The 121,896-nt window shown below is 40.1% G+C and overlaps 5 protein-coding genes across 12 annotated transcripts; 3 read left to right on the forward strand and 2 right to left on the reverse strand.

The window, feature by feature from the left end:
• Positions 1 to 48,515: 48,515 nt before the first annotated feature.
• greb1 (growth regulating estrogen receptor binding 1) lies at positions 48,516 to 71,585 on the forward strand. Of its 4 annotated transcripts, XM_051379294.1 has the most exons (34): positions 48,516 to 48,665; positions 54,317 to 54,504; positions 54,629 to 54,736; positions 55,182 to 55,358; positions 55,671 to 55,853; positions 57,343 to 57,456; positions 57,820 to 57,957; positions 58,946 to 59,107; positions 59,259 to 59,381; positions 60,410 to 60,595; positions 60,829 to 60,965; positions 61,279 to 61,555; positions 61,709 to 61,837; positions 61,918 to 62,112; positions 62,562 to 62,759; positions 62,925 to 63,108; positions 63,264 to 63,447; positions 63,580 to 63,716; positions 63,830 to 64,181; positions 64,285 to 64,400; positions 64,590 to 64,795; positions 64,907 to 65,342; positions 65,459 to 65,615; positions 65,699 to 65,801; positions 66,052 to 66,207; positions 66,380 to 66,516; positions 66,612 to 66,773; positions 67,559 to 67,763; positions 67,912 to 68,074; positions 68,190 to 68,308; positions 68,854 to 69,086; positions 69,519 to 69,719; positions 69,924 to 70,062; positions 70,327 to 71,585. In XM_051379294.1, the coding sequence occupies exons 2-34, from the start codon at positions 54,324 to 54,326 to the stop codon at positions 70,488 to 70,490; spliced, it is 5,862 nt and encodes a 1,953-aa protein (XP_051235254.1). In that variant the 5' UTR covers positions 48,516 to 48,665; positions 54,317 to 54,323; the 3' UTR covers positions 70,491 to 71,585. The 4 variants fall into 4 exon arrangements, with proteins under 4 accessions (XP_051235254.1, XP_051235251.1, XP_051235252.1 ...); XM_051379291.1 differs by lacking the exon at positions 48,516 to 48,665 and having other exon boundaries at positions 57,823 to 57,957; XM_051379292.1 differs by lacking the exon at positions 48,516 to 48,665 and having other exon boundaries at positions 54,317 to 54,477.
• Positions 71,586 to 72,470: 885 nt separating this feature from the next.
• On the forward strand, positions 72,471 to 100,429 carry lpin1a (lipin 1a). Of its 4 annotated transcripts, none has more exons than XM_051379295.1 (24): positions 72,471 to 72,899; positions 81,209 to 81,409; positions 81,711 to 81,806; positions 85,912 to 86,008; positions 86,100 to 86,319; positions 88,159 to 88,233; positions 88,462 to 88,554; positions 88,751 to 88,865; positions 89,553 to 89,790; positions 90,159 to 90,311; positions 90,397 to 90,490; positions 91,010 to 91,209; positions 91,421 to 91,514; positions 92,776 to 92,845; positions 93,811 to 93,897; positions 94,313 to 94,405; positions 94,555 to 94,619; positions 94,709 to 94,847; positions 95,368 to 95,516; positions 95,739 to 95,825; positions 96,031 to 96,183; positions 96,664 to 96,778; positions 96,952 to 97,055; positions 97,188 to 100,429. In XM_051379295.1, exons 1-24 carry the CDS (start codon positions 72,822 to 72,824, stop codon positions 97,357 to 97,359), a joined length of 2,988 nt encoding a protein of 995 aa, XP_051235255.1. In that variant the 5' UTR covers positions 72,471 to 72,821; the 3' UTR covers positions 97,360 to 100,429. The 4 variants fall into 4 exon arrangements, with proteins under 4 accessions (XP_051235255.1, XP_051235256.1, XP_051235257.1 ...); XM_051379296.1 differs by having other exon boundaries at positions 72,473 to 72,899; positions 88,754 to 88,865; XM_051379298.1 differs by lacking the exon at positions 72,471 to 72,899 and adding an exon at positions 78,092 to 78,255.
• A 1,427-nt stretch (positions 100,430 to 101,856) lies between these two features.
• si:ch1073-291c23.2 (uncharacterized protein LOC799862 homolog) lies at positions 101,857 to 106,207 on the forward strand. Its single transcript, XM_051380166.1, has 7 exons — positions 101,857 to 101,959; positions 103,108 to 103,221; positions 103,331 to 103,444; positions 103,726 to 103,782; positions 104,129 to 104,287; positions 104,772 to 104,885; positions 105,053 to 106,207. The coding sequence occupies exons 2-7, from the start codon at positions 103,108 to 103,110 to the stop codon at positions 105,098 to 105,100; spliced, it is 606 nt and encodes a 201-aa protein (XP_051236126.1). The 5' UTR covers positions 101,857 to 101,959; the 3' UTR covers positions 105,101 to 106,207.
• A 561-nt stretch (positions 106,208 to 106,768) lies between these two features.
• LOC127352058 (uncharacterized) lies at positions 106,769 to 111,736 on the reverse strand. The gene is made up of 3 exons (XM_051380165.1): positions 111,613 to 111,736; positions 111,023 to 111,144; positions 106,769 to 110,893 (listed from the first exon to the last, which is right to left on the reverse strand). Exons 1-3 carry the CDS (start codon positions 111,616 to 111,618, stop codon positions 108,346 to 108,348), a joined length of 2,676 nt encoding a protein of 891 aa, XP_051236125.1. The 5' UTR covers positions 111,619 to 111,736; the 3' UTR covers positions 106,769 to 108,345.
• A 4,476-nt stretch (positions 111,737 to 116,212) lies between these two features.
• On the reverse strand, positions 116,213 to 121,513 carry ddias (DNA damage-induced apoptosis suppressor). Of its 2 annotated transcripts, none has more exons than XM_051380561.1 (5): positions 121,135 to 121,513; positions 120,735 to 120,896; positions 120,260 to 120,368; positions 119,458 to 119,768; positions 116,213 to 118,820 (listed from the first exon to the last, which is right to left on the reverse strand). In XM_051380561.1, exons 1-5 carry the CDS (start codon positions 121,254 to 121,256, stop codon positions 116,936 to 116,938), a joined length of 2,589 nt encoding a protein of 862 aa, XP_051236521.1. In that variant the 5' UTR covers positions 121,257 to 121,513; the 3' UTR covers positions 116,213 to 116,935. The 2 variants fall into 2 exon arrangements, with proteins under 2 accessions (XP_051236521.1, XP_051236522.1); XM_051380562.1 differs by having other exon boundaries at positions 116,213 to 118,805; positions 121,135 to 121,512.
• Positions 121,514 to 121,896: the final 383 nt, after the last annotated feature.

A 121,896-nucleotide genomic window follows, 5' to 3' on the forward strand; every position in this document is an offset into this window, starting at 1 on the left:
CCTGCAAAAAACAGGGTGAACAGTGTGCACATCTAACCCCAGTTGAGTGCAGGTGCAGAATAAAAAAAACAGCAACGAAGAAAAGTGAGGCTGTTCACACGAATTACCCCGTTTTTTTTAGTGCAACGTTTCATGTAATGCTACGTAATCTAGATCTGTTGTCAACTTTAGTAACTCTGTAAAATGACTCAATTACTCAAAAAAAGGACATGTTCCCTAACCTTAACAATGTAGTTATTTTAACCCAAACCGTGTTTTTTTTTCTAAAACTAGGCAAGTAGTTTTTGTGCCTAAACTTAACCAAACTTTAATCATAGAAAATAAAACTACATGAAATTGTTAACTTAGATAGAGTATGATTGTTAAGAAATAAAAAAAACACACAATAGAGACATAGAATTGTATATAAAGTTCATAAAACCATCAGAAAACTCACCTCTGAAGCTTCCTGCAGTTACTGTGTTCACTATTTTGGATCATTGTGCAGTTTATCAGTTGTTCTGTATTGTTAATATCCATAGAATATGTCATTTAGTCAGGGGTTGTCAGTTTCCTCAATGATAGAAAAGAGACCCCTTAAGGAAAAAGGTTAAGGACCATTATAAACAGTATTCTGTTGTTCAGTGTGGAGGACTTGTTCATCTTATTACATGTTTCAAACGATCAATGACAGCACTCTTCTTGGAGAGCTGTTGTTTAGTTTCCTAAATTTAGCCCATATTACACTATATGTTATATTAGCTATTATGATAAAATACCTTAATTCTAGATGAATATGTGAGCATCCATTAATTATGAAAATGACTTGTAATGATATATGCAGTCCTAAAATTAACATTATCTTTCATCAGTACCGTAGTATTTAAAATTTTAAAGGGGTAATCCATCGATGTAGCATTATACTTTCATCATAGGAGGATCTGCAAGAAGTTAAAATCAATGCAACTTTTAGTCCCTATATGCTCAAAAAAACTGGATACTTCACATAACGCAAACTATGCAGCCTGTTTTTAAAATCTGGGTGAACAAAATACAACAAAAAAGTAAGAGGCAGGATAGAGATATAGAATGAGTGTCTGTTGTGAGTGAATGAGAGCAAATGAGGGAGGCAGTTAACTTTTTTCATCCGATCATCTTCATACCCACTCATCTCTGTCTATTCAAAGAAAGCCTTAATTACAGCTTTGAGTGTTTAGCCTCATAATTTACTCGTTCTGTCACATTATTTACAACTATCTCTCTCTCTCTCTCTCTCTCTCTCTCTCTCTCTGTCTCTCTCGCTCTCTCTCAGCAGGGGTTCACCCCTATAATCTAGTCTGTTAGGTCCAATCCATATTCCAAGTTATTATCACTCTCATTTGCTTATTAAGTGCTCCCTTGTTTTCTTCAAATAAAGTTATAATTAGAGATTTAGTGTCGGCAGCTTGAAATACTATCTCCTCTTTATGGAATCTTGGGTGGGATGAGAGAGAATCGTGTTTTATCATACTCAAGGAGTTAATGAGGATGTGCACAGCTTGATATTGTGTTTGTATGTGTGTGAGGGTGTGTGTGTGTGTTTTCTAATTATGTCTCTGTGACAGCTTTCTGGCCTCCAAAATATCCATATACTGTACACCCTCTGTTGTTTTGTCTTCCCACAGATTTATGTTAATGAAGTCAATCACAAAGGAGGAAATATATAAGCTTGTGCTTTATATACTACTTGAGATAAAAACACTGCAGTTGACTTCATGCTTCAACGTTGCTTTTCATTTTAATTTTAATTTCATAAAAATAACAGTATTTTGCACCACATAATTCACTCTTTAGTGGCTTATTTAGTCTAAATTACATTCATTTCATCACAAACTGGGGAGACTTGGGCCTCATAACTTGGCCACTGTTCGCAGCTTTGAATATCAATCGCTAATGTTTCCCGAGGATGATTCACTGATCCATTCTTACCTTCTCGTGACCCACCCTGTGGGCCCAGCCCTGTCTTTGAGAAACAGCAGAGTAGAGTACATTAAGACACGCCCCAGCAACACACTGATTACATATGCTAGCTACGGTAATGAGCTGAGCTGGACAGTGGAAGACTACTGCTGTTTATGGCAACTCATTATCTGGCCCATTGACCAGAACTGTTCTACACATCATAGAGCCCCGTGTCCTCTACATCTATTCGACCATCACTCTCTCTACTTGTCTGGATGGGGGGGTGGAAGAGTGTGTGTGTGTGTATGTGTGTGTCAGTTAGTTGAATGGACTGGTGTGTGTACAAGTGTGTGTGTGTTAGGTAAGATGTGGTTGTTGGATGGATGGATGGATGGATGGATGAAGGGATGAAGGGATGAGTGGATGGGTAGAAGTGAAAATGTGTGGGGGGAGGGGGTGGAGTGCGTGTTTACATAATGAAAAGTATGATGATTCCCAAGCTAATGATCTCACACCCGCACATGCAGCATTATACGTTCGTTTCAGTGATACTTTGTGCCGTTACTTTCATTTAAGTGTGTGTTTCTGTGTTCGATTACACGCCGAAGCGTCTTTCGCAATGAGTGTGTGCCTGTGCGCATCTGTGTGTGCACGCGCAAGTTACTATGATCGCCTGCCAAAGTAAAGTGTTTGCAGCCCAGAGAGAGACAGGGGCGCTAAGCTCAAGGGCACATTTGTTTCAAGCTAATGATAGAATGTAAATGGAGCAAATTTCCTCTGCAAGAACAGAAGCTCTCTCGCTTCACACACACACACACACACACACACTTTCATACTTTCACACACACACACACACACACACACACACACACACACACACACATAAAGACACACACTTTTCCTCATGCACACACACACACAGAGCGGCATCGTGTTGATGGAGTGCAGAATCTCATTACACATCTAATAGAATAAGTGTAGTGTGCGTATGGGGAGAGGAGAGGAGCAGCCAACCTGATTAGCCTTATCACTTTATTATGCCGCTCTGCACGCAGCACACAGGACAATTGCATTAGAGAGGAGCAGATGAGCTGAAGGCAAGGAGAACTCAGCAAACACAGCCTTAATTGATTCCTCACCAAATTAGCAGGGACAGGTGGGGGGCTCACCGGCTGCGTGGCTGCTTGACTGACTGGATGCTTGGTCGGCTGCTTCACCGAGTGGCTGACTTGTTGACTTGTTCGGTGGTCGGTTGACTGAGTTACTGCAAGCCTAGTTGACTGACTGATTGGTTTTGCTGACTAGCTGGCTACATTAGAGGCCTTCAGAGGAGCTGAAGGTGACGAGAACTCGGAAAACACGTAAATGCTTTAATTGATTCCTCATCAGATCAACAGGGACTGCTGAAGCGATAACCTGAATGACCTGCCGACTAACTGACTTTATACAAATAACATAGAATTCAGGTTCAAATAATAATTGCCTAAAGTATCAGCTATCAGTAGCTTCAATCAAAAAGCCCATACCAGCCCAACTCAACCCAGCTGAACCTCACTACCCATTGGTACACCTTGACGCTTAATTATAAGATGGTCATTTTCAGTTGGAAATTCCTCAAAAAGTTATTATTATTATTATTATTAGTATTAGTATTATTATAGAAGAAGTTACTTTGTTAATTATGTTCCTGTGTTGGAAACCTGGTTGTTGGACAGCATGTGAGGGAGGGTGGAGGGACTGGGTGGGTGTTATGGGGTGTGGGAGGAGGAAAGAGGGGGACACGCAGGACACAAGGGGGAGAGAGTTTGTCTTTGTCTCTGTAGGTCCCCCCAGGGGGATTGTGGGATAGTGGAGGTTAATGAATCTGATTGGCTGGTGGGAGTTTTTCTGCTGGTGCTGCAGTTTGCACAGTCGCAGGGCTTCACTTTTTTACTTTTCCAAGTTTAGCTTCGGCACAGCGCAGCATGAAGGACAGAGTGGCAGACAAAAAGTGTGCTAAATTTTACTGAAGGTGTGCAATAGGCTGGAACTTTCAACTCTGTGGAGGCGCTGAATTCCAGATGCACAAACGTGGAAACTATTAAACACAAACTTACCGACAACCGCAATGACACAAGGTAAAGAACAAAATGTGGTTCCAAATTGGTTTAGCAGGTTTGGCAATATTTCTACATTATTTTACTTATTGAATATACATAGCAGAGCCTTTGATATGATGATATTTTTTAGATCATGTTTTATTTTATTTGGCTCAATCTGACTGTGGTGTTGGTATTTGGTATTTTTCTGTGTCTTTAAAGCGGATTAACAAACCAATAAGACCCATTTTATTTATACAGCTAAACACACTCACACAGCTTGTATGAATGTGTGGTTTCAATAATTGGAGTGTGGGTTTACTGTGTGTCTCTCAAAATACACACACAAACACTAACCCATGTGAGAATGTAAATTTTGCAAATATTTTGAAATGCATAAGCTTCTTGTGTTCTGACCTTAATTTATTGATATTTTATTAGATATTTAGATAAAAACAGTGACACTTCCATGCATCATGGAAGTCCTTGAATCTGTCTTTATGCTAATATCTGCCCACATCGGATAGATTTTTGACAACTTCGAAAGTTGGCTGCCCTTCAACTGACTACACCTTGATGAACACCTATGCAGAATACCAATATTACATTGTTTTCTTTTTATTCTGGAAAAATACATTAATGCTTCATATTTTCTGTTCAGCCCCATTATGACTTCTAGGTAAATCTCCGGAAAGCACATGTTTTTAAAATCAGTGACAGGCATGTTGAGCTGAGCTGTTGCGCTCTTACCCAATAGTAATTACAAAGTTATTGATTGTATGACTTTCAAGTTATTCCTCACAAAATAAAGTATTTAAACATTTTAAGTCAACATTGATTGATTCCACCAAACTGATTACTGAGTGTCTGAGTATAATCATCATGTTTTCCAACTGTTTGAATCTAATAATCTTGCAGTGAAACTTAAAGTCCTGAGCTAATGACAGATCAAAGTTTACGTATTAGTCTTAACATAGTTACATGTATGTGAAGCTATGTGAGTCTGCACACAAAAGTACATACATTTGTCCATGTCTATGTGTACGTGTGTGTATGAAACTGTATGTGTGTGTGCTAATGAGAGTGGGGGGGGGAGTGGGCTGTCGCAGCAGTGCGTCCTCTGCTCTCCCGGCAGGTCACTAGCGACAGATGTTCTCAGCATATGTGGCGAATTAATTAGCCGCTAGTAAACAGAGGGGGCTGCCGCCATGAGCTGCCGGTCTGTGCCGCCGCCGTGCCGCAACGGGCCGCCTTTTGTCCAAATTCCTCTTTTCTCTCCATCCTGCTCTGGTAGATAGTTACGGGAAGCATCATTCTTTTTGATCAGTGGACCCATAATGAGTAGGGGCCACATGTGTGTTTGAATTGTGTGTGTGTGTGTGTGTGTGTGTGTGTGTGTGTATGCCTGTGTTTCCAGGGGGTGTGTGCATGTATGTGTATTCTGTGGATCAGCGTCTCTTGAGTTTGGACTCAGAAGAGGATCACGGCTGTGTTTGTGCGTGTGTGTGTGTGTGTGTGTGTGTACGTCAGCGCCCCGTCATTTGGACATGGCAGTGAGCCTGTTTCTGTGATGAGAGATCCCCTTGATGACCTAATTGGTTGATTGAGGTGCATCTCTGCGTGTGTATGTGTATGTGTGTGTGTGTGTGTGTTTGTGTGCCAGGGCTTCGCATTCCCAGAACTGGGAATGTTTTCACAGCCTCAGAACAACTTGGCAGAGACTGGAAACACTTTGAGAGCCGTTTGGATAAACACTTACACACACATAGGGACACCATGCTGATACACATGGACTGTGTTTGTAGCCCTTTAAAGGAAATGTAACTGTTTTTTAAAGCATTTTTTTAATGAAAGTATTAAATAAGTATTTGGATGTATCTATACGACACTGTAGGCACCAATGGATATCAATCAGTACCGGAAATCAAAGGTGGCACATTAACTGTGAATTACTGATGACTGTTGATAGAGTAAACTCTGTATATCAAATACTACAATGTAAAATGCAAGTGAGATCATTTCCAAATAAAACTAAAATTAGATAAGTCACATTGTCTGCACATGATCAACAGTGTTTGTGTTACTGCATGGTTTAGTATATGAGTGTGTGTGTGTGTGTGTGTGTGTGTGTGTGTGTGTGTGTGTGTGTGTGTGTGTGTGTGTGTGTTTGTGTGGCTGCAGTAATGAAGTTGTTAGTTAAAGTGGCCCCCACCCCTTGGGACTGGCTTAAGCTGTGTGTGATTGCTTAGGGATCGGGCAGATACACACACACTTATCATTATCCACACACACACACATACACTCAGAGTCATTACTCCATTACGCACATGGACTATTGATTTTCTGCCATCTTTCCATCAGGTGAGAGCTTGCCAGGGAATATGGGAATGAACGCCTGGCTAGGAAAATCAAACTGTCACTCCTCCTTTCCTCCCTTCCTCCCTTCTCTCCTTCATTACAGACAGATGACAGGTCAAAGCTGCTGCCGTTCGCGCCGTTGTTTTTCCTCCATCCGTCATCACTCAATCACTACTTCCTCTCTTACATCTTCATCCAACAAATCCCTGGATCTGTTGATGTCTCTCTTCATCTCTGTCCATCGAGTCTATTTCTCTTCTATTACACTTTTCACTCCATACCTCCAGCTTACTTTGTTCCCTCATCCTTGCCTCTCTTTCTCTCTCTCTGATTTTCTCTACCTCTCTTTGTCTGTCATGCCTTCCTCTTTCTTCGTCCCTCGAAGTGATAGATTCAGTCTTCTGTTTTCGTTTCCCTTTCCCCCTCTCCTCATCCCTCTTTCCTCAAGTCTCCAACACTCTGTACAATCAATCAGCTGCCCCCTCTTCCCTCCCTCCATCCATCCCTAAACCCCTTAGTCCCCTCTGTAGTCCCTCTTTCCCCAGATTTCCTCCACCCCTCCCACTCCCCCCTACCCCTTTACTTCTCTCTACCTTTGCATCCCTTTCCTTCTCTTCTAATTTGCGGCTTTCTGCACTTCCTCTCTATCCAGCAACTCCATCTAATGACTTATTTCCCTCCCCTTCTCCTCTTCTTCTCCCTCTCTTTTTCGATCTTCTCTTTCTCTGGTCAAGTTAAACATTTATGAGCCACTTTTAACAAGACAAGTCTGCCATAATCCTCTCCATGTCCTCTCTACTTTCCTTTCCTTACCTCTCCCTTCATTCCAACTCCTCCTCTCATTTAAACTCCTCATCTCCTCATCATGCCCTTTCGTGCTTACCCTCTACCCTCTCTCTTTCCTCTCTTCTTACTCCCCCTCTCCTTCCATGCTATAATCATTCCTCACCCTCTCTCTACCTGCCTCCCCAGTTCACCTCCTGTCCACCTCCTCCTCTCCCCTCCTCACTTTATCTCTCCCTTACTTCACCTCCCGTCTCTCCTCTCTCCTCACCTCTCCTCCCTGAGAGGAGGATATGGGATCAGAGGATGTAATTTACTGACAAGGGTATCTATATTTAATATTAATGGGCGCATAGGACCCTTCACTCTCACACTCATACACACACACACATATGGACACACACATGCTCGGTGCCAAATAAAGAGTGATCAGAGGCTGTGTAAGGTGCTGCGTTGTAGCCCCCAGGATAGACGCCTTGTGGACACACGAAACACACACACCTACCCGCGTAGCGCTCGGCGCTCCAGGATGGATGTGGCATCATTAGGCAGAGGAGTGTGGCCGTTCTCAGCAGAAACGGCCACGCCGGCGGTGCACATCAATCTAGCACCGCACGCTCCCTCAGATACTGTCTCGTTCACACACACACACTCACAAACAGAGAGAGAGGGAGGAACAGAGGAGAGCAGTGAGGGTTTTTGTACAAACATACACACGCACACACACACCATGGGCCTAATGTATCTGGCACTATCTCCCTCACTGCGTGTTTCTCTCTGTCACACACACAATCACACACAATCACACACGTCCATTGTCTAATTTATTTACTGCTGGAAAGTGCCACCAAGGAGAAAGGGACAGAGAAGGAGAAAAATAATGTTCATCCTCTTCTTCCTCACTTTACGTGTCTTTTCTTTCATTCTCTTTTTTCTATTGTCATCCTCTCTTTTCTTTACTTCCTTTGATATAACTTCTTCTATTGATTGATTCATTTGATTTGTGTACAGTAAGTGTAGTCATACAATAAATGTGACACATGTGGCACAAAAATAAACTTTGGAAAAGACTGATTTTGAGTTAGTGAACAGAATAATTTGTTGTGCACACTGGTCCAAGTAGTAGGTCTGTGCATTGCATGTATGCAAAGGGGATTTAAACAGTTCAGTTCAGTTTAAGTCTTTATTATCGGGCAAGAGGATTTTGTTTGTTTCTTTGTTTGTTAAAGAAAAACATAAAAAATTTAAATAAACCAAATTTAACACAGTAAAACAATAAGATAAGTGAAGACTTATGTTTAATATCTATATCTTGTACTATATGCATAATACAAAAGGTGTTAAAATCACACAGAGTAGGTTGGCTTTATTGAAGTTGTAATTTGTTCTTCAATAGATCTAAATCTCCCACTTTAAACCTGTTTGAACAAACTAACTTAACTGTTCACATATTACACATCTTTGCAGGCAAGACAGTAAGGCGCATTATACATTTATTTTGACATGTGACACATGTTTGGCACCCAGTGAAACAACAGATCCCCCCCTGTTACAGAGTCACTGAACACTTTCACAGCCCACAGTCGGCTGGCTCCTAATCCTAACTGACCCTGCACTTTGAAAGGCATATTGTACATTGGTGTATATGAGTTATATTTATCCCCTTTTTCACTGATGTACCCCAAGGACATCCTAGAACGTTTTAATAATGTATTGGTATTTTATTTATATTATACATTTTCAAGCTCTGAGAAGTATACTGAAATTGAGAGAGAGATGTCACAAAAATATAAATAAATAAAATAATAGCAACATAATTTAAAAGTTTGTGGATATAGCAACATTATGGGGAATATTCTATCTTGGCCATTATTTCTTTATATTGTAAAAAGTGACATTTTAAATAGACACTGGAATGTCTGTTTTTCCATCAATTTTAAAATGTTCCTCATGCCCTAATAATCTCCATGTCTGTTGTTTTTAGTTGCAGCATGTGAGTTCAATGATTTAACAGCAATATATTACGAGAAAAATCACACACATGTCCGCTTTAATATGGTGATTTTTAAAGTAAAAAGTTTTATCTCGTCCATACGCTTCAGGTGTTTCAACGTATTTTAGTGTTTTCCTTGTGCTAATGATCTCCATATCAGAGTTGTTGAGAATAACAAGCGTCTACTGCAGATACCATCTGCCTGCAGGCTACACAAAGTCTGGTGTGTGTGTGTGTGTTGTCTCCTTGGCTTCAATTGATCTGTGGGTATCATACTGTATCAAGTAATAGAATGTGTTGGGACAGGAGCAATATTTAAATGAAAGGGGATGTGTGTGTGTGTGTGTGTGTGTGTGTGTGTGTGTGTGTGCACGCACAGACACAAACATCTACCTGTGTTTGTGTGCATTTGTGTGTGTGTGTGTGTGTGTGTGTGTGTGTGTGTTAAAAAATAAAAAGAGATTGGTCGTGGGATGAGTGCAGAGCAGAGTTTCTCTCCGTTCCTCCAGCCGACAGACGAATAGACGGCCCTATTGGTAATCAATGGTAAAACTCGGGCCATTGAACAACTGTCCGCCTTTTCAATTGTGTCCCGTTTGAGAAACAATTTGACAATAATGTCAGCTTGAGAAAAAAGACACACAGTCAATATAAAGGGAGAGCCGTGTGAAGGACAATTTAGAGAGCACCGTCATCTATATGTGAGTGTGTGTGTTCTTTGTCCCAGTGTTTTTTTTGGACAGTACTGACAACAGAGCATTGTATACCCTTCACTGATAATCAGCTTCCAGAGTCATTAAAACAGAGTTAGTGTGTGCATACACAGTTACACACACAGAGACACACTCAGGCGCAGAGAGGTGAAACTACATGAGACCGAAGACAAATGTTTCAAATAGAAATTTAATCACAGCATAATGTACAGCTGAAATTCAATTTTCTATATCAAGTTAAAATAAGGGATGGATTTATTCAGATTGTGGAATGATGAAGGGATTGAAGAAATATTATTGAATGCTTTGGGTTAGTAGATGAATATCAAAATCACTACACACGTTAGGATCTTAAGAGTCTTTATGTTGTGAGAAATATGGTAATAAATACTAATTGGTGAATAATATTGGAAATGTTTTGCTTAACTACTCCCTTAATCTTAAATCATTTATCAAGTGGAAACATGATGTGGTAATATTATATGGATGCAAACGGCTAATTCAAACATGAATACATAATACATTTGCAGAAAGAGCGGGTACAAATTAATGCATAAGAATAATATCTGTCTTAATTTTGTTAGTTTTTACTTTCATTTTTAATTGTTATTCACAAAATTTTACATTTAAAAAAACCCATGTTATGCCTAGTTTGCAAGATCTCAAACTTTTTGGGAATGTTTTATTACAGAATTACTGTTCTGTCCTAACCCAAAAATCATCTCTCTCTCTCTCTCTCTCTCTCTCCCTCTCTCTCTCTCTCTCTGTCCCGTTCCCTTGCTCCCACTTTTTGCCCCTTTCTGTAGGTACCTACATGAGACTCTTATATGCTTGTGTCTGGTTATATAAGTGTTTGTGTGTGTTTTTAGACGTTATCATAAAGATTATTCAACGTTTTGATTATAAACACACACATAGACACACAGGACCGTACTAATTTAAGTTAGTACTCAAGTTGTTGTTGTTGTGTGTGTGTATGTATGTGTGTGAGTGAGTGTTTGTGTGTGGGGGGTGCGGGGGGCGGGGTTGATTAAGGCAGGCTCCCCAGGGCTCTGCCCCCCTCCCATCCATCAGTTTGATAAGTTCCTGAACAGGAAACATATTGCCTGGGACGCAAAGACACGGCCAGTGATATCAATTTCAACTGTCTGCGTGTGCTGTCACACATACTCACATAATACTGTCAGATGCACGTAACCACACATGGTGTAACACATACTGACTGATTTCAGCACACACACCACAAACACTCAACACCAAAACATCTGAGGGGAGGGCAGGTGGGGGAGAGGTGAAGGTGGGAGTAAAGGTGTGTGTGTGTGTGTGTGTGTGTGTGTGTGTGTGTGTGTGTGTGTGTGTGTCTGTCTGTCTGTGTGTGTGTGTGTGTGTGTGTGTGTGTGTGTGTGTGCAGGAGAGGCAGTAAGGTGAACAAAGAAGGGAAGTGTTAAGAGAGTTTTTTTGTGCACCTTGTAAACATCTTTGGTGGCACTTCATGGTCACATGGTGCTAAAAGAGAGCTAATATTATACAGTAAAAAGTAAAGGCTGATGATGTAGCAGCTGTATCAGTTTATTTCTTTTCTTCAATCATTGTTTATTTTCTGTTCTTATTTCTCTTTGCTATGACCCTCACTTTTGTCTCCATAAATTGTGAGGAGGTTCAATTCTCTAAGTGTGAATCTTGTTCTTCACAAATAAAATCTTTCAAGCTGTGACCGAAGATGTAATAAATTCCATCTTGCCATTCCCTCAGGTATAGTAAGTTTATTTATAGGCCTCCGAACTGTAACCCATCCAGACCCAGACTGGCCCTGCTTGTCCCATTAGCCACGGACACAGCGGCCAGGCCTCTCTCTCTCTCTCTGTGTGTGTGTGTGTGTGTGTGTGTGTGTGTGTGTGTGTGTGTGTGTGTGTGTGTGTGCGTGCGTGTGGATCAATAACTATCCTAGAGGTGTGGATAGTGAGGGGCAAGGTGAGGGTCAGGGTTAGCCGCCCAGTGTTAGGGAAATAAGTGGATAAACAGATGAGAAAGAGCAAGAGAGATTGAAGTAAATGAATTACAGGAGAGAAAGAGATATTGACTCACAGTGGGAGTGTGTAGATTGTTTAATGTTTTCTAGTAAGTACTTCATATTGTACCAAGACAATTTATTCCTTTTTTTGTTAAAGAGGTGGCAATGCTTGCATGTCAAAAATGTTTCCCTCAATTTGTGTACATCTATCACATTTTCTCTACATAAATTCAGTTCTTTTTTAAATTCATTTTTCAACAAAGGGGCCAAAGTTTATTAGTTCCTTCTTTCTTATATGTCATTTTTGATCAAATTAAAGAAGTGTAAGGTAATGTTTATTTGTGCAGTCTGTTTTTATACACTTACAATAGTGGTAAGTTCTATAGTGCTACATATAGTTAATAAAATTCACTCTTCATATGATATGGAACATATGGTGTCATACGCTTTCTCTTTTTTTAATACAGTTTACAAATGTAGAAATTGAAAAAATAAATAGTTACATACATATTAATAATATTAATGTTAAAAGTAATATATCCAATAATAATCCAACAATCCACAGAAATCTTCATTTTATACATAGACGTAGTGTTAAGGCATGAAACCCCATTCTTTTTACAATAATGCTTTTATTGTAGCAGTCACTCAGATTGCCTTCACAGCTGACAAACCTATTTTTCCAGTGATAGCTTCATCTGTCAGACACACACACACACACACACACACACACACACACACACATCACACTCCAGCACGTACAGCGACTACTAGGTTTTGCTCTCTACGTAATTGAATCAAATTCTTCACCACAGAAAAAAAAAGAAAGTGTGGCATCAGCATCTTCTGTTCGTTTTTGCATAGCCAACGATTGTCCTTCCTCCTCCACTATGTAAACTATAATGGTACAAATTACTCTAAAGGCCAGAATGAAGCCATCAAACCTTCAGTAATCACAGATAACAGGAAGTTGTTCTCTCTCATTCTCTCTCTTTCATTTCTCCCCCTCTGATCATCTCTCTCATACATACTAACTTAGGTTTTCCACGCGGCATAACGATATCAAATGGAGTCCTCACACATACACATGTGTGCGCACACAGTCCTATTGTCATGATAATGGATTCTGTGTTGTTGGCTTTAGGGTCATGAGGTCAACATAAGCTTCTTAATGGACTGTGAAATAACCCTAACTGCATTAACCTCCCAGATCTCACACCTCACACACACACACACACACACACACACACACACACACACACACACACACACACACACGTGCATGCATTCTCATACATATAAGTGTATACATGCAGACACACATACACGCTTCCACACACATAAACACACAGAAGCTCAGATGCAATTGGATTGGTCTTTAATTGGCGGGGTGCTCACACCTTGAGGATGGAGAGAAGACCCTTCAATCAAACGGAGTGATGGAGTGAGGGATAGAGATGAGGACGGGAGGACTGGATGGATGGAAAACAAATGAGCAAGCCTAAAAAGGGGACACGCAGGACTGCGAAGCTTGTCCTGTGCTTGGACTCTGGGAGAGCACACACACACACACACACACACACACACACACACACACACACACACACACATTCTCAGGCTTACATTAAGATAATGTGCTGTGCAAATACTGCTTTGCCTTTTAGAGTGTATTAGGAAGTGGATGATGTTGAAGTGCAAGCTTAGTTGGTATAGGGAGCCAGTGAGAGGCAGCCGCTGGCTAAGTTTGACCTCAGCCCGGTGTCATTCTCCATATGCTCCCCTCTAATACAATTATTCCACTGTGCCTTTGCAGTTATCAAGTGGGAAGTGGTGTCTGTCTTTCTGTCTGCCTGCTTGCATGTCTGTCTGTCTGTCTGTCTGTCTCTTTCTCATTTCTCTGTTCCAGTATTTCCTGTATCTGCAGTTTTTCTCATCTCGCTAACTTTTAAATACGTTTCAGGGCCAAAACCTACAAGCTAATTTTATCCTTGCATCAAATTAAAATCCAAAGAATTTGACAGATTGTAACATGTAATATTGACAACAACATCTCTCCTCTCCTCTCCTCTCCTCTCCTCTCCTCCTTTGCCAAATGGGTGTCTCCCTGAGAGGGGCTCACGGTGGATTTTGGGGGGGATTTAGCTCTGTGTCTTAAATCAGTCTTAATTTTTGCTCTCTGCCATTAAAGAGCTGCCATTAAGCTCTTCTCTTCTCGCCTCATTTCCCTCTTCCTCTTGTTTCACTTTTTCAATTTGTGTGAGAGGGGGAGTTCACTCCTCATAAAATTTCACTTTGGCCAGCCTATCATTTGCATCTGAGCCAATAAATAGCAATTAGCATTAACAATTAAACCAGCCAGTGGAACCGCGGGCAGCTCCCTGAGATGGCCTGATGGATGGGAAGGTGGATGGGAAGGAAGGGAGGGAAGGTTCAGTGTGTGTGTGTGTGTGTGTGTGTGTGTGTGTGTGTGTGTGTGTGTGTGTGTGTGTGTGTGTGTGTGTGTGTGTGGCTACTTACTACATGAACTCTCACAGGGCGATCCAGTATATCTTGCACTTTCATTTTCTTCCAAAGCTAATTTATCTACTGTCTCAGTGGCCTAATCACAATACACACATATGCAGTGTGGGCAGAAATGCCAAGCTGGCATGCAATTTTGTTCTCAGATATCACACAAATTTTACTTGTTAATTACACCCATTAAATAACAACTGTTTTCAGGGCTCCATTTTATTTTATAGTTCTGTTTTTCAGCCCCACACAGTGTTTCAGATTCATTCATAAAGATCTGATGTAATGAGGCCACCCCTGGCCTGATAATGTCTGTTGTGTCAAATTGTGTTGCTATTAACACATCTTTAGCGGAGACTGATATTATTTTTAACACAAGAGGCGCAATGTTCTGCCTATTGATTCCCAAAGGAGAGATTTGTCATGTTGGAATATGTTGGAAAAAGTATCACTTTCCAAGCGGGTGCCTCGTTGCAGCTTGGAAATAATTACTACATACAAAAATAACAAAAAACCTAGACTTGCAGGCATAACGGGGTAAAAGGCTCACTGAACCAGAGCGACTGTGAAGCAAGGAGCATTGCTGAATACATGCACAAGATCTAACACACATTTTAGAATCTCATATTTGCCAGATAAAGATTTCATAATAATGAGAGAAATATCCTGTAATTCCAATCAAGATATTTGCTTTGTCATCATTAGATATGGATCTGACCACCATGAAATTCCTTCTCATAATTAAAAGGCAAGAAAGTCGTCTTTACAGGAAAAAACCTTTTCTCTTTAATGAATGGAATGCACTTTTGTATATGTTTATGCACGTGTCAGATATGTATCCGAATAGAACGGGCATTTATGATGTGGTGCTACCGACACCACTGTGCAGGGTGTCTCCATGTCCCCTACCCCCCTGTGTGCACCTCCACTGTGCCGGCGGTGAGAATATTGTTGGTGGCTGGTGACGATCAGTCCATCTCCATACATTAATCACCACCAATAGAAAGCCCTGACACAGCAACTACAGCAGTGCCACTGCCCTGCCTAACAAAGCATAGAGCAAGGACACACAGCGCCAACAGCGGAAAGACAGAAAAGAGGAAGAGAAGGAAAGTGTGTGTGTTGGGTGGAGGGTGCAGAGAAAGAAAGAAAGAGGGGGAGCCAAATGGGGAAATATGGAAATGTAGAAAGAAAACAATCATGCTTTATGTTTCCCCCTTTGTCCTAACCTCTCTCTTTTTGTCTCTCTTTCTCCGTCTCTCTTTTCTCTTGTTCTCCTGGTTTTTATTGTTATTACCACGGCAGCGCCATTAGAGAGCTCTACGTTCTTCTCCACTGGAGCAATAAATGAAGAGGGCCTCACTCCTTTTTCCTCCTCATCCTCTCCTTTCTCATCCTTTCTTCAGGTCCCCGCTCATCCCCATTCTCACTTCCCATCGCGCTCTTCTCAGTTCTCTTTTCCTCTTCTGCAAACTTCTTCTCATTCCTTCTCTTTTTATCCCTTTTTATCTGATGTTTAGTTTATTCCATTTTTATTTTCACTTCTCAGTTATTCTTTTTTTCTTTCTCTCTTCTTTCCTTGTACAATCTGTTCTTTTCTCCTGTCCTGTCATCTCTTCTCATGGCAGACTATCGTGATCTACCTAAAACACAAACCCTATGACCTTATCCTGCTTTGTAAATGACACACACACACACATACACACACACACACACACACACACACACACACACACACACACACACACACACACACACACACACACACACACACACACACACATGCATGAGGATGTAGAGTGCAGTAATACTTGTAAGGGACAGATGTTGCAGCCATGACAAATCGCCCTCTGTGATTAAATGATTAAATGCTGGTTTGCCCAGAGTACAATGGAAACACTTTGGACCATTAATTAATGGTACAAATGCACAAACACAGCAGTCAAACACCAACTGAAGACTCATTACATCACACGTCCTTGATGTCATTACTGTTGTGGTACGGCACGGTCACTACTATAAGCAGCCCTGTGACTTTGAGGGCTGGTCATACGTTTTAGAAAATTAGACCTTTATTAATTTATATTTTTAGTAGATAAATGAGTCCATGTCATGTGAAAGAGTTGATCAGAATGCCAACACTGAACAAAGCTTTCGGTTTTCTGTCACTGTGTGCTTGAGCTTTCTGTTCTATTGTTCTATTCAGTAATTATAAACATCTACTGGGATATGTTTTCTGTATAGTGGTTGTGCATAGCTATTTGTGTTGTTAAGTTATATATGATTTTGTTTGTACTTTTTATATGAATGTTCTATAAAAGACACACAGCTTCAAATATTTGTGTCTTCTTTGCATCTCTACCCTCAGTCAGGGTAAAACAAATAAATGTGTCACACAAATGTGTTTCACAAACAGTGAAAATTCTGGTTTTCAGACAACAAAACAGGCAATGTAAAAATGTAATTGTTGTATAGAAGGCTTATATTTTCACACATATTTTATTAAAAATGTAAATGCACAAAACTTTTTGGTTTGCTTTGCTATTATTTAATACATTACAATATTTCTATGTAAATGCACCTACACAAGAGCCCCAGTGTTAGATATAGAAATGGTTGCAGACTAGAGTAAAGACTCAGAAAAGTTAACAGAGAGGGTTAAGGAAATCATGGGTTAAAAGACACAAGGCGTCCCAACACCAAAAGTACGACAATGAAACACGAGCCAGCAACACACAGAGACTCATATGAGGACACCGGAGTCAACTGCCCTATTGAGTACACCCCATGGTATGAGACGAGACATAGACACAGCATGCAGACAGAGACTTAAAAAAAGAAGGACATAGATGTAAAGTGAGTAAAGGAATATGCAGTTGTAATGGGTGGGATAAGGTAGGGAGACATGTGGGCGGTGGTACAGGGAGCAGATGCCAAAAATGTATGACAGTAAGTGTCAAACAAGGAGAGAATGAGGGTGGAGGGAGCAGTGGGTGGCTGCAAGGAGAGGAGAGAGAGAGAGAGGACGACTGTGGGAAGTGCCTATTAAAACAAGATCGAAGGACATTCTGTTTGGGAATAGAAGATACATACTTTGTATTAATAAAACTGTACGGTGATTCTGACCTTTAAGGGTCATCACAAACGCTGATATTGTTTTTGTACTGAAAATGCTTTTATAGCAGACAAAACAACAACTGACAAACAGAAAAACTCCTCCGCTAATACACTTGAAATTAGGTAGAATGCAATTAAATGTGACACTAGTATATTTGCTGCAAAATGACGCAAGCAAACAAAAGGTGAGACATTTGGGTGAAACTGGTTGAGCTAGTTTTTAGTTTTGTATGACTGGTGTTAGCATTGGGATTTTTTTTTTAGATAATTCAGCATTGTTCTGATTATACATCTGGGTCACCCTTTCTTTTGTCAACTTCCTTTCAGCATATCACCCTCATGAGGGCTTTTTCTAAATGCATGATCAACTAGTTTCAAATTTATAGGACACGCTTTATTATCACTGTACAGAGAGCCAAAGTCATGACCATGACATCTGGGCTATAAGGCTAGCAGTCTTTCTGCCAGAAACCATTAAAGATCCACTGTGTAAAATTTAGGATGATCTATTGGCAGAAATGGAATATAATATTCACAGGTATGTTTTCATTAGTGTATAATCACCTGAATATAAGAATTGTTGTGTTTTCATTAAATGAAATGGTAATTTCACAGCCATTGTAGTTTCTCCCTTGCGGTTGGAAAGAGGAGGTGAAACACTGATGTCACTTTATCCTACACACCTTTGTTTACTTTCCATATAAACAAATCTTCATCCACTACAGCAGTTGCTATACAAGATATTGAATCATTCTTACTTTGTGAGCACAGAAAAAACTACAGCTTCCGCAGCATGGGTACTTAACATCATTGTAACTTGGTTACTTCCATTTCCAGGAAATTCACTCTCTCTCTCTCTTCTGCCTTTTTTCAAACTTACTTGTCATAATGTCTGCTGTCTAAAAACTTCCACAGCATTCGCTCCTGTCTCTCCTGTTATTACAGGACCTTATTACTGCTTATTACAGGCATGTCTGAGCTAACTGCAGACCCTTGACTCGCCCATGGACTCGCCTCTTTTGTCGAGCCGTGACATTTTGCTGCAAAGGTCAAAGTTTTATTGGAAACAGTGTTCGGTAAATGTCACTAAAAAGCAAAAATATTATATAAACAATGAAATTAGATAATATTTAAAAAAAACTGCTGTCCTTATCTAAATTTATGAAGCGAGACATACACATACTGATGAGAAAATCTCTGTTCCATTTAGTCATTAATGTAGTTACAAATGTCAGTGGGATTTTCAATAAGCTTTTCTTACTTCGGGAAAAACAAGTTCCAGTTTCACTTTGGCTCTCTTTTAGGCAAGGTCTGGCAAAGTCTTCTAGTCATCTAGAGGTTGTAAAAAACAAAGAGTAATGTGGTGGTCTAATGGTGATTTCTGGTGACAGAGAAAAGACATGACAGATGTCATTACAGGAACATTAATATATGAACATCTAGAATTATTAGAAAAGAAGGCTAAGATGTTATCCACCAAGGTGACATGGTTGGGGTCACAATTACTTTAGATCAAGCCAGTTTAAACATAAATAATGTAAAAAATATACTATAAAAAATAAGCAGAGAGTAGGCTGTAAACTTCACAAAACTTTAAAAACTGAAAGACCTTGAATAAAGATGGAAGGGAAGAAGTGATGGCAGGCTGGAGAGGTGAGAAAGAGAAGATTATGTGGTAACAGGGAGTCAAAAAAAAAAGTTTTAAAAGTCCCTCCAGTAAAACTAACAGTTTGTGGAGACTGTGGAAGAATGGTCTGTATGTGTTGGCAACTGCCTTATGAAAGCACATTAGCCTTCCAGACAAAATCTAAATAGCAGATAGAAGTGGAGGGTGGATGGGGGAAGGATTAACAAGTCTATACCTGCTCTTGAAGACAACGACAATGTGCTAACATTTTACTAACACATCGGGCAGACAGACAAATGTGAAGGATGGAGGGAAAGAGTGGGGATGCCAAGGTCAAGGTCATTAAATCTATGAGAAAAGTCAGGAAGACCCTAACATGCCTCTGCATTTACAATATCTTTGACTTGTCATTCTCCCATGGATGAAAATATGCTAATTTATCTCTCACTCTACAGGTACACAGTATATTTGTCTGTCTGTCTGTCTGTCTGTCTGTCTGTCTGTCTGCTCTCTTTTCCAAACACTCGACCACTTGGTTATTTTGGGTTCTCCATAGGAAGCACTGCTTCTCACCTGACGTCCCTGAGACATGGATTCATTACTGAGCCCGACGCCACCAGGATGCTGTGTGTGTGCGTGTCTCATGTAACTCATCTCAGGGCAATCAGTTGTTTGGGAAATTGCTGAGGGAGGTGTAATATACTCCCTTGCTCACTCTAATTTTCACTCTTTTCCTCTTTCATTCCAACTCCCTGTCTCTTTTTTTCTTTGTACATTATATTTTGTTTCATTCTATTTGTCTCTCTTTCATACAAATTATAGACATCAGGATGCGGCTTAATTAATGCAGCATAATTTTTGGCTCCAAAACCAGTTATGCCTTATGAATCCTCTGGACTGGGAAGCAGCTGCAGGAATTGTGGGTAGCAACCATAAGATAATATAAGATAAGATGTTCCTTGGCCATAGCCAAAGTAGCAAATGGGTTGCCTCATAAAACACAGTGGACATTTAAGTTAAGTTTGAAACATTACTGAAGAATGAAGAAACTTTGTTGATTTATTTTCAGCATTTTTTTTCCTTTTCTAAATGTTTTCTTTTGGCATTTTTGCCCTTATTTGATAGCAGACAGAATAGAAGCAGTCAGCAGATGAAGGGTTAACGCAGTGCAAGAAAGGTCCCCGGCTGGAACTGAACCAGGAATGTGGTATATGTCTTATCCTTACAGCTATCAGAAGACCTCTTATGCATTTGATTTCTTAATGCAATATTGTACTGGCAGTTTGGTGATAATTTTTCGTCCATTTTCTTGTGATTATCAATTACACTGAGCTCTCTATGCCGGTGCAGGAACGGACTTCATTACAACCTCTGGAGATACAAATGAAAATGGATCCGAAAGCTGCGTTGTGTCACAGTTGTTTCGGAGCAAACCTTATCCCACGCATGTTGCTCCTGTGGAATCACAGTTTAGTCTGTGGCTGCAGTGAGGTTCTTTTGCTTTTTTCTTTTAAAACGACATGCCTTTTCCCTCCTCATCCCTTCCATCTAACCTTTGTATCCTTCTGCAAGCTTCCCTCTCTGTCTCTATTTCTTCTCCCTCTTCTCCTCCCCTCTCTCCCTCCTTCCCCACTCCGCAGTCTCCAGCGTCTCCCTCAGTGCCCCCAGTGAGAGCAGCTAAAATTAAGTGGTGCCACTTCTCAATGACACTTTAATGATAGCACCACTGCTCCGCACACAGAGAGATGGGAGAGGTATGAGCATCTGCTAAAGATAGGCCCCTCAGACACAAACACACAATACACACACACAGAGACACACTCACACGTCCAAACGAGTGAGCCTCCCTTTGTCTCGCCTGCCACAGGGACCGTGGGGGACGGGTGGAGTCTAATTAAGAGCGTCCGTAGGGATACGTTTGTGTCTGCTTGTGTGTGTGTGTGCGTGTCATTCCAGCTTGGCATCACCATCACCTGCCTGGCACTGCCATTATGGCTGGCATCTTAGAGAGAGAGAGAGACAGAGAGAGGGAGAGAGAGGGAGGGAGGGAGAGAGAGAGAGAGAGGCAGTGAGAGAACTGATAGCAGACCAAGACACAGTGTTGCTTTCGTTGTTCAGAGAGGCGCAAAGAGAAAGAGAGAGGGAGGTTAAAGTTTGCTTCTCCTTTCATCAATAATGTTAAGGGCCTTTCTATTATTGAACTTGTACTTTTTTAAGTACTTTTTTCAGTACTAGTTTGAGTATTTTTTGAGCGTGATCAAAATATGTCCTCAACATCCAGAATCAGAATGTCATGGACTGGCAGAGAACTCTTCTGTTTTGTTTATGTGTACTTTAATAAGGCATCACAACTTTCCTAATTTTAGACCATTTTCGTGTAAATCTGATTGTGTTAAGACTACATTAAATTTGAAGTTTGCCATATTTGGCAAAAAAGTTGTTTCAATGGAAAATATATGGTAAAATGTATTGAAAAATTATAATCTGCTTATTTGAGCATGCTTTAAAATGCTTTTTTTTTTGTTAACCTAAGTTGGCAGTGTATCTGTATGTGTATGTTTGCTGTCAGGCCGTTCAGAGTCTCCTGGTAATGGAGTTCCAATATGTTCTTAATGTTGTCAGCATTAAGCAAGTGGTTAATCAATTAGCCCACTACTACCCTTACAATGTCAATACTCCTATGTCAATAATGTAACATTAACTGCCAAAACACTGGTAATCACACTGTTACACCAAACTCTTCACTGTAATATTACAGAGGTAACCATCAAAGACACCTCCACTGGTTCACCTGTCAGTAATATTACATTAGTATATGACAGAAGCAATGTATTTTAAGTCTCTATGGGCAGCTTTCAGAGTTGTTATTTACTATCTGTCTGTTGTTGACAGCATTGCTGAATATGGGAGAGCAAGAAAAACCTACGTATGCATGCGGGCTTAGTGTGTATGTGTGTGTGTTGAGGTTACTGTTAGGTCAATGATGCAGCTGCAGGGAAGAGTGCCAAGTGACATTTTAAGACTCCTTCCCACCCCCCTTAACACACACCCAGTGGGGTCTGACTGGACTAGACAGGTCATCAGCAGTGCGATGCAGGCCCTTGCCCTGACTGGCACTGTGCATACACACACACACACACACACACACACACACACACACACACACACACACACACACATACACACACACACACACACACACACACACACACACACACACACACACACACAGACCAATGCGTGTCACTTCTGTGGCAGATGAGATCAGAGTTGTTCTCTTTTCAGCAGCAGCAACACATAAACACACAAAGTACTGCTACTACTCTTGCCAGACTAAGTTGGCCCAATTTAATCACTAGGTACATTTTAGTTGCTGGTTTAGTATGGATGTTCTACCGGCATGGCAAATGACTTTAACATCAGTTAAACATATTCTACAGAACTGCAGATAGCCTCTGGTATGTTCTATTAAAGGATCAGCGTGAAAGGAGGATCTATTGGAAATACAATAATCATCTAAAAATAAGAATTGTTGTGTTTTCGTTACTTTAGAATGGATTTATCTGTACAAGGAGCAGAGGTCCTCTTCCATAATATTGAGTAGCCATCCTTCTACAGTAGCCCAGAACAGACAAACCAGACACTAGCTCTAAAGGGCCTGTCGTTTTTCACCATTTTCGCAGCCATACTAGTTTCTCCTACACACTTGGAAGGCAAGTGGTATTCCGTTGGATGCTATCTGCAACTTTATCACTAGATGCCACTAAATCCTACACACTGGTCCAACAATAAGTTACATTAGGGAATGAAGTTGTTAATATGTGGACAGAAATGTTGTTTCTGCATGCAAATTATTAAACATTTATCTATCTAGGCCTTGAAAAAAAAAATATAATCACTACTGTGATGATTTAACAGCACCTTTGAAAATTAAAAAAGGAAAGTCTCAGTAATACATAAAACAGGTTTGCCACAGGTGGCACTATTGGAAATTGAGCCCTCAGCCCAGCGGTGTTAGTGTCATGTTGTTCTTATTGTGCCACCGCCAACGGAAAAGCATCTGTTGCCATGATTCACAACGAAGGTAGACACGATGTACGCCAGCAGCCACCTGCAGCCAGGTGTGTGTGTGTGTGTGTGTGATGACCTCGGGACAAGTAATGAGTGATCTATTCTCAGCGCTGCTTCCCAGTGAATTGAGTTCCATTACACCTTGCTTTGCTCATGTATGTGTGTGTGTGTGTGTGTGTGTATAGTGTGAGAAAGGAAGGCGTCAAGGTTGAAGCACATCAATACCTGAATGAGAGGAGACCTTCCTTTTCTGGGCGCAGATACACACACACACCACACACAGTATATTAAATAAATAATTAATTACACAGCAGACTGAAATATTGGCAGCCTGCTGTCAAGATAGACAGTTGATTTTCAACAGGAGAAAAAAAATCCCTTAGGGATAGAGAGCACACGCACACACACACACACACACACACACACACACACACACACACACACACACACACACACACACACAAAAGCTTACTACACATGCTACCATTGGGGGTTGAAACAAACAGTAATTACCCCCAACAGCTTAAAAAGACATTTGCGGCGCATTTATAATGGCTGCCAAATTACAAAAAGAATCCATTTACACACACATACATATGTGTGTGTTTGTGTGTGTGTTAATGCTAAAACAGATGTGTACACATAAACACACACATTTAATGTTGCCTGCTCAGTGGAGTGCTATTTATGTCCAGTGTGAATAATTGCTGTTATTGATTTATCCTTTTAAAGGTAACTGAAGTCATTTAAGAAAGTATTAATTAATTGTCCTGTTGTTTACAAGAATTGACCAGTTAGTAGGTTATCAGATACAAAAGCACACAGGTAAGGGAAAAAGGGGAAGGATAATAATTTAATAATAATATCAAAGCATAAAAAGAGAAAGGGTTCTGTTTCAAAAGAGAGCAAAATCAGGTGGTGAGCAGGACTGTGGATAGCCAAGGAGATTTTGCAGACACAGGTGTTCAGATTAAAACAGGAATAATGTATTACTAAATTAAAAAGGCATGCCGACATTAAATGATCAATTAAAAATAAAAACCGGGACACTAAGATGAGCAGCGGACTAAAAGACAATTACTTTAGAAAACAAAAATGCCAATAAATAAATAAATAAATAATAAATCAGTAAAAGACTAGACACAGGCACATTGAAATGGTGAAACCACAAATTACTAAAACAGACAGATTCAAAATATCCAACTCTAAAAGCAAGGTCCAACTTTTTGGGGAGTTTTTACGATACTGGCCGGCCTGCTAGGCCTCTTCTCTTCTGCAAACTAGACCCTGCACTGGCGCCTGCCACCAGATACCCCCTGAGGATACACAAGACCATATCCAGTAACCGAGTACGCCCCCAAAAACTCTCAATTGAAAACTTCAACTGCCAAAGTGTTACTAAATCCAAAGAATACTCACACGGCAGTGAGCCTCTGTGTCGTATCGTAACACTCTGGGCTTCCACTGGTTGGTGTACTCGTCTCGCACTGTGACACATACACAAAATGACAAATGAACAAGAGCAGAAGCCGACTGTACATACGCACAGAGACAAGCAGATGTATTTGCTCGTCTGTAGAATGGCGTACGGTACATCAGCTCTTGCCACTGCCCTCCTCTTTCAGTTCTTTTTCTCTACCCCTCTCTCCTCCTGACCTCTTTTTTCTTTTCCTCCATTTCCCCTGCTTTGTCTCTCCTTGTCAAGAGTGAGCAAACATGCACATACACACACACACACACACACAGTGATGTGTCATATCATCGGCACTTGCAGTCAGTGTTGGCGTCCCAGGCAGGCTTGTAAAGAGAATCGAATCACATTCGTCTGTCCTGTCATATTCTCATCAAAGAGACTGGTGTGACTGTGTGTGTGTGTGTGTGTGTGTGTGAGAGTGTGTTTGTGTACAAGAATATATATGTGTGTATTAGGCTTTGTATTTACACGTGTGTTTGCAAGCGTGTGTCCATGAAACAATTGCATTACCATGTAGTCAAGCAGTGCGCAGCAGTGAAATGAGACAGGGACATATTACCCTGCAGGCTCTTATTAACTTGATGGAAAATCTGAATAGCTTGTGTCAACAAAGAGTTAAAGAGCTGCAGAAAGTGAGAGGTGAAAAGACTGTACAGGGATAATTTAGTCCCTTTTAGCCTCCAGGCAAAATGTTTGAGTTTTAGAACAGAACAATGACTTTATTTTGCCACAGTGTAAAAGTTTGAATAACCCTATTAGAACTGTTAAAATAGTGGGAAAAGCTGAAAAGACTTGAATGAAAATGTTTCATGTTCCCAACATATTTCCAGGAGCTTGCTGAGAAACTACTGAGTTTGATCCATAAACATAATTATTTAATGTCACATCATGCCACTGAATGAGCACTTCGACGACAATATAATGTATTGGAACAGACATATTGCTCTTTCACTGAGTGTTTGTGTTGCATAGATGATCCTTGATTGTATATTTTTATGGGCTGAACTTTTATGACCAATATCACAAACACTTACCTTCAGCTCTGCAGTACACATAAAGAAACAAAAAATGAATGAGGGAAAAATTAAGTAAGGTAGTGGAGTTCTTTCTTTCTTTCTTTCTTTCTTTCTTTCTTTCGTTCCCTTTTTCTCTTCTGACATTCCTCTTTCTCTCTGTTTCTTTTTCTCGCGGCAGTTTCAGTGGAAGCCACATCTTCTGAAGGACGGGTCAAAGTCGTGCACATGCACACACACACACACACGTATAGAGGAGGTAGTACTGTATGTATTGTGGCAGCTCGGTGGGAAAAGCCTGTGGGTCTGGCCAGAGAAAAAAAGGCAAAAATAGAATAGAGCCGTTGAGTTGCTGCGACTCCACTGGGCCAATTCAAATCTCTCTCCCGCACACCCACCAACGTACACACACAGACACACACGCTCTCTATTCACACTTACTGCATATCTAAATCTCTGCTTTGGTTTTCTGTTTCCACAATTCTCCCTCTGTTGCATTATATCTTTATTTTGATTTTATTTTACAGTTATCTTTGTTTGAACCAAGGGACATGTGGAAAGTGGTGCAGAATGCCACTGAACAACATGGGGGGGAGGAAGAGTGAGCATATGGCAGAAATGCAAGGAGAAGAAGAAATGGAGTTATCAAACACTCAGCGACCAATTTACTCCTGTTCTCTTTCATCAAGTCTGCTCTCCTCTCACACACTGACAGAGATTACCTGTGTGTGTGTGTGTGTGTGTGTGTGTGTGTGTGTGTGTGTGTGTGTGTGTGTGTGTGTGTGTGTGTGTGGGTGTGTGAGCGTGTTTCATAGGGAATGAAAATTAAACTTCTGCAGGCATATTTTTTACAACTTTAAGCTCGCCAATCCTCAAACACAGTCAGGCGATATAAACCAAAGCTTTGTGTCTGAAAAGTTGTGACATTGAGAGGTCTGTAACGTTTTACGCCTCCAGTGATTCCATTTTTTTCCTTCCTTCAACTACATTTTGATGGTTAAGAACATTAGTAAGAACCCAGATTTTGTTTTCTGGAAACTGGAGCTTGTCAGCAAGCTGTCAGGAAGCACTGGAAACGTTTGGGGCCTTTGTGCTTTCAGAGGCAAAACTGTTAATACTAGAGCTGAATAGTTCTTAGAACAGTTGAAAACTTTAAACTTTAAATTAATTAAAATCTAAATTATGCCACTATACAAAGCTGCATGGAGTTATGTTTAAGATTTTTTAACCAAAATATGACACATTGTGCAACAGTACAGTTGCAGCAGTTGTAGTTTTCCAACTAAACTCACTCAGCCTGTAAATGTGTTTGGGCAGTGTATGGGCATCCAAGCGTTCAAACTCATGGCTCTATTACTCCAACTGGTCTTTCTACATGGTACTTCCCCGTCTCACTGGTACCTGAAGTAACACCCTCCCACCAATGCACCCTTGTGTTGTGAGAATGCTCTGCAGAATTTTTGTCAACTCCCTCAAAATGTCTAAAAGTTCATTTGCCTCAAACAAATGAAAAGAAAGAAAATAAGTGTTTCACATAACCTGTCTTCCGACAACGTCAGAAATCTGTGTCTAAAGTTTATTTATAGTTGTTCCACCTCACTCGAAGCCCGGGTGACAAGCTGGCCAGAATAGCAAGGGGGTGACGCGGTATCATTTAAATATGGGGATAATGGTACACTTTTTCAGACAGTCTCTACTGGAAGTCTGTCATAATGTTGCAAAGGGTTGTTCAAATGAAAAGTGACAGAACTAGCTTAAAGAGTGAAGTTCAAATCCTGGCTCCTTCCTTACCTCTGTACACCAATCATGTGGAAATGAATATCGGATTGTCAGAAAGGTTTCAGGGGAGGTGGTTTCCAAAGCTATCCAACTGTCCCACAAGAAGTTTAGATGTATTCTGGCACCTTGTCCTTAATTACATACACCGTATACTGATCACCATCCTGGAGTATATAATATGTTTACCTATACAAATATTTGAAATGTGTGTATCTATAGATTAAGGTATCACTCAAGTTTCCTCTGCTTGCATCTGAATTTACACTTCATGAACTCCCAGTACAGTGACTGGGTCTCACTGAGAGAAAAACGTAGGTTGACCCAGCAAGTGTGTGTGCGTGTGTGTATGTGTGTGTGTGTGTGTGTGTGTGTGTGTGTGTGTGTGAATTGATATAGAGTGCAACACAAGGCAAGATTTGTGGTAGAGAAGCAAAGGAACAAGTGCGGAAGTGTGTGTATGATTATGTGTGTGTGTGATAGAAGCAGGGGAGTTAATTGTGAAACAGGCCGTCTGTTCTGAAAGCAGAGCATGTGTGCGTGTTGGTGCTTATGTGTGTGTCTGCAGCCATGCGCTCTACTTTCTGAGAGCACAGGGCGGAGGGAGCGAAGCGGAGCGGGGTGTAATTAGGCCACGATTTGAACTCTCTTAGTTCCTCCCTGAGAGGGGGCGCAGGGTCATGCCAACTATTATAAATCGAGCTGGGTTGTGTATGTGTTTAGGTGTGTCTGTGTGGGTGTAACAATGTGTGAATGTGTGTGCCTGTGTGTATGTGTGTGAGAGGTATAGTAGGAAAAAGGGAGGCAGCTTCTGATTGGTTCAAAGTATACTGTTAAATATAGCTTCATCTGGACAGCCCGGTGTCTTACTTGCATGACATGCTTGTGATATTCTGCACTCAACTCACAACTGTTGTATCATCTCACACCGTTCTCTCTCCTCCGTTTCTTTGCTGTAAATCAAATTAAAAACTAGCAATAATTCAGAATGGTCCACAGCACGTTTATGGTGATAAAACATTATCGTAATACCTAAACTTATATCAGTGGCTCCCAAACATTATTTACAGAGACCCAACAGCACCACCATGAGCAAGCACTTGGCGACGGTGGCAAGGAAAAACTGCCTTTTTAAGAGGCAGAAACCTAGGACAGACCCTTCGGCTCTAGGTGGGTGGTCGTCTGCCTCGACCAGTTGGGGTGCGAGAGAGAGAGAGAGAGAGAGAGAGACAGAGGGAGAGAGACAGAGAGACAGATAGACAGACAGACAGACAGACAGAAGTGCACAGCAACAACAGTAGCAACAACTACACTAATAGTAGCGACTGATGATGACGAACATGAAGAAGATGATGGCGACGACAACAACGATGGGGGACAATGAGCAGTGACCACAGCAATAACAGTAACTGTAGCAACAATAATAGTAATAATAATAATAACAATAATATCAGTAATATTAGCAATGGCAGTCAAGCAGGACCATGGCAGGAGGCTCCACTGAGATCCATGAGAACCTGCAAGACGAGAAAGCACAAGAACTCCGGGGAAGAAGTGAAGTTAGTAACATGCATTAATGGAACATGAATGAGTGCAGAAAGAGAGAGAGAGAGAGGAAGAGAGGAGCTCAGTGCATCATGGGAAATCCCCCGATAGTCTAGGCCTATAGCAGCATAACTAAGGGATGGTTCAGGACTCACATGATCCACCCCTAACTATAAGCTCTATCAAAGAGGAATGTCTTAAGCCTACTCTTAAATGTGGTGAGGGTGTCTGCCTCCTGAACCACAACTGGAAGCTGGTTCCACAGGAGAGGAGCTTGGTAACTGAAGGCTCTGGCTCCTGTTCTACTTTTAGAGACTATAGGAACCACAAGTAGCCCAGCATTCAGAGAACGTGGTGTTCTAGAGGGGTAATAGGGTACTATGAGCTCTTTAAGATATGAAGGGGCCTGACCATGAAGAGCTTTGTAGGTGAGGAGGAGGATTTTAAATTCTATTCTAAATTTTACAGGGAGCCAGTGCAGAGAAGCTAGTACAGGAGAGATGTGATCTCTTTTCATAGTTCCTATCAGTACTCGTGCTACACTCCAAGATTCCTGACAGTGGTGCTAGAGGCCAAGGTAATGCCAACTAGAGTAACTATATCTTTAGACAGTAAGTCTCTAAGGTCTTTGGGGCCAAGTACAAGAATTTAGTTTTTCTCTGAGTTTTTTTTTTTTAACATCAGAAAATTGCAGCTCATCCAGGATTTTATGTCCTTAAGACATGTTTGTAATTTAGATAACTGATTAATTTCATCGGGCTTGATCGATAGATATAACTGCGTATCATCAGCATAACAATGAAAGTTAATGGTGTGATTCCTAATAATGTTGCCTAAGGGACCATATATAAAGTGAATAGTATTGGTCCAAGTACAGAACCTTGTGGAACTCCATGACTAACTGTAGTATTTATGGAAGATTCATCGTTAATGTGTACAAACTGAGAACGATCTGATAAGTATGACCTAAACCAGCTTAGTGCGGTTCCTTTATAATATAAATAATATTATAGGCCCTTCCTCAATCACTCAGAATAAAAGCCAACAGGTGCTCTGCAGATTTACAGACAAATATTTAACGTTAAATAAACAATAAGTACATAAAATATTATATAATGTTAAATCTATCGACAAGGAAAAACAAACAAACAAAACAATAAAAAGGTTGAAGGATTTTAATGGGTCATGTGAGCCTGCTGTTGATCTTTTCTTCCACAAGCAGCTTCCTGTTAAACTGTTGGGATCTACAGGGCAGTTTGCGCAAGCAATAATGCAATAAATATCTTGTTATAGAAAATTATGGATCTAGATTCATTCAGTGTCCATTATTTTCTGCTGTACACACCTTAAAATAGTCATTCACTTTTTTCTTATTACCATTTTTACTTAAACCCTCAGTTTGCTGAACTTTTAGTGAGTTTTACCACTAGCACAGTATAAAGCATCAGTATTGTTGCTATTACCTGGAGTCTAATGTAGGGTATTGTTCCCACTTCCTTTAACCTTTAGGCCTTTAACCAAGTAAAAGCTGCATTCTTGGCTCCTTGAACTCCATGGCACTGATAATTAGATGGTGTGGAAATAAAACTGACACCGTTTTATAAATTAATTTTTTTTTTTGTCTCCAACTTGCTGATAGCCCATTTAGGGGTCACTGATCAATTAAAGTCCTTTTGTAACCTCCCCTGCACCCGCACACACAAACACACTCATCCCATTAATGAGCGGACGGCTAATTAAGACTCAAAAAAGCTAGGGAGTCACTTCTTTTTGATTGATAGCACCCACCGTCTTCTCTTCCTGCTATTTTGCATTTTAATGTTCATTAATAAACTTTTATTGTTTTGTTAATTATAATACCACCCTCCCCCGTTGAGATAATAACTGAACAGAGTGATTTGGCCAGAAATATTTTTCTACTACATGAAGGAAGACGACGGACAAATTGGCAGGACAAAGAGAGAAAAAGAGAAGGAAAGACGGGAAACAAAAGCCACAAAAAATAAATGAGTTGAGAGAAAATAGCAGGAAGTGGAGGGTGATGTGTGGTTGTGAGAATTTAAAATGGCCTTTTTTCATACTCAAACAAACTAAACAATACAACAGCGTTTGCGATTATTGTTTAATTAAGTTCTTAGTAGCATGGCCTTTGAAGCAGCAAGTGTCCGCAATGGCTGATTGAAATCTAGACAAACTCTTTAAATGTTTGCCCTCTGCTGATGGAGATGCAGTTTGTTGTAGCTGCTAAAAGCATAAAACCACCAAACTTTCTTGAAACTTTCTTGAAACTTCTCTCTTAACTGAGTCCTTAATAAGGTAATGTCAGACACATACGATGTATACAATTTATATAATGTTTACCGTGTGTGTGTGTGTGTGTGTGTGTGTGTGTGTGTGTGTGTGTGTGTGTCTGCGGGGGAGAAAGAAACTGATTGCTGCAACATCTGATTGGTTTTTCCATTCTTTTCATGCTTAAGTACATCTGCTTGTGTAGGCGTGTATTTATGTGCATATATGAGCGTGTGCATGTGAGTTTTTGCTCATTTAAATGTGCGTGTGTGCATGTGTGCAACGGCCCTAGAGGTGCTAGGCCAGGGACGCGCATGATGGATCGTGGAGGCCAGTTGATAGCGCCATTACTCACTGACACACACACACACACACACACACACACACACACACACACACACACACACACACACACACACACACATTCTTACACACGGACACACACATACGTACACACCTGCCTGACTCCTGTCCCCCATGGGGGTCTGCCTGCCCCTGTGGCCATTGCCCCCGAGACAGGCAAAGCCCAAAATTATTCTGCATGACAGCAAATACGTAAAGTTTGAAAAAGGAAAGAACTTCAAAACTTTGTAGGACATTCCCTAACATGCTTTTTCTCTCCTCTCTTTTTCGCCTGCTGCCTATACCTTTCCCCTTTCTCTTACACTCTATCTATCTATATATCTATCCATCTGTCTGGCTGCTTGGAAAACTGAATTTATCTGGCATCAATTTCTGATATTTCACACTAATGACCTCAGGGGAGAGGACGGAGTCCAACACATATAACATTGGGAAATGGCATTTACGTAACTTCCATAAAGTCTTGACAGGAGATGTGTCTATCCAGAGTATCAAAGAGAAAACATGAGATTGTGGAAAATGGCTTTTAAAGGTCCAGTGTGTAACATTTAGGAGGATCTACTGGCAGAAATGGTTTTCATAAGTGTATAATCACCTGAATATAGGAATCGTTGTGTTTTTGTTACCTTAAAATGCATCTTTCTTATGAATGGCGTGGGTCACTTTCCATGGAGGCCACCATATTGAACCGCCATGTTTCTACAGGAGCCCAGAACAGACAAACCAAACACTGGGTGTAGATAGGGCGATTTTCAAGTGTGGCCATCGTAGTCTTCATGTGCCGACAGTCATTCCCAACCAGTCAATATTTTTCAATTCAAAACATCTTTTTTTTATTACAGAGATCTACATACCAGAGAGGGAACATTCAAAGTCATGCCAATTTACAAATAGATTTCAAGGTTGGAGTCCCAGGTAGTAGTACATTGTACACTGAATTGTCCTAAACAAGTCATTATAACTTATTTTGCAGATTTAAAGCCATTTGAACAATAGCAATGTTTTTTACTCTTTGCTAGTCCTGCACAGCCAATGGCACGGGATCCATAATGACCCAATTCAAGTGACTACATCAACCATAACTGTTTGTTAGTGTTACTGTAACTAGTGCAGTGCCCGTAAGAAGTATGTATTGCTGTAGAAAAGTGGGAGGTTAAGTAGCTTTTTCATGGATGGCCAAATGAGGTTGTGTTTGAAGGTGGGACGTCAGGGACATTTAGGTTTGTTGTGAAGTGTGTAGATTGATAACTATTGTGTTTTTATATAATTTGGCTTTTAGCAAGGACACTGTAGGGAGTTGAACCCCATTCCACTAATATGAAAGTACCACACCTCATGGTCAGCGCACATAAATTCTGAAAGAACAAAGTGAACTACATCTGAAATGGGATGAAACCTGGCAGCATAAACAGACTAACTTGTAGCATAGCCTAGTAAATGAACTGGGCAGGACATATTATTTAGCCCTGTAATATAGGCTAGCATACATCAGAGAGAGAGAGAGAGAGAGAAAGAGAGGGAGAGAGAGAGAGAGAGAGAGAGAGAGAGAGAGAGAGAGAGCAATCGCAGTAAGGGTTTCTACATCAAAAATTGTTTTGAAACTACCAAAATAGTGTGAACGGATAAGCCGACGGCGTGGAGCGAGGGCGTGTCGGTCAGACAGTCTGATAACTGCACAGGTCTCTCACTCAACTTAATAAAGACAAACAAAGCAACGTTACAGGACCAAACAACAGTAACGTAGTAACTGTAACTGTCTTTGGAAACTTACATGAGGAAAAAAAATACCACAGCTGTACGTGGAGAAGCATCTGTCCTCCTGTCTGTCCTCCCGCCTGTCCTACCGACTCTTCGTCACATTTCTGCCCGAAAAACAGCGTCTGTCACTGGCGAAAAACTCACGGAGTGTTCGTGATCAAAAATCACCGCGACCGCCAGCCCTCTGGACCGAGACATCAGTTTACTTTCCACCAGAAAACATTCTCCGTCCTGCGAGTGAGGGAGTCAGACAGCATCCAGTTTACTGCTGGTGATCATGTATAATTATGTAATTTAGAGTGAAAAACGTAACTTCGTCCCTTTCCAGGATGTTTGGTGGGTCAGGATCTCAATCACTACACATTAGGGCTCTGCAGTGATTGGCTCTGGTGCGCACGTGGCTATGGTGGCTATGGTAATGCTAGCAGAATTCTAAATAATTTATGAAATAATTTATAAACGGTATCTTTGTAGTCTAAACAAAGCCAAAGTTGCACACCCTTAAACCACACAGCAGCCATGTTGAAACTCTCAGGTCAGTCTGATCCTGATCTGCAGAGATATTTGAGCCACACACACACACACAGACAGACAGAGATTCCTTGCTTTATAGATAGATATGTAAAATAATTTGTACTGATACAGCATCTGCACAGTTTATTTCAAAGCATGGTAACACAGGAAGAGTAACGTATGTCCATGGATTTAGGGAATGTTGTTATTTGGCTACTGCTGGTCATTCCTCAGTCACAACTAGCATTAGATGATGCCTTAATTAATTAATTAATTAATAATAATACAAATCATTTAAAAATAAAACATTTAAACTACCAAATCAGAGATGCAAAGATGACCTCTGTGTCGAGGGCTACTTGATTTCTTGTTAGCAATGTTAATTCTCAATGTAATCTACATATTTTTAACCTATTTTTACATTTCTTTTGCTCACCCTGAGTCTCTCAAGTGACCCCTTTCACATTACACGCAATCATTTGATCCACTGCTGCTGCAATATAGAAAATAGATAGTCGGCATGTGTTGCAGTAAAACGAGTGTGAGTGAGTTTAGAACCTAGAGTATATGTTACAAGTGTACCTTCAAGTATATTTCAAGTGTTGAGTGAAGATAGTTCATCTCCTGTGTTGACTAATATTATGGTGAGAAAGAACAACTCAAAAGAATAAATAACATGACACAAATTGAGGTTCAGTGGCTAATTGGCATTAAATGGGGCATCGAGCGCGTTGAGAAAACACTCATATCTCACTTCATCTTCATTAGTGTAAAAAGCCAATGTGATTTACTTGTATGTGTGTGTGTGTATGTGTGTGTACTTCAGAAGGAACAGTAACCAGCAGGCACTGATACAAACAATATTACTGGGTCATATTTGTATTGCAAATTTAAAAGCATCAAATTTTAAAAAGTTAATTCAAATTAAGTCCTTTGGACCTTTCACACAATTGCTTCAGTTTCACTGCTCAACAAGCCAAAATAGGCTTCTTACATTTTGGCAGCCAATCATAAATGTTAAACCTGCTGTCAGTCTTATGTCTATGAGGTCTATTGTTAATAGAATCTTCCTAAATGCTTCTCGGTTTTGTTTTTGGATATCTATACAACTGTTTGCCCAAAATTAAAAAAAAATATGACTTCTTTCATTTCCAATGCTACAATGAATGACATAAGAAATAAAAGCCCAGTGTCCCATCAGGTCAGTGGTTTTAAAGTTTGTGCAGTCTTATAACGCATAACACAACAATAACGCAACACAATGGGTGTTCTTCTCCTGTTTGTGTTGGTTTTACCCTAGTCAGTACTCTTTCACATACTTCTGTGTAGCCACAAAAACTAAATTCTCTAAACTCACACTCAGATTGTGAGTCTCCAACAGAATCAGAAATAACTGGACAGACAAACAGACAGACATAAAGTCAGCTCGCCTGGTAGACAGACAGGTAGCTAATGTTATATATAAGGACTCACAGGGACTTGCTACAGCACACAGCAGAGCACCTGGGGACACGGCAGCCATATGTTTAAGCTTTGTCTCGTCCTACAAAACTCAGTCTGCCCTTCACGTGATTTGTCAAAGGGCTGCGCACAGTGACAGGTACAGGGTACAGGAGGACCCGAGATACTGAGACACACAGCAACTAAAGGAGAGAGGTGGATGGAGAGAGAACGGCCAGGGGAGGTAGGGGGGGTTGGAGAGATGAAAAGAAAAGAGAGAAGGAGGGCCAGAGACTGAGAGTTGAGGCATTATAGGCAACAAAACGGGTTCAGAAGTGTCTGGGGGGGCGTATGAAGTAATTCAGGAAGAAAGGAAGCATGGGAGGAGAGAAAGGAGGAAAGAACTGAAAGAAACAACCCAAGCAGGTAACACAGCAGGAGCAGAGATAGTTTAGAGATGAGATGAGGGGGGAGGCAAGGTATAGGTTATGAAGCAGAGTGCCTCCAGGCTTCTTTTCCTCTCCTTCTCCCAACTCCCTCCACCCTCTCCGCTCTTGTCCCGTCTTTCAGTCCCTCTTACCTCCAACCAACCCACATCTACACCCACCCCCCCGACTCCCCACTCTCTCTGTCCTTCTGTGCAGGGGGTTGAGGCGCTGAACAGATTATGGCGTAATTAAGGCGCTAAAGCAGCACATTATCCACCTGGTGGCTTATCCAGGGTGGCTAGCACTGTGGCTAGGCTAATCAGCCTATATGTGTGTGTGTGTGTGTGTGTATGTGTGTGTGTGCAGCCAGCAGCATTGGGGCCCATCTCACCTGATTAAGGCCTCTTATAGGGATGTGTTAAAAGCATTAGGTGAGGACAGGAATGTAATTCGTCATGTTTAAAGGTTGGAAATTGAATCAGGGATTAGGAGGCAGCCAAATGAGCACACATACACATATTGAGATAACTGGAGGGAAGTCATATCTCCATGTCTCTTTCTTTTTTTGTCTGTCTCTCTTTTGTCATGTTCTCCCCTCATCAGTCCCTCTACGTTCTTTGTTTATCTCCATTTCCCTCTATTTATTTAATTTCTCGTTCCCTTTCTCATTCCCCCTCCATTTCGTAGTTGACTCTGAAATTACGTGCATCTCAAAGCAGGGAGACACACTTCTCACCCACACTCTTTCTTTGTCCCCTCTCTCTTTCCGCTGTCCTCTAAGTGGTTAAATTGAAAATAATTGTGCAGACAGACCCCAGAATGCAATCAAAGAGCACGACAATGTACTTGGAAGAGAAGCTGGTATTATTAGGTTGGGGAGAGTACTAAGTGTATAGTGAAATACCTCAGAGAGTAATTTTATACCTTCAGACTTTATTAAAGCTAATAGGTTTATATATACCTCCCCGAGGCTGGTCAATTCATTAGTTGTAACCGTTAGGAACTATTACGCACACAACAAAGTCAGAGCGTTGAGACAGAGAGGAGGAGAGAAAGAGTGTGTGCGGCTGCACACCTTTATTCATATATTCTTGAAACGTGTCATAAATAGCAAAACAGATTTAAAAATATATCACAAGGCAGTCTATCAGGTTATTCTAAATAAAGACATTAACTAAAATCTTAAAATCTTAAAAATTAAAATAATAAAGATACTGACAAAATAAGTTATGAATACTACTAAAGAATATGAAAAGCAACTCAAGACAGCACAGTTAATACACATTAATGTATAATAAAAATGTCACATAAACAATTTCATGAATTAGCATTGAAATTGTTTAATGTCGTATGTATTATTACATATTATCATGTCCATGCCATGACTACTTCTACAGCTAATAATAATAATTTACATCCAATTGTTTGAATTCATACTCTATTTACAGTTTGGTACTTTTGTTTAAGCAGCGTTGAACATAGAATCATTGGAGTGCCTTTGTCAAGGGCACTGTCTTTATTTTCATACACTGCTGAGTGGGACATGCTGAACAGTAAAATGGTGAGTGCTAAAGAGGCAGTAGTGTGTGTGTGTGTGTGTGTGTGTGTGTGTGTGTGTGTGTGTGTGTCTGTGCGTCCTTATATGTGAGAGACACCTTGAGGGGGTATGAAGGTGATAATGGTCAAGTCAAAGCCAGTTTAAAATATAAACAAGATGAAGGAAATTAAAATTTTAACATATTTTTGTTGGCATGAGCTTTAATTAATTTATCTAATAGGAGATAAAGGTGAAAATCTAACACTTTCTGACCCAAAAATGTTTAATATAATCCTTATTTGCTACAAAATAAATTATGTACATATATGCAGCATTGCTTTTAAAATTAAAATGTTGTTGTGGGTGTTACAGGTTTTACAATTGTGTCTTGGCCCGTGGGGTTGCTGTTTACACAGGGGTTCATGTCCCCTCTCTCAGCAAGCAATTTCCCTGTTGTAGTGTCCTTGAGCAAGAGACTGGACCCTCACTGCAACCCATGGATGCTATTTTATAGTTAACCTTTCCCCTTTGACCTCCCTGGAGGCAGCAAATGAAATAAATTACTTTACAGGAATGAAAGATTAAAATGCCAAATTTTGCTAAAATACCTACAATCATCTTTATAATGGTATATGTTGGTTCAGTGGACGCACACAACACCACATAAATAATAGCAGCTGTATCTTTTAAAGTGCAATGCAAAATATGAACAAAGTATGAATTGGTTTTGTAATATTATTTGAGGAAGAATGGGATTACTGCCCTTGTTAGCACAGTATTTCAAATATTTTTAATCACATAATTTATGAGAAGAACAAGTTTGCCTTTTACCATTCTGTATGTGTGGAACCTCACCTGCTTCTCCTGCTTCCAAACAGGTACAGCACAAAGAATAAAGCTCAGAAAAGTTAAATTAAACAAGGATAGAATGCATCAATACAGAAAGGCTGAGTCATTGTCAAGGGCACCTTTTTTAAATTCAGTGCAGGGTAGGACATATGTGATCATGCATCTGCAGCTGCTATTAAATTATAACTGTACTGTCGGCAATAAGACAGCATATGGTCCAAAAGTGTTCTGCAATTTTTAATCAGTGACTAAATACTTAAAAGACAAAATATCTAACATCTATAATTTCTGCATATGTATATTTTATTCAAGCCAAATGTTGGAATTTTAAAAAGTCAGAGTGATTGAGATTCAGCCAAGTATTTGAATGTTTTTTCTCACGATCTGTGCATGGAGCATCAGCCAGACGTTTAATCATCTGATTTGAATGTGATTTACTAAAGACCATGTCAGCTAAAAAATAAAAATATATAAACCAGATGTACTTGTTTTGAATGCACTTGAATAATATTTCCACTGATTAACTTCATTTAATTTATTAACTATGCATATTCATGTTACTAATAAAAATATGGCTGTGGCAGAAAATCTGTGAGTCTAGTCTCTGCATGTCTTTTTGTTTTTCAGTTTAGCATTTTCTTTAAATGCGGCATTTTGTCTGTATGCACGCTTCTGCAACATGCAGGTCGTTGCAAAGATCGCAGCACTCTGCATGTTATTTGGACACATCTGTAATTCTATTTTTAGAATGCAATCCCAGTCAAATGAATGTCATTGCCACTAACACAATAATAAACAGACTTTACCCTGAAACGCCTTCATTCAAAAGCTGGATAAAAACAATATGACATTTGTATGACTCAATGGATCACGTAAATGGACAGTGGCAGTCATAAAAGATTTTTCAATGTTTATTCACATTGTGTGCATTATTATAAAGAGGAAATAGCTTGTAATATGCCCTTGGAAAATGTAATTAAATAATGATTGTCTTGAAATGTGTGACTCAACATGACAAAGAATTAAATCTCATCACATTATTTATAGTATGAGTAACGCAGCATTTATTTTGTTGCGACCTTTTCTTTTCAATAATTACAGTGTAATTACAACTTAACTACATGTGACAAAATGTGACACAGCTGCTTGCTACCACCAGGCCAATTATTCACCTGACCTTGACTGAATTTACTAATCACACTGTTAGACGTAGTGACACCATAAGACAAATACACCACCTGTCCTGCATTTTTCCCATATTAGTAGTTCCAGTAGAACAACTAAAATTCACCATTTTTTATATTTAATTACTGTCGAATTGCTCCATAATTACTGAGAGGAGGAAATAATAATCAACATAATGGAAATTATATGGTTTCGATAAAATTACGCCACTATTAAGATTATTAACACAATATCAAACTCTATCTGAAATATCATTAAAAAAATAAAAAAATAAAACATCTTAGCTGTTTAATCCTAAACTTTAATTGTATCACTAATTTATTTTTTAGGATTACCTCGCTATGCGGCCATGTTTTGTGTGATTTAAGGAGTAAACCTGTTACAGCGTTACATCTTCAGCTTGTTCCATTTACTTGCACATACATAATAGAAGTTTAGCAGTAAAACAATACCTTTCCAAACTAATTGAACCCACAGGAGCTTCCAGACTGAGCATTTGGATGAAATTGTGAATTATGTGAGAGGCTGCAGTTATCAGAAGGAAAATGTCATCCTCGCTCTGCCTGTCTCAATGATCTAGTGTGCTCTTTTTTGTTTATAACTTCACTTTATGCGTGGTTGTTCTGTAGCTATTCTGGTGCTGAATGTGCTGGATGACTCTGTCTGCCAGCTCAAAGACAAAGAAGGACGGTCATTAGACTATTCTGTAACATCAGGTACTGTACACCTCTCTCTCTCTCTCTCTCTCTCTCTCTCTCTCTCCCTGTTTCTTTCTTCCTCTTTCTCTCTTTCTGTAACACATACACTTTCCATCTTCCTTGCTCTATTTTTCTATTTCTCCCTCTTGCTCGCTCTCTCTCTCTCTCTCACACACACACACACACACATTTGTCCTGCGCTACAGTCCGCATTCCATCAAAGTCCAGTGTCATTTCCTGGTATAGAGCGCCATCTACAGGTCCTATGAAGACCACATGTGCTGCAACTTAAATCTATGACTCCCATTTGCTGGTTTCAAAAGAGACAGACACTTTTAGACTCAGCAACACGCTCAAGGGGAGGTACATACTGAGTAATGGCTTTGATGTTTAATTAGTGTCAACTAATTTAATAATTTTTTTTTTAAAAAGGCCATCTTCTCCAAAAAAGTATAACATATATTTTGCAATGACTCGGCCCCTGGTAGAAAGTTAGTCTGCTGGAAGAAGTATGTTTTAAAAAAATTATGATATGAAGTCCAAATCAGTGGATTTTGTATTTCTCTTTGTTACATGCATGTGTCTCTACAGGAATGTAACTTGGGAAAAAACAGCACTGAACTTTAGTCTTCCTGATTTACAAGACTAAAATGGTTTGTTTTTATATTATACTATTAGCTGGCTACCCTATATTATTCTAAGGGCAAAAGCAGGTCTGTTTAAAAAAGGATGCATTTACGGCTTTGCTTTGGATGTGCTCATATCTATAACAAACTACTTTTAGATAAAAGTTTCAAAGGGAAGCTGCATCATTTTAAATGAGTGGAACTCATGAACTGAACTGCATGTAATATAGATTTTAAGTGTGTGTGTGTGTGTGTGTGTGTGTGTGTGTGTGTGTGTGTGTGTGTGTGTTGCACGCGGAGGGTACATATTCTGTATGTGGCTGAGTGAATGCAGCCATTGGCCTAAGTGCAACTGCTTTAGCTTTTGTCTTCTATTTTGCGAGCTCCTACAATAGCCTGTTATATTTGTTAAAGTGATGAATGAGTTTGCCCATTCCATTCTTCATTTTGTGTGTCTGTGTTGTGTGTGTGTTGGTCGTGTGTGTGTTCCAGCCTTCTCAAAGTCATTGTTTCCCTAGAGAGGGGTCAGTATGCTGGTCAAAGCTTTCTGCTGCCATGCTCACCTCCCACCGCTGACCAGAGAGAGCGAGGGTGGGAGACATACTCACTTATACCTGTAATGGGAAATTAAGATAACACTGTGATCTTTCACTGAAGAAGAAGCAGAAGAAGAAGAAGAAGAAGAAGAAGAAGAAGAAAAGGCGATAACATTAATGTTAATTAAATTTTGATGAAATTAAATGTGATGAAATCTGAATCTTAATATTTCTGTAAAAGAGTTCAGCTAGAAAGAAGAAGAAATATTCACACCAGTCCTGACAGTTGGGTCATAGGCTTACTTCCCATGCACACACACACACACACACACACACACACACACACACACACACACACACACAGTCCACCCATTATTAAACAGTCTGTCATGGGGGTTGAGTGTTTCGCTTCTCTCCCCCGTTCGTTCACTGCCCCTAGAACAATTTCAATTTTAATAGCTTTTACTATGTATCTGAAGCACTGGAGACATAGAAAGAAAGGGCAACACACACACACGCACACTCACACACAGAGCGAACGAGAGAACTAGTCCCCCTTGTTGAAAATAGAGCCATCAAAAATGAAGGCCAGCCCAGCACAGCCGACAGACAGACAGACAGATCCCGGGAGCATCTTGTAATTATCCCTGTGGACGAGTTGCCTCTAGCTGGGTTCAGCTACCCACCCCAACCCCCCTTTCTATCATTCCTCCATCCTGCCGCTAACCCCTCCGCTGCTAATTTCATCCCAGGGATTAGCCCCCGCTTGCTTGTCTATCTTGTAATATTTCTGGGGGGTGAAATGGTGAAATATCGCCTTCTTCTACTTATAATGGGACTTAGTGAGCTGGGCCGGGGCATGCTTGTGCCTCCCTCCTTCCCTCCCTACTTCTATTCAGAGATGGAGAAAGAGGGTTAAAAAAGGAGATGAGGAGAGAGGTAGAGAGAGAGAGAGAGAGAGAGAGAGAGAGAGAAAGAACACCCCAGGAAGTGCCGCTGCTGCGACGCAAGCTCTACCGGGAAGTGACCGCAGAGAAGGTGTGAAGGTGAAAGTGAAAGCGGTGCGTGGCGGCACAGCGCTCTGGTAGTACCTGCAGGGCAATGCAAGCTGTTTTCTTTATGCATAAAAGAGAAGGAGGGAGGGAGGGATGGAGGAGACACAGAGACAAAAGTGCCACACACCGCATATCCACCACCCAGTCTTTATCTGTCTGATGTTCTGTAATGCCTACCTGTCTGTCTGCCAGACTTTTCTCCTAACCTGTCTGTATGACACTTTAATAGTCAATACGCCTGTGATTTAACATGCCTGGCTGTCTGTCGGAAATTTAGTTTCGTCTACAAATGGAACATATCCAGAGCAGTTTTCTTTAAGGGTTGGGACAAAGTAAATTCAAAAGACAGTGAATTATTGAATAATTACAAGATAAAATAACATTGAGTGAAGCCTATATTTACAGCTAGTTTTAAAAGTGGGAAATGGGATGATAAATATACTGTAATCTATATCATAAATCATATTGTGAAATAAATATTCAACGATGATCACATCTATCTGGGGATTGGGGAGGGGAATTGGCTGAGTATTGAATGTTTCTCCCTCTTTTTTTGTCTTCTGTGGTGTGCTTTTTAAGTTTTTACTTTGCTTTACTGTGTTTATTTGTATTTTTAGCAAGAAAAAAAAACAAATGTTTGATATCTGAGGGGAATAAATGTATAGCCAGACTATCATGGATTTAGATCATATGAAGAAAATTCTCTTCTTTGATTAGGTGAGCTCATCATGAAAATAATTCAACCAGAACCTTAACAGTGTGTATAAACCCTGCTCATCTGGACATCCAGCTAAAGAGATTCAACAGAACACTCAATAAGTCCTCCTACCGTAATGATTCTGATTATAAGTTATCAAAATCTAATACACAGATAACCTTTTAAATTATATAATGAGAATATGCTTGTGTTTCTGTGTATAGTGTCTTTGTGTGTATGGTCATGTGGATATCTAGCCTGTGTGTGTGTGTGTGTGTGTGTGTGTTTAAATCCATATCGGTTGGTGTGTGTCAGTACATTTACAATATCTTTCTACCTGCATGTGCATCTGTCCATCAGTGTGCGTCTGCATGCATGTTTGTCTGTTCACACACTAAATGACCTATAGCCCTCTGTCTCTCACACACTCCTCTCCATCACTCCAGCCTCTCATTACAGCTGCAGAACCCCAGCCTGTCACGTAATTAAAGGCAAAGTTATAAATGACCAGCAGGCCAAAAGCCATATTTCACAGGTGGCCGCATATTTATTTATAATTTTTCACCTTTAAATGTGTTTCTTATGCAAATGAGAGCCAGGACACTTTTCAATTAACTTTGGGGGCCAGTCCCTCTAAGTACCGCAGAAGCTTGTTATTGAAAATAGAGTATTTTTGTTATCAGCCATAAATTATTCCAGCATGTCAAAGAAATTGAAAGATGTAATGTATGGGCCTGTATTTGGTGCTTCCAGAGGTGGCTGGTGTATTTCCCCTCCCTTAAGGACTTGGCGATTGCTTTTCTGGAAATACCACTTTTTTTTTCATTCTCTAACAGGTACATATATGATTCTACCCCTCCCTTTTCGACCTCTCTACTCTTTTTTCCTCTCACATGCACACCCAGACTTGCGCTTACACTGCAGGGCAGTTTAACGGTATATTATATGAGCAATTGGAAGGCGGGTAGGTAGGTAGGTATGGTTCTTTTACGGTGACAGACTGAGAGTGTCCCCCTCTGCCTCATTTTCTCCTTAATTGACCCAGTGAGGGAAAGCAATGGAGCGACCCCGCTATACTATCACCTCAGGGAGCGAGAGAACACAGAGAGAAGGAGATTCACCAGAGCCAACTCTCTACCAGCAGAGCGAGGAAGACAGAAACTGGTAGAGGTATCAAAAGACTGAAACACTGAAGAGAGCTAAAGAAAGAGACAGAGCGATTGTAAACTGTGAGAAGAACATGTGTTCCTCCTGCTCCCCTGTCCCGTCAGTAGCCCCTCACAGTGGGAGATGCGTAGGATATGCTTTGAGGTACGCGTGTGTGTATTCACAAGTGTGTTACATTTGTTACGATGTGTGTGCAGCACACATTAAGGTGTGTGTGCAGCTGTGCCCTCTCCCTGGTGCGTAAAAAACGTCCATTAATTGAATTCCCCCTAATTTCCCGTCAGCCTCGCCTTGCAGAGCGAGACGCCTGCCTGCCAGCCGCGCAACACCACACTTCAGGTATGGTGGATAATGGAGGATGACATTTCTGTCCCACCATGCCTCAGGGCAGCATGTGATACATGGCTTCCTCTATGAAGGTTAAACTCAGCTAACCTGCCTTTGGCGTTTCATTACCCACTTGTTAAATACTCTTTTGGTAATAAAATGATTAAAAATTTTATTGCTTCTCTCAAATGAGGCCTCTTTTCAAAGGGATTTAATGACTTTGGAGATGGATATGTGTGTGTGTGTGTGTGTGTGTGTGTGTGTGTGTGTGTGTGTGTGTGTGTGTGTGTGTGTGTGTGTGTGCGTGTGTGTGAGTACACTCTGTGTGTGATAATGCGTGCATGTGTGTGTCCAGACAAGTGCATCTCCAGTTAGGCACAACCAGTGTGTAAAAACCTAATGAGAGTGATATGCTTTACAGCGAAACCACCATTATTCTCAGCCAAACGACCTGGGCCGTCATTATGTATAAAGTAGCAATACCTTTTCCCTCTGCTGGGGCACGTTCAAATAGACATGTTTTACACACAGTTCAGTCTGTGTCTTGAAGCAAAGTGAAGTATTTATACTAAAATGAATGGGCCTGACTATTTTTACATCACAAGTTAAGCAGCGTGGCTATAGCAACGGGACATAAAATATTATATTCGACCCATTAACAGGAACTACAAGCCTTGCCTTGGCCAATATGGCTCCACAGCGAATGAGCAAATCATCATACCAAGTGTCATTTTGGTTGTAAAATTAGCAGTAAAGGGACTTGAGAAACAGATCCCAAAAACCCAATAATGCAGTTTCTTAAGGTCTGAGTCAGGAAATAGAAATGGGTCATGGGGACCTGTTTAAAGGACACCCACAATTTAGGAAAAATTGTGTTTCATTTGATGGAGTTAAGTTAATAGATAGGTTCTCTTTAAAACTTCTGCTCTGTTTATGCAGTGCTAAGAGAACTTATGTGTTCTTAGTTCATCTAAAACATAGAAAGGCTGAAGCAAAAAGTTTGCAATCTTTTAATCCGGCATCTATATGTCATATATCTCATATTATGGTACATAATGTCAAAACAGTGTGCCCTTTGTGGGTTGTTAAATTTTGGATTGCTTCAAGCTAAAATATATAGTTTTTGTCCAGGGATTTCCCAGATTAGCCTGCCTCCCTGTTGAGTCTTTGGGTCCCAATCAGTTTTGTTGGGGCTCATTGTTGTACTGCTGCTGCCCTCGCAGAACCTCTGCACACGCGCGCACACACACACTAGCACACACTTAATAAATGGCTGGGTCCCCCTCCCTCGGGCCAGAGGAGTCGGTGCTGGCCGGTTCATCTGATATATCATGGCAGCCCACTCCGCTCTGCTCCACTGGACCCTGTCCAACACCTGTTCTCCCATCAGGGGATGTTGTGTTGGCGTGGCATGGCTATGCCACTGTACAGATTGGCACTGCCCAGTTGGGGCAGCGGAAAGGATGAAGTATGAGATTCCCAGTGACAAAATGTAAGCTGTAATTAGGAGGGAGGACCACAGTGGGAAACGATCATGACTTTTATAAATATCCTGCATTTTATGATTTAGGTATCACTTTGGAATAAAAGTCATAACTGTCTTAACAACCAATACGTTAATTAAATGAACCATGAATTAAATTACATTATTATTTTAGCAGATGGATGAACCATTTCAACTGCTGTTGGATCTGATTTGCACAATATTCTCATTAGAGAAAAATGTCTGATAGTGAGTATGATTTAAATCACTATAAATACATTAGACACATGAATAAAGCCTAAAATAAATTTTCTACATATTTTATGTCATTTATTTATATGTTTATGATGTACAATTTTAGCATTTAACTTGAGTAAATAATTCATAGTTTACCTTCAACTTTAATTAGTTCATCCTAAACTCTCCCTACTTATAAGTTTAATAGTTAAGTTTTATGGTTAAATGATATGATTATACAAAAGATTTCTTTACAACTTGTGTTATTTTCTAGTGGAGTTGTTGCAACCCCAAAATCAATTAAAATGTTGCCATAACTGACATAAATAAAGGACAAATTAAAAAAAACTAAGACTAACTCAAAACTACCAAAATTATTGAATTATCTTGCAGTTCAATCCGATGTTGTGCTGTAGTTTTAGTTGTAAAACTCCCAAATTGTGCAGAAAGGACAGAGTTGCAAACATTAAATGTATCTACAGTAAAACTATAATTAGTGCACCCCTTAGTCTGTGTTGGGTAGGACTTGAAAAAGAAGTTAATCTCAGTTCTAAAGAATTACGTCCGTGCAAGACAAAGTCATGGTTTCTCACATATATTAAATCACTGATTGGTAACCTTTAATGATCTTTTTCTCTCTATAATTTGGTTTATAGCACAAAGACTTGATGTGGCAGATGGGGATACAGTAGGGGAATTATGGGATATGTATATGTAGACACACAATTTGGAAAATGTGAAATGTGCTATTTAATATATTAGCATCCACATCAAACACATTGTTATAAATGCACTACAGTCTACAGCAATGTAAAGTGAATATAAAATCAGTTACCATCCATGCTTTTCTACCAATATGACATGGAGAGGGGCGCCATGTACCATGTATGCTGAGTCCTTGCTGCAGCCGCCCAGGGTTCAAATCTGACCTGTGGCCCTTTGCTGCATATCATTCCCTTTCTCTCCCCCCTTGCCTGTCTATATTCAGCTGTCACTATCCATTAAAGGCAATAAAAGCCCCCCAAAAAAAGGGGGGGGATTTCATTGGAGAACTTGAGTATTATTTCTGTAATTTCCTTTACTTACTCACTTGTCTGTCTGTTTGATCTGTTGTGGCTACAGGGACATTTAGCACAGGGGGTTTGAGGTGGCCTCTCTCTCTTGTTCCATCAGCATGACTGATTGCCTGGGAGAGAGGGAAGGTGCTGAATGAGAAATTAACATTTGCATCACCTCATAGTTGGGTTCTTTCCACTGTGGCTGTGACATACTCTTGTCACATATTCATAGTTCTGCCCATGTGGGAATGTTTCCTTTTATACTCTAAGTAGAAAATTTTGGCAAGGATGGATCTCATATGTTAAATGATAACAATTAAATGTGCCTTAACTCTAAAATAATGAAAATATCCATGACAAAAACTTGCCCACATTACTAGATTGTTAGTGTGAAACAATGTTCTATTATCAGTTGAATTACTCATTTACAGTATGTGTCCTCTCCTCTCCTGTTTGTACACTGAAAGTCCACTTTCAGTCCAGGAGAGGGCGACACACACGCACACACAGACACACACACACACACACACAAAGATACCGTATATGTATATATACACATGTATATAGGCTACACACATATATAATGTTAAGATTTAGTGGTACAGCTTTTATTTTAAGTAATTGTTACTTTTCCCAACAATGTCAGGTTTGTTACTACTATTAACAAATGTTTGCATTTGATTAAACTTAGTCCTACTATAATTGCATTTCACAAAATTACCTTTCATATAAAAAATATATAAATAATTTAGCTAAATGTAACTCTAACGCTTCCAGCTACTTATAATTCCATTTTCATGTCAAGCGGTACTTGGTTTATGGCTACGAAGTATTTTTTCCACCCCCCAAAAAAAGACCCCAAAGAGTGAGCAGGCTGTCCATGTGCGCTGTTACCGAGAGGAGTTTCTACGTTACTTTAGTTCTGCTGTGAGCCAGGGATGGACCTTGAGTCCTGTCTGATTCATCTTTAGCACGTTTTCAAATTTAATTTAAGAGGACAAAACTGACAATTTTGCTGAAAGTTAGAAGAAAATAATTCTGCCCTCCACTTAGTTCATAGGCCTACATGCTTTGACTAAACTACCATAAGAAATACATATATACCTAAGTAAACACCGCAGACCGCTGACTGAATCTGACTATTTTTCAGGTGTCGTCTGATTTAGCTTAAATCTGATGCATCCCACAACTGTTTAAAAAAAAACCACACACACAAAAACGACAAAGAGGCGACGGCCGCTCGGACCATACCATTGGTGTGGAGGAAGAGGGGAGGGACCTTTCGTCGCTGAGGATCAGAGGTGATGACACGCGCGACTCCCAGTCCCACCGTAGGTCTCGCGCCGCAGACATGGTGACAGCGCATTGGATCAACTTGCAGGCTCTTCATGAAGAATAGCTGCCGGGCTTCTCCCGCTGGATTGTAGAGGTACGTTGTTTTCGCATTTACTGTAGTATTTTGTGCAGGTAGAGCACATTACCATCCCATGTCCTCTTCATGATGAAGAGCAGACCTTCACTGTCCGCTCAATTGTTGCTGATGCTGTTCGGAAACAGGAAATAATCACTGCTACAATGTTTGAGAAGGGGTTCAAACTCCGAAGCTAGCTGTAACATTTGCCTTTTTTTTGTTTGCTGCTGGTCGTTACGCTTTTAAGGACAGTTTGAGGATCTGACAACAATATACCCCCAATTTTTCTTTCATGTGGCTAATTTCTATCCTGAAAACTACAATACATTTTCTCAAACGCTTTTTAACTTGTCGTAAAGGGATAACATGTCTGTCTTTTTCCACCAACAATAGATGTTCCCAATGTCATACAGACTGTGGATTTATTTTCTGTGCCTTGTCTGATAGTGGAGATGTAACATAAATATTTTACATACGGCCTTAACTCATATTCCTAAATTAGTGGTTATTATTTAAATTATAACGTATTAATGTATTTATGAAATGTATTTTGGTCAAGCAATTGTGGCAACAGAAAGCTAGAGCAGAAACGTTTACAGTGATTTCAATGAGTGTTGCCCTCATTAAGTTTTCTTTAGTGAAGTTTTAGCCTTCTGTTTGTTACATAAGGCTACTATACTATAAGGCGAATCAGAATAGTGACTGCTTTTCGATATATTTACCGGTTCAACAAAAAAGAGTTCTAAGTTGTTTTAACAGATAAACTGGTGACTGGTGGAAATGTGTTATAATATATGAAGTACATAATAGGTCATAGAATATTGTTTTATTTACATATAGTATCACCAGTGTTTTGTCTTGAAAAGACACACGCAGAGAGGAAGGTAGAGTTGCTGCAGTTTGTTTGTGTAGATAGACAGTATGTGCATGTACCTTCTGTACTCATAATGATTGATGCTGAGTTGTAAGTGTGAACATTTCACTTCTCAATATGAGGTTAATAAGGATTGGACTGCTAAGTGAAACTCATGCTTATGGGGACCTTGCAGTTCATGATCCAGTTTAAGTTTCTGACACCTTCTGCAAATAAAAGGTTTAAAACTACAATAAGGTACAGTTCTAGCCAGATTTGCATTCTTGTAGACAGCACAAGTTCCCCAGGAGTTATGCAAGATAGAGAGAGCAGAAGAAAAAAAAATACTGCTCAAGGACGTGGAGCATGATAGCGAACTAACAGGCGGAGCAGACGTTGAATATCAGGGCTGGAACTTTGTAGTGCCTTCCAGCCAAATAGTATACTTTACAGTATGTAGACACACAGAATACCCTGTTTGCTTGTATTGTGACACAGTAGCTCACAGCTGACAATGTGTTTTTATAGCATGCTATACAAATTCAAATAGTAAAGACTGCAACTTTCTATAGGCATGTATGGGAAGAAAAAAATCTGTGTAAATGTTCAGTGTGTGTGGATGAGTGTGTGGATGTGTAGGTGAATGGCCAGCTGAGGGGTTTGCCTGAGCAGTTGGCCAGTTGGCTGGCTGACTATCGATCCAGTGTCTGTTGAATAAACTGTGAATGAGAGCATTTGATGTGGGTCACTGGTCAGTGATGAGCCCATCTGGGGGTCCACTGTGTGTGTTTGTGTGTGTGAGCATGTGTATGTGTATAACTGACATCCCTTTGCATATGTGGTGCTTTAGGTCAGTGGTCACAGAGCATCTGCAATGCTGGAAGTTTTTCTTTTTTAATTGTACTGTTCACGGCTGAAAGAGATGCTGCATTGACCAGCTGACACTGCTCAACATTTCTCTCTCTCTCTCTATCTCTCTATCTCTCTCTCTCTCTCTGTCTCTCTCTCTCTCACTCACACACACAGAAACACAGAAACATTACCACTTAACAAGAGTTTTTACCATATTTGTACGCATGCATTCACTTTACTGTGCATGTCTGCATGTGAGTGTATCTCTGTTTGATGTGTGTGTGTGTGTGTGTGTGTGTGTGTGTGTGTGTGTGTGTGTGACTGTGTAATATGATCAGCTATTGAAGCTGGGGTGGGGTGGAGGTTGAAGGCTGCAACCCTGCTTGTCAGACTGAACAGAAAGAAAGAATAGCAGGGATGCTGCATGTGTTTGTGTGTGTGTACGACTGGTATGTGGGCCAAGCCAACAGAGAAAGAGCCCAGGGTTCTTATCTGACCTCTCCCAGGATGACCTTTCACCCCTCAAGACAAGCCTTTTGTGTCCACTGAGCCTGAGCCCATGGGAGAGCGTGTGTGTGGGTGTGTATGCGTATGTGTGTGTGCATGCATCAACATATGTTTGTGTGAGTGCGTATTAGAGGTATAGGCCACATCAAAGTCTTACTTAACCATTGTTATCTGGACTCACCTTTGACCTTGCGGTCATGAGATCTCCCTCCAACTAATACATCCAAAGCAGAGAGCGCATATTTGGGTTTGCATATATTAGCAAGGAGCTGAGCAGGACGTAATGTATAGGCCTGATAGATAATGTGTGGGGGCCTAAACAGCAAATCTCTTCCTAACACTTCCTTCTCTACAAAATATCTTGGCCAGAATTACACTGATTTAACTTTTTTTGTTTTTGTATAGAAGCTATATTCTTTTGACAGTGAATAAGAAACATCCTGAAAAAATATTTTCATAAGAACTCCTTAAAAGTGTTAGAACTAGTATAGAAATAGTATTATGTAAGCTCAGGCTACTACTATTATTGGTGGATTGCATGGGGCTCAGGGTTTAAAAGGATCCTAACCACAGGTTTGTATGTGTGAGGCTGTGTGTTTGAGTGTGGTGGTAGGAAGGGGGTCCAAGGGGTCATAAAACACCACAATAGTGTCTCTCTCCCCAGGGTGAAAGAAAGACAGAGACAGAAGAAGAAGAGGGGGGAGATGAAAGGATCTCCCACTTCCACGTAAAGGAGAGGGGAAGGAGGGGGAGATGGGAGGAGAATAGATCAACAAAGCTTCATTAAAAGTTTTACATTCTGCTCATTTCTGTCTCATCTCTGCTACATATCTTCTTGTATGTGCTACAGATATTTTGGGTTTGTTAGGAACAGATATCACTGCAAAAGTGCACGCAGTGAGAGATCAAAATGGACATTTCGACTGAACAATACAAATCACAGCACGAGGTTCCTTTGAGTGCTTCCTAATAGCCCTTACATTTGAAAGCACATTGGTTTACACTATAAGTAGTAGACATACTTACATCTACTGTATCCTGAATCAGTACCTGCAGAAGAAATTTTTTTGATGTTATACAATATTGAGCCAAATTAATATTTGGCAGAAAGGCTGTTTTCTGTACCAAGTAACTACAAGACGATGCAAGACAGCTAAAAATGAGCCAATTCTGTTTTTATTTTAGGCCTGCCTTTATTAGTAGCCCTACAGTAAAAAAAAGAAAATACATAAATGGCTTCAGATTTTGACCTACAGTACTTGGGTATTTGATTACCAGTTTGTCAGAAGTTTATGATTTTGGTCAGGATTCAGTAAAAGGTGGAATACACCTCGCTTCTTTCATCTCCTCTCTCTCTGTTTCCCTCCCTGTCTCCTCTGTCTCTGGTTGTAAAAAGATCAGTCTGCTCTTTGGTAGAAGGTGTGATTACTTCCTGTGAGTGCCGGCTGTGTTATGACAGGGCTTTTTGTCTTCCATCCTCTGTCTCTCTACAAAGTGGTGCAAGGCCTTAAAAGTCTGCACTGCTTCTTTACATATGAAAGTGTGGCAGCAGAAGGTGGCTGGTAAGGTGTGTGTGTGTGTGTGTGTGTGTGTGTGTGTGTGTGTGTGTGTGTGTGTGTGTGTGTGTGTGTGTGTGTTTGGTAGAGAGAGAGGTAAGGAGAGAGTGTGGTTCAGTGTGTGTTCATCTCCAGTATGAATGTCTAGACCAGAGTGGCTGGTACAGTCTGTAGCTCACTCTGTGCTTTGACCTTTTTGGCAGAAATCAAGACAAAACTAAATTCTCCAAAGGTGAGTAAAGTTAAGAAATTCCACAACTTTTAATAAAATGCAGTGTATAACAGAATGGGTATATTTGGGTAAATTTAAGGACCAAGATTGGTGTGTGTTCACTTCTAATGCACTCTGCGGATAGTGTCTCTCACTACAGATGGCCATGCTGATTTTATTTGTTATAATTTTATTGAATTTATATGAGCTCAGGGTGAAACTGAAACAAATTAAACCATCTTGTTTTTTGATTGAAGAAAGTTTTTACAATACTGGTCTTATTTTGTTTTGGCCAATGTACCTGCATGGCTATACCAAGAATTCAAGAAAATTCTTTTTTGTTGTTGAAAGATAAAATGTAAGGATTTCCTTTGCTCCAGTGATTCCTAAATAGATGTTTCCTGCTGAAGGATGGAGACACAGGCTGCAAAAAGGCAAATGTATGTGTCTAAACCAATGTATCACTTTGGACACAGACAAAGCTTTGGTTTTCTTTTATTTATCTGTGTTTTGATGTTTAAAAAGTCTTATCAAAGTGCTGATGTTTGGCTTACATTGTCTTTAACTTTAACCTAAAAGGCTGTTAGTTTTGAAAAGATCATCCCTCCGAGAGGAAGCTGTTGTCCTGTTAACCTGAAATGTAAGACACACACAGCTTTAAGTCTGTAATCTGACAGGTTAGTCTCTTCATTAAGCCGACCTGCAGGTTGCTGACTCGTCAGAGTCTCGTGCTTCCAGGTTTGTCAGTCATTTGTAACTTCTCGTGTGTGTGTAGTAGCCAGCATATGGGCAGTCAAAGGTTTAGAGGAGGGGGATTAAGTTGGTGTTTACAATCCAAGCTTGTTATTTCCCTCCTCACTGACCCAGTTTGCTTGCCATACAACACAACAACACACTGTCTCTCCATTTTCTATTGTTCTTTAGAACACTTTTTAAGAATAGTAAGAGTATAAAATTAAATAAAACAAAATATGAAAAATGCAAGCAAATGTATTTATGGTGTTATGTTGAACCTGAACAACAACAACTTTCTTGGGGCATTTCTCCTCTGTTTGAGGACAAGATGAGAGAGGAAAATTATGGAAAGAAAGAGATGCTGGGAGAGAGAAAGTAGAAAAACAGAGAGAGGGAGTAGCGTCTAGGTCAGAGTGCCCTGACGCTGTCAGTGCATGATTTTATGGCATGCTGTCTGGACAGATGCCATCCATGAGTAACCACTGTTTATGTGTGTGTGAGCCTGTGTGTGTTTCCGTGTAAGTCCATGTGTTTCTTGATTTCAGTGTTTGTGTCTGTTCATTGGTGCATAAAATGTGAATGTGCCTGTGTGTGGTTTAGATTTGACAGTATTAAGCAGCACATTTATTCTCATTGTCAGAGGACTTCAACAAGTGTAAACAGTCTGTTTTACACATACACACATACTGAATCTTTTTTACCGGCATATTTTTTTTGTCTTTTTTGCCACAAAGCACCTTGTTGATCAGATATTACTGGGATAAATTCTGTTTTTCTTGTTTGTTTTCAAACCTGAAGCTGCCACTGTTTTAATACTAAATCATACAATATAATGGAAAGGCTGGCAAAACTGTACTTACAGTACCGTAACTGAAAGCAGCAAAGTATGACTTTTGGTAAATGATTAATGCAAACAAAAACAACAAACAAACAAAAGGTTACTGCGTTTTTACAGGACACCAATGGGGAACTCCTATGCGGGCCAGATGCGGACCACACGCTTTGAGGAAGTCCTCCATAACTCCATTGAAGCGTCACTGAGGTCAAACACCGTTGTGCCTCGACCTGTCTTCTCACAGCTATACCTCGAGACAGAGCAGCCATTGGCACATGATGGTGGGTTCCATGGATGCAAAGGAGAAGGTGTGATAATGAGTTCAGCAAAAGAGTTTATTTCCTCCTGACATCTTTATTCATTTAATGCATCTGTATCTGCTCGTGGCTCTTGTTTCCCATTAAAATTGTTTTTTGTGTACGTGCCCAACAGGCCGTACAGAGAATGATGATGAGGATGACGAAGATGGCTCTGAGTCTAACAGCCCTCCAATACCCTATCAGATGAAGCCCCCACCTGAGGGATGCTGCACCACAGATGGTTTGTACACATACACACATACAGTATGTGCTTCAAAAATCTAAAAATCATACATCCCCTGAGACACATTTATTGAGAGTTCGTTCTGCATTACAATCACAACTGGCACCGGGAGATGTGCATTTTCAAACAGGCATACTGGCCATCATGCTAATGATGAAAGGGAGATATTATGAGTGTGGCTGGTTTCACATTCTGCTGGATATTTAGTCACACAATTTGCAAGGGTCGGGTTTATGGTTTTGTGAGTGTAGTTGGGAGGAGAAGATGTAATGCGGCCATGGGTTCATGTCATCCTCTCTCTCCACCCTTTCCTGTAACTCTACAGCGGTCACTATTAATTAAAGGCAATTAAAAGCCCCCAAAAATATATTGAAAAAGAAGAAAAGAAAAAGCTACCAGATCGTTTTGTGAAAATCCTATCCTCATCTTTACCTCCCCACAGGCTTTTGTCAAGCGGGAAGGGACCTGCGTCTGTCCTCGCTGGCATCGGATCCCTTAGATGTGCCTCCTGGGTTCATGTTAGTTGGGGTGAAGTCCCCCTCCCTCCCTGAGAACTTGCTGGTGTGTGCCGTGGACCGCCGCTTCCTGCCAGACGAACGGGGTCACAATGCACTGCTGGGTAAGGCAGGAGACTCACAGAGACACAGTGAAATATAATTTTAGGACTGAAAAAAAAGGAATAGTTAATTTGGGAAAAAAAATCTTTACTGCTTTACATTTATTTTTTTATTGTATGTCTTTGTGTTAATTACAGAGGAGATTGGACAGCTCCAAATTTAAAAAATACTATCACTCCTATTTCTGCCTATTACGCTAAAGTTGATAACAATGCCTTTGTGACATTATCGAGATGGTTACATGTGTGACTGTAGCAATACATAAAACACAGCGTGAGGTAATCATCCATTTTCTGTATGTTTTCTCTCTTCAGGCTTCTCTGGGAACTGCATTGGCTGTGGAGAGAAAGGCTTTCGCTATTTCACAGAATTCTCCAACCACATTAACCTGAAGCTCAGCACCCAGCCCAAGAAACAGAAGCACTTGAAGTACCATCTGTACCGAAACAACCAGGGTGTGGTGGTGAAAGGAGCTCCCATCTGTTGGAGGGGACATGGTAAGAGATACATGTGTTGTATTTGGCAACTGAAGTGGTTCCCAGATTTAAAATGTCGTACACTCATTTTTCATGAATGGTAAAAATATGCTGATATGAAATGTATCCTAGTGTTTAAAGGTTGTCTTAAATTTAACAAAGGTAACCACTGTGAGTGTGTGTGTGTTATCGCTCTCTGACATTGCACTAGGCGAGACTGCAAATAGAAAACATTGCCACCTTCAGATGACTGTAGGGATGAGTTAATTAACTGAATGGAAAGACCTTCATACATGCATGCATGCTGGGAAGAGTCAAGTCTTAATCATGCTCTGCGTTTTTGGCCTTATTGCCATTATGAATAGTATAACAGCATTGTTCTGAACAATAATGTAGATGTAAATAACAGAAGTAGTACAGAAGTCTAAAAATCAGACTTGTTTTGATCAGGAAGTTGTAAACGTAAAGCAGTGCTCAAAATCCAATCCAGTGTGTAACATTTAGGAGGCTGTATTGTCAAGTATTATATGCAGTAGATGCTATGTTTTTATTAGTGTACAATCACCTGAATACAGAAACAAAGTTATTAAACTATGTTTATTAGGTAGAATGAAAAAAAGAACTTTGGGATAGTTGTGGTTAAGTCTGAGACATTTGAAAGTAGAATTTGAGACAGCTGCGATACACCGAGGACAAAAGTAAATATCAAGCCCTGATGTACGGGTATGACCAGATGGACAAGTAGTAAAGTCTTAAGGACAGGTGAAAGGTGAGACCACATAGGCCCCAGCCTGGAGCTAACCCATCGAACTGAAATGCTGTGAAAGGACATCACCTGCTGAAAAGGCCTTAGAGAGGACACTAACCGTGTAGATATTGTGTTCTCTCAGTGTTGTGTCCTGTTGTGTTTCTCTCAGTGAACCTTCCCTGAATAAATAAAGGTTTAATTTTTTTTACTGCTGTTGTTTGAGAGAAAAATAAAAAAAGCTTAAGAGTGTAGTGTAAAAGAAGTCAGAACTCAGGGTATATTAATGTCTATAATAAATAGAAATGATGCTACCTGTCAGGTAATCTACTTTGATTGTCTTTTTAAAGACTAATAAGAATAACTCATTTCTGGCAACAAAAAAAAACAAAAACATAAACTTTTCCTGGACCCTAGCTTTCATAATGTGGTTCTTGCAGATTGAAATAGAGATGTCCATCAATCCCTAACCAGTCATTCACTCACTCACTCATCTGCTGGCTATCTAACACCACTGAGCTGTGTAGTATTATTAAGTCCAGCCTGTTTCAAGTAGCAGGTTTACTGAGTTATCTGGATACCTTTACTGAACAGGTCTTTCCAGGCTTTACTCAGTTTCTCATTTAAACATACCTCTGCTATCACTCCAGAGCTTTCACGTATGAATGCAGACACACATCAATACATGTTATTGCAATAAGCTAGCAACTGTGCAGTTTCTGCTGTCACCCTGGATATCAAATTATGTGTCTATGTGTGTTTCAGATGGCAGGATGAGACAGATGGCATCCAGCCTCTCAGAAGGACATGTGACATCAGATGAACAGCCACCAAACATGGCACTGACTCACCCATCACACACACCTGGCAGCTTCACAGGTAACACACACCAAAAGCTAAACAAGTAACACACCACAAACACGCAGAAATCAGGACACACTTGAATTTACAATCTGAGAATGCCACGTTAATACCAGGGTTCTCATTGAATATTGTTCTGTTGTCTTGGCTATTTGTTTGCATTCTTGAGTCCACAAGATGAATGAAAAGATGTATGTTTACTGTTTCAAACAGACTAGGACTCTAGTTTGACTGCCAAACATTATGGCAGTGCAACAGTTGTTGACAGACACCGTATCTCACTTAAAACAGCTGTAACAGAGAATGAAGGCCAAAAGTAATAATGAATGAAATCTCACAGTTGTTAATATTATTAATTATTTTTTCTCTATCTGTAAACAGCAGGATCACAAGTGGACCCAGTTGGTCTGCCACAAATAGCTGACGTTCCCCAGTCGCTGACAAACGGCAACCATGCTGTTCCCTCCATCGCCCAGCCACCTTTGAATCAGTCAGGGCCTGGGAGACCCTCAGCTACAGGTACAGATTGTGCCTGTGAACTCATCATTAGAGAGGTTTATTGACCATTTATTTATGTATCAAACTGTTATCCACTTTTATTAATTATTAGATTTTTTTTTGTTTTAGTTTAAATATTTGAAAAACATAGTTGAAACAGCTTGCTAGCCCTCATGTGTCTTACCAAAACTACACCCAACATACAAAAACCATTTGAACCTAAACTTAACTTATGTAAGGTATTGTTGCTCATTTAATGTATAGCATAATAGTCTGACTTTGGGATTTCTCACCATTATCTGGCTTCTTGTGAGCATGTAAACGTGGTCAGTTTGTGTCTGTTATCATTAAACTCCTCCAATGGGTATCTTCACACTTCTGAAAGGGAGAGCTCCTACCACCACCAGCAGTTGCAGTGTGTGTGTGTGTGTGTGTGTGTGTGTGTGTGTGTGTGTGTTATAACACCCCTGCTATACACAAGCCAGCCAGCTGCATTGTGTGCTGGGGGTTGTCCTTTGTCTCTCTGTCTTTCTCCCTCCCTCTCCCTCTTGTCTGTCACCTCTATTAACCAGGGTTGTAAAATTCTCTATCTGTCTCATCTTTTTTCCTGCTTTCTCACTGAATGAAAAGCTTCCTTCCTGTCAGTGTTGTTTTTTTTTTTCATTGCCCTTTTAACTAGTGGACCTTTTATGTGTCTCCCTATTACTGCATTTCAACAGAGAGGAAGAGGAAGAGACAGGTTAATGTATGGCTAAAATACAGCTGCTTTCCCTTACTGTATCAACTGAAGTCCATCCCTAAAACATAATTTAGTGTCTGTTCTGTTGATTTGTGTGTTATTAGAATTAGAAGAACAACAACAAATGAAATTGCAGTGAAGTTCCCTTAGCTGGGGGAAGAGCAGAACAATTGTGAAAGAGAAAAAATATATATATGTGTGTACACATTAAGGCGTAAACTACAAACTTTTAGGCTAATACACTATGTGGTCTTTTTTTCTATCCTGCAGGGCCACATACAAATGCTGGACCTCCAAAAAAGAGGCACAAAGGCTGGTCGCCTGAGTCATCTGCCAACAGTCTACCAGAGAGCAGTGTGAAGACACCACCATCTTCATCAGCCTTATCAACATTATCAGTTTCCTCTGTCATCACAAATGGATCCAGATCAGGTAAAAAGAGAACAGACACATATAGACAGTGGAGAAGCATATGAGAAGATTATGTTTGGAGATATTTATTTATTGTTATATCTGTAAATAAGACAGTTGTGTGTCTTGAAGTTTTTCTGTATGTGTAAATGTATTTCTGTGCTTTCTCTAGAGACTGCAGCCCCGCTGAGTTCATCGCAGGGGTCCTTAACCCCGCTCTCCCCCCCAGGGCTGTCTGTAACAATTCCTGATCAGCTGCTTCACACCTGCAGACTGCAACCTGTCATCTTTAAAGGTCAGATGACCAATTACATTAGTGATTCATGATGATATGATGCACTTTCTTTTTCTTCAGCAGCCACCATATGTAGTTTTAGACTTGATTGTCAAAGTACATCATTAGTTCCTCTGACAGACTTGACTAATTCACCCAAGTCATTATTGACTAGCTGGTGTTTGGTGATCATTTTCCACCCAGCTGTCAGTACTGGACTTTCTCAAGCAGGTGAATAGGTGAGGTTTGCAGTATCCACCCAACAGATGGCCATTTTAGCTCTCCTCACAGGTTAGAGGTCAGCCAACACCAGAGGCTGTTTCTCAGCCTTTTTGCCCCCCTCTCATCCCCTCCTTTCCACCCTTTTCACCCATTTGTATCACCTGTCAACTCATCCTCCTTCCCTCTCCATCTTCTTTGCCCTCAGCCACTTCCTATATCTGGTGTAACTTTTATTGTCTTTCTGTTTTTACTTCTCATTCATCACCTCATTTGCCCTTCACCTCACCATCCACCCATCTTGTCATTTCCCATCTTTTCCTCCACTTTTAGCTGCTCTTTGTGCCTCCTATCACGTATACTACTACTAACTACTATTGTTCCTCTAGATTTTCTGCCAGTCTTGACTGAGATCTGTTTGGGTTTGTTGCAGCATTAGAATTCTGTACAGCAACTGAAACAAACCAATAACAAAAACAAACAATATACCTGTGAACAGAAATGTAAAATCTAACACGTAACATAAAATAAATGTATCCTTTTCTTATTATAAAAACTGTTTGTGTTTGCACAAGCTACATTTGAGCATTGTAAGTGTTTTTTAACATTCAACCATAAGTCAAAGCTTTGTTTCAATCCATTTGTATCCATTACAATCATTTGGCAGATACTTTTGTCCAAAACTTGCCCATCCATATACATGGAGTTTTGGAGTTTAGTATCTCACCCAAGGACACTTCAATAAGTGGGAAGGAGGAGGAAGGGATTGGCTAAGTGGACAACCACCTCACTGTGTTCGTCTATTTTATTTTCTACCTCTATTAACACAGGTCATGGACCACTCCCTCAGCTGACTGGCAATGTCAGTGAAGTGCTTGTCAGTTCTCTGCTCCAGAGCTGTTACCTGAGCTCCCAGACACTCCCCAGAGTCTACCAGCACTATGGACCATCACCCATTCAGCCATTGTCAACTGAGATGCAGATTCTACTCACAGTCTACTACCTTGTTCAGCTAGGTAAAACCTGTAAAACCTTCTTCCAGAATAAAGTTCAATAGGACTGCAGAGAGGAGGCAAGTGATTGAGCTTTCATGGTACCATTGCAATGTCTCATAATGGCCACTAGAGGGAAGACTGGATTTGAACTGGATAAATCAAGTTCAAACCAAGCTATTCCATAAAACTATTGTTGTATTTTGTATTTTAACACACTCACTTTTTTCTTTGTCTGTCATCTATATTATCCCAAGGCCCTGACCAGGTGCCCCTAATAGAAGACTTGGAGCAGATATTCATGAGATCATGGAGGGAGTCCCACCTCAGTGAGATCAGACAGTACCAGCAGCCTCAAACACCAGCCACCCAAGGGAGGCACTATGGCTTAGAGGTGAGACAGGGCATCTGAAAAGTGTCGTACAAAATTTTTGTTTTGAGGAAAAATAACTAGTTTAAGAAGAGAAGAACTAAAGCAAATTATGAATTCAAATAAGTGAAATTTATGCTTCAGGCATTTAGGATACATTAATATTTATGTAAGGCCGTGGAAAATTCCCAATGTCTGCCCTTTTAACACAACAGAAAGTGTTACTCTTGTCTCCCTTCACGTCAAGCTTAAAGTGCTCTCCTCTTCATGCAGAATATTACAGAAAAAAATACTGATGATAAGACTGAATAAATGCTCATCATTTTCTACTCTCCAGACCGCATCCATCCTGCCAGGGCTCCCTCAGCACTTCTCCTTACCTCCCCAGAGCCAACAACCCCTGACCCCCAGCCAACTCCCTTGGCTCGCCCAGCTGGCTGCGTCTTCCTGTGGAGAGGGTGTTGTGGTGATGGGGGAGCAGATCGGAACTTTGGCTCAAGGCATCCAGCAAACTTTTGGCAGGTTAATGGAAGGACGGCTTGAAAACACCAACTACGTGGTCATTATTGTCACTGCACCGGGACAGGAAACACAATCCTGTGTGGTAGTCACAGGTGGGAGTTGTGTCTCAATATGTTTGTGGTGTGTCATCGTGCCCTAAGAATTAAACAAAAAAAAGCAGACTTTTAATTCAGGTTATGCGTGTGTGTGTGTGTGTGTGTGTGTGTGTGTGTGTGTGTGTGTGTGTGTGTTTGTGTGTATTGCAGGTAAACACCAGTGTCGTGCCTTGGCAGAGAGTATGTACTCTCCCAGTGAGGGTCTGAAAGAAATCAACCACCAGCTATCCACCAATGTTGCCCAGGAACTCATTCACTACTGCAATTCACTCGGACAAGGTGTGTCTGACTGCCTTTTTTTTACATGTACATTTGTGTGTGCAGAACAGGCAATTAATGTGGGCCTGTCTTGTCCTCAGATGGTGATTTGGATTCCCTGCTGGATAGTGCCACTGTGGACAGCAATGAGCCATCTCCCTTAACCAGTAGTCAGGAATCAGCTGAAGAGAGGAGTCTTAAAACCACACACAGTCCAAAGGATTCACACACACAGTGTTCAAAAGAATCACCCAGCCCTAAAGAGAGAGCACCAAGTCCCAAAGACACATGTTCAGGTGAGAAACAGACAGGATGAAGTGTGCATTGTATATGGAATTAATTTACTTGTCTCACCACAGTGTGAAAATACCTTTTGAAAAAGTTCTTGGATGTGATGATTAAGAGTTGTCTTCAGGCAGATGCCATATACAGGTTACATCAGGTTTACCCACAGGTGTAATCCAAAAGCTTTGAGCTTCGCATTTCTATATACATAATATCATGTAAAGCCCCTAATTTGCTTTATTGATAATTATGCAGTTTTTTCCTTTGATTTGCTTTTTGTTTGTTTGCTAATGCAAATCTTCCCTTGGATCCATCTTTTTTTCTGTAGAACACTGAAAAATAGTAATCGGATTACATCTGCATGTATTTTCACGTTCCTTTATCCTTTTGCCAGCAAGTGTGTATTTTTAAAAATCTTATGTATGTATGATGATATGCATTGGTGTTTGTATGTGTGCAGAATACTCCGTACAGTGGCGTGAGGTTCGGCCCATCCAGCTGGCAGTGGCCAGAAAGTTGCTGTCCCATGTTTGTGCCATAGCAGACTCCAGCACACAGAACCTAGACCTTGGCTCCTTCGACAGGGTCAGCTTCCTCATCCTGGTCCCGCCCTCTGAGGTCACATTTCAGCAAACCGTTCTCCACCTTTGCAGCTCTGGTTAGTTACATGGCTCTTTTTTTGTCAGCAGTTGTTTTTATTCATCACTGTCTTAAAAAAGTAAAGACAAGAAGATTTTTCATGTTATTCTGTGCGTGTGCCTATAACATGTTGGTGTGTTTTATGTTGACCTGTAATACCCTTCTCTTTGGCTGTGTACCTCAGGTGTCCTTGAGGAGCTTGGGGGTTTAGATCAGGAGGGTGTGTCTCAACGGGAGGCTGAGCGTTACGTGGTCAAAATGGATCAGAGCGCTCAGGCACGAATTGACAGCCTCATCCAGGAAGCTCACAGCAACTCCTACACACTCTACATCCTGGTCCATGACCACGCCCATTGGGACATTAACAGGTGTTTATGAGAGAGAAAATGAGAGCAGAAGCAGAATGATTACTGTGTTGGCTCATTATTTTTCCATTAGACACCCTTGAGCAACAAGAGCATCAACAAAGCAATCAAGTGTGTTTTCTCCTTTTTCTGAGTCTCTGTCTCTTTCTCTCATGCAGTGGCTCCTGCAGTGGCCCAGACAGTAGTTTGGGTCTGGTGGACCAGCTGTTAAACTCGCGTCAGGTCAGAGATGCTCCAAACATCCTAATTCTCCACGTCACCTCCTTCCCCTTCGCTCTGCAGACACAGTATACCCGCATCAGCCCCTACAACGAGATCCACTGGCCCTCTGCATTCAGTAATGTAAGACAGAAGTCTGTTGGTTATACACACTCTGTATTAACACACACAAGTGGCACATATCTCAAGGGTTGGTATACATTATTGATTGGGAGTTTATGCTTGAACTTGTGCTTATCTGTAACGTGTGTGTAGGATGTGGACCTATATCACGAGAGGACGCGGTACTTTGGTGTGTCAGAGCTTTTAGAGTCAACCCGTTCAGGGAGCAGCCTGCCTCTGATGCGTTATGATTCCTCCTTTGAAAGCATGGCATCTGCCCTGGAAGAAAGGTAACACATGTTTAACCTAAACAAACACTCTTCTCTTCACAAATCAATTTGAACTACTTGCAGGCTGACACAATAAATGGAGCAAGGAGAACCTTACAATCTCTCTCTCACAGGTTCCCTAAGCTGCACAGTGCTGTGATCCGGACTACAGTTTTGATCCAACACTACTGCGTAGCTCTGATGGCTGCGTCCGGCAGAATTGGAGGCTCCCACAATCTCCACAAACACACCTCTGTGGAGACCATGGAGATTGTACAATCACTGCTTACTGCTGCCCAGCAGTGTCCCGCCCACCACGGTCACATGGTCCTGCTTCGGATCCCCTCTTTGGCTCTGGCTGCATGGGCCCACCGACGGCTGTCCAGAGTTAGGAGGCAGCTGGGTCTGGAGGAGAGTTTTGAAATCATACTAGGGAATCCAAACCAAGCTCTGAACATTGGGCAAAGCTTCACTGACCAGATCAAGGTGGGGATAAATCATTTTATGGATTGATCAGCTCCCAATTAGAGATATAAGACGACACTGACTGACTTGTGTGTTTACTGTTACTTGTATTTGTGTCCTGCAGACATGGCTGAAGATCCAGGATGCTGCCTGGGTTCCTCGGACATACCTGGAACTCGAGGCCCTTCCCTGCATCCTGATCCTGTCAGGAGCTGAGCCACTGGGAGAATCACTGCCCAGGTACACACACTGAGTTCTGATCCTAACTCCCTGACGCGTAAACTAAAATCTTGACAGTTTGTTCTCAACCCTGTAAGCGAAAATAGGTTTGATGTGTAAGAATAATAAGATTATCAATATCTACTACTTAATAAGCAGGAAAGCCACAGAAGCTTTAACAAAAGTAATCGGAATTTATTCTCCCCACAGGTCACTGAAGTACTGTGATCTTAGAGTGATAAACTGCTCCTACCTTCAGCGCACTACTCTCGAACAGGAGCTAGGACTGGCTGCTTATCTAGTGAGGGCAGAGTCACGACCCCCACACAACCCTGGACCGGGAAGTGACCTGCTGGAGAGTGACGCAGAGAAACTGAGCAGTACTGACAATGAGGATGAGGAGGGACAGGAGAACGGTGAGATGAGTTGCACAAGAGCTGATCTTTTAAAATGTGTGAAATGTTCACTGATTTGGTGGCTAATTTATTATTTTCTTATTACTCTCTGTTTCCTTCTTCCATTTCCAGGGGACTCCCCTCTGTCATCCAGCCAGCAGCTCCAGTCATGCCCAGACAGTGGAGCTTTAGATCCCTTCCCTACCCAAAGCACCACCTCTCCAAATGTCCAGAAAGGGACTACAGACACCATACAATCTCCCTCACAATCCCAGACTCAAGTTCAACCCCAGCCCCCGTCTCAGTCTTTTCAGTATCCTCAACCTCAGCCGCTTCCCTCTGCCCAGTCTCGTCGCCAACACTCCAAATCAACTTCCTCTGGCTCGTTGTCCCCACAAGCCTCCTCTCCTCACCTGAGCTGCTCCTGGGCGCGAGGAGTGAGTCGCCCGCCTTCTGTGCTCCTACCTCGTGCCTTGTACGATATTATCACAGCCAATGACAGCAGCGGACTTCCACGGTGTACTTCATTCCTGCCGCACATGTCTGTCGCATGGGCAAGCAGCTTCAGGTAAAACCAATATAATTTTTACATTGTTTTTTTGTACACATCTATATATAGTATGACAAGTATAGAGATATAATAGAAATAGAAATATAACTCTAAACTATGTATTTTGTGTGCAGGCCGTTGCTGAGTAAGATGATGACATGTACAGAACAGTCACTGTACTATCGCCAGTGGACGGTCCCCCGCTCCTATCACATGGACAGCAGCAATTGCACCGAAGGACGAAGTGACAACTTTCACCCTCGTAGGCTGCTGCTCAGTGGACCCCCACAGGTGCTTTGTCTCAATTTCTTACTCTTCTTCAAACTCGATGCTGTATATATACATTGACTTTCAACTTTTTGTTCCATGGTCAGGTGGGTAAGACAGAAGCGTACCTGCACTTCCTGGGTATTCTGTCTCGGATGCTGATCAGGCTGATGGAGGTGGATATCTATGATGAAGAAGACATCAACTACAGTGTGTATATGTGCAGCAACAGCTGCCGTTTTCCCCCTGCACTATGATAATCACGGAGTCTAGGCTTTTTAAACACCTTAGTGCATTTTCTATTTTTTCCAAAACCCTTTTCTGTTTTCAATGTTTTGCGATTACTGCTGCTCAAATCATATGATTGTATCTTGGATTTTGTCAGAAATAGATTCTAATCTTCAATATTCACCGTGCCATTAACTCTTATGTAATTCATATGAATGTCTTGTGTATTTAGGTGCCCATGTGGAGGGGGTGCAGTACCACCCACCCAGTGCTTCCTGGCCAAACCCAGACATTATGAAGACGATGCCCTTTGACTACACCATCCATGACCCCAAATATGATGACATCAGCTCTGTTTATAGCCCTGGATATAAACCCAGTGCTGAGGGTAGGCACAGTTAGAAAAACACACAAATTAATATATTAACACACAATTACAAGTATATATTCTCTAAATGTTTGTTTTGCTTATAAAAAAACAATTCCAGACCTTTCCTCAGAAGTCACCTTTATATTGTGCAAGTGTCCTTATCTGTCTTTACCCCTGTTGTCTTTCCAAGGAAACCCTGTGCGCCAGGAGGACGTGTACCTACGTAGGCGAACATCTCGGATCAAGTTGTCTAAATATGCGGCCTACAACACCTACCACCACTGTGAACAGTGTCATCAGTACTTGGGCTTCAACCCCAGATACCAGGTCACCAGAGCACTACAAACACAATCTGATGAATGACACTGCGATAGAAATGTAAATGTCATAGCTGATGTTGTATGTCCCCTCTAAATTTATAGATGTATGAGTCAACACTGCATGCTTTCACATTCACCCATCTGTTGCTTGGGGAAGAGATCCAGCTCTATTTCATCATCCCAAAGTCTAAAGAGCATTACTTTAGCTTCAGCCAACCAGGAGGCCAGCTAGAGAGCATGCGGCTTCCTCTCACCTCTGACTGGGTAAGTCCTTCCTTAATGAACTACAAATGCTCATGTAAAGAGTGAAACATAATAAAGTAGCAGATTATGCTGGTTATTCCAGAAAAGAACTAGCTGTTCACCAGAGTCTCTGTTTGAGTTAATCTTGCCTAGGCACAAACACATATACCAGAACACATTGCTGTTGAACTGAAGTGGTGATTTGCAGAGTTGACCCACAGTGCAACATCCTTGAGCTCCACTGGATGGTGCTACAGGCTAGACTATGGTTTAAATTGTAAATGGATAACTGTAGCACAGTGGTTCCTATTTATTTTCATTTAAAAATATGTGCACATCAGATTTCTGTTTAAGAACATATTTTGTACATTTATCAAAGCACAAAAAAAATTCCTCTGATCAGCACACGCGCCACAAGACACCTGATCATATTCCTCTGATCAGCACACGCGCCACAAGACACCTGATCATATCATCACCGTTCCTCTGGTGTTCACTTACTGCATCCGGTATCTTTGTAGACCCCCGGAGGTCCCCAGATCTTATTTTTGAAACTGCTGCTGTAACCTACAGGTCATGGCCCAGATTCTCTCATTAAAAAATCAACAATTTGATGAATTGTCATCATAGTTGCAGCTAATTTTAAATACTCAAAGTCAAATGCTCAAATGTGTGTTACCATTAATGACTTGCTGCTGCTTCATTACTTTTCCCTTCCTCATGTTGAAATGTATAAATGTATGAAGGTATTACATTAAATACTTTCAAGTATATAATTTTCTTCTTCTTTTCTTCCACTTCGCCAGAGCCCAGACTGCATCAAGAGTCCAATCTTTACCCCAACCACCGGCCGTCATGAGCATGGTCTGTTTAACCTATACCACGCTATGGATGGAGCCTCACATCTACATATCCTGGTGGTCAAAGAGTACGAGATGGCTGTGTATAAGAAGTACTGGCCCAACCACATCATGCTGGTACTGCCCACTGTCTTCAATGGAGCTGGAATAGGTATGTAGGCATTCCTTCCTTACTTCCTTCCTTCCTTCCTTCCTTCCTTCCTTCCTTCCTATCAGTCACACAGACACATACAGTAGTGAAATGTCAACAGTTTTTTCATAATCTACCACCTTAATAACTGATCCCCATTGTCTTGCAGGTGCTGCTCACTTCCTGATTAAAGAGCTTTCGTATCACAACTTGGAGCTGGAACGCAGTCGGCGATTGGAGGGTGGGGGCCCAGCAGGTGACGTCTGGCCCTTCATCATCCTGGCTGATGACTCCTGTGTTATGTGGAACACAGTGGACCTGGACGCACGCAAGTACATAAAGACATATTATTTATACAAATAAGTATAGGACAAATTAGGAGTAGAACTTAGTTTTTTCATTTTATGAATTGGGTTTAACCTAACTACTGCTTTTTGCTGTCATTAGTGGTCCGGTGGAGCATGCTGTGTCACTGAAGCAGGTCTTACAGCATATGGAGGCCTGTCCAGAACTGGCCCACTACGGACTGTGCGGGATCAGGAAGTGGAGCAGCCGTGCACTCACAGGTCAGGGGGGTCACAATGTCAGAAGCCTTGAAAAGTCAAGAAACATTTTGACTGCATGTCAGTCTTTGTAAATACTATGCAAATTAATAGAAAATACATTTTCCTTTCATGGCACATAATGTCAATAACATTGTATAATATATCACTACTTCTCAACTACTTCCTCAAAAATGATCATAGAGTCTGAGTGAAAATATAATAATATATATATAATATAAGCTTCACTGAGGTAGTACCTATTGCAAGGCTGTTGTATTGGACTGCACTGGATAATAACAATGTGCGTTCTTTCTGTCATTCTGTATTCTGTAGATGCCTAAGATCTCAACTGCAGATACAGATTGTTATGTCTTCGTCACATCAGTGTTTACGTCTTAACCTCAAAGACTACAGATATTATCCAAACTATATCTCATATCTTTAAACAAACCCCCATAGCCTGTAACAAAATGTAATGCTTAGGCTGACATTATATATGTAATGAAGAATTAAGTCTAAGGTAATTAAAATAAATTTAAATTTGCAATAAATTTTGTTTCATGCAGGTAATAAACAGAAGGAACCCTTCTCCAAAGGTCACCTTCATGACTTCCTCCTCCTCAATGTGGACCGGAGTCAGAATGTCCAGTACGACCAGAACCGCTTCACCTGTCACGATGTGGACCTAACCCTGAGGCTACATAGTGCCGGACTGCTCGTCTGCCGGTTTAACAGCTTCAGCGTCATGAAGAAGCAGATTGCCATAGGAGGATACAGGACATTTATTATCAAGACCAAGGTAGATGTTGAAGGCACATGAAAACACAATCTCATATTACTCAATGAGCAGAATAAAGAAACTGATTTAAAGAATATTTGATTAAATTATTATTACTTTACTTGTATAGTCATTTACACAATATATAACGCCACCTTTGCAGCTAGGAACAACAACGGGTTCAATTATTATCCTCACAAACAAATTATTGTTCAAATAAATGACATTGTTGCATGCCACATAAAATGTGAGTAATACAAGAATTAATGGACTTTTTTCAGCTCCAGGCTTCCAAAACAGTTCATCACTTCTATGATTTATATGGTTTCATCTTTCTAGCAATCAATATAGCTATGAATAATGAATGCATGTGACAGTAAATTAAAGATATTTTAGGTACAAAGGTTTATGTTAACAATAGTTATTAAAAAACAATATTTGAAATTTTTCCAGATGACAGATGTTCCCACCTCAGTGGGGCCCTCGCAGTACGTCTGTGCCCCAGACAGCAAGCATCTTTTCTTGGCTACACCAGCTCAGCTCCTCCTAGAAAAATACCTCCAACACACCAGCCAGAAGCTGTTTCCACTCAGCACAAAGAACTACACACATCCTGTACTGTCTGTGGACTGTTATCTCAACCTGGGACCTGAGGTATACAGCACACACACACAACAAGCATGTAGATGGTTGGAAATCTCGATATGGACTTTGTTACAGACAGAAAGAGATGGATAAACAGAATCACAGCCTCTTTGTTTGTCGTAACTTATTAACCTCTGAACAGCAGAAGGGGCCATATACAAATAAATTCTAACATACAGTATCTAAAAGTCACACTCTTCTTGCATCCTGCAGGTGACGGTGTGTTTTGTGAGTTCCAGGCCTCACTCTTTCAACATCAGCACCGCCGGGTTGCTGTTCAGTGGCCTTCTCCTCTGTTTTGCCGACTCCTTTGTGACTCCTGGGTTCCTCAAGAAGTTCTCTTTCCTCAAAGGTACAAAGGCAGACCACATGCAGACAATGAAAAAATATATCGGCCTGTGTGTTATAGGTGGCACATATGAAATTATATATTTTTGAGTAAAAGTACCGTACAGAGCAAGCTATACATTACATCTTAGATCAAATTCTGAATGCCTAAATGTGAAACATGTAGCATTTTTGTAACAAAAATAAAATATTACCACACGGGAAGAAGAAGCATTCCATGTCATAGTTAAAGTCTCTATCCTTCTCCCTCCTGTCTGCCTCCCTGTAGGTGCGACTCTGTGTGTCATCAGTGCAGATCGTAGCTCCTTGAGGCAGACGGTGGGCAGGCTGGAGCTCGAGGAGGAATGGAGGTTCAGGCTCAGCGACGAATTCCAGACTGCCAACGCCAAGGAGGACCGACCACTCTTCTTTCTGACTGGAAAACACATATAGTTGAAACACAGGTATACAGTGGGCTACAAAGTTACAGTCAGATTTGAATTCACTGTAAGTGCCAAAGAGAGGAAATGTACCATAGTGTTTTTTATGACATGACAGTACGTAACATAGACTCTGAATGGACAGTGCAAGTTATGCAAAAGACAGTAGACTGCATGTTAGATGCATATTACCCATACCCGGTGGAATGGGTATTGAATATGAAACATTGATCATTACATCACTGCACACACACTCACAAATAGGATTTGGAGGGGAGCTCCAGTTCTAGCCTGCCAACATCAAGACGGACACATTCATCTGGTAAAGGTCATGATCTTTGAAAATATTTAATGTGTTCTGGCCAAGGAAACAAGAGGAAAATAATTTTGAGAAATGTATTTTTTGTGTGGCCTTTATTGAGTCGTGGTTATCCCGTGAGATAGCGAAATATTGTTCAGGAAACACCAGTTTGTTTACATTGTTTACATTTTTCTGATCCACTAGAACTGACTTTTTCCTAAAACATACCAATTTAAGAGTATCACAGTGATAAAAAACACCTCTTGATAAATACAGTATCTTCATGTACAGTATATTTGGAGGTGAAAGATGAAATTTAATGGATTATTTTCTCACTACACTAAAACTGCTGGTGCTGCTTTTGTATCTCTTCATGTATATTTGCAGGTTTAGCTGTGTTCAAGTTTTTATTGCAATATCACAGTCTTCTGCACACTTGCTTGCAGGTGCACACAATATGAGAAGCTTTTTAAAAAGGGTAAACACAATAACTTGTGTGCAATGGTAGCCGATGTTTGGCAACAAACATTTTTATTGGGACATTTTAAAAGTAGAGGTTTGTTTTTCCATATGAAATATTTTGAATATATTTTGTCAGATTTGCAGTATGTAAAAAAAAAGTACTTATTAACTGTGTGTACAAGTACTCTGTTTGTATGTAGAACATTTGTTATGCTTTATGCTCCATAGACTGCATGAGGATTTTATTTGTAACTGCTGAAGAAACACAAATCCACCAAGTGTTAGCAGCATTTTATAATGTACACTTTGGTATGCCTTCAATTGTATAAATGTACAGATATTTTACATTTCTTTTGTGTGTGTGTTTGTATTGCCTTCTGTTTGCACACTTTCTGTTACTGTCTATCACTGAAGCACAGCAGAAACAAAGTTAATCTATGCTCGACGTAATATTATATGACTGATGACCAATCTTACTAAAATAGCTCGTATTTATCTAACTTGAATTGCCAAGTATAGTTTGCGTAACCTTTTGTGACGTGCATAAAACACATTCTCATATTCTCTACATTGCCAGAAGTGCTTGAATCTACACTGTAAAAGGCAGCCTGGCTGAAACAGACCCAGATATCCAAAAAGGATATTGTGCTTGTCTGGCAGAGCTGTGTCCTGTAGTGCCCGTGTTCAGGAGAAATTTGAGACTGCAAACAGAGCCTCTAAAGTTCAATATTACAAACAGAGATTCAAGTGGCAAACTTTACCCTTTAATGACTGGCTGCCCTCAGATGCCCCCTTCGTCCTCATGTGGAAGTTCACTGGTGTCTGGGTGCTTCAGAAAAAGTTTTTTAAGGCAAATTGAGTGCTTTACACACAATAAAAACAGAAACACAAAGGACATACATAGTTTCTTTTAATGTTTTGAAGGAAAACACCACCAGAAAAACTTATTCGATGTGTAATTCATAATGTTGCTGGCATATGTCATCAGTTGGCACAAGTCCACAAAGTATCCGGACTGTGTTTGTGTGGAGATTGTGGCGTCACGCGGTAGTGCCCAGCAACTCTGGACCCTCTCAGATTTCCTCCAAGTAGTCCTTTCCCAGAACACACTTGTTGATAAATTTAGTCCAAAACACTCACTGCATGTCGCACAAGCAGCAACCACCAACTCAAACAGTCCCACAGATATAAGAGTCAAAGGACTCTTCCAGAACCACCCAGAGGAGCTTTGCATGATCTTGAAGAAATTTAATCAAAATTAGTCAAATAGGATCTTCAAACAGAGTTCAAACGGCACTCTTGCATCTGTTGAGAAGTATTGTTGGACACTAAATATTTGAGAGAGAACTGACCCAAGAAAGAGTCAACAACCAATACGCAGATTTTTGAAACATCAAACATCTCACAGGCCAGAGCAGCTCCTCTCTCCAGCGTGACTTCTGCAACTCTTTCAGAAGATATCTGCCTGGACTTCTTACATGGATTGCTTCAGATATCCTGGCTGATTCTCTCCACAACACAGACTGCAGAGTCTGTAAAGGAGCTCAGAATTGTGAATTGTGCGGACATGGACGCGGAGCCATGACCCACATGGAAGAGCAAGAGCGAGACTTCAGCAGCTACAGTGAGGATGACAACCCCAATGACAGCTGGTCCTTGGTAACCAAACTATATTCATAGTGTATGTTTTGTATAAATGAGTTAAGCAGAGAAATATAGGTAAAGATAAAAACAGTGTTATTAAAACTGCCATTGTTCTGAGCTGTGTCTTGTACTTCAGATTATTATTATATCTGAAGTATTATATCAAGGGTTTATTGTTTAAATTAATATTTAAGAAAACCTTTAGACAAAGACTGCATCAATTAAGGAAAGCAATCATTTAAAAGCAATTACACTCCTATCTTTCATATCTATTCTCTCTACCAATCCATATTTTGCTATAGGCATTACTATCCTATATTGCGTCATAAAAGGTCTCTAAGCACTTGTCCTTAACAGTGTCCTTAAAAACACTGTGGTCAAATAACATTATCATTCTGTGTGTGTGTGTGTTTGTATCTGTGAGAAACAGAAGTGTGAACATGTGTGTCTTTGTTTGTGTCCCTTTGTTGTACAGCCAGTTCTCAGTGTGTATGCTGGTTCTGCTCTTTCAACTGTGTTTGTGGGTGGTATAACCATGTGCTAGATCAACAGCTCATATCTTCTCACATGACCTCAAGCCCACATAGCTACTTATAAAGGCATATTACACCACAGCTAGTGAAGCTATTACATAATAGTTCCATTATGCAGGGGCCTCTCTGGACTCAGAGAGCTTCACATTTCCTCTTCCTCCTTTACATTATGTGCCTGAAGTTGATTTTTAACTGAAGTTAATTAATGAGTTCATTTCAAGATGTTTGGATGGGAAAGTCTACTTGCTTTATATTCCCCATGTCCATTTTACTACCTTTTTAGAATAAATACAAACATTAATGAACCTTGTGAAACCTTAAACTATATGTAAAACGGTCTTCATGTCCTTCAATTAATATCTGAAATTGTTATATGTTTGATGACACCTCAGATTTTAAATATAAGTCAATGTGAGTCTGTAGGAAGACACTTTTGCATTTTATGCTCTAATTATGTGGATTGTTGAATTCAATCGTTAAAGAAATTTCTTTCTTGTTGTATATTGCTAAAGATAACACAGTGTCTATGTGCGGAAGACAAAATGAAAACCATTTATTAAGCTAATAAACCTTGGAATGTAGCAACTACTGCACATTATATAAGATGATGTATTTCATCTGTTCTCCAGTGGCCACGCTAACAGCATGTGCTTTTCTCTCTAAAGGTGAAAAGTAGGTAATGTGTTCTTTTATTAATTAATCGTAAGGCAGATATTTGCTCCATCATATGTCAGACATGTCAAAACAGTACTGGGGGCTGTGACTTTGTGGTCCTTATACAGATTTCTCTAAAGCCTTGGAGCATGTCTGGTAGGACTCCACATTGGGGGCGGGTTGTATAGTTCAGTTGTAATGTGTGGCTCAAACTGTCTTCTGATTGGCTTGTGCAGCCCATCCCCCCGATAACACCCCGTCTCCGTGGCGATGAAATGAATGCATTCTTGACCTCACAGAGTTCCTGGGAGAGATCAGGCTACCCCTGTCCTAGCAAACCACCGTCTTCCTTCCTCTGTCCCCCTCTCACGTGTCCAACATGAGGTAACACTGCAGGGCAATAGAGAGCATATCAGCCAGAACACACACAGACATATCCTAAACAGACACATACATATATACATGCACACATAAACACTTAGTTCATGCATACAAAGAGCCCACCCACATAAACAAGCAAAGCACATGGCCTCACACGTACTGGAATGATGAATTAATGAAATTCCTGAAATCACCCAGAAGTCAAGGCTTGTATGTGTCAGTGTTTACAGTCTCATTACTACACTTTTACCATTGTGACGCACTAAAAATGTAATGAGATTTAGCCCAGGAAGAAGGTAGAAGTTAATGTAGAACTAAGATATAATGTTTTAATTGGATAGATGTGCTGGTAGGTGGATTTTGTTATTGATATATTAAAAAAATAAATAAAATGAAAATAATGAAGCAGGGGACAAAATAAAGAGATAATTATAATGGAATATAAAATATTATTTTGCTAATGCATTTATAAATCCATTAACTTTGAATATAGATATTACATTACAAGTGTGTGTTTACTGTAAAACATAATTTGTGTAAATGAACCAGTTTTTCTCCACTGTCACAGCTACAACCTCCTCTCTGTCACTCATCCATATCCACACAAACTTCAACATTCTGCACATTCCCTATCCTACTCTCCTCTATATTTTCTCTGTCTCTCGCCTCTCCCCTTCCTCTCCCCTCCCCCCCCCTCCAGTTGGCCACTCTTTGCTCTCTGATGAATAACTAGTTCTTAGAAAACCCAACACGTGTTTCCTTGTTCCTTCTCCGGCCGCCTGGCGCTGATATCTTTGTGTGTGTCCATCAGTGACCGTGACAAAGGGAATAATCACATGTTCAACAGTGATACATTGCAAATATGTGTGTATATATTGATTGACAGCTGAAATTGATCCAGAGAGTCATGAACTGTATTGCATGTTGTGACTGGGGTTTCTCAAAACCCACATTCCTCAAGAGATGTTCCATTTACTTCTCCTTTCAGTGCTCACATGTTGAGAAAGTTACTGTGTGTCTGTGTTGTATTACTACCCCTCCCTCTAAAAAAGGTCTAGAGTAACACACAGAGGTGGGAATAGTTGGATGTGAGTGTAACTCAGGGGGACTTCTTCTTAGAATCATTGAGCAACATCAACAGAAGCCATGAGACTCAGCCAGGGGAGACTTTTGTGTTTGTTTTTCTAAAGTGAAAACTCTGTGTCCAGACTCAAATCTGAGGTCAGAGAATAGCACCTTATATAACCTTACTATAATCTGATTACAGAGTCAGGAACGTATATTAACAGTTAAGAAAAACACTAAAAATGGTATCGTTTGATGTAATTTTCTGTCAAGTGGAACTAAATCACTTGTGTTTGTTTGTGCAGCAGCAATGTTTAGAACTGTAACTTTATTGTTATCCTGAAGGAAATCTGGTTTGCAACCCTGCGTGTTGTGTGTCAACATTTGCATGTTCATTCGAGCAGATCTGAGCCTGTCTGAAAGTGTTTGTCTGTTGCCAGCATAAAACTGATGCCATTAGTCATTTTGCTCTGATTAATCTGATTCAACCGTGTCACCATCATACTCGGCTGCACTCTGTTTGGCCAACTTGTCTGTCTGTGTCTGTATCTTTCTCACACAGACACATTGTCATGATATTGTATTGTTTACTGTCACTGTGCTTGTATCTCTGTTAGTCTGCAGTCTTCTATATAAATGTGTACATGTGTCAGGAGTGCTCTACATGTTGCAAACTGGTACCTTAATACGCAGCACATGTTTTTTTTATAATAGGAATGTTTGGATGTGTGGACATTACACGTGGCATGCTAAATACTTACATTGCAAGTTTTATTACTTGCTATCATTAGATGTCAGAATGTGTCGAATGACATGTCTGTTGTTTTAACCTTTGATATTTCCTTCTTAAAGGAGTCGTTTAAAAGTTTTAATTCTTTAGAGCTTTAATTCTTGCCAAAGGTTAAGATTGATAGTCATTTCAAGCTAAAGCTGAAGCCAGCAGCTAGTTAGCATAGCTCACGGGTCTCAAACTCAAATTGGCTTGGGGTAACTGCTAGTATTGTAATCTCATAGGAGGGCCACTCAAATACCACAAGAAAGTGCAATATTCTGAAAATATTTCACATCATACTTAACTTAACATTTTATATCATTTTATAGCATTATGATTGTTGATCTTAAAAAGGACTGGAGGTCCCAAAAACGCCATCATCTATTTAAAAGAGAAATGTATACAGAGATACAAATATACGAGTGTCGAAGAAGTTCTAAGGAGAGAGAGATATCCCATAAAACTTCCAATTAGCTCCCATAGCTAGGTCCCAAATAGATGCAGGTCTCTTAACAAGCCTGGTGTGGCTACACGTTTTAACAAATAAAGACAGGTCTCAATTAAAGGCCTGGTCTGGATTTTATAGAAATGATCTGGATGTATAAAATCTCTTGAGCAAGTTTTAAGCTGCTTAGATCGCCTACACAAATATAAATGTTTAAACTTTTGTCAATGTGGATGCTACACGTCGTTAGATCAATTCAATTCTCCACAATTCAGTTGTTTGGTTCATTTTACAGAAACTATGAGCATTAAAGTATATTTCATTCAGATTTACCGGCCAGGGAGAGTTCAGTGATTTAAGCAGAAAACGCCCAGGCTATTATTAGACGTTTTACGGTAAGCTATGTTTAGTTAAAAACCATATAAGCATTACATTCTTAATTTACTAAAGTGAAGTCCACCATTTGGGAATCAAAGCAAAATAAGGATAATGAACATGCCAACAATATCTTGCTCTGGCCTCGATGTGTCAGGGCTTGTGGGTAGATGTACATTTTGAAAACTGAGACACAGTCAGTACATTGCACAACTACAGATGCCTTTGAGTTCTGAATGTCACTGCTATTCTTGTCTCCTCTGCTCAACATACTGTATTTCTTCAGAATAAGAACAAGATCGTGTTTACTGTTGCTCCTCTCTCAGTTACACACAGGGAGAAATGTATGCACAAACATATGCTGTGTTCTACATGGGCAAGATTGTTAATTTGTCTTATGAACACTGCTACTATTTGCTGGATGTGTTCTTTACTATTCTGCTCACAGTTTAAAATTGGAAATGTTAAAATTTCAAAGCATTTTAAATCATAAATAAGGGATTCATATTAGTCCAAGTCTGCAGTTGTAAACTTTAATACATTGTTAGTAAATAGCCTAAATTTGAGTCCAGATGCCCTGCAGCTCTTTTCCAGAAGGTCATAGGTCAAACAGTCCATGGGAGGGATCTTTCTGATTCATTAAAGCTTGAACAACAAATCAAGTGTCTGGATGAAAATAACATGGCAAACCAAAAGGTAGTGTTTATTAACCATTAACCAACAATAAAGCCATTAATTACAACTTATAAATCCTTTATAGTGGATCACAGCGGCCTGTTAGCTTAACATCAGTTGAAGTAACAGAAAACAATACAGAAACAGGATAAAATCACGCTTAGACAAAAACCATAAATAAAACTGACTTTAAGAGGGAAAGTTTCAGTAAACATTGCGTGACGTCAGCGGCGGCTCAGCCAATCGGGTCGCTGTTCATCTGCAGTCCGGCGGAGGAGGGGGAGGAATATTTTAACTGCGGTTTAAATAGCGAGACAGCCTCGAGCCCAAGATCTGAGATCAGACGCTAGGAAATCGTTCCGGCAATGTCATTTGAGGACGTAGTGGAGTGAAACTGTACACACTGAGCGCTCGGTGGAAGATTTGGATGGCGGAAAGATCCCAGAACGAAGAACGACATCAATAAATAATGTGAGTTGCTGGTCTGACTGTGCTACAGTAAGCTTCTGTTAGGGGAATATTAAATATCCTATCTGCCTATTAATTCAGTATTTACTCAGTGGCTTATGAGGCTGAACGACTGCATTCACGCTTGTTTGTTTGTTGTGCGTTTTATAATGTGCGGCTGTTTGAATGAAGGGAGAGCTGCGGTGCACACTGCGGAGCCTCACCCGCCTCACCCCGTGTGCAGATGTTTACATGTCGCCTCGCAGGCCACTCATGATACTACGATCAAATGATCGAGCTCATGTTGATGTTTCATTCTGTCTCGTTTGTTATTCAACACCAATGTTTTCATGCAACAAAAATTCCATTTATTTATAGATTTCCTATTTATAGAGTAAGGTCATATCATTATATGATTTCTATATATATATATATATATATATATATATATATATATATATATATATCATATGATATCAAATTATATTCTAAACATCATATACCATATAGAAATACAGTGATCTCAGTATGTCCTTGGTGAGTTGTAACAGTCAGTAATCCTGGAGTGTCAGACTGCTGCTCCAGTCACTTTAAATTGATTTAATTGGATAATCCTTCACATCATCATCTGTCTGCAAATCCCTCAGCCTCTCTGTCACCTCTGTCTGCCTCTCTATGTTTAAATTGGGTATTTTCACTGTCATGTCACTGTCTTGTGGCTGGCAGGAGTGAGAGTGAAGTTTTATATTAGCTTTAACTTTGAACAAAGAACCCTCTGTGGGGTTTGAGGTTACAGACTATTAACCAGAATCTGAAATAAAATGAGTTATTCAGAGAAAGGTTCCTTTAATGTTTTGTTTAGTAAAATAATACAGCAGTTGCATTGAATGACACTGAATGACCCTCTGAACTGTCTCGTGATTGGCTGTTACATAATGGGGACGCATTGTGATTGGCTGTTAAACGGAGATTTCCTGGAAGAGTGAACTTGGTGTGTCTGTGCCTGTGTGTGTGTGTTCGTGCATCTATGTGTATGTGTGTGTGTGTGTGTGTGTGTGTGTGTGTGTGTGTGTGTGTGTGTGTATGTATGAATGGTCCGAACTGTTTGCACGTGGTTTATGTTGACAGTGATATCAGGTCTGTGGCATGTCCATGAATGAGCGCATGTCCATGTGAGTGTTTTGTGAGAAACAGAAAATAAAGGCACAAGGGAGACAAAGGGGTCAAATGATTGTGTAATCACTGTCAAACAGTCCCACTCCCAGTTTATTGAGCAATAAGTCACACCAACAGATTACATAAAGGGTCAATTCACCCTTAATGACAAACAAAACATATTTTCACTCACTACCCATGCAGGTAGTTTTGCTTTTATTTGCCCAGATTTTAAGGTGTGTTGCCACTCCTAAATAATGGAAGTGGATTTTATTTAATTTGATGTGAATTAAGCAGCTGGGGTACCACAAGGCTCAGTCTGTACACATTGTATCCATTGGTTTAATAACAGAGTTGTAGTTTTTATAGCTGTATTGGGCAGGTTATAACAAGACTGTGGTGATCGTCTCACATGGGCCTGATATACAACAGAATAATGTTTGGTCATTAGAGCAGAAGAGCCACAGTCTGTGATTCACAGTAATTGATGGGTGTTAACAAATCATCCATGTCATTAGAATGTTCTTACATTGTCTGCCAAAATATTGAGCCATCTGTTCCGTAGGCACGCTGTAACAATGTGTGTGTGGGTATGTGTGTGTGTGTGTGTGTGTGTGTGTGTGTGTGTGTGTGTGTGTGTGGAGACAGAGAGAGAGAGGATGCCAGTATCTGAGTCAGCACAAGCAGGTGGCAAGTGGAGATTTTTAAGGAAGAGTTTGTTATAGAGACAATGATCTCACATATGTGTGCATGTGTTTATGTGTTTATGTGTGTGTGTGTGCATTCATTCATTCATTTAACTTTTTGCAATGAAAAATGTGTCGCAGACTAAAGCTCTCTCTTCACCATACTCATTTTGTTTTTATTTATCTCTCCCCAGTTTCCTCTTAACATTAACTAACATCATCCATTTCTCAAGAGTCCTCCGTCACCTTGTTTCTTTCTTTATTTTAAATACATTTATTTTAGAAATACATAATTAATTCTGTTGCAACAGATGGAAAAATGCTTCAGACATTTTGCAATGTCCTCTATAAAAATATCTATTTACCATGTCACGTCGTACCTGCAGTTCCACCCAAGAATAAGGCAGCATGGCTGTGAAGTCCAACATAGTCTAACTTACAACATTAACCAGAAGCAGTCTCATAGTCTTCCTGCATTTAAGTATTTGTATGAAAGCATGAAATATCAACTTATCTATTAAGAAGTATTTTAAACAATACCATTGATTTCTCCTGGATGTTGAATACTCTTTTCTCTTTCTGCCCCCCCCATCAACAACCACCCGTCTCGCAGCCCAGTGAATGCATTTCCCTTTTTGTGTCTCTTTCTGGGGCCATGTTTGGCATTCAAGACAGAGAGCATTAGAGGCTGTGGATCAGAGAGACTGGCACAGCACCACATGATTACTCTTGCCCCTGATGGAGTGTATTTGCATTACAGAGAGGAAAAGGCACTTTTGAGTTTTTCTATTCTGATTTTTGTTTTCAATAGACAACAGAAAGCAGAATATTTTCACATCCACATACCACAAATTCTCATTATTCATGGTTTCACTGCATGGCCTGTGTAGGCAGTAATTGGACCTCAGTGGATCAATAATGTATTTTAATGTGGCAGGATGGCCTTGGTTACACAAAAGATCTCTGTCAAGAGTTCGATCCCAGACAGCCAATAAGTCCATTAAAGTTCATTCATCCTGCCAGAGTGTGATGCTCTGCATATGTTTACAAATGAAGAGAAGAATAAGAGACATCTTTGCAGGGAGAGAAATCAACAAAAACTCACCCTTTCTCTTTCCTTCCCTTTCTGTCTCCAGTTACAGACCATGAACTATGTGGGTCAGTTGGCGGGCCAGGTGTTTGTGCAGGTCAAGGAGCTGTACAGGGGACTCAACCCTGCAACACTGTCTGGATGTATAGATGTCATCGTGGTGCAGCAGCCTGATGGCTCCCTGCAGTGCTCCCCCTTCCACGTCCGCTTCGGCAAGATGGGTGTGCTGCGGTCCCGTGAGAAAGTGGTAAGATTATTGGCTGCTTTTTCATTTGTATGCACAGTATGTCATTTTGTGAACATGCTATTTGAGAGCTTAGAGGCTGTCACTGACACTTATATTCCGATAATAGTTTGCAGTTTAAAGGTGACAGATCACACACAAAAATAAAAGAAAAATACAAGAAGAGGCTTACAGTAGTTGTTATTGGTTGGGTGAGATAGATGAAACTAAAAGTTTATGAATATGTCGACACAAAACCACATATCAAGGTTGTTTTATTAATGCTAATGAGGTTTAAAACATGACTCTTTTTTGTGTTGTATAGGTGGACATAGAGATTAATGGAGAGCCAGTGAGTTTGCACATGAAGCTGGGAGAGAATGGAGAGGCATTCTTTGTCAAAGAGACTGAGAACACACTGGTGAGTAATGATCAACAGAGTCGTTAACCTGAGTCAGTAAACACACACAAATATAGGACGGAACATAACTTACTGACACAGAAGTCAAATTGTTCAGTCAGAACTAAAATACAGGCAGGGCTTAAATTGGACTGGCCTTTTGCATTGTGATAGTTCTGACTGATTTCACCACCTACTAATGGCTCTGCAAACATGTCGTCATTTTAATCATCAGGCAGATGTCTAGTCTCCTCATCCCGGAGGAGATATGAAGTAGTCAAGTTTGAAAGCTTGTCAAAGATACGCCACACAGCTGTTTATACTGCTTTGAGGCTGGATTTTACAACCCTAGAAAGTTAAGTCATGGCAGCACTAATATTTTATTCCACCAAGATGCCAGAAGGCAGTGTATTCTGCGTGTACTTAACTGCCCGATGCACTGTGTTGCCAGATGACATTACAGCAAAATACAGTGCTAGAACCAACTGTTTTTCTGCACAACCAGATTTTTTTTCCAGTCAAAGGCAGTTGTTAGTTTGAAAATACCCCCTGTAAAGCTGCCAAATAGGCCTTATTTATTATACAGACTCTATTCTACCTCAAAACAGAAAGAAACACAAGAATATGAATATGTAAACATGGATACTGACAGAATGATGGATGACCTTACCAGCCACATGACACATGGACAAAGACATCCATCTATTTTGAGTGGAAAACAATCTGCTGGTCTGAAAAGCAGATACAGTCTGTAGCATATTAGCTGAAATATAAGCTGAACAACAAGAAGGAACAAAAGCTTCTGTCCCCTTGTGGCATCCTGTTGGCCAGCATGACCTGAAGTTTCCTGGAAATAAACCATCAGGACTGACATCATACATCAACAGATAGTCATGTGCATGTGACTTTTACGCTGCTCGTATCAGCACCAAAGTTCAGGGCTCAGTCCTAAATAGGGATTCACAAAGTACAAATGTATGCCCTTATGGCACCGTGAGACACTTTGAATAAAACATCCTCCACATGAGTTACTGTATGTGCTAGATGTGCACCCAGAAAACTGCAGAGCAGAAAGGACAGAAGGAGCATATTAATATGTATTACAAAGTTGCAGTGTAGACACAACGTCATATTGAACTCAAGTAATGTGTCAAGCTGGTATCACTCATCCCAGGGCTTCATTCTGGAGTCCTGTGACAATGTGACAATGTCACTGACAATGTAAACAGGACTTTTTCCTGGACTCTAATTGAGTTTGATTGAGGCGCTCTTTGGATAGGGATACATGTAGTCATTAGAATAACAAGAAAACTCTTGAATTAAAATTACTTCATTGTAATGGTATGATCATGTCAAACCTTAAATCAAACTCTGGCGCATTTTGGATCAAGCCGTCGTCAGGGAGTGAAACAGATGTCATGGAATAAATGTTTTTCTTGGGATTTTTAATGTGAATTGTGTGTTGGTTAAGATTACGAAAAAGACCACTTGACAAATATCCTTTGGCCACTGTTTTTCTCTGTATTGTTTTACTCATTTTATGGAACTGTTCAAAACTAAAGAGCCAGCTGAACTGCTTTTCATGTATCCACACTATCATCATGTTCTAGGAAGAATGTGCAACACAAATGTAAATGTAGCAGAAAATAATCTGACCTGGGAACATTTCCTTGTGTTTTGACACCCACATCTGTAAAGTGATAGGCAAGGGTTCATGGGAAGTTGGGGGTGGTCAGTGGTGGGTTGGTTGAGGGGAAGCACTCTTGGCAGCGTTTCCCAGTCAGGAATTAAAAGCAATATGTCATAAATCTGTGAAGCTCTAATTCCTGATCTGAAGGATTACTTTGGTTTAATTCTCCTTTCATTACTTAGTGTCTCAGTTAAAGATTGGGAGCCTTTCTCCAACTTAGTCAGTCCATCAGTAGGTGCCATAGGTGCTCTTCAGAGTGGGTCCTACAAAAATATTGTAATGCCTCAGCCCTTAATGGATAGGAAAACAAATAATACCTTAGAAGCTTTTTCAAATTCGAACACTGAGAATTACTTGCAATTTTTCTTTGACCATGTCTAACATAGTGTTTGGGACTTTTTGTCAAATCCTCTCCTTGACATAACTCCGCAGAGTGGAAAACCACCAGAGGGCTATTTATAGCTCTGCCAAATTCACCTTCATGTGCAGTTGGGTGCACACAGACTGCACTCAGAAACTGGCTGTCACTGATCCGTGCACTGTCCAAACTGATGAGGAGATAGATAGTGAAAGAGGAGCAGGACTAACAAGACACACAGGAGCACAGATAGGCAGACATCACATGCATTGTATACTGTACAGTAGTAAAGAGAAGTATGCAGTAAGTCCAGACAGATAAACACACACAGAATACGTACTGTTGGATAAGGCCGCTTGAGGATTATTTCAGTTTCAAATGATTTGTGTGCAGTGTCTTTGTTCTGTCTTTCAGTAATGGTCTAATTTATCATCTCTCCGATCTGAATGGAAAAAGATCAACAACATTTTTACGGAACTATTTGGCATCGAGCCCAGTCTACTATGTCGCTCCCAGCCAACCCCCCTCTTTACTCTCTCACCCACTGTTCCCGAGGGTGTAAAGTTACATTTGAGGATTTGTTGGGGCTTGTGTATTTGCAAATAGATCTCACATATAAAAAAAATTAACCAAACGTGGCAGCAGAAATTAATCTTCAGGCTAGAACATTGCAAAACACATGGCCTAATTCACGTTGTTACACTGGTCATGTTAAAGTGCCTTACAGGTGAAAACAAAAAAATTAAGTGTGACTTAATGTGTAGCTCATCAATTGTGCTGTATAACCAACTTTAATTTCGGTGTGACTAATCCAAGGAATTCAAAATGCTGTGCGAAATCGAATTATCTCAGTTATTCCATCATACACTATTTGCAGTGTAGGCCTATAAACAAATGCTGTATTGTTGCTGGGCTGTGTGGGTTTGTCTGAAAAGATAATCCACCTGAAAACAGAATTGATATGTCACTTTTATTTTTATTTTTTCAGAAATTCTTATTCACAGAAATAACATGTCTAGCTTTGATATAAACAGTTATGTTAATAGACTGAGAATGAAACATCCAGACACATTTAAATAATTTAAAAGTGGTTTTGGGATGGATGTTTCCAGCCAGCTCTGAGCAGAAGGAGCCTGGCAGTGAACATCCTGACCACTGTCCCTTTTCCTCTCCCATCAAAATGAATTGGGCTGGGTTGGACTTTGGTATGACACGTGCACTGCAAAGCACGTGTGAATCTGTTCAGATCATCTCTTTATCTTTCTCTCTCTCTCTTTCTCTCTCGGTCTGGGTGTGTCTCTAATTCTCTTTCTGGCATAGTCATTGTAGTGAGACTGTTATAAGCAAATCTGTGTGATTTTGCTAATCTGAGCTCAAACCCAGTTTCCCATCAGATTATGTAGGTCCACATGGAGAAAAACAGCATATCTGTCTCACCAATCAGCAACACTCAGTTGGACTCCACACTACTGTGTTTCTGTGGTATAACCTGTATATTCTGTTGATGGATATAACACATACAGCAGGCTATATGCATATCCTTATTTTAACCAAGCCAGTGGCTCTGATGGAAATATCTGTTGGCATCAGCACATTCTCATTTATGGTTTAAGGTGAAATGTCTCATGTCGTACACAGATTTGTGTCTGGATGAATTGTAATCACTTTGGTGATTCTTTAACTTTTCAGCCCCATCATCAGATCTAAATTTGAATTTGTCCAATTTATGATCAAACACCTGCTAAACTAACGACATTCCCATCAGCCTCAGTTGTACTTTGTGTTTAGAGCTAATTAGCAAATGTGAACATGCTAAGATGCTAAACAAAGATAGTAAACATGGTAAACATTATGCCTGATAAACATATGTTAAATTGTCATTATAAGTATGTTGCCCTGCTAACATTAGCATTTAGCTCAAAGCACCGCTTGACAGAGCATGGCTGCAGACTCTTATGTCACTTTATCTTTGCATTCACTTTCCCACATTTTTAATTTAGTTTACATCGAATACTGTTCATTTCAGTAGGAAGTTGATTATATCAGTGAGCTCATATGATCATGTCCTCTGTTGACAGGAAATTGTTCCGTCCCACCTTGCAACATCACCGATCATATCAACGGGTGCGGAGTTAATGGAGTCCCAGCTGGGCAGGGGGAGCTCTCGTCACCATGGTAGGCCCTGTTAAAAAAAGACATTTTGGAATTTGTGAAAATGAGCGTGTGCTTTTGAACAGCTTTCATGCTACTCTCTCTCATCACATAGACACCATCCCCTGTAGCTCAGTTCCCGTCCAAAGCCTGGGACCGCAGCAAAGTGATGGCGGGATGACCAAGAAGAGGAGGAAAAGAAGGAGGAAGGCACGGCCAGAGGCAGGAGGAGGAGGAGGGAGGAGAGAGGAGAGCGGGGAAGAGTTCTCGGAGGACGAGGACATGTTTACTATTGACTTGAGTTCAGATGAGGAGAGAGAGGGTGACGGCAGCAGGTGTGTGTGTGTACATGATAAATGTTTTCACATGGTGTGTGTGTGTGTGTGTTTCAATTTGAACATTCTTCTAGTGATAACTTAGTATTTCCAGTGTTTCTGAGCCGCTCGAGATAGAGAGAGAGACAGAGAGAGAGAGAGAGAGAGAGAGAGAGAGTGTGTGTGTGTGTGAGAGAGAGAGAGAGAGAGAGAGAGCGAGAGAGAAAGAGCGAGAGTTAGAGAGAGAGAGATTATTAAATGCCAGTCAGTCTGTTCTGTTGCAGTGGTAAACAACCCTCATTAGCAGTCACAATGTTGTTTGTGAACAGATTAATTACTGCCAATAACTCCTCTAATTGTGTTAAGCATTGAGACACTCTGTATGTGTGTATGTGTTTTTTATGCATGACTGTGTAAGTTGTGGTTCCGGCTGTCTACAAAAGGGCTCGTGCATTTGCACCAAATGAATCAGAAGAAAAGAATACAAAAAAGCCATGCAACGTTTTTTCTTTCCCGCTCAGGACATTCTGTTAATGCTCCAACTGGAATATGTCAATTTTAGCTGCACTAGCAGGGTGGCTCCATGGATGGCATGTCAACCACACTGGTCTACTTTACTTTCTACTTCACAGGCTGAAGTGTCTCAACAACTATTTGTTGGGATTGCCATGTCTTTTTGTTAATTACCAAAAAATCGTATGCTAACATGCTGAAATGGTGAAACAATATACCTGCTATATAATAGTATGTTTGCATTGTCTTTATTATTGTTAGTGAGCTGAATTTATCATTTAGTCCAAAGCCATCCTGTGCCAAAGTAGGCTACAGCCTCAGAGAGCCACTAGCATGGCTGTAGACTCGTAGTCTTGGTAGTATTTGTACTTTTGATTGATCATATGAATCAAATGTCTGTGTCTCTTAAAACTTGCCTTTAAATCGTAATTATTTCTCTGTACCATTTAAAAAAAGATTAAAAAGAAAACATCTGTTGGTATTATTTATTAATAGTTTCATCCTCAAAATCTCAGCCAACCTACTTCACCAGGACTGTGTGGGTGTTCAGATTTGATTGACAGTTACCAACAAGCCACCAACTTTCATCAGATTCTGATTCAACGGCTGCTAAATCCCAATTTGTGCAAAATACTTGACATCAGCTTTCTCCTACTGAACCCAGAGGAAAAAATATAAATCTAGGCATTTCATGTGAAATAACCAAAATTGTATTACTTTGGCAGACAATTGTGTGTTTGTGTAGTAAGCCATTACTAGGAAGACGCTGCTTCAGTAAAACCATGTCAGTGGTTCAAATTAAATGCTTAGGAACAATTAAGTGAGATGAGCATGTAAGAGCCTGCATGTGTGTGCATGTTTGTGTTTACGTATGTGTGTTTGAAACCCTTTGAAACCAGCTCTGCTGTTATTGGGACGTGCTCCAGGGATTTGTCCTGTTCCCACAGTGTTCTCTGTCTCTTTGAAATAATGGCTCTCAGTGCATCCTTACTGCAGGGGTTCCAAGCTTGTTTTTACGAAGTTTGGCACACAGCATGGCGGGAAAATTCCTGAAACCCATAAAGACACAAAAGAATGTGTGTCTGCCTCATGTCACACTTAATACTGTAGTTGATATGCAAGTTTTAGGCTGGTTTGTGGTTACAGTCAAACAGGCTGCAAAAGTTCAAAGTAAGGATGTTAGACTATTATTGGTGTTTTGATGAGTTTCAGGCCATTTTTATGAGCATAAACAAATCACTAAACACAATTTTTTATAGATATTTTATTGAAGGTGTGTGCATACGTTGTGAAATAATGTATGTGTATACGACTGACTTCTCCCTCTATATGTGTGTTTGTGATCAGACCTGTGTATGGTGATCAGGGGTCTGCAGCCAACACTCGCACACGCCCCGGCACTGATTGGACCCGTTCACAGAGGTACTTTTATGAACCTATCTTCATTTTTATTCAAGTTTCTAGTTATCTCTATTTAGTTCTTTTGTCCTGTTCATGTTGTTCTAAGCATCTTTTGTATGCTCACAACGAGTAGATAATAATCATGATTCATTGTCTCTCCCTCTTTCCCTATTTTTGTCTCCTTTTTCTGTTTTTCTCTGTTTTTCTGTTTTTGTCTGTCTTTTTCTGTCTTTTTTTATCTTGCTGTAGCAATGTGTTTAAGGAGACTCTCTCTATCCCTCCCCCCTGTGGTCTGTCCATCTCCTGTCCTCAGCAGATCTCTCACTTCTCTTCCGCTGTTAGGTATCACCTTCAATTCAACCCTTTCTGAATGCTGGAAATGAAATACTGCACTGATGAAGGAAAAGCACACAGTTTGCAGGAAACAGAAATACAAATATTGTATTTCATTCTAGTATTTTGAAGTTTATTAAGTATGTTAAAAGTACTTTATCTGTTTAAATATAGAGCACAAACTGATTGTCTGTCACTTTCCCAGCAGCCTTGACGATTCACGGCCATCAACACCGAAGAGCGACTCAGAGCTAACCAATCAGAACAAAGACAACCCAGAGATGTTGTGGACCTGGGGGGAGCTGCCACAGGCTGCCCAGGTATCTACACAAACACACACACACACACACACACACACACACACACACACACACTGCACATGTTATTACACTTTACATGTTGCTACATGTATTGTAAAAATGTCACTACATTGAAAGCATCAGTTCTTCTTTCTTGGTGAGAATTAGAAGAGAAGATTGATACCACATGTATTTTGAATATGAAGCTAGCAGTAGGTTAGTTTAGCTTTGAATGAATTCTGGAAACGGTACCCAACAGTAACAAAATCCCCCAACCAACACCTCTGATGCCAGGTAAGAAGCAGATACTCCAGGAAGTTACTGTTCTTGACCAGGAAATAGTCTATATAATAGTATATAACCTTAAACGTAATTTTTGAGCCGTGATTTCTGGACAGATTTAACAAATTAGATGGTTTTTATCAGTGAGCTTTGGAGGGTAGGTGGATTATATAATCTTTGGACATAGCCAGGCTGTCTGCTTCCCTCTGTTTCCAGTCTATATGCTTAGCTAAGCTAACAGGCAGCTGGTTCTAGCCACATATTTGCCATATTTGACAGTGGTATCAACCATCCCATCTAAAGAAAGCAAATAAAAGTATTTCTCAAAATGGAGAATTAAACAGACATAAGGCAAGGAAGGGTAGAAACATACTTGAGTCCAAAAAAAGATTAAAGGTTTGATCTCTGTTTCTCTCTCTCTCGCAGCCATCCTTCCTGACTTCCCACCAGAAGCAGGACTCTGCCATAGCAGTCTCCATCCCGATGTCTGCCAGCACTCACTTCAGAGCCATCAGTGACACTGGACCCCCCTCCCTCACTCTTTATGTTCCCCAGCCAGGGGAGACTGATGCTCACAGTGGGGAAAAGGACACAGAGGAAGGCAAAAATGGAGCCAGGGTCAGACTAAGCACTAAGACTGAGGACAGGGTTGGAGGAGATGAAGGTAGATATATGGAGGACAATATTGCTTTTAATGTGCATAATGACATAGTGAATTGTATTGTTGTTAATTTATCTTCATTTATATTTAACATATTTGACTAAAACATTTCCAACTTTCAAGAAATACGGCCACTCATTATATTTAGACACATACTGTTCATTATAAGTGTCTGCTTTATCAACTCATTATTTAAGGATAATGCCCTCTGAACCACAGTGGAAGTTGTTTGCAGGTTGTAAACAAACAACAGGCATCCACACCACGATTCAAGTGTGATGTAGAATCCTAGCAGGAAATTCTGAAGTTAACCTTGTGTGTCAGTACATCCTGGGACCCATGAGTTTGTTTACGTGCTATTTTCTCCTTAGGGAGAGAGGTGGAAAGTGTCGGGTTATCATGTGCAGAGATGGAGGGTTTAACAGCCTGCTCAGTGTCTCCCAGGGTTCTCCCTGATCATCTTGATGAAGGCGGGAATAGAGGAAGTCCCATCAGAAGAACTGATTCGCCCTCCAAGAAGAAAGGTACAGTGCTCCATCAAAATACAATGTCTAAATGTTTCAGTAAAATCTATTATGTCTGATCATGTGTGATATTGTCTCTTGTTAGAAAAGAGAAGCCAACACCTGGGATCTGATGGCATATACCTGGATGACATTACAGAGCTGGAGCCTGAAGTAGCTGCTCTCTACTTTCCTAAAAGGTTCAGTAACAAACATAGAGTGAACATGTATGTGCATGCCTTCATACCAGTACAAAACATAATCCACCCCATTTACACACACACACACACACACACACACACACACACACACACACACACACACACACACACACACACACACACACACACAATGTATAAAGGGCTGTCATATGGTGTAGTTCCCCCTCTGGTGGCCACCATGGAAGTCCTCAGCAGGATTCAAAAGAGATGAGAAAACTCTCTGAAAACTAATTAGTTATTAAATAACTTTTTGACTATTTATAATTTATTTTTTGCAGTAACTGAGTATTACAGGTAAATAATTATACTGGCTGATGTGCAAATTAACATTGCTGCCTTTTTAAAAAATTTTTTTTACATTTTATACCACTGTGTAGACACTTTAGGGCACTTGAGGCTTGTGTTTATTTGACCATAACATCATCAAATTGACCCACACCATCACAACAGTATTTTTCAGAGATGTATGAGAGTGTATATGTTTCTCTCTACCCTCAGTGATGGAGGCGGTAGCTCCATGAGGGGAGACTCAGAGATGATGATGATGGGAGTACGGAGCGCTAACCAGTCCCCACAGTCAGTGGGCAGCAGTGGGATGGACAGCGGCGTAGACAGTTTGTCTGACCAAATAGCGGACCTGCCTCATGTCGCCATCTCTTTGTGTGGAGGACTCACTGACAATACGGAGATCACAAGAGGTAGGTTAAGGAATGTACAAGGAGGCAATAACAGATGCCTAAAAAATAAGCTTACATTGCTGTTTAATTTTTACTTTAAAAAAAAGCTTGTCTAATGTCTCCTTCTGTTATAGATTGACAATTTTACTCTTAGAATTTTTTTTTTTAAACGTCTGTCAATCTGTGTGTGTTCTTGCCTCTGTATGTACCATGTGTATGTTTTATGACACAGAGCAGTTCCAGGAGAGGGCAATTTCCTACCAGCAGTTCTCTGAAAACCCTTCAATAATTGATGACCCTAACCTGGTGGTCAAAATAGGAAACAAGTATGTACTGATTTACTATACTATTACTATTTAATACCAAATTGTGATAAATAATTAGAAACTATGACAAAATACACCGATCAGCCATAACATTATGACCACTGATGGGTGAAGTGAATAACACTGTTTATCTCTTTATCATGGTACCTGTCAGTGGGTGGGATATAGGCAGCCAGTGAACATTGTGTCCCCAAGTTGATGTGTTAGAGGGCAGCATGAGGATTTTTTGATTGCACGTGAGGAGCGAATGCTGGTCTGTGTGGTCCGATCCAACAGACGAGCTACTCTAGCTCAAACAGTTGCTGAAACAGTTAATGCTTGTTCTGATAGAAAGGTGTCAGAACACACAGTGGATCACAGTTTGTTGTGTATGCGGCTGCATTACATTATGACCACCAGTGTGCCCAGGTGGTCATAATTTTATAGGCTGATCTGTGTTTATGAAAAGCATATTTATGTCTTTGGCAACAATAAGTTGAAGCTCCATTGTTAACATTTTTGAGGATCTATTGACAGAATGTGTCTTTTATATCTAGACATCGCAGTTTGCCTTCCATGGACACACAGCAATGTTTAACCACCATGTTTCTACAGTTGTCCAGAACAAACAAACCAAACACTAAGGTCTAGATTTGAAGCTGTTAGTGGAGTTTCAGGAGCGGGACCACAGCTCAATCATATTCCCATACATACCCTACTAACCCCTCTCCTCCCCTTTTGCTCTTGTATTCTACGCCCCTCCCCCACCCCTTTCTATTCATTATATCTTACTCTCATTCCTACTCTCCAAGGGGTCCTAGGGGGTCCCTCATGCCCGGGTGCTATGGCGGATTCCCAACCAAAGTTTCCCCACAATGCAACAGCATACAAGACAGTCACTATCAAGCATAATACAACATTTTTCATTCTGTTAATTAATCAGTTAAACCAAACTTGTTAATGGTGTGGTCCTTGCTAGCGAAAGAGCTGTTTGCTTTTTTTTACAGCCACTGTAGTTTCTGCTTTTGTCCTTGTAAGGGGAGGGTGAAATAGTGCTGCAGTAAGAAACAATCAAATGGAATAGTGACATTTTGGCAAAAATGCTTCAACCTGTTTCTCTTGCCTAAAGCTAGATGAGAAGATTGATGCCTCTGATTGTGGTATTGATCTTCTCATCTAACTCTCGGCTAGAAAGTAAGAATCAAATGTGCCAGCTGTCTCTTGCAGATAGAAGTCTGAGGTGTAAAGAAGTGCTAAGAGCGCTCTCTGTCATCTGTTGTAGGTACTACAACTGGAACACAGCAGCTCCTGTCATGTTGGCCATGCAAGTCTATCAGAAACCACTGCCGCAGGTAAGACCACCACAGTGATACACGAATAAATACTCAAATTTGTCTCCTTGTTTCCTGTTAAATGTATGTTTCATACTATCAGTTTATGGCAACGGTAGTAGAAGAAGTATTTAGATTTATTTCAGTTGTATATCAGCTAAAGTAAAAGTACTCATTGTGTAACAGAATGGACCCTCTCATTTTATATTATTATATATTATATTACTGGATTATCATTACTGGTTCATTTGTGTGTAAGCAGCATTCTTATGTTGTAGTACTTTATATACTAATCTATAAAATGCATCATAATTTAAAATCTGAATCTGCAAAGTAAACTATGATAAATGCAGTAGAGTAAAAGGTACTATATTTCTTTGTGAAATGTTATTAGGAAGAAAAATAAATTAAATACCCAAGTTAATCATGGGATTAAAATAAATTACTTACTTACTTACAACATACCTGTACCTCAGGGTAAGGTTATACAGAATAGAATGCTTTGATTATTATTATATTTGTCAGGTGGAGTTTGGTGTCTTTTAGTGTTCTGCACCGTCCTGCATCACTTTCTCCTGTGCACTCCCAGCATTTTGCAATTAATTCTTCTTAATCTGATGTTTCACTTTGGTTTAGTGTTGCCATCTGCCAACGTCCTCTCATTATTTCATTAAAATTCTACCAAATGTTACCAAATTATGTGCGTTTACATTTGTTTCCGACTCTCATTACCAATATTTAACCATTTCAGTTACTGTTGTACAGTACACATGATACACAGGTACTATTTAGTCTGATATGCCAGTAATTGAAATGGGGAATCATCAAAGCTGACAATCTTATACCACAGTGAAATATGGCTTTAAATCTAACTATTTCCCTAACACTTTAATAATGTCATGTCTTTATCCCCCTCCTTATTTTTTTACTTTTTATTTACATATTTTCTTTCTCCCGTCATCCATGCAATGTTTGTGTGTGCTAAGTGTTGGTGTTTGAGTTATGTGTTTTCTGCTTTTGGCCTCTTCTCGTACTGCCTCCCTGGTCTGTTTGGCTCCAGCCCTTCCAAGCCTGTATGATATTTCCTGGCTTTGCTTGGATGTTGGTCAGGGCATGTCTTTGTCTATCTGCATACCATAATTTCCCACCATTGTTAACTGTCTTGCATGTCGCTCTCTTTCCCCTTGTGGCGTGTCTTGTTACAACCTTCAGAAGTCTCTTCCTTTCAGGTTTTACTTTGCATCCTTTGTGTGCCATTGATTTTCTCCTGTAACTGTCTTTATTTTGGTAATTTATTTGGAGTTCAGTGTGGTTTGAAATGTGCTGTTTGTTATGTTTTACTTTGCATTTTGGATTGTTAATTTTTTGTGCTTTCTGTTCATCTGTTTATGGGTATACATGTGTTTTCACTTTCTTTTGAGTTGTTTCTGTCAGTTTTGAGTTACATTTTCAATCATTTTTGAGTTGTATGTGCATGGTTGTCTCCAGGCCTCAGTGGAGAACATCATGAAAGAGAAGATGCCAAAGAAAGGAGGACGCTGGTGGTTCTCATGGAGGAGCAGAAACAGTGACTCCAAATCAGTAAGTATGCAGATACACTGATATAATTTGTATAATTTGTCCATATCCTTCATATACTTTACAATAAAGATTGTCAGAGGGGGAAATGATAGAAGGTTGGCAGCCATATTTGTTCCTTACCATCAACCTTTGACCTTTGTGCACTTCAGGAATCAGTGACAGAGGCAGGAGGAGACCAAGGAGAGAGTTCACTCACTATGCCCTCAGTGAACAGGTGACCTCAGACTTCAAATCACCATATTTTTCCCTCAAACACATTCTTATTAGTTTCCATAGTTTCATCTTATACTTATGACTTTTTAGGATGAAGGATGAGTCATCCTCTAGTGATGAAGACCACAGATCGTCCAATCAGGCATCAGGATCCTGCCAGTCAGAGCTCCTCATGAGTTCTGGCAACGTCTGTTATAAGAAGACTCTTCGGCTTACCTCAGAGCAGCTGGTACGTATTCCAACAGTTGGATTTACTGACATTAAGGGGAATAAAACATGCAAACAGCTTTAAAGCTCCGTAGTGACTTAGCACATGTTGCACACATGGTTCACTATGATAAAGCAGGAATGTGGGCAAAGGAATGTCTCTCCTTACAAAACAAACATGGATACATTGTCACAGGGTATAAATCTTTAAATGGACACCAAGAATGAAAACATTTACGAATTAAATTCTCTATCGCCGCAAAAATACTGGAATGAAAGATGAAAATTGGCAACACTGTGTATGTATCTTCAAGTGAAGGATATTATTCTTGCATTTTGACAATGAACCAGGATGATGTGTTTTTTTATTGTCGCCACCTGACGTGTGATGTATGTGATGCAGCAGATTATAGCATCCTTAGCATAATCTTCCTTATTTCAATCTGTGTGTGTCTGCGCCCCCTTTTGTGGTGTGTGTGTGTGTGTGTGTGTGTGTGTGTGTGTGTGTGTGTGTGTGTGTGTTTGTTTGTTTGTCTTTACAGGCTAGCCTGCAGCTGAAGGAGGGCCCTAATGATGTAGTGTTCAGTGTGACCACTCAGTATCAGGGCACCTGTCGCTGTCATGGCACAATCTATCTTTGGAGCTGGGATGACAAGATTGTCATCTCTGACATAGACGGAACCATCACCAGGTAAAGGAATAGAAAAGATAGTCCCGCTGTCACAGTTATTAGCCAATTCACGTGCGTCAACAAAAGAGCCTGTGAAAGAAGGAAGTTCAGTTTCAGCTTTTCACCAGTCGATGTCAGGCTTTACACAGATTTAATGTTGGATATATGTCTCTATTTGTCTCCGCTGTAATTAGGTGCATCAGTATTGATTGTGTGATGTTGCTCTCTTGTGTCACGCTGTAGGTCAGACACCCTGGGTCACATCCTCCCCACACTGGGTAAAGACTGGACCCACCAGGGTATTGCACGGCTCTACCACAAAGTCAGCCAGTGAGTGCTACCTTACAATTTGCACACAGTTGTACAGCTAAGGAAATCTGGCAAAATCTATTTCTATTCTATTATTTTATTCTCTATTTTGTTTGGCTCGTTGTTTATTTTCTTTTAACTGATATATATGTAATATCTGGTCATCGTTCTAATGATTTCTTATTTGAACCATAGGGTACAACTAATTAAAAGCTCTCTGTCACAGGAATGGATATAAATTCATGTACTGCTCGGCGAGGGCCATTGGCATGGCTGATATGACTCGAGGCTACTTGCACTGGGTCAATGAGAGGGGAACCATGCTGCCAGTGGGCCCAGTGCTGCTGAGCCCCAGCAGCCTTTTTTCTGCTTTGCACAGGTCAGACACATGCCACATGTACAAACAAGCTACATTAAGTAATCAGAATTCATATTCATATTTATATTTAAATATGGATTAGTAGTGAATAATAGTTATTTTATTTTGTTAATGATCATTTTTATCAAGAGCAGCAACACAGCAATGACATAATTTATTTATATTGTTATTGCAATAGCATGTAAAGAGGCTCACAGACACCCATTAGTCAAAGATGAGGCATTTCTTTGCCTTTTATACACATGACACACTGATAGAAATGGCATAGCCTATGGCGTATTTCTGTTGTCATATGCAAATATTGTAAATGTTGAGATTTTCATGCTTTCATTGCCCTCATTCTTTTGCATCTCTTAGCTAATAAATCTCTTTCAAAGCCCAATTGCATGTGGACAGATATGCATCATGGATAAGCTACAAAAAAAGGATAAAAACATAATTCCCAGTAACATGTGTTGGATGTTATGTCGTGTTGTGTAGGGAGGTGATTGAGAAGAAACCAGAGAAGTTTAAGATCGAGTGTCTCTCAGACATCAAGCATCTTTTCTACCCAAACACAGAACCTTTCTACGCTGCTTTTGGCAACAGAGCTACGGTGAGACTACTGCACACGAACAAGCATGTATTTTCTCTGTAACAAGAGGACTGCATTATTTAGTTGGGGAATTGTTGGGGTCTTGCCGTTTTATTTCACAAGGAATTGTGTTCTTTTAAAGTGTTGGTACCTCTTGTTTTTGGTGGTGATACTGATGTTATGTGTGATTTCAGGATGTGTATTCCTACAAGGAGGTGGGTGTTCCTCTGAACAGGATTTTCACTGTCAATCCCAAAGGGGAGCTGATACAGGAGCACGCCAAAACCAATATCTCCTCGTAAGTTATATTCTCTGTTTCACATAATTTCCATCCATTTAATCTGACTCTGTATCCGTGTACACATATATCTGACTGTCTGAATTCTAGTTTTGCACAGTTGAAGTCTGTAAATGTGTGTCTCCCTCTCAGCTTTGGGCGTCTGTGCGAGGTGGTTGACCACGTCTTTCCAGTCCTAGTTCGAGATGAGGGAGCAGACCTCCCCTGCACTGACACCTTTGGCCAGTGCAACTACTGGAGTGAACAAATTCCTGATGGCACCAACCAGGAAGAAGGAGACGCACAGACACTTGAGACAAGCTAAGAAACCCCCATCAGATCCAGCACTGAAGACACTGTGTTCCAGCTCTTCAACACACCGCAGTCAGGCACCACATTGCGGTCAGTGGTGTTGTGATTCATTGTGTAGCCAACAATCATGGCACCAACATGTTTCTTAAGATAAGTAACAGCGACTACTGATTAAAATTAGATGAATGTGTTTTCAATATCCCCATCATTCAGCAGAACACAAGCAGACCTTTGAGTTGATTTCAAATAAGTTTAAAAATACAACAAATGAATTGATTTGAGAAAAAAAGGGGGGAAATGCATTTCAACAACTGCCTGAGGAGTGCTCAATTCTCTCATATCACACCTTTGCAAGTGCACTGACTCCACACACACACACACACACACACACACACACACACATACATACACATAAGTAAAACTTGTAATTCCATATCCAACGCACAGCACTGCAGGATATAAGTATAATATCCATCACTGCATATTTTTTAGCTCCTTAAGAGATTCCTTTGACTGGTTACCAGTCTCTCCTTCATACCACACCACTCTTCATTTACACCAGTGGATAGAAAGGCTGCCACACACACGGGAAAATAATTATTTTGCACCCGTATGGCTACTAAAACATAAGCACTCATCGTGTTAAATTAGATTAAAAAAAATGAAAATGAAAAATGAAAGTGAAATTCTGCTGGATTATATGCAAGCAGCCCTTCCAGACTACCTAACACAACTGGCTTCCACATTTGACAATTAAATATAAATTATACAATTCAGCTTTTCAAAACAGCCTGTTTGTGCATCACTGATTTTTTAAAATCTTATTTAGGAGAGAATACTGTCTTTTTTACCCATCACATGCAGTATATTCATCAATTAATAAGTAGAGACTGACTTGGTTAAAGTTTTACCTGGTCCAGGTATGTGGTAGTATTCTTTTCTGACCTCAAGTGCAGTAGACACAGCACTTTGCTCCAGAAACACCACATTATAGTACATTATTGTAAAATCATTCAGAACATGCAAAAACAGCACAGGTAGTGTATCCAGTCCTCTTCTGTGCCAAACTCCTTTGCAGGTCCATTTAAATGTGTGTGGTCTTCTGACCGTTTTACTGTGAAAGATGTGGCTCTGGCACATTTTCTAACTAGTGTTCATTGACATTACTCAAGATAAATGCAGGACAATGCAAATAACTTCAGTCTGTGTTCTTTCTGTCTGTTTTTATACGTACATACCTAATACATTAACACCAGTGATATGCTAGAATGTAGGATGTAAATCACTCAGAGTGTTTTAACGACTGATGCTCATCAATGCAATGACTGTACACACCTATACAGGACTACAGTTATGTATTTTTTGTGTTGTAATGTTACTGCACAAATCAGTATACGTTTGTGTAAAGCACTTATCTGTCCTATAGTGGAGAATTAATGCAGTATATTCAGATGCTGTAATGATCTCTCTTTACAAACGCACCTATTTTCCGTTGTTTGTACGTTTAAATTTTTTATCAAATGTTTTCATCTGTTAACATCTACTGTACTTCATTTATGTGAGTGGATGCCTGTCTGCCTGATTATTTTTACCATATGTATAACTTAAAATGGGGGAAACCACTGTAAAAAATGAAGGGCTTTTGTTTTTTGAGAATCCGCTAACATTTGAGGGCTGATATGTTGTCTGAAATACTTTGCTAATGGTGCTCATTCAAATGAACTATGTCATTTTATGCTTTACTACAAATGTCTTTCTAAACCAGCTGCCTCCTGTTGCAGGTGGCAGTTTTCACCATGTGACCACTAAAGCAATAGATCAACATGAAGGTATTTTAGAAAAGCCAATAGATGGATTAATAGATGGATGTAACATCAGCTGTTAATCCTACATCATTTTGTTTCATTCGGTGCCTCTGTTTTATATCATGGGCATCATGATCGCCAGTTACATGAAGTGCAAACTACGATATGGTTGAAAATACTTGTAATTCTTGCTTCTTCAACATAAAACCTCCTTTATTCATGTTAAGTCAAAATTGAATGGCTGAAAACAGCTTTGAATGAATGACATCTCTTGAAGAAAAAGAATAAGAAATTCTACTATCATCTTGATTTTAAATGATCTGAAAAAACAAATCTCAAAGTAATTACCCATATTTTTGTTAGAATTTAACAAGGATATTTGCACCCTGATATTAATGTATCCTATATTGAACAAAAGTAAAATCAAAATGGCAGATTACTGTGAAAATGAAATCTGACTGTAGTCTGACTGAGTGTGACTATGTTATACTGTTATATACTCTTTGTGCTTTCATGCTGTACTGTGGTTGACTTTGCCTAAAGGAAACTAATCAGGAATGAACCCTTGATCTGATCTAAAACTGTTAATGTTGACCATGATGTTGACTTTTGGTGAGTCCAGTGTAATTTGTGTCAGAGGAAAAGACGCATGCTTTTGTAATGTTAAGATAGATGCACATTTACATGGATGTAATGGTCACTGTCTTGCCACCTGATGTTCGTAGGGAAGTACCTAAAATAACAGAGAGACATTAAACAGTTAAAAACTGTCTATTATGACAGTTTGAGGCTTTTACATAATTTATTATAACAACGAGGTTTAAATTATAATTATTCTGTTCAAAAGCACACTCTGATCTATGTGAGGTCAGTGTCACTTAATAATCAAAACACTTTTCATATGATTATGTGACAGTTTCTGGTAATTATAGCATAAAGATCTATTATAATATTTTATTTATTAAATATGGAAGTCAAAGGAAGCAAAGCTGACATGTCTTTTTCAATGTACATAATGCTCTTCCCAATTTTTTAGAGTAAATCATCTTTTTGATGATTATCACCTAATTCTTTCTGTGAAAGATCTATTAAAACTCTCTATCCAGTCTGTCTGTCTCGACATGGATGTCGATCCAGTGTGTTGTCCCGTGTAAAGATTATGTTATGCTAAGCAGGAGCCTACCGAGCAGTGTGCAGTGCAAGCTATTGTTAACAATGTAGTTTGAATAAATCTGTGCAATGGACACATTTTTCAATAAACTCAAAGGTGGTTGCTTATTTGTGTCATACTTTCTGTCTAATCTGGCAATGCAATTGTTGTCTTTGTTGTTTTTCTTGCTTTCCGTCTAGTCCCCACCAAGTCAAAATGCAACTAAATATTTGATCATAATTTAGTTTAATATATGTATATATACATAATACGTATGTATAGAAACACACATTCCTTTTTTTAGACACACTTTAGTAAGTAGTCCTAAAACTTGAAACCTCAATCAAACCAACTTCACTGTTTCTGTATTATTGTCTGTTTTTGTAATGCAGTAGGACCCTCATAAAAATCTTCAAATTTGCATTCATGGTTATGGTATTTAAGTCTTTGAGGTCCACATAAGGCAGTTTTGTGGAGTTGTGTGAGGTACTTATGCATAGTCAGCATATGTAGACAGCGGTCAGCACACCCCAGTTTGGAGAAGCGGACAGAAGCTAAGCATCGTACTGCTGAGGGGCAGCAACAAACCGTATTTTAGCCCTCTTAAAAATAGGCCCACCTAAAATAATCAATATCAGTTCAAGTGTACAATATTTTTAATATTGATATGTAAATGATAAGCAGGAAAAGAAACAATTAATATTCATGGTATTGCCTTGTTAAAAAAAAGGCATTTAAAATGATGTTCTCCCTTCTCCACCATAACCTTCCCACAATCCTTTTATTCCCTCTCTGCCCTTTTGATCTCTGTTCTATTTTGTGAATGGAGCAACACAAAAGCACACAGCTGTGTCAGTTTAGTTTTGGGCAAACAGTCCCTCTTTCCCTTCTGCTCTCTCTCACACACTATTTCATCACATTCCTTCTACTTCTCCATTTCAGTTCTTCCTCCTTGTAACCCCATGAGGCTACCTCGCGCCACACACACACACACACACACACAGCTCATCCTTCCTCCTCCCTTCCCCTGCTTTTCTTGCTGGAGTGAGGGGAAGTTTGAGTCTCTTTTAGGAGTCGACCATTTTAGACTGTCAGAGAAGAATTTGCTCATGTTGTTGGTTTGTTGTTTCAATAAAAAAGGCTTGTGGCCAAATTAATTTCTTTCACAAAGAAGAAGAACCCCGTCCGACCTCTCACCCTAAAGACACAATGACACACACAAATTCCCACCAGGTGTAGTCAAGTAAACATTGACTTAGTAATAGTGCTGTAGAATTTGTTATTTGAGTAAGTGCCCCAACATGACATTTCATATGTTTAAGTTTTAAAGTCCACTGTGTAGGATTTAATGGCATCTAGCACTGTAGTTGCAGATTGCAACTCCCTCGCTTCACCCTCCCCTTCTAAGTGCGAAGGAGAAACTGCAGCCATAAAACGCACCAAAAATGTGAAATGTGAAAAGGCCTTGTTGAATAAATCTCTCTCTTGCAGCGAATGCTATCAGTAATGAGTTACAACAAGCACATATTATGAGTTCGGGTCATGTTCAAAATGAACGGATCGACCCTAAATGCCCCATCACGCTGCTCCAGATGTGAACATGAGTGGTTACAATAGTACCAGTTAACTACAGCTCGGACCACAGCACTGCACTCAAGGTCTGCTTCTCCGTTTCTCTTTTAACAGCTAGTCTGTTTGTTATTTGGACGAGTCTAAGTTTGAGACTTGACACTTTAACAATAGCGTACTCCTGTCTACGTTACATAGTTACGCACTAATGTTGATAGATCAAAGTCACTCCGTGTTACTTAAACTTTAAAGGCTCTCTGCAGCTTTAGTGCAGTGGAGGATACATTCCTTTCAGGTCAATGCATTCTCAGTAAACGATCAGTTCTGCTTGATGTCAGGATTAGTGGGGATATCTAACGTATAGGCAGTCCCAGATCTCTTCTAGTAAGCATAGCGTGTACTGCACAGCCTCTACTACTGTACGTTTGTGGACGGTTTCGACCACAACATATCCCGTGATTCTCGGCCATTAGCCTTCTGTCAGAGCTTCACGGGAGTTGCAGTTGTTGTAATTAATAACACGTGAGTAGGCAGCTTATGACGCTGTAGTGTAAAATGCATTGCACATGCCACGGTGTGTACTGCCGGCTTTTACAGGAATAATAACTCATTTAAAACTAGTCAGTATCATTTAGAGGAATAGAAATATGAATAAAACAGATGGAAGCATTTACACATCAGGTTGAGTTAGTACTGACAGCTCAAGTTCAATAATAACTGAATACATAAATGAAAATAAAATGTGTGTGGCATTGTGTATGTAACATTTAGGAGAATCTATTGGCAGAAATTAAATATAATATTGACCAGAAATTTTCCATTAGCGTATAATTACCAGAATATAGGAATGGCTCGCCTGTGGCTTTCCAAGAGTATTTTTGCATGAAAAAGCATAGAGTCAGTGCACTGTGTTTTGACGTAGGCTACTGGTCACAGAGATCAAACTGAACTAAAAACAAACATCCAACATCTGCATCTCATGTAGGACAAAATAAATAAATCTGCTAAAGATAGTAAATTAAGCTGAAGATAGTTTTTGTTTGCACTGAATTTTTCTTTACCTAAAATAAAAATAAATAATAATGTGACAAGAATAAAAACCAGGATTCGATAAGAGACTCAGATCCGTCAGATGTAAAATCAAAATGACACCTAACTTGACCCCCTATGGTGTAACATACAAGCAGCAAGTGAATACCCATATAACGTATCTGTCCTGTGTCTGTTTGTCCATAAGATGTCTGCTGAGCTCTACTCTGCGAGTGGTAATAATGCAAGTCTTCAAGGCGCCACAGTGGGAGGCGTCAAACCTTTACATCGCTTCATTAAGGGCCAACCCAAGATTATTGGCGTGAGACACACACAAACCAGAATCTTTATCAAAAATCTTGTTTTTTAAGGAATTAACTAAAAAAAACAGATGTGAAGAGTTTGAAGAGTTGTTTTTGATTTTCTCTTAGATAATCGTTCTGGTCCTGGGCACGTCTTTCTTCATCCTTTCCATCGCCATCATGCCATCCTCTGTTCAACATTTATCGGCAGTCATCCCACCTGGCCTCTTACTGGGAACAATGGTTGGTAGCACAACAAGATAATTATTCATCATTGGATCATATCTATCTATCTATCTATCTATCTATCTATCTATCTATCTATCTATCTATTAAACAGCAGTGACAAAACCAAGAAATCACCTATAATCAACATTTGTAAAGGATTTGATTGAGGGCTGAGAGTAATTTGAACTCATTTCTGCACCAGCAACAGGCTGCGTCTCTATCTAATGCATGCATTAGTATCCCAAAACATTTGAGGGATATATAATAAAACATCTTTTTTCTGATTCCTTTTGCAGTTCATCGTATGTGGGATTCTGTATATTGTGACAGAGCACAAACCAACCAAGAAAACAGTAAGCTCTCTTGTAATATCTTGAAGCAATATTGTATTTAGAGGACCAGCAGAGCCCTGAAGATACAGTGTTTTATTAACAAACCCCTCCTGACATGTTTTAAGACATATGACATACAAATAATTCTTGGAATAATGATTGCTGTCTGATATGGTTTTCCACTAAAAGTTCAATTACTTAAGAGTAAAAGTCTCAGATTCTACTGTTTATTTAGATGTTAATCATACCTTCTTTGATTACTTCATCACCACTTGCAGGGCTCCCCCTGTTGTCCATATGAACTATTACCATTTGTAATTTTTTGTCGGTTTTTCCCTCATCTCTCTCGGTTGGTGTCTACATATAGGTAACCATATCACTGGCTCTGAGCATTGTGGGCATACTTGGGGCATGTTGGACTTTCATGCAGATCTTACCCGAACTGGTTCACTCCCACTACTACAGACACTATGACTACTTTGAATACAATATCACAGAGTCCGAAGCACCATGGTTAACATATGAGGTGATTATATTTGTTTTGTGTGTGTTGGTGTCAATTTTTTTCATTGAATTAAGGCTTCATTATATGATATTGAGCAATCTTACAAGCAACATACAGTTTGTGTGTCTTGGATTGATTAAAATGTTAAATGAAAACTTCTTCCTCAAATGGTTTAGCATTTTAGGATGTGTGACTCCTGAGAAACAGAAAACAGTACACAATACATTTTAAATGTTTGATTTATTGTTGGGTCAAGGCACTTATCCAGAATATAAAAGAACAGCGACGACCAATTCGACTTGCTGTGACCCCAATAAACTGCATCAATTATTTTCTTCACTTGGTGATATGTGCTGTAATTTAAATCCTGTTGAATCTCAATTATTTATTAAATAACATCATTATTAACAGAGAGTGTTACATATCAATAGTATTTTACATTTGATTTCAGTTTCTTCCACAGTTTCAGTCTTTTTGAGATATGTGTATACATGTGTTTTTCCAGGCCATGGAAGAGTCTATGAATGCGATCTTCCTGTTCCACAGTTTTGTGGGTGCAGTTATTCTCATTGTAATGTCAGCTCTGGCTGGGGCTGCTCTGCGTTCAACAAAGAACCAGGTAAAAAGACATAAAAACCCACTTGCACACACCCAACTTCTGTCTGCTGAGAGTTGTGCATGTCCCCACTCACTAATGTCTCACAATATTTGCTTAACTTAAACAAAGCTACAACATGACTGAGGACCAGTTAAGCATTAGTGTGCTCTTCTTTCTCTTCTCTTTAGGTAATTGTAATGATGACTGCTTCGCCGACTGAGACACCAGTTGAATAATGATGAAGTCTGAGGTGGAGTAGACTGAGCAGAAAAAAGACTTATAAAGCATACAAAGACAGCAAAGTATTTATCTTTGTGGGCACAACAAGATACATGATTCAAAAACATAAACCACTTCTCACTGGTGAGTTGTGGTTGTTGCACAAATTCATTTCAGTTAATATGTCTGTATGTATATTTTTTTATACTTTTTAACCTTTTTTGAACAAATGCCACCAGATTCAGCAGGAAGATGGTATTGAACTCTCCCCACTGTGTAGCCAGTTAACTGCTACGCTGCAGTCTGGCACTGGCTGAGCTGTCGCTACAATATGTTTGCACTATTACACCACGGGACAAAGGTCTGGGTTAAACCAATGTCTGTCTGAGATAGCTGAAAAAAACATTTTGTGTGGGCTGTTTTAATTTCTCCAAAACAATCAAACTTCAACTCAGACGAGCTCGCTGGTGCTCCCGTTACAGTAAAAAGGCACCACTATTTAGAAATGTTTATAATATATTCTCATTATATATGTACCATTAATAAGACAAAGTTTTGGATTGAGGCTGTCCTCTGGTTTGTCTTTTTACCTTTAATTCAGTAGGAAGATCATTCAAATAGACCATTTAACCAGTTTGCTTCCAGGACTACAAATCACTGACCACATATCTAATTTTATTCAACTGTTCAAATAGTGTATTAAAAATGTGGTAATTCAGTCTGATCATGTTACGGATTAACCACTTACCTTTTGGAAAAGTGTTACACAACACCTGCACCCAAATTCAACTATTACTACTAATAACTTATGAACATAACTTCTTAATGTTTGTTAATATACTGCTTAATTATTATTAATTAATGACTAATTATGGCTTAAAAAGTAAAAAACCTTGATTCTGTATTAATACTTCTGAGTATTTTAAGTGAGTATTTAATCATGGTTTGCATTTAGAACTGCATTATTACCAAATGGAAACACACGTAAACACACATGTAAATGTGAATGTAAATTCCAAAAAAAAAATTCTGTTATTCCATTTTTATTCCAACAGAGTGGAAACATCTGAATGTGAAAATGTAATGTCAACAAATCCAACCATAAACATGTAACCTTTGGCAAACTGTTCTCTGTGTTTTTACTGTCTGAAGTGTTGGACACCGAACGATGCAGTCTATTTCCACCTTTCTGTCCCTTACAGAAGAAGTTTGGCATAGACAAGACAGAGCATGCACAGAGTCTCATGGCTGCCCTTGATACTTTTTTTACCTACCATGTCAGCTCTTGTTTCAGCAACACCATTAAGTACAAGCACTATGACACCCAATGTACTGTCCTCACTTACAGAGGACAGCATGTAAGACAGATTGCTAATAAATTTCTCTGTTAACAGAGGGAACAGGGAGTGAGATGTTATTCAAATCCTGATATGTCTGTACCCTTTCTGTGCAACTGTTACCATAAGTTTGCAAACTGCAAATTAGGAAAACAAAGGGACAACAGGCTACAAATTAAAATATGCCCGTCTTAAAAATATGTACAAAAGGAGTTGGAACACTTCTAGGCATATATTTCTTCTTATTTAACACAAGTTCAATATTAAACATTTTCACTTTGAGTACAGAACAACAACACAAATCACACGACAATCAAACGCATATGAAGTTCATTATGTTGCAGTGGCTTCATTCAAATACTGTATTATTTAAAAGTGTTGTGGATGTTTAAAAACAAACAAACAAAACAAAACAAAAATTGTCATATACATGACAATCATATACACAATGTGCATTAGACATAGAAAACAATATATCAAGCTCAGTTTCTTCCATCAGTGTTACAAACGTAACAAAAGTAATTCATCTCTAATTTAAATCTTTACACACCCTATAGCATCCCATGAACAAGGGAAACAATGACATGCATTATTAAAGGAATGGAAATTCTGTTAAATAATGTTTTCATCAATCAAACAAAACAAACGTTTGTAATCACACATGAAAACAAAGAGTCTGACATCATACACAGTCTAAACAGAGAATATGAGTCCCATGTGACAGGTCACTGCTGTACAAAACCTTCTTAACTGTCACTGCAGCCTTTAATCTCATTATTAATTAGTGCCTGTTGAATACACCTACTCTACAGCACTGAATGGAATGGAGTCAAAATGTTAATCTGAGAAAGAATTAGCGCTAAAGAACGCTAAAGAAAACACAACACTCATATTATCACCTTTTTATGTTCACATAGGAATAACTTGTTAGCAGACATTTGCCTATTTACACATCCAGCAGAGACAGAGCAACTTAACCCTGCAATAACTGATGTTTTGAGTTGAGAAGGGCGAACTCGTGAACAGACACATCTAGCAGACAGAGAAACATTATCATTCATTTGGAGTTGTGTTTCTAGCCACATGGCGACCGTAAGTGGTCTCTCCCAACCTTTGGGAATCCTTATTAGCTGCTTAATGCTCCACTGTGTTCATCAGCTAGTCTATAACCAAGACTGCTGTTTGGTGCTGAGCAGGGTGTACAGTGGCGTTTAAGAGCTTTTTCGCTCAGAACAGCTGTCTGCTGTGGCCACAATACATTCAGAGAACGGTGAGAGTGAACCACAACAGCAAAGTCATGGACTTGACAGCTAAACAAAGGGCTCACTATGAAGCCAAAAGAGAGCTGCAGATTCAGGCAATAATTATTTGTAGGTTCATCACTACAAGTGACTCATTTCACATTGTCACATTATTTCTCATTTTATTCATTGTTATTATGAAAAAAATCTATTATAGCCACTTTAAGCATTCATCTGTTCTCGAGGGAAGAAGTCACAGGGGAAATAACTCTTTAGCTGCTAAATGCTGCTGACTCGCTTTTTTGCTGAAAACAGAGTTGAGAGTGAACCGAAACAGTGAATTTGCAGACTGGAAAACCAAAACAATTGAGCTGAAAGATGCTTAAACAGAGCTGGAAGAAGCAACGGGTGATAATGATCTGTGGTTTCATCACTATGAATGTGTTCCTTTGTTGACATCAAAGTATTGATTGGTGCTTTAAATTATTTACTTACATTTTTTCTGCTCCTTTCCCCTTTACTCCTTATTTGGAATGGCAAATTTTCACTGCACTGCTGGGCCTCTGGAAGACATAGATACCCTGAATCCTGAAAATGCCCTAATTTTCTTCGATATGTTTAAACGTATTATCATAATCCTGAATGATACTGTCCCTCAATTAAAGGACAGCCACTTCTGTGGTTTCAAATTGAAGAGGCGGGAGGCTTTTGAAAGTCGCTCCCAAGGACACAACGCTGGTGAACACGCATGTGCTCTGTGACACGGTACTGTCGTGAAAAGGTCATAGGGCAGCGGGGGCAGGGGAAGGGCCGTACGCCAAGGTGGCTCCGCACATGTCTATTCAGAGAGCCTCGCTGGCTGAAGGAACGTTCGCACAGAGAGCACTGGAAAGGGTGGTGAACAGGAGTTGACAGATGGGCTGATATATTTGTTGGCATGCTGGCTGACAGGGTAGAAGGTATGCACACAGACAAAGAAGATGACACTGAGGCCTGTACGGAGTCTGGCACACTAGGAGGTGAACAGGCTGTCCAGGTAATGGTCTGGTTCTCACCTTTATGTACAACCTCAGCTCCAGGCCTGTTTTTCTCTTTACTAACAATTTTTCTTTCTTCAACATTTGTTTCCCCAACCCAAGATTTAGGCTTGTCCACCCCTGCTGCAGATGCTGCTTCATTACGTTGTTCTCTATCATTATTCCCATACCCATTTCCACATGTGTCCTTTTGGCTTAATGCAACCCATTTCTCCCCTTCATCAGATCTGTGTTTGTAGGACACAAGCAACTCTGCCGGTTTGGCGCTAATGTCCAGCAGTAGAACCTGATCTGTAGTAGCAAAGTGCTGCCTCAGAGGACTGAGACCTGGACTGCCATCATCCTCCTCCTCTTCATCAGTGGACTGGTCTGAATGATCAGGGTGGCTAGGGTGGGAGTGTTTGTGATCAGAGTCTCGGTGTGATAAGTGTGTGTCCTCCTGGGATAGGCAGTGATAATGAAGATGTCCACGGTATGACTGCCCCACAACACTGTATGTAGGATCAGACATGTTGTTGTCCACAGGCACTGTAAAAGTTAAGTGTGGCTCAATGCCCGACATATTTTCATGTTCCAGAAATGTGCAGTCAGTATTATGATCCATAGCCGTGTCTTTGTTGTCATGTCCATGCTGGCTGGAGTTGGCGTCTTTCGTGCTAGTTGTCTCATATCTCAAGTTTGTGTACCGAAGTCCATAGAGGTTACAGTGGCTGTCCTGTCTATCCATTTCAGTTGGACACCCGATTGAGTAACTCTGTTCCTCTTTCGCTTCTCCCTCAGGACACAAATCTTCACAGTCACTTCCTGTTCCTGCGTCCTGTACAGGAAGTGGAGCTACAACACTCGGGTCATTCGAGATATTGTGGCAATCAGAGCAATCCAGTCGCTCTCTGGTAGAGCTGCTGCAGTCCTTATTCTGCGGCACTGAATCATCACTAAAATGTTTTGTGGGAGTCTTATTCCGAAATGTATCACAGTGAGCATGGTGATCATTATGATCTGTAATGTGGGATAATCCATTGCCCATATATTCATCACTGTCTGTATTGCTGCTATTGTAATCCTGCCTTTTGATGTCTAATTCATCTGCATTGGATTTGTAACATAAATCCTGTATTGCACATTGATCTGAACTAACCTTGCAATCCCAACTCTGTGTTCCAATGTGGTATTTATTGTTACTGTAATCCCGATTCTGTGCCTCATAATGATTTTTGTGTTCAGTGGTAATACCTTCAACAATTCTGTCATTGTCTGTGCTTCCTAATCGTAAGTCAGGGGCCCTGTTGGAGTTGACCGAGGCCTGAGACACTGGGTGGTAAGGAGGCACTTCTGCCATAGCTACTCTACCGCTGTGACGGATGACAGGCACAGCCCCACAGCACAGATGTGGTGATGAGGAGGAGTGCTGTAAGGGAGAAAACTTGTCCTTAAGGTGGGAGGTCGAGACATGAGGAAGGGGAGAGCGAAGCATCTTGTCTTCCTCTTTTCTGTTAGTTTGCTTCTCCCCTGCTTTACTTCTCACTGTTAACCCCAGTTGCTGTGTCTTCTCTGCTCTGCTCATCTCTTCCTCTTGCACCTCAGCAGTGCAGCGTGAATACAAATGCCTCCTGTTCTCAGCTGTCCATGCTGGCTCCTCCGTAGACACCCCATGTGCTTCAGCCGCGCAAGGGATATTTTGAATCAAATCCTGAGGCGTCAGATAAGTTGCTTGTCTGTAGTTACCTGCATTTACCCTTCCAGAACGTTCAGCCAAACTACAACTGGTACTTGCATTGCTTAAAGGGCTTGTGCATTTTCTATTACAGTGGTATGCATCAGTTTTACTGGTACTTCTACGTGTATCTATATCATCACAATATTGATGCTCTCTCTCCAGTGAATTTGCACTGCAAGTGTCAGTTTTAGTATTAATGTCTCTATATGACTGATTCTCAGTTCCAGTGGAGGCATTTGTATTATCTGCAGTATTCACCTCAGTCCTCAGAGCCTCCTGCAGGTCATCAATCTGCAGGTAGCAGGCAGCAGTAAGCAGATTGTAATACTGTTGTTCGCTAAGAGTGTACGGCAAAGCCCCTGTGTAAATGTAGCCCAAGACGAGTTCCAGTACAGAGTCAGATAGATGCAGTTCCACCAGGACACCAGAAGAGGACAAGATAGATGCCAACATTGGACTAGAAGCTGCCAGGACACACCTGGGGGAGCAAAGACCAACTAGATATGTGGTGCTGCAAATGACACACAACTACCAATATAAACAAGAATTTAAATATGTTGTCATTTTTGTTTGTTTGCGAATAAGAAAACCAGCTTATGTCGCTCACCTGTGTGCAGGGTACAGCTGACCTGGGCTCTGTTTCTGTCTGACCACACAGTCACAGAATTGAGCTTGTTCTCTTTGGAGGTTTAGACTTGTCAGCAGTGATGCTGCGTGGTTACAGACTTCCTGAACAGAGGGTTCCACATGGAGAGTACAGAGCTCAGTCAATAGCAGTAAATGCTGCTTAGATAGCGAGATTAAACAGAAGACTTGCAATGAGAAGACTCAGGTAAGCTCAAGTGTAGTAGTTTTCTATATTTAATTGTATTGGGGGTGAAAAGATTTAGTGCTGATTGCTTTAGTCTCTTAATGTGCACCAGGGGTTGCCACTCACAGGTGTTTAGACTAGACTTTAAGGCGATGTATTATACAACTGATTAAAATCTTATTCCCTTATTTACAAATGAATACAACTGGCCTGGTGCAAGCACAAGAAATTAACTACTTTGAACAAACTCTTTTTCAGTTTAAGCACAAAGTTTAAGCAAAGTGTTACCTGATTATTGTAATTTATCAGTTAAAGTAGTCATAGAAGTCATTACAGCGACACACTGTCTGAACATGTACCTCAGGTAGAAACAAATATTATCTTACCTCCATGTTATATTGTGAGAGGAGCAACAAACGTCCACTATGCAGTGTGCAGTGTGAAGCTCTCAGCGTAGTGTCCCACCAAGTCCTGCTTGCAGTTGAATTGAGAAAAGACCCTCTATGGGGAATATATAGTCCCAGTCTACTATCTACGCACACTCTCATTCGGAAAACAATCACACGCTTTTCATATTGGGAGCTTGGCGTGACGCGGAAGGACAGGTGCTTATAAGGAGCGCTGGCATCTAACGTCAGAATTTCCATGTCTTATTATGGAGGAGGAAAGAGACCAGCCCACAGAGTAGCAACAGCAGACCACAGAACTGTAGCTAATAGAGATTTCCATTCACATCACAAGAAGATGTTATCATCAGGGTAGTCATTTTTTAAAATGCACAAATAAAATGTCGTCACCATGAAAAAAAATAAGTGACAGTGACTGTCATTCATACTAATGATAATGACTTCATTCTCTTATGAAGGGTTTTTTTTGGGGGGTCAGCAAGGAGGTCAGAGGTCATGGCTAGCAACAGAATAGTCTGCAGTATGCAGTGAGCTTGAACTGTGGGGTAAGAATGAATTACCTACAGCTGACAGAACAGTACATGTGTCAAACATTATTTGTTATCAAGGCATTAATTTACTTAATTTGTCAGGTTTTGAGTCTCCAATAGTCTTCCACTGCATTTGTTGGAGTTCCACACACGCTATCGTAGAAGCACCGAAGAAGAAATCTGTGATGTATCTATCTGCTTTAATTCTACAAGGGGAAGCTTCTCCCATGTCAGGACCATGAGACGCCCCCGGGCTGACGCTTTGTTGACAACTCCATACTAAGCCATTTCTCCACCCTTCCACACCATGTGCTTGTCACGCCTCTTAATCTCTACAGCCCTCTAATGTTACAGCCACACTACTAGCTGTCCACAACCCAGGAGTACATTTTCCCTGGAAACAGTGCAATGGAAACACTACTGCAACACATGCTATCACACAGTGAACCATTTCAAATGAGTCTTGCGGCACAAACTACAAGTCATTAATAACTTATATTACACAACTAATTTTGGTGCTCAATACAATATAAGGTGTATATCTTATATATCCAAAATATGTACATAAAAATATATATATAGCAGTTTTTTTTTTTAAATGTGTATTTTTTTGGGTGTACCATCTATTCAAAAAAACTGACAAAGCAGGGTAAATAATTAGTTTACTGTAAAGTTAATGACAACTGATTTTGGTTTTATCTTTTAATTATTTATACAGAAATAAAATAGAATAGAATATACTGGCCTTTTGCTTAATATTGGTACCAGTTGAAATTTTATAGTGTTTTTGTGCATTTTTATATGTACAATGGTGCTTTTATAGTGTGCCATGTGGGTACAGCATAACAGAATGCAATGTAATTTACATAATTTAACAAAATAACACAAAATTAGGCATCCCGGTAACCTAATGGTCAAAGTGCATAATTGCAACATTTGGTTTGATTCAAGCAGGGGAACTTTTGTTGCAAGCCATATTCCTGTGACTGTCAAACAATGACTATCAAATAAAGCCAAGATGCACTGCCCTACATAAAGATAATAATAAAATAAATTATGCTATGAATTGGGCAGTAATGACACACACACACACACAAAGTCAAGCAGTCAAGCACATATGCTCGACACATAGTGGCTCTGAGTGTTTCCATTGGTGGCATAACTCATGTACTGTAGGCTACTAGTTGCACGCAAAGGAGAGAGGGTCTCCCTTGGCACACACACACAGCTGCAACCTTTGGAAACATATCAAGCTCTGGGACTGTATTTATAAAACACCTAAAGGCTAAGGGCCAATTTACAAAAATGGTCATGTCAATCTTCATTCAATGAGTAAAGTAAATCCTCCCACTAATCGTTACTGAATCATTTAAAAGTTAAAAAGATAGTTCAAAGAGATAGCTGCAAACACATTGTGATTATCAACACCAAAATCAAAAAAATATTTGAAAAAGTGGCTAATGGCAACAATCTTAGACAGAAGAGTATTTCTTCAGGAGGTGTGGGTATTTTCTTTAAGCACCACCATCTTTGTATTCAAATCTTATTTAACTCAAATTGGCTGATTGCATTACAAGTGCATAAACCGACACTTATAATGGTTATATGGCATCGGAGGGTATATTTACTACTTTTATTATTGAAGCAACTGGAGTCAAACTTCTCTGGCATACACACACCAAATATCTGGTGCAGGCTGGAGCTGTTGAGTACTCCCATAGCCAACGTTCTGTCCTACTACCAGCACAAGGTACAGGGTCTTCCTTTTCAAAATGTGGATTCAACGTGTCTCTGCCAGCTGAGGGACCGCAAGAACACACCACCACAGAGACATTTGCATTATATTTAGGGACGGCTGCTCTTCACAGGTGTAACATCGCTCAAGGGCTATATATTTAACAGTGCTTGGTGATAAACCCGATATAGACTAATCGGAATACTGGTTTTGATTTCCAATATATGAATTTGTCAGATACTACCCGACCACTTAGCTGAAACAACTGCTCTAAGTCATTGCTTTATTGTGTAATAGAACATTTGAGAAATATCTTTTTGAATACTCAAACACGTTATTTCATTATTTTAGCATTTATAGTGTTTATACAACTGTTTAAAATATTTTGTTTTGAAAAGGAAGCACTGTTAAATGTGTTGGCATATATGCTATGTTGCAGCAAATTTTTTTTTGCAAGATTTTGCATGTTTTTTTATTCTATGTATCCCTGACAGTAGAATAAGCCACTATAAACGCATATGAAGGCACAGTCATACAAAAATAAATAAATAAATAAAATAAATTACAGTGAAACTTAAAGATTTTTCTTTAAGCGCCCAACTTTTTGGCAAAGTTAAAAGATAAATGGACTGAACTAATAATGCTCAATGTAAAGAAAATATAAAAAAGATAAACCCTAAACACAAATTTGACCTAATGATGGCACTAGAGGAAAAGTCATTAAGGATTAGCCTCTAGGCACCATGCATAACTGTATGAAAACTTTGGCCAATCAATCACATGGATGAGATATTTCACTGGACAAATCAAAATATTGACCTGCTGGGGACGCTAGATAAAAAGTCAGGAGATAACTGTGATGGCCACAGCCATGGCCACACAGCCATCTTAAAAGCGGTAACCTCATACACTTACACTTTCCTTAGTTCATGCTGTTTTTCCTTAAGATTGGTTTATATACCTTTTCAGACACGTTATACATTTTGTTGCAAACATTTATCTTTTGGAGCGCACACAATTAGCTGTTTTGGATTGTCTTTCTGTTATAAGGGTTTTCTTTTGAGCTTACCAGTGTTGCAGATTCCACACCCTGGAAGGATGCATGCAGTCTGCTGAGTTTTGATTTATATTATATTAAGCATATTTATTCAGTTAATGTTAATTAAGATTACATTTCTTTTGGTGTTTAGTTTTTTTTTTTTTTTTTTTTGTTATTTGTAGTTTATGTACTAGTGTTATTGTTAGTCTCCCCCTGTATGTCAAATCTGGTCTGATCAGCCAGTATATAAGTCCCTTTTGCTTCTCTTATTGTAGGTCAGTTGTATTTTTGAGTTTGTTATGTTCAGAGTTTAAGTACGGTCTGTTTGGTCTCTTTTAAGGGCACAAACCTTGTCATTTTGTTGTAATGATTTTTTTTTGGTAAAATAAAAACCTTTCCTTTTGAAATTCTCTTGTGACTTCTCTTGCGTAACTGCTTGGTCCCTCACAATCACAAAAGTCATTAGGAAACTTCCTCTTAGGTAACGTGTGTGTGCAAAATTTCATGGAAATCCCTCTGACAGTCTTTGAGACATTTCAGTCTGGATCAAACGACTGACAGACTGACGCTGCCATCCCTTGAGGCAAGCTGGCTAAAAAAACAAACATTTTCTTGATAGAATTCAACTGCCTTTCTGCCTCCAAGTCCTCAGTAAATGACCCATATGATGACGAAATGATTTTCCGTGTGTACCCTCAGGAGCACTCCAAGAGTTCTGATGCTAAAAATATACACAAGGAACTTCAAATGAAAAACGATCAACCAAACAGGATGCTGAAACATCCACACAGACACGCATCACGCCATACCCAGCTGACTACATACCAACCCTGCCTCTGCAACACATACAGTACAAAGCTCCAGCTGTTTACTTCTTGTCCCAGTTCCATTTTTACACATGTACATCATCTTCTTCTTGCCCTCTCTCTTTTACTCACACATCCAGAACATTGTAGTTATGATATTTGGTTGCAGCTATTCTTAGCTCCCTGGCATGACACTGTACACACTCATCCCTGCATTAACACCCCCTGCAAAAACACACACAGTAGCACCAGAACAGCGGGTCAGCTTAAGGACTCTGCTGCCAACAGAAGTAACAGGGAGCAGGGAGGTTCAAATTAGACTGGAGAGCATTCAAGAGTGACGGAGCATCTTGTTTGCCTTTGTATTATGATGCATACCATTTACTGATATCTCAGTGGGGGACCTTTGCTCCTACTCAAACCATTTCTTCTCAGTATTTCCTCAGGACAAAATGCAAAACTAAATACATTTCTGTCAAACATTTCAATATTTTAATCCTGAATGGTCATTAGATGTAGCAGAAGCAACTGATTTATCAGATATTTACCCAGTCATACACATATTATACTTTTACAGTCACCTTACTTTAATAGCATTCAGAAAGTTGTAGAACCAATGGAGAACAGACAGTAAATAATGCCAGCAATGGCAGTGAAGATGCAGCAGTAGGAAACCTTTAGAAGTATGATATATATAATTACTAATGTATCACAGTACGGCCCACATAACTTAAAAAGGTAAAAATTACACACCTCAATGTTCAAAAGTTCATCTGATCTAAACATTTAAGTTTACAATAAAAGCATTGATTATTTAAAAAGTGCACCATGTGTAGAAAATTGTTCATTTTAAAATAAATCTATAAAAGCATGTGGAAATCCACACATTACACCCATGTGATTTGTTTAAAAATATCTTTAAAACCAGAGGCATTAATAAGAGCTGCCCCACCTTTGCTGCTGTAAGAGCATTCACACTTCTCCTGTGTTGCTTTTAAACAGCCTTTCTCCTATCTTTAGTGTTTAATATATGTGCTCTATTCTTAGATCTGTCTTAGAGTAGCAGCAACAGTACTGTTGGTAGTAGCAGTGGTAGTAGTAGTACTCTTTCAGAACAATCATAAGTTGGGTAGCCAGCCCTGAATACATTAAAAAAAAAAAAAATTTGTAAATCCATCTTGAACAGAACCTCTCAGACTGAGTCAGAGAACAGATCTCTAGACCAATCACATGCCTGGTTCTCATCATCAAGGAGGTAACAATTAGATCCGTCCAGACTCCCATCATCAATAGTCCCACTGTCACAGTTTCCTCTTTGTGCCTGACCTCTCTGTGAAGATGTGACAGTTTGAGGCAACAGAGTTCTTTTACAATCAACACCATCTCTCTGCTTCCCCTCCCAAGTATAATCCACACTACCGCTGCTATCATCAGTCTGCTGCCTTCTTCTTCTGCCTGCTGCTAACACACTCAGCCGTGTGTTAGCAGCAGGGGTGGGAGGAACAAGAACTGTGTCACTGTCCTCATAATCACACACAGTCACATCACTATCACTTGAGTCACATCTGTGATTGATCCTTCCTATTGAGCCTGTGTTTAGAACCCCTCTCTGGCCCCTCAGGTGCTGCTGAGTCATCAGATGGTGTTTATGTTTGTCTGGTTTCCAGAACCTCCTTTTGGGGGTAAATGTGTGGCTGTGTCTGCTTGATCTCGTACTACACACCACACTTTCTTTTGTAGACTCTCTGCCGCACCGAGAGAGCAAGTTGGCTCTGACACTGTTTAATTTACAAAGAGAAGGTGTGATTTTGGCTGGCTTTTTACTTACTAATTCAGGCAGATTTCTGTCAAAAGCACAAGAATCTTGAGTGTCTGGTTGTGAACTGAATTCCCCTAATGTCATGGTTCTGTATGAGGAGGCATATGACCCTGATACAACAGCTACTTTTACAATGGGAGTGGACTGCGAGGGAGGGATGAAGTTAAGATCTTGTGTGCCAGGTGAAATTAAACCGTCTCTGTTTATGCATGTATTCGTTTCCAGTTTCTGTTCATCTGGTGTTGAGTATGAGACATTTGCCGTCTCACTCCTCGGGTGCCATTTGTCTGACTTGAAAAGCACTGGGCAAGCTTTTGGGGTCGTCCCGACAGATTCTGCATGTGTGCTGAACGTGTTTCTGTTCATATCGACCACAGGTGAGCTACTGAATAGGTCTGCTGAACAATTGTACGTGTCGCCTTCAAAGTGCTCTTCTTCATCGTTTTCAAAAGATAGTAAACTATCTTTCTCATCCTGATTACTCTTATGGGAATAAATGTTTCTGGCTTCACTCTTGTTTACACATCCAGAAGGGTTCCTACATACCTGGTCAGATAAATCGTGTTTGTCACCTCCATTTGCTGCAGGTGTATTAGTTATATTCTGTAATATCCGTGAGTGTCTGTCTGTCATCTGTGTGTTACTTTGACAAACAGAAGTTGATTGAATTGATATGTTTCTGTCTTGTGATCTGATTTCCGGGTTGTCTCTTGTTGTTTCTTTCTGATTTTTCACGTTTAGTCGAGGTTCTGTTTCACAAACAATGTCAAAATCTTTGTTTGCCTTGCACAAAAACTCTGTAAGACTCTCAGAAAAAGGCAAATCCTCCCAAACCAAGGAGCTTGGCAAAGATGTTTCGGTGGGTTGTCTGGTAGAAAACCCCTTCGCTTTGGAGCTGTTGTGGCCAGGTGAGGGACTTAACCAATTGTTCATGATGGGGATGTTTCCAACAGCTTTCTCGATAGCCGAGTGTGAGTATTTGGCAAACGACGGACAACTGTAAGAACTGCACTCTAAAGGAAGAAGAAGTGATTGCTCGGTCTCCTCTGTGACCATCTGGTCCACCAGGCAGCCTCTCTGTGCGTGATGTGGTGTTTTGAAGTTGAAGTCCGTCTGTCTGCTGTTCTCATTGCAACTGTCCTGGGTACTGCAGCCTTCCTCCTGCTCTGCTGATGAAGTAACTAGTCCTAGTGATTGTTGCCATGGAGGGGTGGGAGAAAGGGTGCAGTCTTGGTACTGTGATCTAAAATGAAAACAACTGTCAAAAATAATTCATTCAGTGACGCAGGAGATTTACACTGAAAATCTTGGCTTTTGTATAAAACAGTCCAATTAAATGCAACTTGTTGCCTGAAACACATTTAAAAAATGAAAGGCACATGTGAAGGCACATGTGAAGTACGAAGATACTTGTTTTTTAATAATGTAGGGAGGCTCAAGAGTTTCAAAAGACTCTTACAGAACATGAACATGACGTCAGTACAAGCTCTTGTAAGCCTCATCTCCGGTTTTAAAATTGTTTTGATATAACTCAGAAAATAAAGACAATTTTGGTGCGCTGACATTTTTGTTACATATATCTTTTTTTCTTTGGCTGTTTGTCTGGCCCATAACAGAGTCTCGTGTCACAGTCCCTGAACTGAAAAGCAGTCAAATTTGTGAGCAGATGAGAACAAGGCACAGTTGGAAGACTCACTTACAAGCTTACCAATCAAACTAGCAAGCTTGTAACAATTTGTGTTGTGTTTACTTTGATTTCCAATTAAATGAGTCTTACCATTTCCCATCCATGTCTAATTTTCTTGTCTAGTTTTTGGCCCCTACAGAGTCTGCCCTTGATATAAAATGCTGACAATAGAAGGCAATAGTTATCACCAGCTTCTTAATGTGATTACCTTTGCAGTAATGGGAAAAGACCTGAGGCACAAAGTGTGTCATTACTGAAGCTACTGGCTGGAGAATGACGAGGAATCAGCAGAAGGGTTGCTGCTGGTGGCCTGGAGGTTTTCCTGGAATCAGCCGATCCCAGCTCATATTCTGCAGCTTTCTGAAGAAGGATCCGATAATAACTGACCACTGTGCAGCCTCCCAGGCCTGCAGCTTTGGGGAGAATCATCTGATAGGCGATAAAGTGGACTGTGTCTTTACTCCTGGAGCCATTTGCAACAGGCCCCCCAAACCAAGGCCCACTTTGTGTTTCGGTTACCTGAAGGATAGAGACAAGACCAGGGATGGTTGAGAGCAAGCAGCCTCAAGCCTGAGCGCAGACAGTGGCTAAACTAGTTTAGACTATTGTACTATTTGCAATGTGGAAAACTTGTGGAAAACATGTCTTTTGATTACTCAAAAATCCTATTTATTGTAACCAGAAAAGGTATATTTATGTCAGTTAATATGGTACAGACACTGAGTAATTTCCTAACAGATATTACACTGATATTACACAAATAACATAACCAGGTTTGAGGGAAAATGTACTTCCAGCTGTAATTATAATATTGTTAAGATGAAAAAGATTTTTATCAAATAAAAGAATTAAAGAGGTGGGTCTCCTTTAATTAGATTTCAGTTTGCTTGGAGACCAAAAATTACTTAAAAGGACTATCTGACAAATGACCTAACACAAATCACTTGGAAATAATATCAGTATTGGTACATGCCTACCACAACCCATCTAATACCAAATCACAACTGTACCTTAAGGCCAAAGATGAAATGTCTGCCAATGAAGCAATCCGCGACAGCCTTCATCAACAATGTGGATCTGGTTGCTGGTCCAACTGGTCCATCCAAGTTCTCCACCAACCTACAAAATTACAGACACAACAGAGAGCCACACTGCCTCTCACTTAACTGGGAATAAAAGAAGACGCCGATAACAAGTTGAGCTTTTTAAAAGGTGCCACACTAAACGCTGGTTAAAGCTAATTACTGTATTCCCACAATGTTTTATAGCAGAGTTAAGCTAAATTCCACGAACATCTTTAGAAATTAATTAATTAATCATTAAATGAAACACAAATTTCCAAATATTGAATATGTGTTATTATTGTATAGTCCACCCTATACTGATACAAGATGTGTCAGGCAAAACAAAAAAATCTAATTCATACATCAGAGTGTTAAACTGCAGACATTTGGAGTTGCATGAAAGATAATCTACCGTGCTCACCTCTGTAAACCACTGGCATGAATGCCAAAGAATGGGTTCAAGCAGCTTCCAAACACTGTTACTCCAAATATGCATCCGTCCCGGGTCACCCTCAGAGAGAGACGGTATCTGTAGTCGACCTGCTCCCTCAGACAACTGTAACCACACTTATAGCATCTACACCTGCGGTGGGTGGACAGGAAGACAGAGGAGGTTGTGTATGTTAAAGTGAGTGCTGGGGAGTTATTTATTTGTGTTGTAGGTTAAGGTTTTTGCATCGTCAGTGCAATAGGCTAATTCAGTTGCAGCTCTGACATAAGAAAGTACTGGTATGCTACAATTAGCAGAGTATGTAGTCACAGTAACATTTTGAAGATGCGTTCAAGGTTTCAGTCTTTATCGTTGGTCTGTGTGTTTTTACCTCGTCGCCTCCCGCTGTTCAACATCAATCCTTGAGAAGCAGCCTTTACAGCACGGATAAAACACACAGGCATCTTGCAGAGACAGCACAGCACAGTCCACCAGAGCCCGTCTAGCAGACATTTATCTGCCGAGAGATCCCTCTGAGGCGCGGACACTTAGCTGCAGCTAGCAGGCTAACTGAAACTTCTCATAATAGGCTCCAGTGTCACAACCATTATTACTAAAGACTGAACCAAAAGTGGCTCAAAGGAGGTACATTTCTACTTCTTAACGCCCATTTTAACTGCCCGAAATCACTTCTTTTAACCAGCATTGTAGACTACGTGCCGTCTATTTGAACTACGTACTTATTTTTGTTTAGATTTGCCGGCGGTTGAAGAGCCAGCTTGTCGACGCATTACCGCCACCTACTGGACTGGGTGTGCAACAGTAGATTGGCAGTAAATTAAAAAAATGTAGATTATCTGCTAAATATGGAGGAATTGTCGTATTCAAATACTTTTAAAACTTAATATGGATTAAATTACTTGTGGAGATAGCGGAACAGTTATCATATGGACACAGGATAAGAACCTGGGAAATGTAGGCCTAAGTCTATTTCACTGTATTTTTCTGTCTGAATTTCTACAATTTTGTAGTGTCCTGAACAATTGTCAGTTCAGTGTCATGTCCCTATCAGGTAGGCTACTTTATCCTATACATTTCACAATGCAACACTTACCTCTGATAGATGTGTGACTGACAGTTCGTAGACAGTGCA

The sequence above is a fragment of the Dicentrarchus labrax genome, unplaced genomic scaffold (assembly GCF_905237075.1).
Source record: "Dicentrarchus labrax unplaced genomic scaffold, dlabrax2021, whole genome shotgun sequence".
NCBI lineage: Eukaryota > Metazoa > Chordata > Actinopteri > Moronidae > Dicentrarchus > Dicentrarchus labrax.

Bases quoted from the DNA above. Each gene is read 5' to 3' on its own strand.
- si:ch1073-291c23.2 (XM_051380166.1), top strand. From the start codon at position 103,108: ATGTCTGCTGAGCTCTACTCTGCGAGTGGTAATAATGCAAGTCTTCAA. The intron at 103,783-104,128 runs GTAAGCTCTCTT...GTCTACATATAG, and splicing joins ACAAACCAACCAAGAAAACA to GTAACCATATCACTGGCTCT. The intron at 104,288-104,771 runs GTGATTATATTT...GTGTTTTTCCAG, and splicing joins CACCATGGTTAACATATGAG to GCCATGGAAGAGTCTATGAA.
- ddias (XM_051380561.1), bottom strand. From the start codon at position 121,256: ATGTCTGCTAGACGGGCTCTGGTGGACTGTGCTGTGCTGTCTCTGCAA. The intron at 120,897-121,134 runs GTAAAAACACAC...CACCCACCGCAG, and splicing joins GAACAGCGGGAGGCGACGAG to GTGTAGATGCTATAAGTGTG. The intron at 118,821-119,457 runs GTAATCACATTA...TATTTTTGACAG, and splicing joins CTTTTCCCATTACTGCAAAG to TTGTTTTCATTTTAGATCAC.
- lpin1a (XM_051379295.1), top strand. From the start codon at position 72,822: ATGACCCACATGGAAGAGCAAGAGCGAGACTTCAGCAGCTACAGTGAG. The intron at 72,900-81,208 runs GTAACCAAACTA...TTCTGTCTCCAG, and splicing joins CCAATGACAGCTGGTCCTTG to TTACAGACCATGAACTATGT. The intron at 89,791-90,158 runs GTAGATATATGG...TTTTCTCCTTAG, and splicing joins CAGGGTTGGAGGAGATGAAG to GGAGAGAGGTGGAAAGTGTC.
- greb1 (XM_051379294.1), top strand. From the start codon at position 54,324: ATGGGGAACTCCTATGCGGGCCAGATGCGGACCACACGCTTTGAGGAA. The intron at 62,760-62,924 runs GTTAGTTACATG...TGTGTACCTCAG, and splicing joins TCTCCACCTTTGCAGCTCTG to GTGTCCTTGAGGAGCTTGGG. The intron at 64,796-64,906 runs GTGAGATGAGTT...TTCCATTTCCAG, and splicing joins TGAGGAGGGACAGGAGAACG to GGGACTCCCCTCTGTCATCC.
- LOC127352058 (XM_051380165.1), bottom strand. The intron at 110,894-111,022 runs GTGAGCGACATA...TTGCTCCCCCAG, and splicing joins CAGCTGTACCCTGCACACAG to GTGTGTCCTGGCAGCTTCTA.